Source organism: Myxine glutinosa, chromosome 1, assembly GCF_964187855.1.
Source record: "Myxine glutinosa chromosome 1, kmMyxGlut1.1, whole genome shotgun sequence".
In the NCBI taxonomy this organism is placed as follows: domain Eukaryota; kingdom Metazoa; phylum Chordata; class Myxini; order Myxiniformes; family Myxinidae; genus Myxine; species Myxine glutinosa.
In genome coordinates, this window is record NC_136261.1 from 409920452 (window position 1) to 410064630 (window position 144179).

The 144179-nt window shown below is 43.8% G+C and overlaps 3 protein-coding genes across 3 annotated transcripts; all 3 read right to left on the reverse strand.

The window, feature by feature from the left end:
- Positions 1-5620: 5620 nt before the first annotated feature.
- Positions 5621-16784, reverse strand: LOC137417171 (tubulin alpha-1C chain). Its single transcript, XM_068102971.2, has 5 exons — positions 16623-16784; positions 11175-11397; positions 8985-9133; positions 6182-6862; positions 5621-6094 (listed from the first exon to the last, which is right to left on the reverse strand). The coding sequence occupies exons 1-5, from the start codon at positions 16623-16625 to the stop codon at positions 5798-5800; spliced, it is 1353 nt and encodes a 450-aa protein (XP_067959072.1). The 5' UTR covers positions 16626-16784; the 3' UTR covers positions 5621-5797.
- A 12189-nt stretch (positions 16785-28973) lies between these two features.
- Positions 28974-57227, reverse strand: LOC137416465 (tubulin alpha chain-like). The gene is made up of 5 exons (XM_068102064.2): positions 57101-57227; positions 54136-54358; positions 33462-33610; positions 32688-33368; positions 28974-32600 (listed from the first exon to the last, which is right to left on the reverse strand). The coding sequence occupies exons 1-5, from the start codon at positions 57101-57103 to the stop codon at positions 32304-32306; spliced, it is 1353 nt and encodes a 450-aa protein (XP_067958165.2). The 5' UTR covers positions 57104-57227; the 3' UTR covers positions 28974-32303.
- A 19720-nt stretch (positions 57228-76947) lies between these two features.
- Positions 76948-90797, reverse strand: LOC137416464 (tubulin alpha chain-like). Its single transcript, XM_068102063.2, has 5 exons — positions 90664-90797; positions 88050-88272; positions 80236-80384; positions 79448-80128; positions 76948-77667 (listed from the first exon to the last, which is right to left on the reverse strand). Exons 1-5 carry the CDS (start codon positions 90664-90666, stop codon positions 77374-77376), a joined length of 1350 nt encoding a protein of 449 aa, XP_067958164.1. The 5' UTR covers positions 90667-90797; the 3' UTR covers positions 76948-77373.
- Between the last annotated feature and the right edge of the window lie 53382 nt (positions 90798-144179).

Below are 144179 nucleotides of genomic sequence, written 5' to 3' on the forward strand. Positions count from 1 at the left end.
TCTGGAACATGACATGTGGAAGCAAAGCCAAGAGTTCAGACCTTCGGCCTTTTGTGCAGTATAGCTGTTTGAGGAGAGGGATTGAAGGAGGATGGACCTTGTATGATCATTTGATAACCTAAAGCTAAACATCTTTTATTTGGGGTTTTGAAGAGGCCCGATTACTAGTATTGGATAGTTCGGAACTGGAAGCAATTCCTTGATGGTTGGTGGATTGGGTGTATGTATATGATAGAGTATCCCAACTATTTCAAGTCTTCAAATGAACATAAACAGTTTATTGATATATTGGGGTTGTCTTTTTAGATCACCTGGAAAGTAGTTCCAGGGAGCTTATGCGATGGCATGTCATCCGTCCGTCCGTAAACACTTGCAACTTCTCCGAAACCGCTGATGGGATTGTGACCAAACTTGGCACAAATGATATTTGGTATGTTACAACTCAGGTTTGTTCAGGGCATGAAAAAGATGGGGGTCTAAGGGGGTCTACTGGGGGTCAAAGTGGATCCAGGTTTGACCCCGCAAAATAGGAATTTGCTTTTTCCTCTGAAACTACACAAACTATTTCCATGAAACTTGACCACAACCTTCATCACTCGTGTTGTATCAAAGTTTGTTCAAGGCATTAGAAAAATTGGAGTCTGAGGGGGTATACGGGGTGAGGTTGCCCCCAAAATAGGTATATTTTCATTTGTTTGTTTAAAGTCTTATGATTATGTTAGTATGATTCTACATGTTGCCCTGTCTTCTAGTCACCATTGAAATTGGTTTAAAATATCTTTAGTCGGTGCAGTATACTGTTTATTATACCAGGTGAGTCCCAGGGGTATTGCCCCTATTTTTGTTTGGTTTGTTCAAATTTCATTTCTGCATTGTTTGCAACTTTTAATTTGTGTTTTTTTTTTTTAACTCGTGCTGTTTAATGGGATGAGCCAATTGAACTGTAATTGGAGATTTGAAAGAGAAGGTACAAGCCATCTTGTTTTGTCTCTGGCTGATTTTGAATGTAATGTTTGGATCTCCAAGGCCATTTCTGGGTTAAAGTGGTTTGTATAAACCGTTAGCGGTGGATCGAGCAACACGGGCCGTGATTCGCGTTGGGGTTAAAGAAATTGGGGAAGGCCATGTGATGCCCAAGATTGTTTTGCTGTTCCCTTGCCACCTGTGGGAGTTGATGCTGTTGTGATGGGATTTAATTTCCAGCCTCAAGAACCCAGGTAATGATTGAGGAAAGTTGCACATTAGAGGGAAATTAAACCTCAATTGGAAAATAGCTTTGTTTATTAAGTTTTGTTTATTAAGTTTTGCTGTTGGAGTGAAATGTTCCAACTATTCATAAACTTTGGGGCTTCACGTGATCGAGAAGGCAGGAAAATATCACAGCCAATGAAAGGAATAAAGTGATGCCACGTGGCGAAGGGGAAGAGCATGTCACGAATACAGGTGTGTGGAAAGTTTTTAATGTTCTTGCCAAAAGGCAGAGACTCCATCGGTGTTATAATGGACTTGGACACTCCTTTGGAAATGTAAATATTAGTACACCTCAATCAGTGACCATCTTTATCCATTATCTTATAACCCATATACCAGCTCCGACTCAGTTTACCATTCTTCACTTGTTGTCCCAGGGAGAGTACATTGCCGTATCTATCATACCTGCTTCCTTCCTGGTTTTATTTATTTATTTTTAGGTTGGAATTAAGCCCCAAATGAAAAAACTAGACTCTGGTATTGTGATTACTCGCGTGACTCGGCGCGCTCCGTGCGCCTCACCACATGTCGTTTCAGAGGGGTAGGCATATTTGGCCTTTTGGGTCTTCATGGTGTTTTGGGTCTTCAGGGCCATCTGAGTCTTCAGGGTCTTTTGGATCCTCTGGGCCTTTAAGGGTATTTTGTGTCTTTGAGGTGTTTTGAGTCTTCAGGGTCTTTTGTGTCTTCTGGGTCTTAAGGGCCATTTCGTTCTTCTTGGTCTTTAAGGGTCTTTGTCTTTTTGTGTCTTTGGGGTCTATTGGGTCTTCGGGGTGTTTTGGGTCTTCAGAGTGTTTTGGGTCTTCAGGATGTTTTGGGTCTTCTTGAGCCTCAGGGCCTTGAAGGGTATTTCAGGTGTTTGGGGGTCTTCAGGGTATTTTGGGTCTTCAAGGGTCTTGGTTTTCTGAAGGGTCTTGGGGGAATTAAAGGGTCGTCAAAGGTCTAAGGGGTCTCAGCAGTCTTATTGCAAGGTAATTTTATTTTATTTGTGGTGGTAATTTTATTTGAAGAAGAAGACGTTTTCGTCGCATATAAACAAACACAGCGACATACATAACCATATAAGTTTGCTCATAACCAGCAGAAACCCTCATCCACGCCTTCATCACCTCCCGTCTGGACTACTGCAATAGCCTCCTCTATGGTTCACCCTCAACAATCACCAATAAACTCCAATACATTCAGAACTCCGCTGCCCGTCTACTCACCCATTCCCGGACCCGTGACCACATCACCCCCGTCCTTTACAAGCTTCACTGGCTCCCCATCTCCCAGAGAATCCAGTACAAAATCCTCCTCTTGACCTACAAAGCCCTCCATAACCTGGCCCCATCCTACCTGGCTGACCTCCTCTCCAGACACACTCCCACCCGCAACCTCCGCTCTGCTGGTACCAACCTCCTGACCCCCTCCATCCGGACCAAATTCAGATCCTGGGGGGACAGGGCCTTCTCCATCGCTGCTCCCACCCTCTGGAACTCACTACCTCACACCATCAGAGACTCCTCCTCACTCACCACATTCAAAACATCACTCAAGACCCACCTGTTCAGCACTGCATTCAACATTCAACCCACAGCATTTAACCCCTGACTATCTCTTCTCCTTCTCCCTCCTTTTGCTTTAAATATTTCCCTATTGATTCTTGTCTTTTTGCAATTGTTGTTTTCATGTTTTGTTATGCATTATGTTTTGCACTCTGTCAAAGCGCCTTTGGGCTTCTTGAAAAGCGCTATACAAAATAAATGAATTATTATTATTATTATGATAGCATCTGTTTGGGGCCTTGTAGCTTGGTCACAACCAAAGACTTTATAAATGTAGTGCTACTTCCTGTCGTAGGGAGACAAGCATGTCTACAGGCCCATGACAGAATACAAGTGGACAAATTCCATGTGGGCCGGTGCAAGGCATGCGCTACCAAACCCCTGATGGAGCTGAGGGCTCTTATATATTGTCTGGTTGCAGGGCCACAGAAATTACACTAGATTTTTGCATCTATTGCTAAAAGAAGTGTCCATGTTTTATCTAATACTAGCAGAGTATCCGCACCACGGGTGATCTTATTCTAAGCATGCAACATGTTCTTCTGACACGTACCTTTACTTGGGTGGTGTATAGGCAACTGACAGCTGCCTCAATCACTCCCGCAAATAAAATAACCCGGGTTACGTGCATGAAGGAAAAACACACCGAATGCTTAAAATTCAAAACACCTCACTGCCCTGGAAAACGTGGGAGTACTCTAACGTAGAGGGAAGGGGACTTGTAATACCCCCTCCCACCTGGAGGTGGCGCTACATGATAAGTTACATCGTGTTTGCAAGCCTGCTCCTTCCTTCCTCTCCAAGACCACCAGCAAAGATAAAACACCCCCATACACAAATGGGGGCTATGGCGATATGTAGCAAATTGGGATGCAATCAGGCCAGAACTGTAGGAGCAGCAGCACGACAAACAAACCAGTCCATGAATTATAGTAAGGACATAGAGTTTGCTTGTTATGCATTTGGATCTCCCATGAACCAGTGAAACCAAACCTTGCCATGGCGTCTTTCATGCAGTGGAATATCAGGAACACTCATCCATTTCCATGCTTGGATAAAAATAAAAATAAATTTTTTTTTTAGGCCTTGATCACATCTTGGGCTAATACATGGCCTGGGTACCCCTCCTCCTACCCCCCCCCCCCTCCCCCTCCCCCTCCTCCCCCTACCCCCCCTCCCCCTCCCACCCTCCACTTAAATAGCAGTAGCTTTGGTTTCAGAAGTGAGTGCCAGGCACATGAGGCACCAAAGTCACTGCAGGCTCTGTTTCATGAAATGTCAAATCGGTATTTTGCTGCATATCCATTTCCGCAGTCGGTGACAAAGCAGGATGCACGAGGACAATTCGGAATGGTTGGACACTATGGTACAGACAAATGAAAAGAATAACGCAAATGTAAAACGTTTCTCCCAAATCCCCTTCGTACCACGATTGCACAGATCTCCAAGTATACCACACTGTATAGTTTTGCCAGGAGGCTGGATAAGCTAAATCATGGTTGGGTGGATTCGGTTTTACAGTACATGGAAAGTTAAAATTGCACCATAATTTGTTTTCTATACCTTCCAGAAAATGGACATAACGAGCTGAAAACTACTGGTTGTTTTGAAAAAGAAAGTTCAGATTTAAAAAAAAAAAAAAAAATTTTTTAGATACAATTATTCAAATGACCAGCAATGGCCACCAGTCGGCCATTTTTTGTCTGCTTACAAAACATCGTGCATATGTATACTCATGCATTGTCTTTGTGCCAAGTTTGAACAAAATCGGACCGTGCATGTTCAAGAAACGGTTGAGGACAGGTTTAATAAAACTGCTGCCAATCAACCACTTTATTTATTTATTTTTGTCTACAAGATCGAGGCTGGTGTAAGAGCTAACATCAATGACGAAAAAACAAACGGACACACAAGACATATAATAAAGGGAGTGGAAGACAAGATGGGGAGGGGGGAAACACTTAAATACAACGTTTGAGAGCAGGGACATCAGGAGATCTATGGGAGGGAGAGGACTTGGGGAGGCATGGGAAAGGTAAAAAAACAAATAAATAAATAAAACACATGGACACTGCTCGGACTTCCAGGAAGTCGGTATTTCAGAAAAGTGGATCTGGGTCGAAATTAATGGGAGTAGAAAAGATCAAGGTTTTTGATGGGGGAAGATAACAGATGGTGGTGAACAGCTGTTTTAAAGACATGGAGGGAGGAATGGGATTGAAGAGAGTGAGGGAGTTTGTTCCAGAGATGGGAGTAAAGAGGAATGAAAGAGTGAAGGTGAGCAGAGAGTCTTGATTTTGGCAATTTCACCAGAAGAGGGTTGCTGGCAGATCTTGTGCGACCTGTTGGAATATTTGGGGGACAGAGAGAACATAGAGCTGGGGAAGGTAGGCCGGATAAGCTCTCATCCCTGCTCTCATCATTGATCTGATCTTTTTTTTTTTAATGGCTTGCATATTTAAGCAATCATGATCTTTGTGACAAGTTTGAACAAGATCAGTAAACATGTCCAATAAATGGTTGAGGACATGTTCAGCATCAGTTGTTTTTTTTTAACACCTAAAATGGCCTCCAGTCATCCATCTTTGATCGCATCGCGAAACAAAATGATGCGCATGTATTGTCTTTGTGCCAAGTATAAACAAAACCGGTCCATACATGGCCGAGATATGGTTGCAAACTGACCCAATCCTGTCGAACCAAGTCGGGCTAAGCCAACATGTCAGACTACGTCCAACAGGATAATTCTGGAGAAATGAACCCATTCTCCAATTCTCGAGTCCAAAAGGATTGATGCATGACAAAACCAGGTTGAGAGTCTGAAAATAGATCAACAGAGTTTAATCTTTGGGTACAGCATGGACAAAAGAAAATATCAGTTTTCCAAATAGACGGTGGTTCAAATATTCCGAGGTTTGTGTTTCAGGACCAGCAACCAATTTCAGGAAAGGAAAATAAATTTAAGACACAATTTTATTGCATCTGCACAACAGACAATCACATCAGTACTCTTCACCATATTCCTCTTCACCATCCATGGAGTCAAGGCCGACTTCCTCGTAGTCCTTTTCCAAGGCCGCCATGTCTTCTCGAGCCTCGGAGAACTCGCCCTCCTCCATTCCCTCACCCACGTACCAGTGCACGAAGGCACGTTTGGTGTACATCAGGTCGAACTTGTGGTCCAGGCGTGACCAGGCCTCGGCGATGGCCGTGGTGTTACTCAGCATGCAGACTGCACGCTGCACCTTTGCCAGGTCACCACCAGGAACCACACATGGTGCTTGGTAGTTGATTCCAACCTACAAAACAGGCCAAATACTGTTAGAGCTCAAACTGGATACATCCCACTCCATAATCAAACCATTCAAAAATATTTTTTTCAATACCTTGAATCCGGTGGGACACCAATCCACAAACTGGATGGTGCGTTTGGTCTTGATCGTAGCAATGGCAGCATTGACATCCTTGGGGACCACATCTCCACGGTACAGCACACAACAGGCCATGTACTTCCCATGTCGTGGATCACATTTCACCATCTGGTTTGCTGGTTCAAAGCACGCATTGGTGATGTCAGCGACAGTCAACTGCTCATGATAAGCCTTCTCTGCCGAAATAACTGGAGCATACGTAGCTAGAGGGAAATGGATGCGAGGATAGGGAACCAGATTGGTCTGGAACTCCGTGAGGTCAACATTGAGTGCTCCATCAAAGCGTAGAGAGGCGGTGATTGAAGAGACTATCTGCCCGATGAGACGGTTCAAGTTGGTGTAGCTGGGACGCTCAATGTCGAGGTTACGGCGACAGATGTCATAGATGGCTTCGTTATCAACCATGAACGCACAATCGGAGTGCTCCAGAGTGGTGTGAGTAGTCAGCACGGCGTTGTAGGGTTCAACAACGGCTGTTGCCACCTGAGGAGCCGGATAAATGGCAAATTCCAGCTTGGACTTCTTCCCATAATCGACAGACAGCCGCTCCATCAGGAGAGACGTGAAGCCAGAACCTGTTCCTCCACCAAAACTGTGGAACACCAGGAAGCCTTGCAGTCCTGTGCATTGCTCAGACTAAAAGACAGTAAAAAGAGAAGTTACCATGATACCCAATTACAGCCCAATATTGAGTTGCTTATTACCTGCCCGACAATGCCATAAAATCACATACAAGTTTACCCAACGATGAATATCAAAAATACATGAATACATTAGAACAAGTAATTGCTATTTGGGAAGAAATTAGCAACATGACATTCCAATACAAAATAGGGTGGACAAACCCAGAAATCTCCCTGCCCACCTGGGGGATGTGCAGTGACTAACTGAGGGATACTCAAGACCCAAACACTCAGACTCAGAAACCTGCCATGATCGAAGCTAATGTGGTGGTAACAAATTGCCGAGGTAAATGGTAATATGGTAAGCCCTAGGGAAAAGGCGAAGGACACAAGGCATTGAAGTAACATGCTCGGAAGACTGCCACACTTCAAAGACTCCACCTGAATGTAGGCCTACGGGTCAGGCACGGCATTGCTGGGGCATGGGCCACGAGGCAGTGTGTGATGGATCCCCAAGTGGTGGTCAAGTTTTGGAAGAAACTGTTCAAAAGGGAACCCAGACCAAAAAAAAAAAAAAAAAAAAAAAAAAAAAACTTGCTCGAACCAGAAAAAGGACAAATGTAGTTGACCGTGAAGATTTACAACCTTGGGCTGTGCCGACAGGTTATTTGATGCTCCACCTCAAAAAGCACCGAGTAGTACTTATCCCCAAAGTAGATCCAAGGAAAGCCTCAATTTACTCTCCCATCACAATTTTCTCAGGTAGTCTGCACAATATGTTGGTCAGATAATGCACCTCGTCCTTTGTTGCACCCAGGAGAGGGCATTCAGAAAAGGTGACAATTGTGGGGAAAATTGTTGGCAACTCCATCTTACGGGATGTGACACTACCTGAACATTCTGTACATTGCTGTGTTGTATGGAATATGACACTACCTGAACATTCTGTACCTTGCTGTGTTGTACGTCACTAATGCCTTGATTCCATCAACGACGATGCAGTTATCGATGCAGCCACCAGGAAGGAGGGGCACCTGACCCTCTTGGATTATATTGAGCAACCTTCTGTATGCAGCACAATGCTGCAGGGTGGCATCTTTGCCACTGATGCAATGCCCTCTAGATTAGGGCAGGAATTTGACCATGGTGACAGCGATAGCTCGCCTACTCTTCACGATGGGGTTGATGCAATGCCAAGCTCCAGTATCTGTTTGTGCTGAGCGCTGCTAAAGGTAAACTACTCTGTAGAATATGTATCCAAATACACCATCACGTCAGGTTATGGCCAACACAATCAAAAGATACACCTGTCCTTTTCCAATTTTCCATGCAAAGACAATGGTGTGCTCAGCATACCAGCTTTGTGTCCAATTTCCATCCTACATGAGAAAATGAGGAGAGGGCTGGAACAATCACATGGCTCGAGACAGAGAGCAGTCTTCGGGAAGTGTGACGAGGGCCAACATTACAGTGGAGCACCAAGTTGTTTACTCCCATGTGTCCTTCGCTCCTTTGCGCCTTCAACTCGACCTCACTGTCACTTACACTCTGCTGTTGGGGTTTCTTCCTCTCCATTCATTCTGCTCGAGCTCTTCCACGAGCCTCAATCATGGAAACCAAAAAGGCCAGCCACAACAGGAAGACTGCCAAACTGTTACATGGAGCAGTTGATGGGCCAGAAGTGGTGGAGTTCCACATCAACAGGGCCAAGGGCCATGTGAATCGCACCTCCAATCGGGTTGACCAGAAAGAAAGGTTTGAGCCACCTGCTCTACCTGATCAAAAGCTGCCCATTGCAGACATGCTGCATGGTACGATGTGAGCTGCCATATGAAGGAAACCTGATCCCACACCTCAATCATGCATCAGGACGCGCTACATTGCGGGAAGGGAAACAAGCAACTCGACAAAAGAAAGGGGGGTGGGGGAGGAAACCACCTTCCATTGCAATGAAGTCTAGCGTTGATCCCACTTATTGGGGGAGATGTGCATGCAAGACTAGATACGCTTTCCTTTAGCCTCACCATGGCCTGGCCTCCAAACTCCATTTCGGAGATGAGAAAAAGAAAAATCTGACGTTTATTGGACATTTGTTATCTTGCAGAGGAGGACACATGAACTTGCAGCAAACTCACCATCTTTCTGATGCGGTCAAGAACCTGGTCCACATGCTCCTTCCCAATGGTGTAGTGCCCACGTGCATAGTTGTTAGCTGCATCCTCTTTACCGGTAATGAGCTGCTCAGGATGGTACAGCTGACGGTACACTCCCGTCCGAACCTCATCTACAAAAATAAAATATAAACCGCGGTGCTTTTGCTACAAATTCAATTTTATTTACTTTAAGACAGTCACCTCCTGCCCAATTGGAGAGAACATCGATGTCTCACCCTGAGCACCGCAGCATAAATACTATAGACGCCGCACCGTGAGCACCATGGTATGAACACTGTAGACACCACACCCAAGTACTGCAGCAGAAATACCAAAGAAGCCTCACACAAGCACCACGGCATAAATACCATAGAATCCTCACCCCAAGCACCGTGGCATATATACCACATTAGCCTCACCACGAGCACCGTGGCATATATACCACATTAGCCTCACCACGAGCACCGTGGCATAAATACTATAAACGCCACAGCCTGAGCACCGCAGCATAAATACCATAGAAGCCTCGCCCTGAGCACCATGGCATAAATACCATAGACTCTGCACCCAAAGCACCGCAGCATAAATACCATAGACTCTGCACCCAAAGCACCACAGCATAAATACCATAGAAGCCTCGCCCTGAGCACCATGGCATAAATACCATAGACTCTGCACCCAAAGCACCACAGCATATATACCATAGAAGCCTCACCCTGATCACCATGGCATAAATACCATAGACTCTGCACCCAAAGCACCACAGCATATATACCATAGAAGCCTCACCCTGATCACCATGGCATAAATACCATAGACTCTGCACCCAAAGCACCACAGCATATATACCATTGAAGCCTCACCCTGATCACCATGGCATAAATACCATAGAAGCCTCGCCCTGAGCACCATGGCATAAATACCATAGACTCTGCACCCAAAGCACCACAGCATATATACCATAGAAGCCTCACCCTGATCACCATGGCATAAATACCATAGAAGCCGCACCCCAAGCACCGTGGCATAAATACCATAGACGCCTCACACAGAGCACAGTGGTACAATATTTTTATGTTAGTAATCGTTACCAATACCAGAAATCCCTGAAGAATATTCCTTGAGCAAGAAGAGTAAACCACAGCAAGATTCCACACCAAACTTCAGCCTTTTAGGAAACGAAGTGGAATTGTGTCCAAATGATAGAAAACCGGAGCTCAGTCAGATTTAAACAAAGCCTCTTCCTGAAAAACATTGAATGACAAAATGCACAACAACCTAAACTAAACTTGACCATCAAGTCTCGCTTCCCATGATGGTTAACATACCTTGATCAATATTGTTTATTCCATCCATGGGGCCAAAATTAAAGTTAAACTAAAACATTTGGAAAACGACTTGCAAACTATATTAACGAAACACATTTTCCAAAAGGTATCAACAATAGCTCACATACACCAAAGGTATCAACAATAGCTCATATACACCAAAGGTATCAACAATTGCTCACATACACCAAAGCTATCAACAATAGCTCACATACACCAAAGCTATCAACAATAGCTCACATACACCAAAGGTATCAACAATAGCTCACATACACCAAAGGTAACAATAGCTCACATACACCAAAGGTATCAACAATAGCTCAATACACCAAAGGTATCAACAATAGCTTGCATACACCAAAGGTATCAACAATAGCTCACATACACCAACGGTATCAACAATAGCTCATATACACCAAAAGTGTCAACAATAGCTCCCATACACCAACGTTATCAATAGCTCATACACCAAAGTTATCACCAATAGCTCATACACCAAAGTTATCACCAATAGCTCATACACCAAAGTTATCACCAATAGCTCCCATACACCAAAGTTATCACCAATAGCTCATACACAAAAGTTATCACCAATAGCTCATACACCAAAGATATCAATATTGTGCTGCTCCTAGGCCATTGTTGACATTTCAAATCGGGCTCCATACGACTGCAGGTAACAATACATTATACAAAATGTCCATCAGCCAATCATGGTCACCCATACTCCATCATAGGGGAACGGCATGGGAATACTCTGACGTTATAAATTTCATGCGTTAATATACCATTACTACAATTGCCAAATACAACATTTGGCTCAAAAATCAAATGGACAACTTACCGACGACTGTGGGTTCAAGGTCCACGAAAACCGCACGAGGAACGTGCTTTCCTGCCCCGGTCTCACTGAAGAACGTGTTGAAGGAATCGTCTCCATGTCCAATGGTCTTGTCACTGGGCATTCTCCCGTCAGCCTGGATGCCGTGCTCCAGACAGAAAAGTTCCCAGCATGCATTGCCCATCTGCACTCCGGCTTGGCCCACATGGATGGAGATACACTCACGCTGCAAGAAAAACGAGAACACATTAACATAAAAAATGCTGCTCATTCATGCAACTGGAAATAAAAATACAGTTGAGACGAAGACCACCATTTTCAAGGGAGACAATCACTTCATACTTTCATATGTAAAACTATCCTACGCAACATCTCAATATGGATCACTACACCTGAAGGCAATTGCAATGGAACTCACCTTTTCTTTCTGGAAAATCAAACTTGGGCGTCTCCCTAAAGCTCTGAGTGAAACCAAATGTGCCAGAGATAAACACCAGGCCCACTAGATGCCTAATCGATGTTAATCAGTATCGCCAATAGAGACTGGTAGAAGTCAATAATTGGTACCTATGCCTCATATATTTCATCACAAAGTAGCAATGACGAACACTTCAAACCGAGGCCGATGGCCTGAACTCCGTCCTTCCAGAAAAAGCCAAGGTCCCAACTCCGTCCTTCCAGAAAAAGCCAAGGTCCCAACTCCGTCCTTCCAGAAAAAGCCAAGGTCCCAACTCCGTCCTTCCAGAAAAAGCCAAGCTCCCAAGTCCGTCCTTCCAGAAAAAGCCAAGGTCCCAACTCCGTCATTCCAGAAAAAGCCAAGGTCCCAACTCCGTCCTTCCAGAAAAAGCCAAGGTCCCAACTCCGTCCTTCCAGAAAAAGCCAAGGTCCCAACTCCGTCCTTCCAGAAAAAGCCAAGGTCCCAACTCCGTCCTTCCAGAAAAAGCCAAGGTCCCAACTCCGTCCTTCCAGAAAACGCCAAGGTCCCAACTCCGTCCTTCCAGAAAAAGCCAAGGTCCCAACTCCGTCCTTCCAGAAAAAGCCAAGGTCCCAACTCAGTCCTTCCAGAAAAAGCCAAGGTCCCAACTCCGTCCTTCCAGAAAAAGCCAAGGTCCCAACTCCATCCTTCCAGAAAAAGCCAAGGTCCCAACCTCCGTCCTTCCAGAAAAAGCCAAAGTCCCAACTCCGTCCTTCCAGAAAAAAACACGGTCCCAACTCCGTCCTTCCAGAAAAAAACAAGGTCCCAACTCCGTCCTTCCAGAAAAAAACAAGGTCCCAACTCTGTCCTTCCAGAAAAAAACAAGGTCCCAACTCCGTCCTTCCAGAAAACAACAAGGTCCCAACTCTATGTATGGATCGTCTCCATAATAAAATCAAAGTCCTTGCTGGGCAAGGAGCTTCAGCCATTCCAAGGTGGAGAAATTCCAAGGAAACCAAGACTCCTCCACTGTTCAGAGCACAACACCTTCACACAGAGAATCATGGAATAGGTAGCATGAAGAACTAGTCTTGCTGGTGAAGGCTCATGTCGATCTGCGTTGGCACACAGGTAGAACAATGGATGGAATCAAGAGAACGTTGATTGAAATACGTCAACCGCCATGGGAAAGGGACACCTGCAGAGTCTGAGGTTAACCACCAAAACGTCTTCTCGCTTCCCACGGTGGTCAGCGAACCTCTGATCGAGGTTTATCGATTTCATCCATCATGGAATATGACACTTCTGGAGATAAATCACATGTACATCCTCGGCATTTGTCACATCGACAATTCAAATTCCCAAACTCCCTCCAAAAATGGATCTTGCCGTTAAAAATCGCTGCAGGGCGAGGCCATGAAGCCCAGACATGTTCAAACGTGATATCAGAATGTGGAAAATGCTACACAACCGATACTATCTGACAATGTCTCCATTTACATCACCCCCAACCTCCCTCCTAAACAAATAAGGAACTTGGTACTAATGAGTACAAGCATGAGGCCTGGATCGACATCCACCACCACCACCACATGTTGGCACACCAACACTAATGACCCCAAATACTCAGGCTGTTTTACACGAGTCACGAAAGGACATGGCACCTCATCCATTGTTCGGCTCAACAAGACAGGAATGAACTTAATTGGGAACTTGCTAATCACCAAAGGTGTTTAACCACAATTACACGACTAATCTACAGGTGAGGGTGTTACATCAGCAACTTGGATTTGCTTTCCACGAGCCTGCCTCGTGGACCAGTAACTGAGCTGGAGGCCAACTGGGTAAACGGCATCTGGTGACATCTTGGAGGGCGCTGGGGGTGGGGTTTCATGGGAGATGCAAACGTAATACGTGGCATGTTGCGGGGGTTTCATGGGCCATGTTGGGAGGATGGGGGGGTTCATGGGACATACAAACTTAATCCATGGCATGTTGGGGCATTTCATGGGGCATGCAAACTTAATCCATGGCATGTTGGGTTGGAGGGGGTGCGGGGGAGGGGGGGTACATGAAACATGCAAACTTAATCCATGGAATGTTGCAGGGTTTCATGGGGCATGCAAAAAATCCGTGCCATGTTAGGGGGTTTCATGGGACATGCAAACGTAATCCATGGCATGTTGGGGCATTTCATGGGACATGCAAACTTAATCCGTGCCATGTTGGGGGGTTTCATGGGACATGTAAACTTAATCCGTGGCATGTTGGGGGGTTTCATAGGAAATGCAAACTTAATCCATGGCATGTTGGGGGGTTTCATGTGACATGCAAACGTAATCCATGGCATGTTGGGGGCATTTCATGGGACATGCAAACTTAATCCGTGCCATGTTGGGGGGTTTCATGGGAAACGCAAACTTAATCCGTGGCATGTTGGGGGGTTTCATGGGAAATGCAAACTTAATCCATGGCATGTTGGGGGGTTTCATGGGAAATGCAAACTTAATCCAGGGCATGTTGGGGGGTGGGGGGGGGGTGTTTCGTGGGAAATGTGAACTTAATCTGTGGCATGTTTGGGGGGGGGGTTCATAGGACATGGAAACTTGATCCAGGGCATGTTGGGGGAGGGGGAGGGGGTTCATGGGACATGCAAACTCAAGTTGATGGAACTCCGCAATATCAAATTCACTTGGTTTCGTCAAGGACAAAATAATCGACCTTGAGACAGTGGGAATATTTACCGATACTCCATTATCGGTTATCAATGGGTGGAAAATTACAACACGTCAGGTGAGGTGCTACATAGGAAACAAGTACAACCCATTTAGACTTTGAGCTTTTGCCATAAATGCCACAAGCAAAATGCACTAAAGGGGAACAGAGTGTAGAGGTTAAACAGTACGCATGTAGTAATCAAAATAATAAAATAACCCAAAGGTAAATCTGACGATCGAGCCAAAGCTTTCCATCAACAATATGGAGATTTCACATGGTGTACAAATCACAGGGACCATTATATGGGAATGTCAGATCAGTGGAATGGTCATCAAGATCGACCACACCCTATTTGAAACACCCAAAACTACCTTTGGAAACCGCAAGGCGTTTCCGTTCCACCATTACCTGATAGACTCCAAACAAAATAGACACACAAAGTCGTTCAAAGACTAAATCAGGTACAGAGGGTTCAATACTATCACCACAACCACCCACCAAGTTCAAGATACCATACTATCACCACAACCACTTTAACCCCCCAACATGATTCCTTCCACACCCACCTCACCCTCTTTTCTCCCACCCCCCCCCCCCCCCACCACTTCAAGTCCGACCCCCTACCATCTTTTCTCTCCCCCCCCCCCCCACACTATAACCCTCTCTACTCCCCCCATACTATAACCCTCTTTTCTCCCCCCCCCATACTATAACCCTCTTTTCTCCCCCCCCCCCACTACACCCCTCTTTTCTCCCCCCCCCCCCACTACACCCCTCTTTTCTCCCCCCACCCACCACACTATAACCCTCTTTTCTCCCCCCACCCACCACACTATAACCCTCTTTTCTCCCACCACACTATAACCCTCTTTTCTCCCCCCACCCACCACACTATAACCCTCTTTTCTCCCGACACACTATAACCCTCTTTTCTCCCCCCCCCTTCCCCCACTATAACCCTCTTTTCTCCCCCCACCCACCACACTATAACCCTCTTTTCTCCCCCCCTACCCCCACTATAACCCTCTTTTGTCCCCCCCTCCCCCCACTATAACCCTCTTTTCTCCCCCCCTCCCCCCACTATAACCCTCTTTTCTCCCCCCCTCCCCCCACTATAACCCTCTTTTCTCCCCCCCCCTCCCCCCACTATAACCCTCTTTTCTCCTCCCCTCCCCCCACTATAACCCTCTTTTCTCCTCCTCCCCCCACTATAACCCTCTTTTCTCCCCCCACTATAACCCTCTTTTCTCCCCCCACCCACCACACTATAACCCTCATTTCTCCCCCCACCCACCACAACCTTCTTTTCTCCCCCCACCCACCACACGATAACCTTCTTTTCTCCCCCCACCCACCACACGATAACCCTCTTTTCTCCCCCCACTATAATCCTCTTTTCTCCCCCCACCCACCACACTATAACCCTCTTTTCTCCCCCCCCCCCTCCCCCCACTATAACCCTCTTTTCTCCCCCCCCCCTCCCCCCACTATAACCCTCTTTTCTCCCCCCTCCCCCCACTATAACCCTCTTTTCTCCCCCTCCCCCCACTATAACCCTCTTTTCTCACCCCACCCCCAAACCTTCAAACCCGCCCACCGCCACATCTTCTTCAGCCCCGCCCACCGCCACACCTTCTTCAGCCCACCCACCACCACAACTTATTCAGCCCCACCCACCGCCACACCTTCAGCCCCGCCCACCGCCACACCTTCTTCAGCCCCGCCCACCACCACCTTTATGATTCCTTCCACATACAAATCACCCCCACCAAGGTTCTTTCAACACACCTCCACACTTGCGCGCCCCCCCTTCCTCCTCCTCCTCCTCCTCCTCCCCAATGATTCCTTCCATACCCACTTCACCCCTCCCCTCCATAACTCCACCATCCTCCAAAAGATTCCTTCCATCCACCCCCTCCTCAGAGTTACCTACCTATACCTGTACACTCCCCAGGTCCCTCGTCCATTACCGAACTCGCTATCTTGGTCTGGATTTTAAGGAAAGTCCCAAAAATATAAATTGATGAAACACCAAATCACTGAGTCGAGGTCCCACCGCAAGGTATCATTACAGACTACACACCTGAACCCCCATTACGGATTACCTGGGTGTGCCACACAATCACGTGACATTTTCACCCAAACTTTATTTCACACAACTCACTCGATCTCAAAACGAATTCCGTTTAAATTAAACATTCAAGGGCAGGGAAGAAGCTTTTCCCGCTAGACTTACTTAGTAAAAGATTACATTAACGAATGGCGAGTTAACATTAACTAACAAAGTAATGGCGAGTAACGAGGGGTAAAACACTCACCATGGTAGATAATGTAGTAACAGGTCACACAAACCCGGGTAAAGGAGGGAGTCGTTTTGGATAACCGGCTACGAACGAGTCACGAGTCGAACAAGCACGGAATTACTCACCACACCTATCGTACCTGCAATATATAAGCCAACACGCGATGAGGTCATCACGTTGTCAAACCCACGCCCTGATTGGACCCTTTGAATTTGGGCGTACACCTCCCAAAACAACGAACGGTTTTTGGCGGAATTTGTTGCGAATGAGTAAAAGAACGACGAACGAATAATTAATTATAACTCGATGTTTTAATAAATTATCGAGTTTCACCTCATTCTTCGTTTAATCACATCGTTACTCACCTCGACGTATTGAACGTTTATAAGTCGTGCGGTCATTTGAGGGGACGAGAAAGAAGAGGTTCGAACATGTAACGGATACCTGTGTTTGAGTAATCAGTGTTCACAGGTGTGGTCTGCAATGCACCTGTTCGCGGTTTTAATGTCCGTGTTTCGTTATCACTAAGTTGACGAGGTGAGGGATCTGCGTCAATCGGTGAATGAGGAAACGAATCACGGAACGAACGATTAACGATCGTTTCATTCCATCGCTTTCAGTGAAACGAGCCCAATGATTCACGCGTTCTTACACCTCCTCTAAACGATGACGATCCGTGAAAGGAAGAGTAAAGGTTCGAAGTGAGAAAAGACCTCACCATGAACTCACCACGTTTCCTCCATTACTGGTGACGTGTCAGGTTTAAACACGTGGGATAGACGGGTGTGAACGTGCCACTGGATCGTGATGAGGTGGCAGAGAGTACTGTGAGAGATTACACAAAACTTTAATATGACGAGGTGAGCAGAGAGGATTGTGAGTGATTACACAAAACTTTAATATGACGAGGTGAGCAGAGAGGATTGTGAGAGATTCCACAAAACTTTAATATGATGAGGTGAGCAGGGAGGATTGTGAGTGATTACACAAAACTTTAATATGATGAGGTGAGCAGAGAGTACAGAGATTACACAAAATTTTAATATGATGAGGTGAGCAGAGGATTATGAGATTACACAAAATTTTAATATGACGAGGTGAGCAGAGAGGATTGTGAGAGATTACACAAAACTTTAATATGACGAGGTGAGCAGAGAGGATTGTGAGAGATTACACAAAACTTTAATATGATGAGGTGAGCAGAGAGGATTGTGAGAGATTACACAAAACTTTAATATGACGAGGTGAGCAGAGAGGATTGTGAGAGATTACACAAAACTTTAATATGATGAGGTGAGCAGAGAGGATTGTGAGAGATTACACAAAAGTTTAATATGATGAGGTGAACAGAGAGGATTGTGAGAGATTACACAAAACTTTAATATGACGAGGTGAGCAGAGAGTACTGTGAGAGATTACACAAAACTTTAATATGACGAGGTGAGCAGAGAGTACTGTGAGAGATGACACAAAAGTTTAATATGATGAGGTGAACAGAGAGGATTGTGAGAGATTACACAAAACTTTAATATGACGAGGTGAGCAGAGAGGATTGTGAGAGATTACACAAAACTTTAATATGACGAGGTGAGCAGAGAGTACTGTGAGAGATTACACAAAACTTTAATATGAGGTGAGCAGAGAGTACTGTGAGAGATTACACAAAACTTTAATATGACGAGGTGAGCAGAGTACTGTGAGAGATTACACAAAACTTTAATATGACGAGGTGAGCAGAGAGGATTGTGAGAGATTACACAAAACTTTAATATGACGAGGTGAGCAGAGAGGATTGTGAAAGATTACACAAAACTTTAATATGATGAGGTGAGCAGAGAGTACTGTGAGAGATTACACAAAACTTTAATATGACGAGGTGAGCAGAGAGGATTGTGAGAGATTACACAAAACTTTAATATGACGAGGTGAGCAGGGAGGATTGTGAGAGATTACACAAAACTTTAATTTGATGAGGTGAGCAGAGAGGATTGTGAGAGATTACACAAAACCTTAATATGACGAGGTGAGCAGAGAGGATTGTGAGAGATTACACGAAACTTTAATATGACAAGGTGAGCAGAGAGGATTGTGAGAGATTACACAAAACTTTAATATGACGAGGTGAGCAGAGAGGATTGTGAGAGATTACACAAAACATGATTATGATGAGGTGAGCAGAGAGGATTGTGAGAGATTAAACAAAAGTTTAATATGATGTGGTGAGCAGAGAGGATTGTGAGAGATTACACAAAACTTTAATATGACGAGGTGAGCAGAGAGTACTGTGAGAGATTACACAAAACTTTAATATGATGTGGTGAGCAGAGAGGATTGTGAGAGATTACACAAAACTTTAATATGATGTGGTGAGCAGAGAGGATTGTGAGAGATTACACAAAACTTTAATATGATGTGGTGAGCAGAGAGGATTGTGAGAGATTACACAAAACTTTAATATGATGAGGTGAGCAGAGAGGATTGTGAGAGATTATACAAAAGTTTAATATGATGAGGTGAGCAGAGAGTACTGTGAGAGATTACACAAAACTTTAATATGATGAGGTGAACAGAGAGTACTGTGAGAGATTACACAAAACTTTAATATGATGAGGTGAGCAGAGAGTACTGTGAGAGATTACACAAAACTTTAATATGATGAGATGAACAGAGAGTAGAGTGAGAGTTTACACAAAACATGAATATTATGAGGTGGGCAGAGGACTGTGAGCTTTTTTTTTTGTTTTGTTTTTTTTGTATACAGAATCGAGGCTCGTGAAAGAGCGAACATTTATTTCACAAACAAATCAAAGACAAACAAAATATATAAAAAGAGGGAACGGAAGACAAGATGGGGAGAGAAGGGGAAGCACACAAACACAACATTTGAGAGCATGGAGATGCGTGGGATGGAGAGGGCTTGGGGGGAGGAGGCGTGGGAAGGGGAGGGGGGTGGGTGGAAGAAATATAAAACACAAGGACACCAAGGACTTCCAGGACAGAAGTTGGTATTTCAAAAAAGTGGGTTTGGGGTGAAATTAGCGGAGGTAGAAAAGATCAAGGTTTTGGATGGGGGAAGATAAGAGATGGTGGTGAACAGTTGTTTTAAAGACCTGAAGGGTGGAGTGGGATTGAAGAGAGTGAGGGAGTTTGTTCCAGAGGTGGGAGTAAAGAGGAATGAAGGAGTGAAGGTGAGCAGAGAGTCTTGATTTTGGCAGTTTAACCATAAGAGGGTTGCAGGCAGATCTTGTGCGACCTGTAGGAATATTTGGGGGACAGAGCCCAGAGAGGGCTGGGGGGGCAAGGCCAGAGAGGAGTCGGTAGAAGACGGAAAGACCACCAACCTGCCTGCGGTGAGTGAGTGAAAGGCCCTTGGCGTTAGCTTCATCACGGGAGATTCCAATGATTCTGAACGGTTTGGTTTCAACAGCGTGAAGACGAGCTAGGTGTGAGGCAGGAGCACCAGCCCAGAGGGGAGAGCAGTATTCCTTTGAGCTGCAGATGAAAGCCTTGTATGTGGTGAGGAGCTCAGGTGTGCCAACGAATGACTTCGCACGATGGAGGATGCCCAGTCGGCGACTGGCTTTGGAGGCCAGATTTGAAATGTGGTTTTCCCAGGAAAGATTATGGCAGATAGTGAGACCCAAAAGCTTGAGAGACAGAACTTCTTGGAGAGCATTATTCAGAAAGTAGATGGGAGGGTTGTCCATTTGGTCTTTTCGGAGAGACATCGTAAGAGTGTGAGATTTGTCAGGATTGAAAGACATGTTCCACTTGTTTGCCCAGTCTGTGATTTTGTCCAGGTCTGCAGAGAGTCAGGACGCTGCAGACTGCCGATCTGAGCGATGAGGAATGGAGCGACAGAGAGTAGAGTCATCATCAAAGAGATAGAGAGGATTTTCAAGAGTCAGAGAGATCATTGATAAAGACCAGAAAAAGCACAGGGCCCAGAACACTGCCTTGGGGAACTCCAGGCTGAACAGGAAGAGGAGATGAGAGAAACCCATTCAGGGCCACACGTTGACTACGACTGGAGAGGAAGTCCGCCAGCCATGCGTGGAGATTTCCATGGATACCAAAGGAGGAGAGTTTGGTGAGCAGAGCGGGGTGCCAGACCGTATCGAAGGCACATGATATGTCAAGGGAGACGGCTCTAATTTCCTGTTTGGCATCGAGGACATCCATCCATTGTTGAGAAAGCAGAAGCAGCATGTCCAGAGTGTAGTGACCAGGTCTGAAACCAAATTGATGATCAGAGATCAAGCCATTGGAGAAGAGGAAACATTTCATATCCAAAGCAATGATGGATTCCAAGACTTTGCTGATAATTGGGAGAAGGCTGATTGGTCTGTAGTTGCTAGAATCTGTTTTTGCACCTTTTTTGTGCAAAGCGGTGATGTTGGCTGATTTCCAAGCAAATGGCAGATGACCTTGAGCCAACGAGAGGGTGAAGAGAACAGAGAGAGGGAGTGAAAGAGCAGAAGAACAGGATTTTAGGACCCTTGGGCTGATGCCGTCAGGTCCAGTTGCAGAATCAGAGTTGAGGGTTGACAGAAACTTTTCCACCTTGTCAGGAGGAAAGGACAAAGAGTCCAGGAGCAGCTGGGTACGACTGGGTACGGTGGGTACAGAGAGGGATGGGTTTGGGACACAAGATTTAGAGGCAAACATAGAGTTGAGGCATTCAGCTTTTTCACGTGCGGAGTCAGCCGTGTAGCCGTTTGAGGTGAGGGAGGGGATGGAGGGGGAACAAACACCAGAAACAGATTTGACCAGACGCCACCAGGATTTGGAAGAGGGAGACAGATAAGAGAGTTCGGTCTTGAGAACGGAGAGATATTGTTTCCTGGCTGTCCTGAGGGTGGACACACACTTGTTTTGGGCTTTGTGAAAGGAAATGAGATTTCCCTCTGCTGGATTTGCTTTCCAGGAGACGAAAGCAAGTTGTTTCTGGGCAACAGCCTCACCACAAGATTCCGCCTACCATGGACAGGAGGAGGGGTATGACAACTGAAGACGAGATGGGATAAATCTGTGCATGAGAGAGAGCAATTTACTTTGGAAGAATTCCCAGGATGAGTTGATGTCAGAGGCGGTAGAGATGGGAGACCAGTCCAGATGATTGATGGCTGCTTGAAAACGTGCCAGTTGGCCTGAGTGAAATGCCAGACTCATCGACGCTGAGGAGGCTATCTGAGAATGGTCAAAGTGATGTCCACTTTAACAAGCACACGATCAGATGAGCCAATTGGAGCAGAAGAAGAGCAGCAGACATTTTCAGGGAAGTTAGTCAAAACCAAGTCCAGAAGAGAAGATGCTCCGTTGACTGAGATCCGGGTCGGGAAATTGACAGATTGCGTCAGTCCCAGTGAGTCGCAGAAGTCCTTTGCTGAAGAGCCATGGCTGGTGAGGGAGGTACCCACACCCAGCCAACTGGCATGGTGACAATTGAAATCACGACATATGAGGAAGAGAGAGTTGGGATGGGTAGATAGAAGTTGGTCCATATTATTAGACCGTGAGATGTAGATGTAGTCATCACTAAACTTACACAAAAGCTTTCACAAAGAGCTTACACAAAACCTTAATATGATGTGGTGAGCAGAGAGTAGAGTGGGAGTTTACATAAAACATGAATATGATGAGGTGGGCAGAGGACTGTGAGTTTACACAAAACCTTAATATTGTTACGGACGCGGTTTAGATGTTACTTTGGGCCGAGCGGATGGTCCACCGCGACCGTTACAGGATCCCCGATTGGCCCGACTCCCCCAACGTTGACCAGATCGCACCACAGATATTCAATTTGGAAACCTCTAAAGCGACCGAACAAGAAGGAAGAGAGAAGAAGACAGAGTACGGAGGAATAACAGGATTTATTATACACACAAGCAAAAAGAAGGAGCGATCACAGTTATTTACAAGCAATGGATGGAAGAAGCAGTCACACAGTGCATCGTTAGCTTATACTAGTCTATTTACTTAACCCCAGGACAACGATTAGGACAGACGACGTTCACACTTACACGGGGGATATTGCAGGCAGGTATGGCTTGAGGATGGATGGTTGTTTTTGGGAGGCAATGGAGGGTCCAGCGTCGATTGCTGCCTGGCGTGTCCTTTTCGTGGCCTGCGGCCCCTTAGCTGCCCCCTTAGCTGCAGCGCAGCTGGTCGCACGATGGCTCGCACACACCTGCTCGTTCAGGCGTCTTCCTTCTCCCCAGCAACAACGAGGGACAGCAAGCAAGAGGACGGGGTCAAAGCAAGAGCTTGGAGGACGCAAGAGCAAGAGGAGCAAGAGGGTGGAGTGCGTCCCGCGGCGACTTATATTGGTTTCCTCACCGAACCTTCGCGCACTTTCTCGGGGGTTCCCGCTCCGCCCTCTCTTAGCCAAACCCCTTGTTCTGGGTTGGATGAGCGGGGCCGCCTTACTCCTCCCCCCTATGACGAGGGGGGCGACCCGTCTTCTCTAGCCACTCCCCTTGTTCGTAATGGCCGCAAATGGCGAAAACCGGTCAGCAGCTGCAGGTACTGCGCCGTCACGTTGCACAGCAGTTCAGTACTGCAATAACCGGTTGCTGTGAAAGCTCAAGTGGGGGAATCCCTGGCACTTGAGCTGCCATGGATCATCGGAGGGGCCTACGCTTATTTCGTTTGATGCAATGCAGAGTCAATCTAGTGGGAAACACATATTTAGCCTACATAGAATAAGGAAATAAACTATTTAAAAAGATATATTGTGGCCTGTGTGTAAGTTTCATGGAATTAACTAGGAGGACAGCTGCGATCATTATTTACACTAGGGCATGCCCGTACTATATATATATCTAAAATTATATCCCCCCCCTCTATTTACATGAAATGGTTTGGTCCATTCGCAAAGCCAAAGCGAACGGCTTGCGAGTACGGTAGAACCCCCCCCCCCCCCCTCTATTTACATGAAATGGTTTGGTCCATTCGCAAAGCCAAAGCGAACGGCGAACGGCTAAATCGCCATAGCTCGGTAACTACTTCTCCGATTAATATGAAACCTTGAAAAGGCACATCCTCAGGTCCCCAACAATATACCTGGCAAGTTTCAAGTATATCGGACCCGTGGTTGTCGAGAAACAGCGGTCACAGACAAACAAACACACAGACACACAGACACACACACACACACAGAGATTACTGGAATTATAGATAGACTAGGACGTGCCCGTACGTGGGTGCCCGTACGTGCGTGCAAAAAAGCATGCGTGCAAACAACAACAACAAAAAAAAACTTTGAAACCACGTGGCAGTAACGACCACAGAACCCCCCCCCCTCTATTTACATGAAATGGTTTGGTCCATTCGCAACGACCACAGAACCCCCCCCCCCCCCCCCCCTCTATTTACATGAAATGGTTTGGTCCAAAGCGAACGGCTTGCGGAGTTTGGTAAAGAAATCGCCATAGCTCGGTAACTACTTCTCCGATTAATATGAAACCTTGAAAAGGCACATCCTCGGGTCCCCAGCAATATACCTGGCAAGTTTCAAGTATATCGGACCGGTAGTTGTCGAGAAACAGCGGTCACAGACAAACACACACACACACACACACACACACAGACACACACACACACAGAGATTACTGGAATTATAGATAGATTACGAGGGTGTTACACACAACAAAACCATACTTTTCACATTCGTTACACTTCCTCCAAAATTGTTACACTTTTCAAAACCGTTACACTTCTCAAATTCGTTACAATATTGTTGCGGAGCTCGAGCCCGTCGACGTACAGAGGGGGGTTAAACCCTTTTCCCCCTCGGGCCTTCGAGTCCACGAGGCAGCTACCCACTTTACACCCGTGGCGCGGATTGCGGAGAAATTCCAGCCACCACCCCCGCAGCGAGTGTGCGGAAGGGTATCTGGTCGAATCCCCAAGTACCTTCTATACACACGCCGCCACGAGAACGGGGACTGGACCTCGCACGAGTCACGCCAGTCTGATTCGCCCGATCGTTTTGCATGTCACGTGACTCGTGCCGTTAATTCTTACTGAACCCGATTGAGCAGTTTTATTCGTACAATGCGAAGCCAATATTGGGAAATGACGTGAACGGCCAAATGGATGCAAAAGAACACAGGTTTATTATAATGTACAAATGATCAGGGCAAAGAGACACAGAGCAGAAACTTATCGTCCTTAACTTAAATCCCAGACAAGGGCCCTTTCACTCACGTGGGGAAAAGAAGGAAGAGAATAGAACGCATTCAAGCACGGTCATTGGCACCGTTCACCCCGGCCAGCTCTCTGGGCGTGTCCCTGGAATGTTCGCGGCATGTGCAGGGAGCTCAGGCCGGGAGATCGCTGGAGTCTCGGGCCCCGGGAGAGATCGTCCTTGAAAGCGCTTATAACAGGCAGAACGCAGACTACAGCGAAAATTCGTGCTTCCTACCACACACACAGTCCTTCAGAATCCCGGGACAGAGAGGTCAGAGACAGACAGTGCGCTGGGAGCTTGGCCACGGAGGAGAGACTCGATCACAGAGCGCTATATCGACCACACCTCGAGCAATATCGACACACCCCTTTTGTCTCGACCCTCCTTCGGGGGGCCCGGGGCAGGGTTTTATAGCCCCGCCCAGAGTCCCATTAGAATGTTCCAAGCCCCTCCTCTGGCTGCCATAGTTAGCCACTCCCCTTGAGCTTCCATTGGCTGCCTGCCGCTTCCCGGCCACTCCCCTGTAGCTCCTCCCTCGGGCCTCCCAGACTTGTTCCCGGCCCTAGCACATGGTATTCCAGCCCAAAGAGCACATGGTATTCCAGCCCAAAGAACAACGAAGCCTACCCTTACTTGCCTGCTTCAACGCATACTAACACAGGAAAGGAGACTATACTTCACATTTAATAAGAAATAACTGAACTAAGCGAGGCTACATGTTGTGGTGCAACTAACTAAGAGGGGGGGGGGGGGGGGGTTATCTTTATTCTCAAAACTGCAACAATATGATGAGGTGAGCAGAGAGTAGAGTGGGAGTTTACACAAAACATGAATATTACGAGGTAGGTAATAATATATATATATATTTTGTATACAGACTCGAGGCTCGTGTAAGAGCTAAAATGCTGTTATAGTTCACACAAAACATGAATATGATGAGGTACGTGAGAATACTGTTATAGTTCATACAAAACATAAATATGATGAGGTGAGCAGAGTACTGTTGTAGTTTACACAAAACCTAATATGATGAGGTAGGTTAATATACTGTTAGTTTTACCATAAAGGGTGAACGTGTTATATATATTTTTTTTTTTTTGCGAACTCCATTTTTGGTCCGAGCTCAACCAACCTTGGCGTCTGTACTCCATGGTGAGTGCTGGAGGATCTGGGGTAGGATGTGGAGGTACATGTCCCAAGTTGGGCACTGTACTAAGGACGTGCAAACAGATCATCGATATAATAAAGCAGGAGTGTCTGTCTGTCCATCCCCAAACTAGTCCCTCAGTTTTGTGGCTAACCCCACAAAACTTTCTGCGGAACCTTTTTGGGTCCCCGCGGGTGTGCTAAGATTGGTGGGATGTTTTATAAATTTATCGATACAATTATGATTTGGATTTTCCACCGTACGACATGTTTCATATCAGGTCTTGCTCACCGACAAATTCGTCCTACTGGTTTTCACGTTCGGACGGTGCATATATTTGTTTACCTCACGAGTGTTTGTAACATTGTATTTTGTTATATTAATGGTATAGTATTAATTTGTGACCGGAATGATGCTGTTTGGTATGAAAATATAGAGGGATCGAGTTTGAAGCAGAATGAGGAAATGATGTGAGGTCTCCACATGTGATATTCACGGATTCGGTATTTTCAGTTTCACCATTGACCGCGTGTAGAAACAACGAACCTGCTGTCCATGCCTGCCATTCGACTGAAGGTGGCACAAGAATGTGGAATGCATTGGTCCATGATTTGCCATTCACCGTTTTTTTCCCCCCAAGTCATTCACAAACCTGCTGTCCATGCCTGACGTTCAACTAAAGGTGGCACGAGAATGTAGAATCTATTGGTCCATGAGTTGCCATTCACCACCCCCCCCCCCCCCCCACCCCTTCCAAGTCATTCACGAACCTGCTGCCCATGCCTGACGTTCGACTAAAGGCGGCGCAATAATGTGGAATCTATTGGTCCACGATTTGCCATTCACCGTTTTTTTCCCCCAAGTCATTCACGAACCTGCTGCCCATGCCTGACGTTCGACTAAAGGCGGCGCAATAATGTGGAATCTATTGGTCCACGATTTGCCATTCACCGTTTTTTTCCCCCAAGTCATTGACGAACCGGCTGTCCATGCCTGACGTTCGACTGTAGGTGGCACAATAATGTGGAATCTATTGGTCCATGATTTGCCATTCACCGTTTTTTCCCCCAAGTCATTCACGAACCTGCTGTCCATGCCTGACGTTCGAATGAAGGTGGCACAAGAATATGGAATGTATTGGTCCATGATTTGCCATTCACCGTTTTTCCCCACCCCAAGTCATTGACGAACCTGCTGCCTATGCCTGACGTTTGACTGAAACTGAAGGTGGCAAAATAATGTGTAATCTATTGGTCCATGATTTACCATTCACCGTTTTTTTCCCCAAGTCATTCACGAACCTGCTGTCCATGCCTGATGTTCGACTGAAGGTGGCACAAGAATGTGTAATCTATTGGTCCATGATTTGCCATTCGCCGTTTCCACATTGCCTGTTGGCATCCAGAATCCCTACTGTGTGTAGCACGGGAACCTCCCTTCTTCACCATACTTAGCGTTACCATATTTGAATTTCAAAAGAGGCCACAGAGGACACAAAAAAGAGAGGTGTATCTGTATCAGTATCTACCAACTCGTTATATGTGATATATACATATACAGTATAGTGTGTACTACATGTCATCGACATTGAGTATCTATTCATAAGAACAAGAGTTATTGCCTCAAAAATCAATGTTACAATTATTCAAATTTCAATATGAATCCAGCCTTAAACGCTGTTTGCCTTACCTACACCTGCCTGGCTGTGTCGATCATCATGTCTGGACAGGTGGTTACATACCAGGAGCACGATGCACTGCATGGACTTGAATTGGAGTTGTGAACGTTTTGCTGGAGGCCAAATATGAAATGGAATGTTTTTGGGAACCAGTCTGTAAGTGTCTGGATTGGTTTACCTGTAGCAGTACAGTCGTTGGTGTTAGCAAGGTGGCAACCTTCATTAGGGCCTTTGGTAGGCCTTGGTACACTCACATGGATAGGTATCTTTATTATAAACATGGATGTTATAGCTTCAGATTTCCTCAGATGTCCACAATGGCAGGAAGTTTTTATTAGATGAAGAGGAGGCATAATGTCAATGTCTGAGGTGTCAAGATTTGGGGGAAGAAGAACCCTGTAGCTCTTGCACGAGGTACAAAACCATAGTAGAAGATTTGAAGGTGAAGAAGTGGCGTAGCACCTTGTGTGGTTTAACGTATGTGAAAATGCTGTACTGTATCTGCACCATGAAGGTTACGTTAACATGTGAATACCTCTGTCCCCATATCCCCCTACCTCTGTTGCCCTCCCCCTTTACCTCTGTGCCAATCTCCGCCCATCTCGGTCCCCACCTCTGTCCCCATCTCCCCCTACCTCTCACCCCCTCCTCCCCTTACCCTCCCCCCTTCCTCCACCTCGGTCCCCACCTTCCCCTACCTCAGTCCCAACCTCCCCCTACCTCGGTCCCCATATTTCCCAATCTTCAGCACACATAGTTTGCTCGGGTATTTAAAGTATAAGTCAATCTCTACCCCCACTCTCCCCCTCCCCACATCTCTCCTGCGTTTACTCCCTATTCCTCTCTAATCCCAATTAACCTTTATTTTTATGAACCTTTCGCTGACTACTTGTAGTGTAAGATTGACCTCTAACCCTGACTGTAATCTACTCTGACGAAGCATTACTTTACTTTCCAAACACGTGATGTTCGATACGTCACATCATGTACAGTATTGTCAGGTATCAGGAAATGTGGGGGGAATAAACCTACACAAAGTAGGGTAACATAAGGAAGTGGGTTATGAAATGAAAACATTACACCCAACTACTCCTGGTCTCTTTTGATATTTAGTCCCTCCCCCCCCCCCCCCCCTCCATTTTAGGTAACAATAAGTATTGGAACAAATCACTGACAGGTATTTCTTGTTGCTCAGGTGTTTCTTGTTGCATTGATTGATCACACATAAAAGATCCATGAATGTCTCGTCTTCGTTTTAGCCTTTGCTTTTGCCTTGGGAGTCTGTGGGCATAAACCAACATGAAGACAAGAAAACTGTCTATGAAAGAAAATCAAGCAATTTGAAAGTTGAAAGAACAGGAAAGTTTAATTAGAACCACAGCACAAAAAATGGGCATCGCAACTACAACAATCTGGAATATCTTGGAAAATAATGAAACCAATAGTGGACTTTGGAATAGACAACGGCCAGGTCGGCCAAAGTAAACAATTGCAGTTGATGATGTAAAAATCATGAGAGCTGTGAAGAAAAACCCAAAAACAACTGTCAGTGACATCAACAACAACCTCCAGAGTGCAACTTTCACTACAAGGACCCATCTTCCTGTCCAGAAACTCCTCTTTCACTACAAGACCCATCTTCCTGTCCAGAAACTCCTCTTTCACTACAAGGACCCATCTTCCTGTCCAGAAACTCCTCTTTCACTACAAGGACCCATCTTTCTGTTCACAAACTCATCTTTCACGACAAGGACCCATATTCCTGTCCAGAAACTCCTCTTTCACTACAAGGACCCATCTTCCTGTCCAGAAACTCCTCTTTCACTACAAGGACCCATCTTCCTGTTCAGAAACTCCTCTTTCACTACAAGGACCCATCTTCCTGTTCACAAACCCATCTTTCACTACAAAGAACCCCTCTTTCACTACAAAGACCCCTCTTTCATTACAAGGACCCCTCTTTCATTACAAGGACCCCTCTTTCACTACAAGGACCCCTCTTTCACTACAAGGACCCCTCTTTCACTACAGCGACCCCTATTTCACTACAAGGACCCCTCCTTCACTCCAAGGACCCCTCTTTCAATACAAGGACCACTCCTTCACTACAAGGACTCCGCTTTCACGACAAGGACCCCTCTTTCATTACAAGGACTCCGCTTTTACGACAAGGACTGCTCTTTCACTAGAAGGACCCATCTTCCTGTTCACAAACTAATCTTTCACTACAAAGACCCCTCTTTCATTACAAGGACCCCTCTTTCACTACAAGGACCCCTCTTTCACTACAAGGACCACTCCTTCACTACAAGGACCCCTCTTTCACTACAAGGACCACTCCTTCACTACAAGGACTCCTCTTTCACGACAAGGACCCCTCTTTCATTACAAGGACTCCTCTTTCACTACAAGGACCCCTCCTTCACTAAAAGGACCACTCTTTCACTACAAGGACCCATCCTTCACTACAAGGACCCTGCTTTCACTACAAGGACCCCTCTTTTATGACAAGGACTGCTCTTTCACTACAAGGACCCATCCTCCTGTATACAAACTCATCTTTCACTACAAGGACCCCTCTTTCACTACAAGGACCCCTCTTTCACTACAAGGACCCATCTTCATGTTCACAAACTAATCTTTCACTACAAGGACCCATCTTCATGTTCACAAACTCATCTTTCACTACAAGGATCCACCTTCCTGTTCACAAACTCAACTTTCACTACAAGGACCCATCTTCCTGTTCAAAAACTCATCTTTCACTACAAGGACCCATCTTCCTGTTCACAAACTCATCTTTCACGACAAGGGCCCCTCCTTCACTACAAGGACTCCTCTTTCACTACAAGGACCCCTCTTTCACTACAAGGACCCCTCTTTCACTACAAGGACTCATCTTTCACTCAAAGGATCCCTCTTTCACCACAAGGACCCCTCTTTTACTACAAGGATCCATCTTCCTGTTCACAAACTCATCTTTCACTACAAGGACCCCTCCTTCACTACAAGGACTCCTCTTTCACTACAAGGACCCCTCTTTCATTACAAGGACTGCTCTTTCACTACAAGGACCCATCCTCCTGTATACAAACTCATCTTTCACTACAAGGACCCATCTTCCTGTTCACAAACTCATCTTTCACGACAAGGGCCCCTCCTTCACTGCAAGGACTCCTCTTTCACTACAAGGACCCCTCTTTCATTACAAGGACTCATCTTTCACTCAAAGGATCCCTCTTTCACCACAAGGACCCCTCTTTTACTACAAGGATCCATCTTCCTGTTCACAAACTCATCTTTCACTACAAGGACCCCCCTTCACTACAAGGACTCCTCTTTCACTACAAGGACCCCTCTTTCATTACAAGGACTGCTCTTTCACTACAAGGACCCATCCTCCTGTATACAAACTCATCTTTCACGACAAGGACCCATCTTCATGTTCACAAACTCATCTTTCACTACAAGGACCCATCTTCCTGTATACAAACTCATCTTTCACTACAAGGACCCAGCCTCCTGTATACAAACTCATCTTTCACTACAAGGACCCATCTTCATGTTCACAAACTCATCTTTCACTACAAGGACCCATCTTCCTGTTCACAAACACATCCTTCACTTCAGCATCCATCTTTCATTAAATCGACCTATACTCCTGTTCACAAGGACCCAACATTCACAACAAGGATCAGGTATGCTGTATGTTGCTGAGATGCAGCATGGCTGGTGTTTGTCGGCTCCAAAGATGATCACACTAGAAATGACAACCTGCGCTGTCCAATAATCAGCTTCCATCTTGTGTCGGCTTCATCGTACCCTTCCGAGCAAACAATCCACCTCCTTGGGCCTTGAGCTTCACCTTTATATTTACCCTTCTTGGTGCTGTGGTTTGTCTCCTTTTTAACCTAGCTACGACAGAGTCGAAAAGAGCTGTTGAAGCCATAATGACGTCCTTATGTCCATCCTTCCTTCCTTCAGTTAGTGTCATTTGATCATTTTTCTAACATGGTCCATGAATATTGTTTCGTTGTTTTTCCCCCTACTCCTCCGAGGCGGCTCATTGGATTATTTTGAAACTCGGCATGATCGTGATTCATGATGTCGATGTGCAAAAATTAAAGGAGTCCCTTTTTAAGGAAAACTCCATCCAGGTGGTGAGATGATTCGCTAATTATCTCAAAATGTAATCTATGTTTGTATGTCCTTCATGTTTGTTTCGTTGTTTAATTTAACCCTTTTAATTACCCTTACCAGAGGAGAGGCCATTGCAACCTTAAGACTATCATCTAATGCTGCCCGACTACGGCCGCCTTCCATTGGGAGAGGAGCGTCTGTCCCACTTGGGACTATTCGTTATGTTCTCTAGTTCCAAGGTAAAAGAGTTTGAATGGAGCCCGTTTAGCTATTTGTCGAGGAAGTGAACAATATAGAGGAAGAGACCATTTCCACACGGTAAGATTTAGGAACTAAGCAATTACACCATCACATCCAGCAAGTATTCCAAGGCCTAAAAGCACCACTCCAACCACCTCCGCCCCTCATCCTCGACCCCAGAGAGATTGAAAAAAAATTAATGCAACAAATTAAACTTTTCTTGTTGTATTTTAATATTTAAATGATTGCATTTTCAGAAGCACAATTCAACAATATGGCTGAGAGGTTGCACACTATTCAGTATTCATCACTATATTCTTCATCGGCATCTGCCGAGTCAAGGCCGACCTCCTCGTAGTCCTTCTCCAAGGCCGCCATGTCCTCTCGAGCCTCGGAGAACTCGCCCTCCTCCATTCCCTCACCCACGTACCAGTGCACGAAGGCACGTTTGGCGTACATCAGGTCGAACTTGTGGTCCAGGCGTGCCCAGGCCTCGGCGATGGCCGTTGTGTTGCTCAACATGCAAACTGCACGCTGCACCTTTGCCAGGTCACCACCAGGCACAACCGTAGGAGGCTGGTAGTTTATTCCAACCTGGAGATACAGAAATTACATCAGAGAAGTTTTCCGGTATTAAGTCACGATAATGGAATTTCTTGAAAAACATGAAATTGAGCACACCTTGAATCCGGTGGGACACCAATCCACAAACTGGATGCTGCGCTTGGTCTTGATGACAGCAATGGCGGCATTGACATCCTTGGGGACCACATCTCCACGATACAGCAGACAACAGGCCATGTACTTCCCATGTCGAGGATCACATTTCACCATCTGGTTTGCAGGATCAAAGCACGCGTTGGTGATGTCGGAAATGGACATCTGCTCATGGGAAGCTTTCGCTGCCGAAATGACTGGAGCATACGTAGCTAGAGGGAAATGGATGCGAGGATAAGGAACCAGATTGGTCTGGAACTCCGTGAGGTCAACATTGAGTGCTCCATCAAACCGTAGAGAGGCGGTGATTGAAGAGACGATCTGCCCGATGATGCGATTGAGGTTGGTGTAGCTGGGACGCTCAATGTCGAGGTTACGGCGACAGATGTCATAGATGGCTTCGTTATCAACCATGAACGCACAATCGGAGTGCTCCAGAGTGGTGTGAGTGGTCAGTACAGAGTTGTACGGTTCAACAATTGCTGTGGACATCTGTGGAGCCGGATAAATGGCAAACTCCAGCTTGGACTTCTTCCCATAATCTACGGACATTCGCTCCATCAGGAGAGAGGTGAAGCCTGAACCCGTTCCTCCACCAAAGCTGTGGAACATCAGGAAGCCTTGCAGTCCCATGCATGACTCTGTCTGGAAGAAATAAAAAAACAGAATTGGATAACCACCAAAACCCAGAACATCAAAATAGGATTAAATGCAAGTAGCATCAGGAGGAGGTCTTACCAGCTTACGGATGCGGTCTAGCACCTGGTCCACAATCTCCTTTCCAATGGTGTAGTGCCCACGTGCATAGTTGTTGGCTGCATCCTCCTTGCCTGAGATGAGCTGCCCTGGGTGGTACAGTTGTTTATACGTTCCTGTCCGTACCTCATCTACAAAACCAAACAGAATGTGGAGTTATAGCCAATCAACATTGAACATAACGTAAAGTCAGAGGTCGGTTTGGTAAATGCACTCGTAACAATGGATTTTCTTTATAAACATGATTGAGGCTTGTGGAGGAGCGAAAGCAGAATTGAAGGGAACAAAACACAAAGATATAATAAAAGTGAGTGAGATGAACGTTAGGACACATACAGTATGGATGAACAAGCTGAAACACAAGATGAAGTAGAACGGCACTCGGTAGAGAGTGTACCTCCGCCAGGCTGAACAGTTTACGTTTTGTATCCCAGTGATGGACCAGATCTGATTTAAGACCTGAACGAAAATATAATCGGCTCGTTCTTGTCACCTACCCACCTCATCCGCCAAGTTTTGGCATAATCCGTCCATAACATTTTGAAATATGAAGACGCTGAGTAGGGGTGGAGGCCCTCTATGTATAGTTTTGGTGCTACATATCACTCAATGGTGAATAATCACTTAGAAAAATTAAAAATTCTCTTCTCCAGATCCGTATTCGGATCTTCACCAAAATGGAATCGATTCGTCTTTGTCACACACCCAACCTGTCCACCAAGTTTTGTCCGACTCCGTCCACAACTTTATGATATCCTGTTCACCAACAGGCAGACAAAAAAAAAAACAAGAAGTCATACAGAGCGCGATACTTGCAAGATCCAACACCCAACCCAACCCATCAGACACACACACACACACACACACACACACACACACACACACACACACACACACACACACACACACACACACACACACACACACACACAGTTACGGTTTCGTCACTTCCGCTGTTGTGGTTTTCACCCACTTGACATGTTTCTGATATTATGTATTATTATTATTCTCAAAAGGTTTATTATTCAGGAACAGCTATCTCAAGTTAAAAAGGTTAACTTAAAATGATACAGGAAACCGAACCGGAAGAGAAGGAGGTGAAGAGGAAGAGGCGGCACGAGCAAAGTTGGAGAAGATGCGTGACGTCAAGGCTCCATAGCGTGGCTGGTCTACCGAAAGTCGCGAGGGAATTTTGATTTCCTTGAAGGGACATCCGGCGATAGGAATTATCACTGGAGTGGAAAATCTGCGTAGTCAGATTTGGGCGCTGAGATCGACGAATCCTCGCCTAGTCGCATCGGCTCAAGTAAGAACCGTCGGCCATTTTGGAACACCACGCTTCGGACACCTATGAATGTTTTGCCTCGCGACATCGTCACCTCAACATCCTACCGTTTGTCGGGTATGTGTGTGTGCGACCGCTTCGTCTCCAATTACGTTGCGGTTCGCTGAGTGAGCGGTGAAGGTGCCCTTCTGAAGTTTCGGCAGGGCGAGCCCCATTGTCAACTGTACGTGATTCGAATATCGACGGGAGAGCGAGATTCGGGCGTCGACTGGATATCGTTCTAGCGATAGCGGGAGCGAATCACATTCGCCTTGGAAAAGGTTATAGAGACATTAAGGAGTGTCCTTTTCACTCGCTGGGAGCAGTGAGTAAACTGACTTGATTGATGGGATTCAGAGTGCACTCTTAATTGCCATTTGTTGTACTGTTATTCCTGTGTGATTTTCAATATATTATTTGTTCTTTTATAATCATTGGTGTGGTTTCACTATTGATTTCTAACACAGAGAATAACATATTTTTCTGCCGGGGCACCTCTCGAGGTTCGGAGGTTTACATCGACCAGGAGATCCGTGAGGACCCCGTAACAGAAATTGGGGGCTCGTCCAATTGACTCGTGGGCTCGAAATTGGGTCTTTGTCCGGGATAGAATTCCCTAGCATTCCCAAAATTATATTTTCCAACATTCCCAAATTTTTCCCCAAAAAAAAAAAATGTATTATTCTTTTTTGGAAATTTCTTGTGTGAAGGTTAACAGGTGCTAACGGATAGTCACCATGGAGTTTGACGCAGAGAAGTTTGCAGCAACCCCTAGTGAGGCACAGTTCCGAGCGTTACTGAAATCGGAACTCTTGTGATTGGCCAAACATTTTAGCTTCGAGGTCCGAGCTAAAATGAAGAAAACAGAGATCCAGACAGTGGTGATAGAATCTATGGTGGAACTAGGAACATGGGGAGAGGGAGCCTTGGATTGGTTACCAGAAGAACAAGAAAATGTGGAGCTCCAAAAAATGGAGATGCAATTGCAGAGCCAGGAAAGGTTAAAAGCACAGGAAAGAGAGCTCGAGGAAAGAAGAGCTGTACAGGGAAGAGAACTCCAAGAAAGGTTAAAAGCACAGGAAAGAGACCTCCAGGAAAGGTTAGAAGAGAAAAAAGCAGAGGAAAGGAGAGCTGCAAGAGAGCTCGAGGAAAGGTTAGAAGAGAGAAAAGCAGAGGAGAGAAAAGCCAAAAGGGAGTTAAGGGAACGCGACTCGGCGCTTCAGCAGGAAATTAAACTCAAGGAGCTGGATTTAATGAAAGAACGGGGAGAGGTACCATCCATGCTGACTGGTTCGACACCTAGTCAGAACACCTGGGATGTTGACAGACATGTTAGGCTGTATCCACTCTTCAACGAAAAGGAGGTAGCCAAGTTTTTTTTACACTTTGAGAAAGTGGCTCGAATGCTAAAATGGCTGGAGGAGTCCTGGACCATATTAGTGCAAAGTGTTCTGGTGGGTAAAGCTCAAGATATTTATTCGGCTTTACCGATTGAGCAATGTGCAGATTATGAGATAGTGAAGAAAACCATTCTCAAGGCCTATGAATTGGTCCCGGAAGCCTACTGGCAAAAATTCCGGAATGCTAGGAAGAGGGAGAGTGAGACCCATGTGGAGTTTGCCACAATGACAGAAACCATGTTTGATCGGTGGTGTGATTCAAAAGGGGTTTGGAAAGACTTCGAACTATTACGACAATTGATCCTGGTGGAGGAATTCCAACAGTGTGTCCACGAGGACATTAAAGTACATCTGGAGGAAAGAAAAGTTCCAAAGTTGTATAAGGCAGCAACCATAGTAGATGACTATGCCTTAACACACAGGATGGGGTTCCACAAACATAACTACACGCCTAGACTTAGCCAGGGGAGCTATGGTACATCAGGGGCGGAGAACGAAAATTCATGGGTGCGGCCTCGAGATGACTATGAGGACCGCTCTGATACCACGACTTCTAGAAATCCGAAGACACCAGTTCCGAGGCAGACCACAAGGTTCTCCTCCGGGCCTACTTGCGCTTTTTGCCATAAACCGGGACACTCGATGTCCCACTGTTATGCTCTGGGAAAGGAAAATCAGGAGCGGAGTTCGACCAGTACCACTCCAAATGCAATGGCAAATGTGAGAAATCGCCCTCAAAAGGGTTACCAACCATTTATTTTAGAGGGGTTTGTGTCCTTGGATGGAGATTCGACTAAGCAGAAACCGGTTAGGGTCTTGAGGGACACAGGAGCACATCAGTCTTTGATGCTTGAAGGCATTTTCCCATTGTCAGAGGAGACGGCAACTGGTGATAGTATTCGTTTACAGGGGATTGGTGGCTGTGTTAGAGGTTTTTTTTTTTTTTGGTTTTTTTTGTATACAGAGTCGAGGCTCGTGAAAGAGCTAACATTTATCAAACAAATCAAACAAACAAGCAAACAAAGTATATAAAAAGGGGAGCGGTCGACAAGATGGGGAGAGAAGGGGAGGAAGCACACAAACACAACATTTGAGAGCAGGGACATCGGGAGATGTGTGGGAGGGAGAGGGCCTGGGGCGGGGGGCAGGATAGGTATAAAACGCAAGGACACCAAGGACTTCCAGGAAAGAAGTCGGCACCTCAAAAAGTGGATTTGGGGTGAATATAGCGGGGGTAGAAAAGATCAAGGTTTTGGATTGGTGAAGATAAGAGATGGTGCTGAACAGCCGTTTTAAAGACCTGGACGGAGGAGTGGGATTTGAAGAGAGTGAGGGAGTTTGTTCCAGAGGCGGGAGAAAAGAGGAATGAAGGAGTGAAGGTGAGCAGAGAGTCTTGATTTTGGCAGTTTAACCATAAGAGGGTTGCAGGCAGATCTTGTGCGACCTGTAGGAATATTTGGGGGACAGAGCCCAGAGAGAGCTGGGGGAGCAAGGCCGGAGAGGAGTCGGTAGAAGACGGAAAGACCACCAACCTGCCTGCGGTGAGTAAGTGAAAGGCCCTCGGAGATAGCGTCATCGCGGGAGATTCCAATGATTCTGAATGCTTTGGTTTCAACAGCGTGAAGACGAGCTTGGTGTGAGGCAGGAGCACCAGCCCAGAGGGGAGAGCAGTACTCCATTGAGCTGCGGATGAAAGCCTTTTATGTGGTGAGGAGCTCAGGTGTGCCAAGGAAGGACTTCGCACGACGGAGGATGCCCAGTCGGCGACTGGCTTTGGAGGCCAGCTTGGAAATGTGGTTTCCCCAGGAAAGATCATGGCAGATAGTGAGACCCAAAAGCTTGAGCGACAGAACTTCTTGGAGAGGATTATTCAGAAAGTAGATGGGAGGGTTGTCCAGTCGGTCTTTTCGGAGAGACATCGTAAGAGTGTGAGATTTGTCAGGATTGAAAGACATGTTCCACTTGTTTGCCCAGTCTGTGATTTTGTCCAGGTCTGCAGAGAGTGAGGAGGCTGCAGACTTCCGATCTGAGGGATGAGGAATGGAGCGGCAGAGAGTGGAGTCATCAGTAAAGAGATAGAGAGGATTTTCAAGAGAGTCAGAGAGATCATTGATGAAGACCAGAAAAAGCACAGGGCCCAGAACACTGCCTTGGGGAACTCCAGCCTGAACAGGAAGAGGAGATGAGAGAAACCCATTCAGGGCCATACGTTGACTATGACTAGAGAGGAAGTCCGCCAGCCATGCATGGAGATTTCCATGGATACCAAAGGAGGAGAGTTTGGTGAGCAGAGCGGGGTGCCAGACCGTATCGAAGGCACGTGATATGTCGAGGGAGACAACTCTAATTTCCTGTTTGGCATTGAGGACCTCCATCCATTGTTGAGACAGCAGAAGCAGCATGTCCAGAGTAGAGTGACCAGGTCTGAAACCAAATTGATGATCAGAGATCAAACCATTGGAGAAGAGGAAAGATTTCATATCCGAAGCAATGATGGATTCCATGACTTTGCTGATAATTGGGAGAAGGCTGATTGGTCTGTAGTTGCTAGGATCTGTTTTTGCACCTTTTTTGTGCAAAGCGGTGATGTTGGCTGATTTCCAAGCAGATGGCAGTTGAGCTTAAGCAAAAGAGAGGGTGAAGAGAACAGAGAGAGGGAGTAAAAGAGCAGAAGAACAGTATTTTAGGACCCTTTGGGCTGATGCCGTCAGGCCCAGTTGCAGAATCAGATGTCGAGGGTTGACAGAAATTTTCCACCTTGTCAGGAGGAAAGGACACGGAGTCCAGGAGCTGCTGGGTACGACTGGGTACAGTGGGTACAGAGAGGGATGGGTTTGGGACACAAGATTTAGAGGCAAACACAGAGTTGAGGCAGTCAGCGTTTTCACGTGTGGAGTCAGCTGTGTAGCCGTTTGAGGTAAGGGAGGGGGTGGAGGGGGAACAAACAAACACCAGAAACAGATTTGACCAGACGCCACCAGGATTTGGAAGAGGGAGACTGATAAGAGAGTTCGGTCTTGAGAACGGAGAGATATTGTTTCCTGGCTCTCCTGAGGGTGGATACACTTGTTTCGGGCTTTGTGAAAGGAAATGAGATTTCCTTCCGTTGGATTTGCTTTCCAGGAGACGAAGGCAAGTTGTTTCTGGACAACAGCCTCACCACAAGATTCCGTGTACCATGGATGGGAGGAAGGGTATGACAACTGAAGACGAGATGGGATAAATCTGTGCATGAGACAGAGCAATTTACTTTGGAAGAATTCCCAGGATGAGTTGATGTCAGAGGTGGTAGAGATGGGAGACCAGTCCAGATGATTGATGGCTGCTTGAAGACCGTGCCAGTTGGTCTGAGTGAAATGCCAGACTCGTCGACGCTGAGCAGGCTCCCTGAGAATGGTCAGAGAGATGTCCACTTTAACAAGCACATGATCAGATGAGCCGATTGGAGCAGAAGAAGAGCAGCAGACATTTTCAGGGAAGTTAGTCATAACCAAGTCCAGAAGAGAAGATGCTCCATTGACTGAGATCCGGGTCGGGAAATTGACAGATTGTGTCAGTCCCAGTGAGTCGCAGAAGTCCTTTGCTGAGGAGCCATGGCTGGTGAGAGAGGTACCCACACCCAGCCAACTGGCATGGTGACAATTGAAATCACCACATATGAGGAAGAGAGAGTTGGGATGAGTATATAGAAGTTGGTCCATATTATCAGACAGCGAGATGTAGATGGAGTCATCACTGTTTGGTGGACGGTACAACACACATATGAACAAGAGGTGGGAGCGAAGGGGAAGCCGTAGCCAGAGGTATTCGTGGGGGTGAGGTGGAGAGAGTGCAGTGCAGGGCGAGTAAGGAAGAGAGTTTTTGATAAAGATAGCAACGCCACCTCCAGGACGAGGCTCAGGTATATCATACCGGAGGAGGGAGTAACCCGGGAGAGATACTAAGGAATCAGAGACATCATGAAGGAGGAAAGTTTCTGTTAAGCAGATCACGTCTGGTTTGTCAGAAGCAACCTGCATGGAGAGATCAGTTAAGTTTGAACGAAGGCCCCGGATGTTTGAGGTCCATACCGTTAATGAAGAGGAAGGGGGAGCATCGGATACAGAACAGGGGGGGGGGAGGGGTAGGGTAAGATGTGGAAGAGGAGGAAGAGGTATGGAGAGCTGTTGAAGGTGTGTCAGAGATTTCAGAATAGCTCGGCGAAAGGGAAGGATGGGGCGGACAAAAGGTTTGATGGTGATTGGGTGAGGCACAATGACGTGTTATTTGAGGAGGGGGTCGAGCGAGGCAGAAGGTTGGGGGAGATGGAGGTGAGAGTTGGAAGGGGGAAGAGGCGGGGAGGACGCTTTGAGGAGGGGGAGTGGGAGGATGGAAATTGAGAAGAAATGAGGGTGGGGAGATTTGAAGGGGAGGGGTGAAGGGGGAGTCGAGAGGGGAGGGGCGAGGGGGAGTCTTGGAGGGGAGGGGTGTGGGGGGAGTTTAGGAGGGAAGGGGCAAGGGGGGAGATTTGAAAGGGATGGGTGATGGGGAAGATTTGGAGGGAAGGGGTGATGGGGAAGATTTGGAGGGGAGGGGTTATGGGGAAGATTTGGAGGGGAGGGGTGAGATTGGATTTTAGAAAGTGTACGATGAAAGTTTTCGAAAGTCCACTTCATGTCATCCATTTGGAGTCTGATTTGGTGTCATGACCGGTCACCGTAGGTTTACAAGCCACTCTTCCTGTAAAGGGAGTATCTTTTGTTATCGGGAATGATTTCGCCGTGGTTAAGTTTCTGGTAACCTGATGTTTGTTGAAAAGCCTAGGAGGAAGTACCCTGAAACTAAGTGTCAGCACACACAAGTCAGGGATGGAGGAAATATTGGCAAGCTCTTTGTAGGGGGACTGAACTTCAAAACCAAGGAAGATGTTCTGGAGTCTGCCTTCAGCAAATATAGACCGCTTTTGGAAGTGCTGCTGATAAAAGACAGGGAGACACAAAAGTCAAGAGAGTTTGGCTTTGTCACGTTTGAAAACCCAAAGGACGCCAGAGATGCAGAAAAGGATCTGAATAGCAAGGAGTTGGAGGGTCGGACCATAACAGTAGGGAAGGCATTTCATAGGTGTCGTGGGGGGCTACAGAAGAGGACAACGGCGTAGTAGTTTTGGTGGTGGCCACAGTCGGGATTATTATGGAGGCTCCCAGAGTTACGGCAGCTCCCGAAGGAATGATTATCAGGGTAGTGGCCGAGAAGGAGACCGCTATTCATGTGACTACAGTGACAAGCGGTTCAACCGTGATGATATTATGAAAGTTCGGAGGAGTTGAAGCACTGAATGCTGCGGAGCAGCCGAGCCAAGATTCCCACATGGATTAACCGTGAACACCACGTTCCTAAAGGCGTCCATGTAGTGAACTTTCCTGCATGGATTAACCGTGAACACCACGTTCCTAAAGGCGTCCATGTAGTGAACTTTCCTACACGGATTAACCGTGAACTCCACGTTCCTAAAGGCGTCCAGGTAGCGAATACTTCCAGGCCTCACCACCCAACCACTATGGAACCTGGCTCAGCTCGGCCTCCCGGAAAAAATGCTGTAGATTTGCTTGACTTTGGATTTTTGATCACCACCCCTTAACCTTCATTCAAAAAATGAAAAATAAAAATCAGAGGTTGATGAGATGGAGTTTGGCTTTGCAGGAGTTAAACTTGGAAATTGAACATGTAAAGGGCAGTAGTCAGGTTCACTATGTCTTTTCGTTCAAAATCATGGTAGATTAGCAAATCTATACATTTTTGGAAACGTTATTACATGGAAAATCTGAAAATCAATGTTTACATTTGCCAATTCCGACCAATTCGATTCGACCAATTCGACCAATCGACCAATTCCATTCGACCAATTCGACCATTCGACCAATCGCTTCGATCGACCATTCGACCATTCGACCAATTCGATCGATTCGATTCGATTCGATTCATCGAATTCGATTCGATCGACCATTCGACCAATTCGATTTGCCAATCAATTTGACCGACCTTTGCTTGTGTGGAACGGACTGTGAAAACGATGCGGACTATATTGTCGGATACGACACACAGGACAGTGATGACGAACTCTAAATGGCATATTCTGTAATCGTGTATGTTTGATGCCATTGACTGCCTGTGTATATTTTGTCATTGACTGCCTGTGTAGATGTGAAGTTATACTGACTGCATGTGTATATATGATTTTGCTGACTGCCTGTGTATGTTTGGTGATATGAATTATTGCGACACATTTTGATGTTATTAACTGCCTGTACAAAATGATAACATGTATTTGATTATGCAACTTATCGCGAATATAAAGACAGTATTTTGCAATTCAAAACCTTTGATTCGTGTCTTACCATTCCCCATAGCACTAATTTGATACTTTCATTGGATTCCTTGTCCCTGAAAATATAGGTTTAGTATATTTTAAAAAGTTTTTAGGGTAATTAGAGGCAGAAATAGAACAAAATATGTATTTTACAGTGGTCATTTTGAAAATCCAAAATGGCCACCATACAGGTATCTCTCCAAATGTAAACATTGATTTTTAGTTTCCTTATGTTTCCTTAGTTTCCTTTCCAAAAATGTATAGGTTTGCTAATCTACCATGATTTTGAACGAAATATAATTTATTGACATAGTGAACCTGACTACAGGGACAATGTCGTTGCTGATGCTTTGTCCAGAGTGAATTAACTCTGGAAATCTCTGTGGGTTTTGTGAAATTTTGTTGCTTTATTGTTGAGATGTTGATAAATAATTGTTGCTCACGGGAATTGGTGATTTGGGTTGTGAGATTATTTTTGTTTGTTTAAGGGGGCATTATACCATTGAAGGCAAAAAAAAACCATTTTTTTACAAATATACAAATGCATCAATTAAAATGTTTGTTTCCTAGTATTGTATATACTAGGACGTGCCCGTACGTGGGTGCCCGTTCCTTGCCAAAAAAAAAAAAAAAAAATGTCTTCGCCCATGCATGCATGGGCGTGCCCATGGGCCCATGGGCGTGCCCATAAGTGCGTGATGTGACCGTACAATGAATGTATCGTCCCGACGCCGCAGCTCGGATGGCGCTGCAGTTAATCGGGCCTGTATCGGCAGAGTTATTATAAACGTGTACTACAATCGATCGTACCTTACAGCGTCTGCTCGCCACGTTCAGCATCAGTACGTCGTCACTATGACTATCCGTAAGTCCGGAAGTGACGTCCTCATTTGACTGTCCGGAAGGTCGCATATCGCAGTTACGATGAATCGCAAATTAGTTTTAATTAGTTTTAAAACATAGTTTAACACCAACATAGCGGCAACATAGTTTGCCAACGTGAAATAAATGAATACGCTCTCAAATGTGCCGTCCGAGGCAGAGTCTGTTCGCCACGTTCGGCACACGTGATAGCTCGCTGCTCTCTGATTGGTTGAATCGTTTTTTGGACATAGCTCGGTAACTACTTCTCCGATTAATATGAAACCTTGAAAAGGCACATCCTCGGGTCCCCAGCAATATACCTGGCAAGTTTCAAGTATATCGGACCCGTGGTTGTCGAGAAACAGCGGTCACAGACAAACAAACAAACACACAGACACACAGAGATTACTGGAATTATAGATAGATGTACCAAGTTTGAACGTAAATGGACTTGTCATAGAGAAGATATAAGCTCCCCATTACACTGAACACAGTAAAAACAACACTGAATCACAGTAATGCACTTTTTGATAAAATGTCTTGATTGAAAATATGCAAAACTATATATGTACATGTTGCTCGATATATGAACATTACATTGGTATACATTACATAGCATTATATTATGCATGGTTACCATGGTAACCAGATGCATACAAATGATGAATTACCACTTTACAGCTTATATCTTCTCTATGACAAGTCCATTTACGTTCAAACTTGGTACATATATACAATACTAGGAAACAAACATTTTAATTGATGCATTTGTATATTTGTAAAAAAATGGGTTTTTTTTGCCTTCAATGGTATAATGCCCCCTTAAAGAGTTTGCATGCAAAGAAAGTTTTCGCTGTGTTCAAACTTTCTTTCTTGAGGGGGGGAAGTGTTATGGATTAGTCACTTTCGCTGTTGTGGTTGTCACCCACTTGACATGTTTCTGATATTATGTATTATTATTATTCTCAAAAGGTTTATTATTCAGGAACAGCTATCTAAAATTTAAAAGGTTAACTTAAAATGATACAGGAAACCGAACCAGAAGAAAAGGAGGTGAAGAGGAAGAGGCGGCACGAGCAAAGTTGGAGAAGACGCGTGACGTCAAGACTCCATAGCGAGGCTGGTCTACCGAAAGTCGCGAGGGAATTTTGAGTTCCTTGAAGGGACATCCGGCGATACGAATTATCGCTGGAGTGGAAAATCTGCGTAGTCAGATTTGGGCACTGAGATTTCGACGAATCCTCGCCTAGTTGCATCGGCTCACGTAAGAACCGTTGGCCATTTTGGAACCCCAGGCTTCGGACACCTACAAAGGTTTTGCCTTGCGACACCGTCACCTCAACATCCTACCATTTGTCGGGGATGTGTGTGTGCGACCGCTTCGTCTCCAATTACGTTGCGGTTCGCTGAGTGAGCAGTGAAGGTGCCCTTCTGAAGGGAGCCATTGTACAGTTTCGGCAGGGTGATCCCCATTGTCAACTGTACGTGATTCGAATATCGACTGGAGAGCGAGCTACGGGCGTCGACTGGATATCGTTCTAGCGACCGTGGGAGCGAATCACATTCGCCTTGGAAAAGGTTATAGAGACATTGAGGAGTGTCCTTTTCACTCGCTGGGAGCAGTGAGTAAACTGACTTTATTGATGGTATTTAGACTGCACTCTTAATTGCCATTTGTTGTACCGTTATTCCTGTGTGATTTTCAATATATTATTTGTTATTTTATAATCATTGGTGTGGTTTCACGATTGATTTCTAACACAGAGAATAACATAGCTTTCTGCCGGGGCTCCTCTCGGGGTTCGGAGGTTTACCAAGACAAGGAGATCGGCGAGGACCCCGTAACACACACACACACACACACACACACACACACACACACACACACACACACACACACACACACACATCAGATTGTCCATTTCATTAAGATTCAAATTGACGATCTTAATCAAAACTCGGGTAATCGGATCAAAATGGATTATTTATCAGATCAAAATTGATGACTTTAGAAGTTTGACCTTGAGTTGACCTTTGACCTTTTGACCTCAAATTGTTGCTTTTCCAATTCGGCAATGCAATGTGCAATTGCTGTTTAATTTTCAGTTTAATCGGATGCAAAGTGATGATTTCTTCAGATGAAAATTGATGATTCTAGAAGATTGACCTTGAGTTGACCTTTGACCTTTTGACCTCAAATTGTTGTTTTCCAAATTTGGTGATGCAATTGCTGTTGAATTTTCAGTTTAGTCGGATGAAAAGTGATGATTTTTACAGATGAAAATTGATGATTTTTACAGATGAAAATTGATGATTCTAGAAGTTTGACCTTGAGTTTACCTTTGACCTTTTGCCCTCAGATTGTTGCTTTCCCAATTCAGAGATGCAATATGCGAATCCTATTCAAATTTGAAGACAATCGGATGGAAAATAACAATTTTTCACATGCAAATTGATGATTTTAGAAGTTTGCCCTTCAATTGACTTTTGACCTTTTGACCTTGAAAATAGTTGTTTCCCAATTCAGTGAAGCACTATGCAATTGTTGTTTGATTTTTCAGGTCAATCGGATGAAAATGGTTGATGTTTCAGATGAAAATTGATGATTTTAGAAGTTTGACCTAGAGTTGGCCTTTGACCTTTTGACCTTTTGAACATAAAAATAGTTGGTTTGCCAATTCAGTGATGCACTCTAATTTTTTTAATGTTCAATAGGATGAAAAGTGACGATTTTAGAAATTTGACCTCAAGATGACCTTTGACCTCAAAATCAATAGGCTGCTTAGTTGTGACAACCTCTACAACTTGCTGAGGTTTCATGACGATCGGTTTAGAATTGTGACCTGCAGGCGATTGACCAACAGACAAACAGAATAACACACAAAATCAACCAACATCATTGAAATATCTTCGATTTTGCAAGTAACAGACGTGTGAAAACCTCGTCGACGGAGGTTGACGGAGGACACGGCAAGAAAGGTAAGGGGAAAGCTGGGATGAAACAGGAAAAGGAACAAACCAACCGACAACTACAACAAATGAAAAGAGGTGAGGGAGAGGATGGAAAATCACAATGACCTGGAAAAAGGGAGTGCTTGGGAATCGGGTCATTTGGGGAGGTAGAGATCACGAGTATGGATGGTGGATGATCGGTGGTTGGGGTGAACAGTTGTTTTGAAGCCCTGGAGGGAAGGAAGATTGATGGGAGTGTGCAAGTTGGTTCCACCGGCAGGAGAAAAGACAAAACTGAGCGGAGATGAGCAGCGATTCTGGATTTCGGAAGTTTCACCAGAAGGGAATGAAGATTCTATGCTAAATTTGTGAAGACCATTATCAAGATGGTGGACCATTATCAAGAAAATGGTGGACCATTATCAGGAAGATGGTGGACCATTATCAAGAAGATGGTGGACCATTATCAAGAAGATGGTAGACCATTATCAAGAAGATGTTGGACCATTGTCAAGAAGATGATGGACCATTATCAAGAAGATGGATGAAAGAAACCTGGGTGCGGAAGAGGGCCAGGGACTGAGAAGGCAAGTTGTTTCAGAGCAACTGATTGACCACAGGATTCAATGTACCATGGGTGGGAAGAGGGGGAGGATTGTGATTGTGATGTGATTGTGATGTGATTGTGATGTGATTGTGATGTGATTGTGATGTGATGTGATTGTGATGTGATGTGATGTGATTGTGATGTGATTGTGATTGTGATGTGATTGTGATGCGATTGTGATGATGTGATGTGATGTGATTGTGATGTGATTGTGATGTGATGTGATTGTGATGTGATGTGATTGTGATGTGATTGTGATGCCATGTGATTGTGATGTCATGTGATTGTGATGTCATGTGATTGTGATGTGCTGTGATTGTGATGTGATGTGATTGTGATTGTGATGTGATTGTGATGTGATTGTGATGTCATGTGATTGTGGTGTCATGTGATTGTGATGTGATTGTGATGTGATTGTGATTGTGATGTGATGTGATGTGATTGTGATTGTGATGTGATGTGATGTGATTGTGATGTGATTGTGATGTGATTGTGATTGTGATGTGATGGTGATGTGATTGTGATGTGATTGTGATGTGATTCTGATGTGATTGTGACGTGATTGTGATGTGATTGTGATGTGATTGTGATTGTGATGTGATTGTGATGTGATTGTGATGTGATTGTGATGTGATTGTGATGTGATTGTGATGTCATGTGATTGTGATTGTGATTGTGATGTGATGTGATTGTGATGTGTTGTGATGTGATGATTATGATGTGATGTCATGTGGATGTGATGTGATGTGATTGTGATTGTGATGTGATTGTGATTGTGATGTGATGTGATTGTGATGTGATGTGATTGTGATGTGATTGTGATGTGATGTGATTGTGATGTGCTGTGATTGTGATGTGATGTGATTGTGATTGTGATGTGATTGTGATGTGATTGTGATGTCATGTGATTGTGGTGTCATGTGATTGTGATGTGATTGTGATGTGATTGTGATTGTGATGTGATGTGATGTGATTGTGATTGTGATGTGATGTGATGTGATTGTGATGTGATTGTGATGTGATTGTGATGTGATTGTGATTGTGATGTGATTGTGATGTGATTGTGATTGTGATGTGATGGTGATGTGATTGTGATGTGATTGTGATGTGATTCTGATGTGATTGTGACGTGATTGTGATGTGATTGTGATGTGATTGTGATTGTGATGTGATTGTGATGTGATTGTGATGTGATTGTGATGTGATTGTGATGTGATTGTGATGTCATGTGATTGTGATTGTGATTGTGATGTGATGTGATTGTGATGTGTTGTGATGTGATGATTATGATGTGATGTCATGTGATTGTGATGTGATGTGATGTGATTGTGATTGTGATGTGATTGTGATTGTGATGTGATGTGATTGTGATGTGATGTGATTGTGATGTGATTGTGATGTGATGTGATTGTGATGTGATGTGATTGTGATGTGATTGTGATGTGATTGTGATTGTGATGTGATTGTGATGTGATGTGATGTGATGTGATTGTGATGTGATGTGATTGTGATGTGATTGTGATGTGATGCGATTGTGATGTGATGTGATTGTGATTGTGATGTGATTGTGATTGTGATGTGATGTGATTGTGATGTGATGTGATTGTGATGTGATTGTGATGTGATGTGATTGTGATGTGATGTGATTGTGATGTGATGTGATTGTGATGTGATTGTGATTGTGATGTGATTGTGATGTGATGTGATGTGATGTGATTGTGATGTGATGTGATTGTGATGTGATTGTGATGTGATGCGATTGTGATGTGATGTGATGTGATTGTGATTGTGATGTGATGTGATTGTGATGTGATTGTGATGTGATTGTGATGTGATGTGATGTGATTGTGATTGTGATTGTGATGTGATGTGTTGTGATGTGTTGTGATGTGATGTGTTGTGATGTGATTGTGATGTGATGTGATGTGTTGTGATGTGATGTGTTGTGATGTGATGTGTTGTGATGTGTTGTGATGTGTTGTGATGTGATGTGATTGTGATTGTAATTGTGATTGTGATGTGATTGTGATTGTGATGTGATTGTGATGTCATGTGATTGTGATGTGATTCTGATGTGATTGTGATGTGATGTGATTCTGATGTGATTGTGATGTGATGTGATGTGATGTGATGTGATGTGTTGTGATGTGATGTGTTGTGATGTGATGTGTTGTGATGTGTTGTGATGTGATGTGATGTGATGTGATGTGATGTGATGTGATTGTGATGTGATTGTGATTGTGATGCGATTGTGATGCGATTGTGATTGTGATTGTGATTGTGATGTGATGTGATGTGATTGTGATGTGATTGTGATGTGATGTGATTGTAATTGTGATTGTGATGTGATTGTGATGTGATTGTGATGTCATGTGATTGTGATGTGATTGTGATTGTGATTGTGATGTGATTCTGATGTGATTGTGATGTGATGTGATTGTGATGTGATGTGATTCTGATGTGATTCTGATGTGATTGTGATGTGATGTGATTCTGATGTGATTGTGATGTGATGTGATGTGATTGTGATTGTGATGTGATGTGATGTGATGTGATGCGATTGTGATGCGATGTGATTGTGATTGTGATGTGATGTGATTGTGATGTGATGTGATTGTGATTGTGATGTGATTGTGATGTATTGTGATTGTGATGTCATGTGATTGTGATGTGATTGTGATTGTGATTGTGATTGTGATGTGATTGTGATTGTGATGTGATGTGATTGTGATTGTGATGTGATTGTGATGTGATTTTGTTGTGATTTTGTTGTGATTGTGATGTGATGTGATTGTGATTGTGATGTGAATGTGATTGTGATGTGATTGTGATGTGATTGTGATGTGATTGTGATGCGATTGTGATGTGATGTGATTGTGATGTGATTGTGATGTGATTGTGATTGTGATGTGATTGTGATGTGATTGTGATGTGATTGTGGTGTGATTGTGATGTGTTGTGATGTGTTGTGGTGTGATGTGATTGTGATGTGATGTGATGTGATGTGATGTGATGTGATGTGATGTGATGTAGACAGAGAGAGATTCTGTGAAAGAATTCCCAGGCTGAGTTAACATCAGGGGCGGTAGATATGAGAGACCATTCCTGAAGAGAGACGGCTGCTTGCAGTTCCTGCAAATCTGATTGAGGGGAATTCCAGACTCGCTGGCGTTGATGCAGCTCTCTGGGAATAGCCAGAGAGATGGTGACTTTCAGATTTTAGATGAGCATGTGATCAGATGAACCAATTGGAGCAGAAAAGAAACAAAATATATTAGTATGACAGTTGATCATTACCAAGACCAGAAAAGAGGAATTGCCATTGGCAGAAATCGGAATGTTCATAGATCGAGTCATCCCATGGAGTCACAGAAGGCCTTCACTGCAATGCTATGGTTGGTTGAAGAGGTCCATGTTGCCCCATGTTGGCAGAGAGGGAGATCAACATCCTCTTCTGTAAATAGTCATCCCTGTTAGGAGGACAATACATCACACAAACAGGAGGTGGTTGTGGAGGGAGAAGCACAACAAAACGTACTCCTGTGGATTAGTAGGGGGAAGAGTAGCACACTGACAGTGAGAAATGGAGTTCTTGACAAAAACTGCAACTCCACCGCCAGAACTGGGTTGAGGCCTGTTGAATCGGAAAAAGGGAGAGACACAGAGGAACTGGGACATCTGGTGGGAGGAAGGATTCTGTGAGGGAGAGATTATCAGGTTTAGATTGAGAGTTCTGTCATATTAGAGGAAAGACTTCAGATATTGGGGAAGTCCATAGAGTTATGGATGGGAGAGGTGGCACTGTCTGCATGGAGTTGAGAGGATATGTGACAATGTGGAGAGGGGGAGGCGGGAGCATGTGGAATGGAGCATGGGGTGAGCATGGAATGAGTGTTATGCTGGGTAAGCAAAGCGGAGCACGGGATGCTATGGAATCAGACAGCGGCCTGGGGAAGCAGGGGAGGAGCGCCGGGGAGACAGAGCGGGGCGCCGGGGAGGCAGAGCGGGGAGGCTGAGCGGGGCGCCGGGGAGGCTGAGCGGGGCGCCGGGGAGGCAGAGCGGGGCGCCGGGGAGGCAGAGCGGGGCACCGGGGAGGCAGAGCGGGGCGCCGGGGAGGCAGAGCGTGGCGCCGGGGAGGCAGAGCGGGGCGCCGGGGAGGCAGAGCGGGGCGCCGGGGAGGCAGAGCGGGGCGCCGGGGAGGCAGAGCGGGGTGCCGGGGAGGCAGAGCGGGGCGCCGGGGAGGCAGAGCGTGGCGCCGGGGAGGCAGAGCGGGGCGCCGGGGAGGCAGAGCGGGGCGCCGGGGAGGCAGAGCGGGGCGCCGGGGAGGCAGAGCGGGGCGCCGGGGAGGCAGAGCGGGGCACCGGGGAGGCAGAGCGGGCGCCGGGGAAGCAGAACGGGGGCGCCGGGGAGGCAGAGCGGGCGCCGGGGAAGCAGAACGGGGCGCCGGGGAAGCAGAGCGGGGCGCCGGGGAAGCAGAGCGGGGCGCCGGGGAAGCAGAGCGGGGCGCCATGGAAGCAGAGCGGGGCGCCGGGACTGCAGAGACGGGCGTGGGGGAAGCAGAGACGGGCGCGGGGGAAGCAGAACGGGGGCGCCGGGGAGGCAGAGCGGGCGCCGGGGAAGCAGAACGGGGGCGCCGGGGAGGCAGAGCGGGCGCCGGGGAAGCAGAACGGGGCGCCGGGGAAGCAGAGCGGGGCGCCGAGGAAGCAGAGCGGGGCGCCGGGGAAGCAGAGCGGGGCGCCATGGAAGCAGAGCGGGGCGCCGGGACTGCAGAGACGGGCGTGGGGGAAGCAGAGACGGGCGCGGGGGAAGCAGAGACGGGCGCCGGGGAAGCAGAGCGAGGCGCCGGGGAAGCAGAGACGGGCGCCGGGGAAGCAGAGAGGGGCGCCGGGGAAGCAGAGCGGGGCGCCGGGGAAGCAGGGCGGGGCGCCGGGGAAGCAGAGCGGGGCGCCGGGGAAGCAGAGCGGGTTGATTTATTTGTTGATTGATTTGATTTGTTTATTTAAATAAACAAATGCAAATTTCGAATGTGGAAAAAGTAAGTACACCCCTACATTTATCACTACTTCAAATACCTAAAATTAGAATCAGGTGCACCAGCTCAGGTGCAAATGATTAGAACATCGTTGGAGAGGATCTTGGAGAAACCTGTCTTATTTAAACCTCAGACATTTAGTTTGGTTTGCTCTTTGTTGTTGAAGTGTGCGGCGACACCATGCCTAGATCAAAAGAGCTCTTTGAGGCCTTCAGAAAGAATATTATAGATGTCTATGAGTCTGGGAAGGGCTTTTTAAAAATCTCCAAACAATTTGAAATAAATCATTCGACTGTCCGGAAGATCATCTACAAGTGGAGAAGATTCCAAACAACTGCCAACTTGTTCTGGCCAGGCCGCCCCAGCAAGTTCAGCCCGAGAGCAGACCGAAAGATGCTGAAAGGTCTCTAAGAACCCCAGAATGTCATCACGGGACCTGCAGGTAGCGCTTGCCACTGTTGATATCAAAGTGCACGAGTCTACCATTAGAAAGAGGCTGCACAAATTTGATCCACATGGGAGGTGTGCCAGGAGGAAACCTTTGCTGTCCAGAAAGAACATCAGGGCGAGACTAAAGTTTGCCAATGAACACCTAGGCAAAGACCAGCACTTCAGGAACCATGTGCTCTGGACAGATGGGTCAAAGGTAGAGCTATTTGGCCACAGTACCAGAAGACATGTTTCACGAAAACCAAAGACAGCATTTGACCACAAGAACTTGATACCAACTGTAAAGCATGGTGGTGGAAATATTATGGTTTGGGGCAGCTTTGCTGCAACAGAGCCTGGGCAGCTCACCGTCATAGAATCCACAATGAATTCTTCATTGTACCAGAGGGTGCTTGAGGATAATATGAGGCCATCTGTTGGAAAGTTGAAACTCAACCGAAGGTGGACCTTGCAACATGACAATGACCCTAAACATACCAGTAAATCCACCAAGGAATGGCTGAAAAGAAAGAAATGGAGGGTTCTGGAAGGGCCAAGTCAAAGCCCGGATCTAAATCCCATCGAGATGTTGTGGGGGGATTTGAAACGAGCTGTGCATGCAAGAAACCCCTCAAACATCGCCCAGCTGAAAGAATTCTGCATGGAGGAGTGGGCAAAAATTTCTCCCAGTCGATGTCAGAGACTGGTAGACAGTTATAAGAAACGCCTACTTGAGGTTGTTTCTGCCAAAGGGGGCAATGCCACCTATTAGAACCAAGGGTGTACTTACTTTTTCCACATGCGAAATTTGCATTTTTAAATTATACAACAGACTACAAAATGTAAATGTTTCATGATATTTGTTATATTATATCACCTTTGTCTATCAATATTGTTGGAATGAAGATCAAATAGCTGTATGTTTAAATATGTTGAAAAAGTCAAAACTTTACATGGGGTGTACTTACTTTTTCACGTGACTGTATCTACCATGCATGTTACCCATATCCCTCATGTTGAAACCCTTGTATAGTGTCCGAGTTTGAGGTGCTTATTCCAGAAATGGAAGGGTTAGGGAATCCACGACAACACCAGCATGACAGTTGAGAGCTGAGTTGTAATTCCAACCAAGGTGAGACAGCTCAGAAGTGTGTGCATCCCGCCGGGCAATCCTACCTGCCCATACCTGTCGAGCATTCCATCGACTGCAGAACTATTGCCAGTACAGGAGATTTGGTGATACCACGAACTAGGAGCGTTTTTAATTCCATTTGAAATCAGCATTTCAAGTTAACCTGGAATTATCTATCCTACGTTCGTTTGGTCCAAACAAAGGGGTCTCTTTCAGGTATTAACAGCCTGGATGTACCCGGCACCACACCTCCCGCTACCGCTCAATGGGTTCAACCTCAAAATGAGCAAGAAAAGCTTGGAAGTCAAGACCGTCGAGGTTCCGATTCTCAGTGAACGATCTCCTGCTTTCTGGAAATGTTCACCATCCTCATTCACAAATCCCACATCACATGGTATGGTTATACTTTCAATATCTACAAATAGTTAGTAAAACTTAAGACACATCACCATCAGTGGAGAAAATTCAAAAGTGTTACATAAATTAAATTTTAACAATTGCTCTGATTTTCCACCTAAACAATTCAACTGGAATCTGCATCCATTGCAATAAGCACAGAGTGACCCCTACCAATGACAGAGGGTTCCAGGTCCACAAAGACCGCACGAGGGACGTGCTTCCCCGCTCCAGTCTCACTGAAGAACGTGCTGAAGGAGTCGTCCCCATGTCCAATTTTCTTGTCGCTGGGCATTCTCCCATCGAGATCGATCCCGTGCTCCAGGCAGTAAAGTTCCCAGCATGCATTGCCCATCTGAACTCCGGCTTGGCCCACATGGATGGAGATGCACTCGCGCTGCGGAAAAAGCAACGGGTTTTCATTTTGCACATTTCCCAGGAAAGAATGAACAAAACTCAGCAACGTGAGGTGAGATCCGAAGCACAAGGTCTGTTTCTCAAACATCGTGGGCAGGTTGGTGGTCTCTCTGTTTTCCACTGTCTATTCTCCAACATTGCTCCCTCCACTCTCTCAAGCCTCAGACCCTCTCCTGTAACTCCAAGATGCGCATGTTCTTCCAGCAACCCCTCCTGGTTAAACTTCCAAAATCGAGGCCGATTGCCCACCACAACCACAACCACAACCACATTTCAAACGCTGTTCTTTTTTTCCCACTCTTCTCTTTCTTCTATTTGTGAAAAAATTAATCAGTGTAAAAATCAGTCTTATTTTGCTGATGACTCCACTCTATGCCGCTCCATATCTCATCCCTCAGATCGGTAGACAGCAGCCTCCTCACTCGCTGCAGACCTGGACAATATCACAGACTTGTCAAACAAGTGGAACATGTCTTTCAATCCTGATAAATCTCACACTTACTATGTCTCTCCGAAAAGACCGACTGGACAACCCTCCCATCCACTTTCTCAACAATCCTCTCCAAAAAGTTCTGTCGCTCAAGCTTTTGGGTCTCACTATCTGCCATGATCTTTCCTGGGAAAACCACATTTCCAAGCTGGCCTCCAAAGCCAGTCGCCGACTGGGCATCCTCCGTCGTGCGAAGTCCTTCCTTGGCACACCTGAGCTCCTCACCACATACAAGGCTTTCATCAGCAGCTCAATGGAATACTGTTCTCCTCTCTGGGCCGGTGCTCCTGCCTCCCACCTCGCTCGGCTTCACGCTGTAGAAACCAAAGCTTTCAGAATCATTGGAATCTCCCGCGATGAATCTGATTCTGAAGGCCTTTCACTCCCTCACCGCAGGCAGTTAGGTGGTCTCTGTCTTCTACCGACTCCATTCTGGCTTTTCCTGCCCCTCATTTCTTATTCGTCAAAGTCTCCCTCTATTGTGTCCTTCAACCCTGATGTTCGTGTGCTTCCCCCTCTTTCGACAAATCCTTCTGTTCTGTTGTGTCCCGATCCATTCTTTGTCCTAGCTCCTCCACGAGCCTCGACTTTGTATACAGAAAAGTCACGTGTATTTCAGAGTAGACAGAAGGCCTTTCGCTGCTGTCCTAGTCAAGTATCATATTCCCCAAACGATTTGATGAGCAGACGTTGACTCTTCTTCCCCTATTGCCACCATGATGAGACTACATTAGACTACATGAGTGGTGGTGAGCATCTCATCGAAGATCAAATCATCAGGTTGGACAGCATCATCAACTCCTTTTATCATTAATCTTCCTGAGGCAATCATGTTAAAAATCTGGTGTCTTGTGCAAACTAGTAGATTCAGAGGTGTTCTTTATTCAATTAAATTCGTGTTAATCATGATCAACTTATGAATACCTCTTAATAAGAGTTTGTTCATAATCAAATGTCATCTACTCATCAGACCAGACTTGGCGTATAATGGTTGGAGGGTCAACATCGAGTCTGTGGTGAGAACGTGGTTAAAATTAAATAATAACTGGACTTGGTGGTGTAATGAATGGTTAGAGGGTCCGCTCTGAGTCAGAGAGGAGTGAATGTGGTTAAATTAAATAATAAGTCGACTTGGTGGTGTAATGAATGGTTAGAGGGTCCGCTCTGAGTCAGAGAGGAGTGAATGTGGTTAAATTAAATAACTCGACTTGGTGGTGCAATGAATGGTTAGAGGGTCCGTTTTGAGTCGGAAAGGAGAGAATGTGGTTAAATGAAATAATAACTGGACTTGGTGGTGTAATGAATGGTTGGAGGGTCCACTTTGAGTCGGAGAGGAGTGAATGTGGTTAAATTAAATAACTCGACTTGGTGGTGCAATGAATGGTTAGAGGGTCCGTTTTGAGTCGGAAAGGAGAGAATGTGGTTAAATGAAATAATAACTGGACTTGGTGGTGTAATGAATGGTTGGAGGGTCACCACCATCCCCGTGTCTGAGTCTTGGAGGAGAGGAAGTGGTTAAATTAAATAATAACTGGACTTGGTGTAATGAATGGTTGGAGGCTCCGCTCTGAGTTGAAGGAGAGAATGTGGTTAAATAAAATAATAACTGGAGTTGGTGGTGTAATTAATGGTTAGAGGGTCCGCGTGCTCCGACTCCGATTCTGGGTGGTTGGTGGTTCGAGTTGTTAGGGTTAGGTTGGGACCATAGGTTGGGAACCATTGCGCGGGCTTGATTGGCTCGATGTCCTCCTCCGTTAAAGTTCCATGTAAATTTACCAAAAGTTTTTTTCTCGGTCATTTGCCTGCAAATGCCAGTTTAATTAAGAAGTTTACACACCTTTAACCTGGAACGAGTTGACCAATCCAAACCGATTTATCCAAATTTGGACATTCCCAAGGTGTCCTTGTTGAGGTGACATCGTCACAACATTTTATTTACAAATCACAACAAAGCTCTGATTGGTTAAATCTCAAAACGGTTCCATATTTGAAATGATTTCATGCCCTGTGACGTCATCGCTCACGCCACGTCACAACTGAGAGTGCCACATGGGTGCCACCTGGGACTGAAATATCAAACACTTTTCGATTCAAACAACCCTCATGGTGTAAGACATTTGGTACAATTCCCCAAACACAGGTGTGTTCAGGTAATGCCGACGTACGAGGATTACTCGGGTATGTTTGACAAAACGAGCAGGACAGGTGAGGGTGAAGGTACATCGTACTCACCATTATGTTCAAGTTGTACAAACTCACGGGCAGGACAGAGACACGGAGATGTTTAACGGGAGCAGTTTGGAGACGCGCGACGAGTCGTACCAGTCCGAAGAATATCCTGTGCGCGCGCTCTGTGCCTGCTTTTATAGCGTGGGAACGTCAGCGTGACGTCACTGTGCCACCCGCATTAAACTCGCCCCCTGATTGGCCGCTTCGAGCTTGGGCGACGTCTCAACGATAACACCTGAAATGCTTTGAGAGTGACGATTCCTGGCAGGATGACGTGTTTCTCCCAAAAGGAATTAAATCACAAGAATGGAAAACAAATCCTGATTCGTCGGGAAGTTGGGAAATCCCTCTCTCCATGTTCTCCAAAGGTCACGAGGTTCAACAGCTCGCCTGCCCTTGAAATCAGAGTGGACGATATTTATGAGGGTCGGGAGACTTGTCGTGGTGCCACCTTGAACCAACGGTGCCAACCCAGGTGATACTACCCAAAATCCTTGAATCCCAGCCAAGCCTCGGGCGTTTCAATCTAGCCAATGGGCATCCAGTATTTTGAGAAGGTCGCTCTCAGAATATTACAACTACATGACGTCACAAGGCAGAGGGACCTTCCCATCCTTTCCTTCCAAACTCCTCTTTTTGGTCCTCTATTGGTTTCACCGCAGGGACTATAGGTTTGTTTTCTGTCTGTCCATCCCACCTATGGTTTTCCATACTTTTTCGCATACCCTTTAATGTATTCAACTGAATCTTGGTACCTAGCTTTATTATGATATGTTACAGAACAAGTTTGAGTTTCAGGGCGTTTCATCAATTTTTCACAGAGTTGTGCCCTTTTTAGACGAGAAAATATGACATGCAAAGGATTTCTCCTTCTTCTTCTCTACCCCACCCTTTTCTCTCCTATAGCCCTAGATTAACATATATATATATATATATATATATTATATATATATATATATATATATATATATATATATATATATATATATATATATATATATATATTGTAACGAATTTGAGAAGTGTAACGAATTTGAGAAAATGTAAAGAATGTGAGAATTATGGTTTTGTTGTGTGTAAATGGCACCCTCCGTAATGTAAAGAAAGGTCGAAGCTCGTCCTCTTAGTTAATTCCATAAACCTACACACAGGACACCATATATCCTTTTAAATAGTTAGTCCCTTATTCTATGTAGGTTAAGGATGTGTTTCCCAATAGTTTGACTCTTCATTGCACCGAATTAAATAAGAGTAGGCCCCTCCGACGCCCCATGGCAGCTTCCAAGTGCCAGGTTTGCCAGGTTTGCTGCAATTGACTCTTTAGCCACTTTGCTGCATTTCATCCCCTGTCCACTGTTTGCTGCATTTGACTCCATTACGCACGAGGTAACCAATGGAGAAGAAAGGCTTGTCTCCACTTCGTCATTGAGGGGAGGAGTGATTCGGCCCCGCTCAACCAACCCAGAACGAGGGGTTTGGCTTGAGAGGGCGGAGAGAGAACACTTGGGGGAGGTTCGCAAAGGTTGAATGGCGGGGCCTATATAACCGGCAGCGGGACGCTCCCCACGGCAGATGAGCTTTTTGGAGAAGATTGAGGTCCTGGAGAAGTCACAGAGTCCTGAGAAAAGATTGAGAGGTCCGGAGAAGATTGAGAGAGAGGTGCGGCAGATGCGCGATCCAGCTAAAGCAGCCAAGAGAGAACGAGACGTGAGGGGGTGCTGATACTGCAGCAATACGCCGAGACCCTCTAGGCCCTATTGCCGGTTGTGGAGACGCGGAGCTGCCAGCTGCTGTTTGCTTCGAGCACGGAACGTGGACCTCGACGGTGTGGAATTGCCCGGACCTTCCTGCCCTGCCATCGGCTTGGACCTTCTCCTCCCTCCAGTGATTCCTGCCATCATTTCCCCGTGTAAGTGTGATTGTTCGTCCGTCTTTCATGTTGTCTTGGGGTATTAATTAAGACTGCTATATATATAAGCTAATCATTGCACGATGTCTCCTGCTCCTTCCATTGCCTTATAAATCATCTTTCTTTTCCTTTCTGCTTAGTGTGTATAAATAGTAATAAATCTTGTTATTCCCTACTTTGTCTTTACTTCTTCATGCTCTTTCGGTCGCTTTAGAGGTTTCCATATTGAGTGTACGTGGCGCGATTCGGCCAACGTTCAGGATCGGGTTTAGTGAAGGCTAATGACTCGAACTTCGGGTTGCTAAAAACCGCTCGGCAACTAACTAGACCATCCAAACCGGGGTTCGAGCGGTACTTGTCTCCCTAGTCTGCGGAGGGACGGATAAAGGTATTCGGGATAAACCCTGGACCCATAACCCTGATCCGTTCCATCCCGCGGGATAGCATTACAAGTGCCAGGAGTGGAGACGGTCAGCTTAACAAGACAAGGGACTAACCACCCCTTGCTAAGAGGGAAGAGCCGTACTCCGTATCCGTAACTATATATATGTATATATATATATATATATATATATATATATATATATATATATATATATATATATATATATATATACACACAGACTTGGCATTTAATATGGAATATTTTTTTTTCTTGACTGAGGTTTACTTTCTGAACTCAGTATATCAATCTGGTGAGTTTCTTTTACGCTTCGGTGATGTCTTTGTTGAAAGAACCATGTCACTGATTGTCTTTCGCAGCAAGGGGTCAATAACAGGATTATATCACAGGTGGCGTGACAAAATGTAAGGACAGGTACATTTGACGATTGGCTTCACAATCGGGTATATAAGGGTTGTTGCGTTCTGTATTAGTGGAAAACAACTGCTGCACGTCTACAAAAGTTATTGCCGCTTCCTCTGGAGATGGTCCATCAACTTGACAATGCTGTTTGTCATGGAGTGGTGGCTTTACGAAATTCTGGCATGAAACAGCGTGCTATTGCTCGGCAGTATGGCATCACTCAAGGTCAGGTGTCAAAGATCCTGAAACGAAATGCTCAGAGGGGTGTCCCTACTCCAATACCGAGGCCAGGACATCCACGCAGAACCACAAGGAGAGATGATCGCCAGCTGCACCGGTTAGTCTGCAATGGCCGTACCAAGTCAGCTAATCGGCTTAGGGCAGAGTGGCAGCAACTGACAAATGTGCCTGTATCCAGAAGGCTAGTCAACCAATGACTGGTTCAAGCAGGCTATCGTGCCAGGCGTCCCCTGAGACACGCCTGACCAGACAACACAGCCAGCGCCGATTGCAGTGGGCCAGAGAGCACCGTCAATGGCAGCCAGGAAACTGGAATCACGTGACCTTCAGTGACGAGTCTAGATTTCTGGTCTATCGTCAAGATGGCCGCGTCTGAGTGCGCAGACAGTGCATGAAGCCCACAACGAAGATTGTATAGTGCCAAGAGTCCAAGCTGGAGGTGGTGGGGTGACCGTTTGGGCTGCTTTTCATGCAGGGGACAAAACTGACCTGGTTGTTCTGAATGGAAACCTGAACCAGTTCAAGTACAGGGTCATTCTGGAAGAAACATTGCTTCCATTTGTTTGTGCAGCCTTTCGAGGAAACTTTGTCTTCCAAGATGACAATGCACGGCCTCATCGTGCTCGCATGATCCAACACTTTCTTGCTGACCGTGGTGTAGAGCATATGGAGTGGCCTGCCATGTCCCCGGATATGAATCCGATAGAGAACTTGTGGGCAGAATTAACGCATCAAATCGACAACTTGGACCAGCAGCCTACCTCTGTGCATGAATTGCAGCAGGCTATTGTCACTGCATGGCAAGCGATTCCTGTCCAAACCTTGGCAAATCTCGTGAACAGCATGCCTCGACGTGTACGTGCTCTCCTGAATGCTCGTGGGGGTTACACGAAGTACTGAACTGTAATTTTACTGTCTGTAATCCCAGTCATAATTTAGCTTTTGTTTTTGTTGAAATTTTTTTTGACTAATGTGCAAAATAGAGATACTTCTGGAAAACGTACAGAAGTTTAACACAGTACTGTCCGTGAATTGAGTTCGATATCAGTTTACATCACTTTCAAGGATCAATTTATTTGCTTCGAAATGTCAAATGTGGTTTTTGTTTCTTTTAAAGGTCACATTAACAAAATCTAGAATAATTTCAACATAATTCAAATGAACTTTTGGTTCTCAGTCATCTTGAAAAGTAAGTTCACCCCCACAAAAAAAATTCCATATTAAATGCCAAGTCTGCATATATATATATATATATATATATATATGTATGTATATATATATATATATATATATATATATATATATATATATATATATATATATATATATATATATATATATATATATATACATATATAAATACATATACATGTACCAAATATTATAGTAATATTTTTCCTTCATTCAATTCAAAATTACATCTATTTTCCACCACAATATATAATCTATTTGCAATCTGTCTTCTACTGACTCCTCTCTGGCCTCGCTCCCCCAGCTCTCTCTGTGCTCTGCCTCTGTCCCCAAATATTCCTACAGGTCGCACAAGATCTGCCAGCAACCCTCTGATGGTTAAACTGCCGAAATCTAGGCTCTCTGCTCACCTTCATTCCTCTTTTCTCCCGACTCTGGAACAAACTCCCCCACTCCCTTCAATCCCACTCCTCCCTCCAGGTCTTTAAAACAGCTGTTCACCACCATCTCTTATCTTCCCCCATCCAAAACCTTGATCTTTTCTACCCCCGCTAATTTACCACGATACACTTTTTTTTAAATTCTAACTTCTTTCCTGGAAGTCCTTGCAGAGTCCATATGTTTTATACCTCTCCCACCTCCCACAAGCCCTCACCCTCCCACAGTTCTCTCGATGTCCCTGCTCTCAAATGTTGTGTTTGTGTCCTTCGCCATCTCTCCCCATCTTGTCTACCGCTCCCCTTATTTTGTGTTATGTGTCGATTTGACTTTTTGTGTGATTAATGTTAGCTCTTTTACGAGCCTCGATCTTGTATCCAAAAAAAAAAAGATTTTTTTTTTGAAAATTAGAAGAAGAATGAGAAGAAGAAGAGGAAGAATCACTAATTTCACATCTGATCCGACACATCGTGCAGCCATTGTAGTTTTTCATTGGCTGGGGTGGACACAGGGTACAAAAGTGGCTCATTCTTCCCGGGTAATTTGGTACTCGTTTTGCTAACAACAAAGGATTACGTACTGGGGTCAACCCACCTATACCTGGTCGTGTTATAACTTCTTTAGCCATCACCTGGCTTCTCACACCTGCTTTCATAGTGAGTACGAGCAGAAGCCCGTGGTAAAAACACCACGACGCAGAAGCCTTAACGTTTTATTATATAGAAAAAGGGGCGATGCACCTGGGCGCTCACCTGCTAGAATAAAGCAGTATACTACACTGACTGAAGGTATTTTAAACAGTATCACGGTATTTTTAAACCAATTTCAATGGTTGCTAGAAGACAGGGCAGCATGTACAATCATACTAACGTAATCATAAGATATATATTTTAAAATACCTATTTTGGGGGGTAACCCCCACCTCTCCCCCCACACCCCGTACACCCCCTTACACCTCGATTTTCTTAGTTCCATGAGCAAACTTTGGTACATCATGGGTGGTGAAGGTTGTGGTAAAGTTGCGTCGAAATAGTTTGTGTAGTTTCAGAGGAAAAAGCAAATTCCTATTTTGGGGGTCAATCATGGATCCACTTTGACCCCGGTAAACCCCCATAGATCCCGATATTTTTAATGCCGTGAACAAACTTTAGTTTGTCTACCCCTCCGAAACACAACAAATATAATTTGTGCCAAATTCGGTCGCAATCCCTTCAGCGGTTTCAGAGAAGAAGCTGCAAGTGTTTACGGACGGACGGACGGACGGACTGAGCGACCAATTGATGGACGGATGGACTGACGGACGGACAGACAAATTGACGGACGGACGGACCAATTGACGGATGGATGGACTGACGGACGGACCAATTGACGGACGGACGGACCAATTGACGGACGGAGAGGCCAATTGACGGGCGGACGGACAAATTGACGGACGAACGGACCAATTGACGGACGGACGGACCAATTGACGGACAAGCAGACCAATTGACGGACGGACGGACCAATTGACGGGCGGACGGACCAATTGACGGACGGATGGACTGACGGACGGACCAATTGACAGACGGATAGACCGACGAACGGACGGACCAATTGACGGACGGACGGAACAATTGATGGACGGATGGACTGACGGACGGACGGACCAATTGACGGACGGACGGACGGACGGACTGTAAGACTGACAGGCCAATTGACGGACAGATGGACTGACGATGGATGGACCAATTGATGGACGGACGAACTGATAGACGGACAGACCAATTGACAAACGGATGGACGGACTGTAAGACTGACAGACCAATTGACGGACAGATGGACTGACGGATGAACTAATGGATGGACTGACTGATGGACTGACGGTTCAACGGAGGGACTGACGAACCGACGGACGGACTGACGGATGGATGAACTAACAGGCAGACTAACGGACGGACTGACGAACTGATGGGCTGACGGACAGAAGGTGCGCCAGACCATAAGGTCCCCAGAACAACAAACAGACTGTTCAAAGCGGGCTTGCTGAGCAATTGACTCACTCTGTCTGTCTATCTATCTGTCTGTCTGTAGATGTGAGTCCATGATCGAGTAACTCCTTCATCTCAATTTACTGTAATATTTTGACAAGGTGAACACGAATCGGAACACGAATCTGCAGTGGAGCAGGTACTTTGGCTGTAAATTTGGCAAATTGAACGGAGTCTCGTCCCGTCTGTCAATTTAATTGGCGGACGTTGAAGATCCCATCTGGTGTCCTCCGCAAAGAGTAGGCGAGCCATCACCGGCACGCTGAGCAAATTCCCAATTCCTGCCCTGGCTAGTCGAACGTCAAGCCTGGCCAAGCAGTTCGTGAAAACCTGGGCCAATCTTCCCCTGGGACAATCCCACAAGAAAAGGTGGGTTAATAATGGCAATTAAAAGAAGAAGAAGAAAGAAGAAATACAGTCTCATCCTAATCGTGCACGTGCAGACAGGAGCAAAATAATTTCCAAGACTTTCAACATTATTGGAATCTCCCGTGATGAAGCTGAGTCTATGGACCTATCACTTCACCATCGCAGACAGGTCTCTGGTCAACTGTGCCTCATTTTTGGTCTTGCACCCTCTGCCCTCTACAAACTTTGTCCTCCTCACCCTCAGTTATCTGCAGAACGGACCTGATCCACCAGCAACCCCCTCCGAGTGAAATTGCCAAAATCCAGAACCACTGCTCACCTCCAGTCATTTGTTCCTCTTTTTACCACCTGAGGAACCACCTTCCACATCCTCTTCAATGTCGTTCTTCCCTCCAGGTGTTCAAGACAGCTGTTCACCACCATCCCACGTCACCCCCCTACCGTCACCCCCCTACCGTCACCCCCCTACCAAAGCTTAACTCATGTATCCATCTTGTCCACCCCTTGCGTTCTCCCATACCTCTCATCATTTCCCACATCCTTGTTTCCCGTCTCTGTCTATTTTATCCCTCCGCCCTGCTGTTGGCATTTCCCCATTTTCCTTTTGCTCTTCCTCGTGTTATGTTGTGTCCTGATCCGTTCTGTATTCAAGCTTCCATGAGCCTTAACTAGGTATAAAAATTTTAAGGTATGGTTTCCAAAAGCAATGGGCTTACCTTGTGCAGCTTTCTTTACCTGGATGAGCATGGGGGCTTATATTGGACATTTATTTGCAAGGATAAGTCGAAAAGTCTCCGCAATTTCGCTCCTTGTTCCAGAATGGTCTACACTGCTGACCGTTGGCGGCGCTGCAATCACTGAGCATACAAATGGGTGCTTCGTGGGATCGATACCTGGCACTCAGTTGTTGTTGTGCTTTAAACATGGCACTTCCGACTTGCACCAATGAACAGCACTTGAAGCAGCGTTCTGTCGTTCATTCATCATCGGCTGGTAAAGTTATACTTATGGTGTCCTGGGACTCTCGAGGTCCAATCCTTGAGGTTGTTCTGCGACTCCCGAGGTGTAATCGTTGACGGTATCCTGGGACTATCCTTGAGGTTGTTCTGAGACTCTCGAGGTATAATCTTTGACGGTGTCCTGGAACTCCTGAGGTCCAGTCCTTGACGGTGTCCTGGGACTCCTGAGGTCTGATCGTTGACGGAGTCCTGGAACTCTCGAGGTCCAATCATTGACGGTGTGCTGGGACTCCGGAGGTCCAATCCTTGACGGTGTCCTGGGACTCTCGAGGTCCAATCCTTGATGGTGTTCTGGGAATCTCGAGGTCCAATCCTTGAGGTTGTTCTGACACTCCCGATGTCCAATCCTTGATGGTGTCTTGGGACTCCTGAGGTCTAATCGTTGACGGTGTCCTGGGACTCCCAGGGTCCAATCCTTGACGGTGTCCTGGGACTCTCGAGGTTCAATCCTTGACGGTGTCCTGAGACTCCTGAGGTTTAATCCTTGACAGTGTCCTGTGACTCCCGAGGTCCAATCCAAACAAATATTCCAAACAAAGTTCGTCCTTTGTTCTTCTCCCCCAAATTGTGAACAAAAAACAAGAACTATATTGTATTCATCGAATACTTACTCTGCACAGTCAACGCTTCTGTTTTTTAAGGTTTCTTTTTCTTTGATCCAATATGGCTGCCAGACCACGTGAGCGATGACATCATAAATTTATATTTACCAATATAATTGTTGCATAGAGCATGCTCAATAAATTTCAAACTGATCAGTCCAAGTGTTGTCCCTGTCGAATTACGACGTCATCGTTAACAACACCTATTCCTCCAAGCGGAGTTCTTTATAATGAGCCACGTTAAAAAAAAATTCCATGGAGCAGTTTTGGAGATATCGAGATGGGACGTTTTTCTTTTTTTTTCCAAGATGGCGTCTGTACCACGTGACCAATGACGTCATAATTATCACTAAAAATTACATCGGAGGAGGTGCTTCTGAGGTGAAAATTTCCTGTCAATCGGACCAACAATTGCAGAGAAAAAACGAGAACGGCACTCAGTAGAGAGCATACCTCCACCTGTTGAACAGTTTACGTTTTGTATCTCAGAGTAGACCAGAAAATCACAATACAGAATCACATTTAATCAAAATCAATCACAGGAATCACCGACTTGCACCAATGAAGGTCTAGTCTTTCATACCATGATCTACCCCTCGTTTTTGGCCATATCACCCAATGGTGAAGAATCACTTCAAAAATTCTAGCAGCCGGAGCCAAATCCGGATCTACACCAAAATCTAATCATTTCATCCTTGTCACATCCGCTACATCTCTGCCAAATTTCGACCAAATACGTCCACAACTTTTTGAGATATTTTGTTCACAAACGGACAGACAGGAGTGAAAACATAATCTCCATCCATCTTTGGTGGCAGAGGTAAAAATTCGCACTGATCGGATGAAGCGTTGTACTTGTCGAACTATGACGACGTCATAATGATGGCATCGGTGCCTTCATTATGACGTCATAGTTCGACAAGTACAACGCTTCATCCGATCAGTGCGAATAATGAAGGCACCGATGCCATCATCATTAACATATATTCTTCCCCATGGGGAGTACTTGACAATGAGCCATGTTTGAATTTCTTCCATTGAGCGGTTTCGGAGATAGAGGTGCAACGTTTTTCAACATGGCGTCCGTACCACGTGACCGATGAAAAAATTCTACAGGTTGAGGCGCTCATATGGTAAAAGTTCGTGTCAATCAAACCAACTGTTGCCGAGAAAATTAATTTTAAGAATGCAGACTACGTACGTCACATGTACATGTGCAACCGATCGCTTAACCCTGATTTTGGCTTCGCGAGCCAGGAAAATGAGCACATGTCATCTCAAGCAAGGTTCCATCCACTGCATCCAGACTTGTTTGGGATGAAAGGCCTATCCAAGCATCACGTCGCATTTTACACTCGCAACCCGCTCGGAAGTAACATTGGAGCCTGGCACACCAAACCCTGGAAACTCGGGGAACATATTCCTTAGTGGGTGTAGGGTGCATCTGCTTACTGTGATAGCTCTTCCATGAGCCTCGACTACGTACACAAAGAAATTGTTTTGGGCTCACACAAAAAAAATGGAGAAAAAACAAAATTTCATTTCAAAATGCCAACAGGATTAGAACAGCACCGTGCAAAACACTGGGTACCTGCACGTACCTGCAAAACACTGGGTACACCTCACCTGCAAAACACTGCTCGTGTTTTATGGTCGGAACTCGAATCGGAACTCGAATCGGATCTCGAATCGCAACACGAATCGCATCACGAATCGCAACACGAATCGCAACACGAATCGCAACTCGAATCGGAACTCGAATCGGAACTTGAATCGCAACTCGAATCGCAACACGAATCGCAACTCGAATCGGAACTCGAATCGGATCTCCAATCTGAACTCGAATCGGAACACGAATCGGAACACGAATCGGAACTCGAATCGGAACTCGAATCGGAACTCGAATCGAACACGAATCGGAAGACAAACGTGCCGTTGAACAGCATCTTGACTCTGAATTAATCCCGATCGCATGTGTGAGGAGATGAGCGAGATATTTTTTTTAACTCTGTCTACCTGCCCAACATTCAAACAAAATTTAAAATCATTCCAAACAGGAAGATTACTGTTTTTAAGGACGCCATAAAGGACATAAACAACGTGCACAAATAATTTATGTAACGTGCTAGATCGGGTGATGTTGTAGCGGTTCCCGCTGAATGTACACAATCGCCTTGCACCTGCCAGGACGCGGCCAGGGCGCGATCGCCATGCCGGGCTCGTCCGGACGGGCCCAGACGCGCCTCTCCTGGGCATGCCCGGACTCGTCTTTCCCGGGCATGCCCGCTCTCGCCTTTCCAGGGCTCGCCCAGAACGCCCGGGCACGCCCAGCCTCGACTTGCCAGGCCGCGTCCAGGACGCCCGGGCATGTCCAGACTCGCCTTTCCAGGGCTCGCCCAGAGCGTCCGGGCATGCCCGCTCTCGCCTTTCCAGGGCTCGCCCAGAGCGCTCGGGCACGCCCAGCCTCGACTTGCCAGGCCGCGTCCAGGACGCCCGGGCATGTCCAGACTCGCCTTTCCAGGACTCGCCTTTGACACCCGGGCATGCCCGGTCTCGGTTTTCCCGGGCAAACGCCCCGGCATAAATGTGTATATATATTGCTGCCCGATAAACGGGCTTTTCAGAATACCTGAGCTATTTTGTTTCAATAAAGCAACTCGGATGAATTCCGTCTTTGGTCGCGTCAATTCTTTCGACTCGCGTTGGAGCGCAGCTCCTTCACTGGTGACCTACCGACATGGACACGGCAGTGACTCTTAAACTGCCTTCCTTCTGGGAGGCTCACGCGGCTGTTTGGTTCGCCCAGGCGGACTCCCAGTTCGCCCTGCGAGGCATCACCGCGGACGACACCCGCTTCCACCACATCGTGGCAGCGCTCGGTTCCGCCACCGCGGCCCGCGCCCTGAGCCTCCTCGAGCACCCGCCGGCTGCCGACAAGTATGACGTGCTGAAGACGCTCCTCCTCGATGCTTTCGCCCTCTCACCGGTGGCACGCGCACGGCGCCTGCTCGACCTGCCCGAGCTCGGCGACACGTGCCCGTCCGAGCGCATGGACTATATGCTCTCGTTGCTCGGTGAGCACTCTTCGGATTTTCTGTTCCGCGAGCTGTTCCTTCGCCAGCTGCCTCACCCGGTACACCTTGCCCTGGCTGGCACGTCGATCACCGATCCCCGCGCCCTCGCCAGGGAAGCCGATAAGATCTCCTCGGCGGGCCAGCACATCGGCGCGGCTACCTGGAGCCCGCCGCCGTCCGAGGCGATGCCCACGACGCCCGAGCGCCCTGCGCGGTTGGAGGCCGAACTGCCGGTGCAACTGGCGGCCGCCACGCCGCGCCGACCACTTCCGACACGACGGCCGGGGCCTCCACCTGACCAGTCGTGGTGTTATTACCACGCCAGGTTCGGACACAAGGCTCGGACGTGCCGACCCCCGTGCACTTTCGGCAAGTCGGGAAACGGCCGGGCCGGCATTCATTCCCAGCCATGAGCGCCGGCCACTCGGGCAACTTGCTTTTTATTCGGGACAAAGCGTCTGGGCGGCGTTTCCTTTGTGACACCGGCGCCCAACTGAGCATCATACCCGCCTCCGAGCAGGACAGGCGGGACGCCGTTTGCGGCCCCTCTTTGGTCGCTGCTAATGGCTCGGCCATACGCACTTTCGGCCCGCGCGACATCACCCTCTGCTTCGGCAGCCAGCGCTTTCAGTGGACCTTTGTGACCGCCTGCGTCCCCATGGCCTTGCTGGGCGCCGACTTCCTCTGCGCGCACGGGCTGCTGGTCGACATCAAACGTCGTCGCCTTGTCAACACCGAGACCTTCAGCTCCCTGGCGTGCACGATGAGCAGCTCCGCGCCGACCGAACTGGCGTGCGCCCTCCCGACGGCGAACGAGTTCGCTCGCCTGCTCGCGGAATTCCCGGCCCTCACGCGGCCGACGTTTTCGGCCATCGCAGTGCGGCATGGGATCGAGCACCACATACCCACTACGGGCCCGCCGGTCTACGCCAGGGCCCGCCGCCTCGACCCGGCCAAGCTCGCCATGGCAAAGGCCGAGTTCGACGCGTTGGAGCACCTCGGCATCGTGCGGCACTCCAATAGCGCGTGGGCCTCACCACTGCACATCGTGCCAAAGCCGGGAGGCGGATGGCGCCCGTGTGGTGACTACCGCCGCCTCAATGACGCTACCACCCCCGACAGGTACCCGATCCCGCACAGCCAGGACTTTTCCGCCCGTTTGGCAGGACGGGTCATATTTTCCAAAATTGACCTGATACGGGGATACCACCAGGTACCTGTCCGGGCGGCCGACGTCCCGAAGACGGCCGTCATCACGCCGTTCGGCCTGTTCGAATTTTTAAGGATGCCGTTTGGCCTCAAGAACACGGCCCAGGCGTTCCAGCACTAAATGGACGGCGTGCTGCGCGACCTGCCATTTCTTTTCGTCTATCTGGACGACATCCTCGTCGCCAGCACGTCCCGCGCCGAGCACCTCCTCCACCTCCGAACACTGTTCGGTCGCCTCAGCGAGCACGGCTTAATTGTCAACCCGGCCAAATGCCACTTCAGCACGATGACCGTTGACTTTTTGGGCCACCGCATCACCAAGACCGGGGCCGTGCCGCTGCCGACCAAGGTCGAGGCCATCACCACGTTCCCGCGTCCCCGTTCCATCAAGGCCCTACAAGAGTTCTTCGGCATGGTGAATTTTTATCACCGATTCGTGCCCCGCGCTGCTCAGCTCATGCGGCCCCTTTACGAGGCCCTCCGGGGCAAGCCGGCCAAGCATGACATCGTTTGGTCCGCGGCCATGGACGCGGCCTTCACAAGTGCAAAACGAGCCCTCGCCGACGCAACGCTGCTGGCTCACCCGGTGCTCAACGCGCCCATCGCCCTCACTACGGACGCCTCCAACTACGCGGTGGGCGCCGTCCATGAACAATGGGTGGACGGGGTTTGGCAGCCACTTGCTTTTTTCAGCCGGCAGCTCCGGCCGAACGAGTTAAAATACAGCACGTTCGACCGCGAGCTGCTCGGTCTATTCCTGGCCGTTCGCCATTTCCGACACCTCCTGGAGGGCCGCCCGTTCACGGCTTTCGTCGACCACAAGCCGTTGGTCTACGCAATGGCCAAAGTCACGGAGCCGTGGTCGGCCCGCCAGCAGCGCCACCTCTCCGCCGTGTCGGAATTCACCACGGACATCCGGCACGTCGCCGGCAAAGACAACGCCGTGGCCGACTGTCTTTCTCGGGCCAGCGCGAACGCGGTCCACCTCGGCGTGGATTTCGCGCTCATGGCGGCCGACCAGACCACCGACACTTCGGTGCAGGCCCTCCGGGCGGCGGACACGGGCCTCCGCCTGGCCGACATCCCCTTCGCGGGCACCGTCCTGCTCTGCGACATCTCCCAGGGCCAGCCTCGCCCCATCGTGCCCGTTTCCTGGCAGCGCCGCATCTTCGCCTCCATCCACGGCCTTTCTCACCCGGGCCGGAAAGCTTCTCAGAAGCTGGTGTCGACGCGTTTCGTCTGGCATGGCCTTCGACGGAACGTCCACGACTGGGCCAACGCCTGCACGGCCTGCCAGCGGGCCAAGGTCCACCGCCACACCCAGGCCCCGCTAGCACCTTTCACCGTGCCTGCACGGCGTTTCGACCACGTCCACGTGGACCTGGTGGGTCCCCTGCCCCCATCGCGGGGGTTCACCCCCTGCTCACCATGGTGGACAGGACCACCAGGTGGCCGGAGGCCATGCCCCTCACCTCCACCACCACCGCTGACGTGGCGCAGGCGTTCATCGCCACCTGGGTCGCGCGCTTTGGCGCACCGGCGGACATCTCGTCCGACCGCGGCCCACAGTTCACGTCCGAACTTTGGGGTGCGGTCGCCCGCTCGTTGGGGGTCACGCTGCAACGCACCACGGCCTAACACCCCCAAGCCAACGGGTTGTGCGAGCGGTTTCACCGCTCCATGAAGGCCGCACTCATGGCCGGCCTTCAGGACGACGGTTGGACCGACCGGCTGCCGTGGGTCCTTTGGGCCTCCGCACGGCCCCCAAGGAGGACCTCCGGGCGTCCGCCGCCGAGCTCGTCTGCGGCCAGCCGCTCCGCGTCCCGGGCGAGTTCGTGTCCGACGCTACCAGTCCCTGGTCCGCCGCACACCAGCGCTCGGACCTCCAGGAGGCCGCCCGACGATTTGCCCCCGTGCCAACGTCCCGCCACGGTGGCCCCCAGTCCTACGTCCCCCCGGCGCTTCGCACAGCGGAGTACGTCTTTGTGCGTCATGACACGCACCGGGGGCCACTCCGGCCGCCGTACGACGGGCCCTTCCGGGTCCTCCGACGGGGCGACAAGTCCTTCGTCGTCGACGTCGGCGGCCGGTCGGACCGGATCTCTGTGGACCGCCTCAAACCGGCGCACGTGGACGTCGACCGACCACCACGGTTGGCCCTTCCTCCGCGGCGAGGCCGCCCCCCATCTACAGTTCCCCCCGCTCGACCACCCACCACCGGATCGGACCCCCCCCCTCCCACGACCCTCCAGGGGTCGCTTCGGCCGGGTCATCCGGACCCCCCTAAAATTGACCCTGCCGGTGCAGGTCGATTCTGGAGGGGCGTGTGTAGTGGTTCCCGCTGAATGTACACAATCGCCTTGCACCTGCCAGGACGTGGCCAGGGCGCGATCGCCATGCCGGGCTCGTCCGGACGGGCCCAGACGCGCCTCTCCTGGGCATGCCCGGACTCGCTGTTCCCGGGCACGCCCGAACCTCCCGGGCACGCCCGGTCTCGTCTTTCCCGGGCATGCCCGCTCTCGCCTTTCCAGGGCTCGCCCAGAGCGTCCGGGCATGCCCGCTCTCGCCTTTCCAGGGCTCGCCCAGAGCGCTCGGGCACGCCCAGCCTCGACTTGCCAGGCCGCGTCCAGGACGCCCGGGCATGTCCAGACTCGCCTTTCCAGGGCTCGCCCAGAGCGTCCGGGCATGCCCGCTCTCGCCTTTCCAGGGCTCGCCCAGAGCGCTCGGGCACGCCCAGCCTCGACTTGCCAGGCCGCGTCCAGGACGCCCGGGCATGTCCAGACTCGCCTTTCCAGGACTCGCCTTTGACACCCGGGCATGCCCGGTCTCGGTTTTCCCGGGCAAACGCCCCGGCATAAATGTGTATATATATTGCTGCCCGATAAACGGGCTTTTCAGAATACCTGAGCTGTTTTGTTTCAATAAAGCAACTCGGACGAATTCCGTCTTTGGTCGCGTCAATTCTTTCGACTCGCGTTGGAGCGCAGCTCCTTCAATGTAATAGACACTGGGTAACAACGGTGATAAAACTCCGAATTAATTTATTTGTACGCGTTTAAACCTCTATAAACCATCATTTAAATTAAATTAATTACTTGAACACTGTATAACAGAAATCGCCATCATCGTACTTTCAATAACCACGCTATGTATCGATATATAGCATGAGCGGGCGTGGCCTGTAGGAGGGTGCATATTGAGTGAAGAAGAAGCTGCCGATTGGATGCTGCGTTCTATGGTGATAAATAAAGCCTCCATGTCATAAGTTGCGACTTAACGTCTAGTCAGGGCCCTTATATTAGGGATATTTTGAGGCCGTTTGGTTCAAATTCTTCCAAAAGCACCAAATTTGGCCCAGATGTTGCCCATGCCATACTCTTTCGATTTTTGACGGGCGCCAAGACGGGCGCCCCCCCCCCCCGGGGGCCCCATATTGGCGAAATACTAAATCGCCGCCACCCAGATTGGAGGAAAATCAGTGAAATAACCAAAAGGGTTGGAATCATGTATGATACCACTTTTCAGGGGTTTTCGAGGTCGAGGAATCCAATTATGATGTTATTTTGATGATTCGAGGTCGAGGTCAACCCTCAAGGTCATCTTAAAGGTCATTTTTGAGTTTTTGTCAAGATTTACGCGAGGTTCACCATTTTATGTTTCTGGGTTGGGTAATCGAACTCTGACCTTATTTTTGACAATTAGAGGAAATATTTACATGTCTATTTCCTAATTTTCAGGCATATGCAGTTCATCAGTCTAATTACAAAGGTACGGATTTTGATGTTTTATGAACTGTATGCCATATCCTTGTGTTTAATTTTTGTGCGATCATGATCCGGGTTCATGCATACATGATTGTATACGTCATAAATATGACGTCATAGGTCATGTGACCTGGCGGCCATATTGGATTTTATGAAAACCTTAAAAATGGATCCCTGCCTTCATTTTTCGATCGATTCATTTTGAACTTTGACCACTTATAGTACGCCATGTGATTGGATGCATATCCTAATTATGACGTCATAGGTCAGGTGACATGGCGGGATGGACCGGTATGGTCCCCGGATCATACCGCCCTTGGCGCCCGTCAAAAATCGAAAGAGTATGGCATAGGCAACATCTGCGCCAAATTTGATGCTTTTGGAAGAATTTGAACCAAAATATCCCTAAGGGCCCTGACTAGTCGTGTTATTACAGTCCATAAGGGTAGTTGGTGACTTGGTGCGTAAAACTGCTCCAGTAGCGCTAAATTTCCGGATTTTTTAAAAACAATCTTGAAAATCATTATTTTATTACTAGTACCCGACTGCAAAGCCGCAATGAGCCGGCGAAGCCAAAGCCTCTTGCCACTATTTTACCCATCACTATGGCATCAGTAGGTTAAGTAGTTGGTAGTAGGTTGGTGTAGTAGGTACCGTACCTAGTTCAAAATGACACCATTTGCATTCTGGATGAGATTAAAATTTATACAATTTCCTTCTTGATTAATTCGGTGAATTCCGTCTCAACTTCGGATATTTCCGGCTGTGAAAAACTATCCCCTACGGCCGCAAGATTTCTAAAAAATAATTCTTCGTCAATTTTAGAATATTTGACGCCATTTTCAGCCTCCAAAATGTGGTAAAAAGCTTTTTTGAAATATTATTTACGCTCGAATCTCATTGGTTCCGGTGTTTGGTGACGATTTTCGTTGAAGATAACCAGGCCCGAGGTTGGTCTTAAAGTATTTTAATTACAAATTAGAGGTGCATTAAATTGTGAATCAAACAAAGACGGGTGAAATAAACTCCTATTGAACTTTTTCGCAATTTTTTTATGCATACTTCCGCATCCGGAAGATGGCGGCCTCCATTGAGTGATTTGGTTTTTGAAATATTTTTTCAAATGCGCGAATCTCATTGGTTCCGGTGTTTGGTGACGATTTTCGTTGAAGATAACCAGGCCCGTGCGGGCCGAGGTTGGTCTTAAAGTATTTTAATTACAAATTAGAGGTGCATAAGATTGTGAATCAAAAATAGATGGGTGAAACAAACTCCTATTGAACTTTTTTCAATTTGTTATGCATACTTCCGCATCCGCAAGATGGCGGCCTCCATTGAGCGATTTGGTGCGTCAAAGTTTCGAAATTCTCAAGGGATCCAGCAACATCTGGCTTTTCAACATAATACGTACGCGTTCATTCACAACACCGGCTTCGCCGGCTATAATTGATGTACAGGAGCACCATGACATTCGCGGGTTTTTTCCTTCGCGGATTCAATCTATCGCGATGAATTTATCAAGGCAAGGTTTGCGGATTACGGTCAATGTGCTCGAAATTATTGCGGGTTGGCGAACTGTTTCCCACATTTACTCACCTATTTAACACGGGCCGGGCCGTCGACACAATAACCGCCTCAGACTCCACAACACCATCATCTCCATAAGCTCCTCTTTATCTTATCGGGGATGCCTCTTCATGGTGGTTGTTACCCCCCCCCCCCCCCCCCTCTCCCCGATGTTAGTCTGGGCCAAATCCCTCCCCATTCTTCTCTGCTGCGCAGATTCGTCATGGTGGCGCGGTCACGGTCAGAGTGCCCATCGGTCCCCATGGACCGGCCCGTTCCCTCCCTCCATCTCTAACTCCGTCGTGGCCCTGACTTCGTGAAGACGGGGTCCACCATCCTGGATGTGGGGGATCTCCGCGTTGTTCCTGCGGGATCGATCGGCTGTCTCCGTGCGGAGGGCTTGTCCCAGAGAACTGTCATGGGCTATACAACAACAACAACTCGACCTTTTCATCACCATCACATTATTGAATCAAGTTTATCACTATGATTATTATTAAAGGCAATTTTCATGATCTTAACTCAAGAAAAGAATCTCTATTTTCTGTTCTCTTTATTTTATTTTTTATTTTTTTCTGTATACAAGATCGAGGCTCGTGTAAGAGCTAACATTGATCACAAAAAGACAAACTGACATACAACATAACATATGATAAAGGGAGTGGGAGAACAAGATGGAGAGCAGAAATTAACTATTTTATTCATGGAAATAAACACCAAAAGCAATGCACAAACATGTTAATAAAAGGGTTCGGTTTGGACACATTTTAAAGTTGAAGTCCCCAGCCATATTTTCCCCATGACCCACTAAGTTTGCGAATTTGCTGTTTACAGGGATCTTCAGGAACGTAACCGCCACGAACGGCAAAGCCTTCCACTATTTACCAGAACACTGCACGGGGTGTCGTGTTCTATGACCTCTCTAGTTAGCACGTGCCCTGCACAGCAGGAGAGGGGATTTGTAATCACGTGTGTGTATGTGTGTGTGTGTGTGTGTGTGTGTGTGTGTGTGTGTGTGTGTGTGTGTCCGTGTGTCTGTGTATGTGTGTCTGAGTGTGTGCGCGTCTGTCCGGGTCGTTGACTTTTTTGAGTTTTGTCATCAGATTTTCACCAAAGCATAATTATTTTAATACGGAAAATGCAAATTAATAATTTTGTTGAAAGGTCAAAAGGTTAAAGATCAGCGTCACCTGAAATCATCATTTTTCATCCGATTGATCTAAAATTTTAAGAATTTGCATATTGGGCCACTGAGTTGCTTCACCAATCAAAAGCAGAAAGCCGATTGTTTTTTGTTTTTTTTAGATAAAAAGTTCAAAGGTCAAGTTTGCGTAAAATCAAAAAAAAATTCACCCGATTGACCTGAAATTTAAGGAATTTGCATACCGGCTCACTGAATTGCTTCACTAATCAAAAGATAGGAGTCAATTTTTTTTTTTAGATCAAAAAGGTCAAAGGTCAGGGTTGCATAAAATCATAATTTTCGTCCAATTGATCTGATATATTAACAATTTGCATACTGGGTCACATAACTGGTTCACCAATCAAAACGTAGAAGCTTTTTTTTCTTTTTTTTTTGATTTAAAGCTCAAACGTCAAGGCTGAATAAAATCATCAGTTTTCATTTTGTACTTAAAAAAAAAAAATGTTTTCGTTATTTTGAGCATATGGAAGAAGAAGAAGACTGAATACAAACGGACACGGACAGGTTTTGCACTTTCAGATGCTTTCTAGTTATTTTTTTATTTTGTCTGAAATGCGCACCAAAGGCAATGAAATGCCTTTGGTGATTTGTTCAGCCTGACTATATTTTTCTTCTTACCTGAGGTATCTTACAGGTAGGTTCCTGTTCTTAAGGAGACTAAAAAGACATGATTGCAGAATAGGAAAAGAAGAGGTGAATGGCACCATTAAAAGGTTCAAACACCCCAAGAACCTTCACAAAAACTGATCAACTTGGATACCTGAAGCGCACCTTGTGCTGGTAAAGTAGTTTTTATTCATCAGCTACATTCACAAGCGAGTCAAAACTAAGTGAGACAGGTAGATAAAATGGAAACTATTCAGTACACATCATCTTCTTCGTCTTCTGTATTGTAATCAATCCCAACCTCCTCGTAGTCCTTCTCCAAGGCCGCCATGTCCTCTCGAGCCTCGGAGAACTCGCCCTCCTCCATTCCCTCACCCACGTACCAGTGCACGAAGGCACGTTTGGCGTACATCAGGTCGAACTTGTGGTCCAGGCGTGCCCAGGCCTCGGCGATGGCCGTTGTGTTGCTCAACATGCAGACTGCACGCTGCACCTTTGCCAGGTCACCACCTGGCACAACCGTAGGAGGCTGGTAGTTTATTCCAACCTGGAAAACAAGAACAACAGTTCGAATGCAAATGCTGGTGGAGCTTTAGGTATAGCATACCACTTAAAAACAACGAGAAAAAGACATAAAATGTCGTAGCCTCCTCCGTGGTTTTAATAATTTTGCTCTACGGAGTTAAAGCCCGTCAGTCGGCCATCTTTGGTCAAATTACAAACAAAATCTTTCGCATATGTATACTCTCATGTATTATCTGTGTGCCAAGTTTGAACAAAATCGGTCCATGCCTGTCTGAGAAATGGTTGAGGACTTGTCAATATCGGGTTTTTACAATTAAAATGGCCGCCAGCCGGCCATCTTTGATTGCATCACGAAACAGAATGATGTGCATATGTATACCATCATGTATTGTCTTTCTCCCAAGTATGAACAAAATTGGTCTACACATGTCCGAGATATGGTTGGGGACACGTTTAAGTAACAAAATGGCCGCCAGTCGGCCATCTTTGATTGCATCGCGAAACAGAATGATGTGCATATGTATACCATCATGTAGTGTCTTTCTCCCAAGTATGAACAAAATTGGTCCATACATCCATGAGCATTTTTTTGGTTCATCTTCTTCGTTCCTATACATCACAAGACTGCAGGGCAGCATATTAGGCAGAGGGTGCAGCTGTGTCGCTGATAGTTGCCCTATGTAGGTTAGAACAGGAATCTGGAATTTGCCAAGGTGCTGTTTATAGTTTGCCTACTCTTATTGAGGGAGCAGAGGGAGGCAGAATCCACCTGGATGGAGATCAGTCAGTGGGCCCAAAACAGACGAACATTGCACGGGTTCCTCAATCATCTCCAAAGCCATCATCCATGACGGAATTGGAAGCAAGTAAACTTTCCTGGCTTTGGAACTTATTTTCAAACTCTACCCAGCATGCTCTTCCTTAGAGTCTTTCAAGGTGTCCACTCAGCAGCTCCTCGTATCTGACTCCACATCCACCCGTACAATCTTTTATTCCTCGTGACTTCTTGTAGGTAACATTTAGTGATCCCATCCCAAATTGTCCAGGTGCGGATTCACGTGGAATCAGGCATCGGGATGCGGATTCACAATGTGGAGTGCGGAAGACTCAGGTTAATTAGTACTACCTGAAGATCATTCGCGATGGTTTTACCAACAAACGAAAAATGACATTTTCCTTAGACAAGCTTGGATTCAAGAAGGTTAAAAATCCTTTCTCCCCTACCTGTATCTTACAAAAACCTGTTAGATGAAGTTTCGTCAGACTGAAAAGTGAATGAATCAAATTGTTTTTCCGATACAAGAATGAGCCTCATGGAAGAGCGAGGAGACGGAGGGTAAAAAGGCAATGAACTGACATTGAGGCTCTTCAATTTGACACAAACGAAGAGCAAAATAAACAAAGGAAGAGCAAAAGAGGACACGGAGGAGCGAAGGAAACTTGTTAACCTGAAAAGAGGAGGGTTAGGTTGGGTCGGGTTGATAGGGGTAGAAATGATCACATGGAGGTTATGGTGGTGCACCTGCTGCTTGGGGGGCCCTGGAGACATGGATGGGTTTGAACCATCTCAGGAAGGTGTTTCCACATCCTGGATAAAATCATGGAATTTGGGAGTTTAAGGGAGTTACTGGAAGATACTGGAATTTGGGAGTTACTGGAGGAACCCGTACACCCTGGATTGTTAGGAATGGGCTGAGAAAGTAGAGTGAACAAGACCAGAGGAGCGGCAACTTGTGATGCAATCAAATATTAATTTAAAACCTACATGTACTTTGAAGGACAATGTACATGTGTAAACACACCTTGAATCCGGTGGGACACCAATCCACAAACTGGATGGTGCGCTTGGTCTTGATAGCAGCAATGGCGGCATTGACATCCTTGGGGACCACATCTCCACGGTACAGGACACAACAGGCCATGTACTTCCCATGTCGAGGATCACATTTCACCATCTGGTTTGCAGGATCAAAGCACGCGTTGGTGATGTCGGAGATGGACATCTGCTCGTGATAAGCTTTCGCTGCCGAAATAACTGGAGCATATGTAGCTAGAGGGAAATGGATGCGAGGATAGGGAACCAGATTGGTCTGGAACTCCGTGAGGTCAACATTGAGTGCTCCATCAAAACGGAGAGAGGCGGTAATTGAAGAGACGATCTGCCCGATGATGCGATTGAGGTTGGTGTAGCTGGGCTGTTCAATGTCGAGGTTACGGCGACAGATGTCATAAATGGCTTCGTTATCAACCATGAACGCACAATCGGAGTGCTCCAGAGTGGTGTGAGTGGTCAGTACAGAGTTGTAGGGTTCAACAATTGCTGTGGACATCTGCGGAGACGGATATATGACAAACTCCAGCTTGGACTTCTTCCCATAATCTACGGACATTCGCTCCATCAGGAGAGAGCTGAAGCCTGAACCCGTTCCTCCACCAAAGCTGTGGAACACCAGGAAGCCTTGCAGTGACAGGCAAGATTCTGTCTGTAATAAAGTACACACCATGTACATACAGTACATTATGCAAAGACCAAAAAAAGAAGAAGATTGCTTTGAATTTAGATTTCACAAACTACTAAAGACCTTCTTACCAGTTTACGGATCTGGTCCAAAACATCATCGACGATCTCCTTCCCAATGGTGTAGTGTCCTCGCGCATAGTTGTTGGCTGCATCTTCTCTGCCCGAGATGAGCTGCTCAGGATGGTACAGCTGTCGAAAATTTCCTGTCCGTATCTCATCTAAATAAAACAAAGTAAAACATTGTTAAAGCTACCCAAATGGAGCAGACACTAACTACAACGACATGGTATTCATAGAGTACTTACCCTTCGCAGTCAACTTTGTGCGAACCAACTCTTCTGTTTTTCATTTGATCTAATTTGGCTGCCAGACCACGTGAGCGATGACGTCATAAATTTATATTCTCTAATATAATTGTTGTGTAGATCACGCTCAAGAAATTTCAAACTGATAAGACTAAGTGTTGTCCATGTAGAATTATGACATCATAATTAAGGCACCAATGACGTCATTAAAACTTTTTCCCCATGCAGAGTTCTTTATAATGAGCCACGTTTCAATTTATTCCATGGAGCGGTTTTATAAATATATAGGTGCAACTTTTTTGGGTTTTTCCAAAATTGCGCCTGTACCACGTGACCTATGACGTCATCATTATTAAAATATTATACAGGAAGAGGCACTCCTATGGTGAAAATTTCGTGTCAATCAGACTAACAGTTGCAGACAAAAAAAAATTCATACTGATCAGATCAAGCGTTGTACTTGTCGAATTATGACGTCATAATTAAGGTACCGATGACATCGTCATTAACACATCTTATTTCCCATGGGGAAAACTTCACAATGAGCCATGTTTCAATTCTTTCCATCGAGTGGTTTCAGAGATATAGAAGTGTAACGTTTTTCGAAGATGGCGACCGTACCACGTGACCTATAACGTCGTAATTATTATTAACTATTATAGAGGAGGAGGCGCTCTCCTATGGTAAAATTTCGTGTCAATCGGACCAACGGTTGCCGATAAAATGAATTTTTTAAATGCAGACACGCACGTATGACACACGCACGCAACTGATCACCTAACCCTGCATGCCAATTACACCAAGTCGGGTGCAAGGCCAAGGAACGTGTTCTCCAGATTTATGCACGAGATTATGTTATATATATTTATATATATATATATATATATATATATATATATATATATATATATATATATATATATATATATATATATATATATATATGTATGCATGCATGTATGCATGTATATATATATATATATATTTGTATACAAGATCGAGGCTCGTGAAAGAGCTAACATTAATCACACAAAAAGTCAAATCGACACATAAAACACAAAATAAGGGGAGCGGTAGACATGATGGGGAGAGGGGGGGAAGGACACAAACACAACATTTGAGAGCAGGGACATCGAGAGAAATGTGGGAGGGAGAGGGCTTGGGGGGAGGTGGGAGAGGTATAAAACATATGGACACTGCAAGGATTTCCAGGAAAGAAGTTGGAATTTCAAAAAAGTGTATCTGGGATGAATTAGCGGGGGTAGAAAAGATCAAGGTTTAGGATGGGGGAAGATAAGAGATGGTGGTGAACAGCTGTTTTAAAGACCTGGAGGGAGGAGTGGGATTGAAGAGAGTGAGGGAGTTTGTTCCAGAGGCGGGAGAAAAAAGGAATGAAAGAGTGAAGGTGAGCAGAGGGCCTAGATTTTGGCAGTTTAACCATAAGAGGGTTGCTGGCAGGTCTTGTGCGACCTGTAGGAATATTTGGGGGACAGAGCACAGAGAGATCTGGGGGAGCAAGGCCGGAGAGGAGTCGGTAGAAGTCAGAAACACCACCAACCTGCCTGAGGGGAGTGAGTGAAAGGCCCTCGGAGTTAGCTTCATCGCAGGAGATGCCAATGATTCTGAAAGCTTTGGTTTCAACAGCGTGAAGCCGAGCAAGGTGTGAGGCAGGAGCACCGGCCCAGAGGGGGGAACAGTATTCCATTGAGCTGCGGATGAAAGCCTTGTGTGTGGTGAGGAGCTCAGGTGTGCCAAGGAAGGACTTCGCACGACGGAGGATGCGCAGTCGGCGACTAGCTTTGGAGGCCAGCTTGGAAATGTGGTTTTCCCAAGAAAGATCATGGCAGATAGTGAGACCCAAAAGCTTGAGAGACAGAACTTCTTGGAGAGGATTGTTGAGAAAGTCGATGGGAGGGTTGTCCAGTCGGTCTTTTCAGAGAGACATAGTAAGGGTGTGAGATTTGTCAGGATTGAAAGACATGTTCCACTTGTTTGACCAGTCTGTGATTTTGTCCAGGTCTGCAGAGAGTGAGGAGGCTGCAGACTGCCGATCTGAGGGATGAGGAATGGAGCGGCAGAGAGTGGAGTCATCAGCAAAGAGATAGAGAGGATTTTCCAGAGAGTCAGAGAGATCGTTGAAGAAGACCAGAAATATCACAGGGCCCAGAACACTACATTGTGGAACTCCAGCCAGAACAGGAAGGGGAGATGAGAGAAATCCCTTCAGGGCCACACGTTGACTATGACCAGAGAGGAAGTCTGCAAGCCATGCGTGGAGATTTCCATGGATACCATAGGAGGAGAGTTTGGTGAGCAGAGCTGGGTGCCAGACCGTATCGAAGGCACGTGATGTGATATGTCAAGGGAGACAGCTCTGATTTCCTGTTTGGCATTGAGGACCTCCATCCATGGTTGAGACAGCAGAAGCAACATGTCCAGAGTAGAATGACCTGGTCTGAATCCAAATTGATGATCGGAGATCAAGCCATTGGAGAAGAGGAATGATTTGATATCCGAAGCAATGATGGATTCCATGACTTTGCTGATAATTGCGAGCAGGCTGATTGGTCTGTAGTTGCAAGGATCTGTTTTTGCACATTTTTTGTATAAAGCGGTAATGTTTGCTGATTTCCAAGATGCTGGCAGATGACCTTGAACAAAAGAGAGGGTGAAAAGAACAGAGAGAGGGTGAGATAGAGCGGCAGAGCAAGATTTTAGGACCCGTGGGCTGATGCCGTTTGGTCCAGTTGCAGAATCAGAGTCGAGGTTTGACAAAAACTTCTCCACCTTGTCAGGAGAGAAGGACACAGAGTCCAGGAGCAGTTGGGTTCGACTGGGTAAGGTGGGAACAGAGAGATATGGGTTTGGGACACAAGATTTTGAGGCAAACACAGAGTTGAGGCATTCGGCTTTGTCGCGTGCGGTGTCAACTGTGTAGCCATTTGAGGTAAGGGAGGGGATGGAGGGGGAAGAAATACCAGAAACGGATTTGACCAGACGCCACCAGGATTTGGAGGACGGACACAGGTTTGAGAGTTCATTCTTGAGTGTGGAGAGATAGTGCTTCCTGGCACTCCTGAGGGTAGACACACACTTGTTCCGAGTTTGGTGGAAGGAACTGAGATTGCCTTCAGTTGGATTTGCCTTTCAAGAGGCAAAGGCAGGTTGTTTCAGGGCAACTGCCTCAGCACAAGATTCAGTGTACCATGGACGGGAGGAAGGGTAAGACAACTGAAGACGAGATGGGATAAATCTGTGTATGAGAGAGAGCAGTTTGCTTTGGAAGAATTCCCAGGAAGAATTGATGTCAGATGCATTAGAGATGGGAGACGAGTCCAGATGATTGATGGCTGCTTTAAGACCGTGCCAGTCAACCTGAGTGAAATGCCAGACTCGTCGGCACTGAGCAGGCTCTCTGAGAATGGCCAGAGAGATGTCCACTTTAACAAGCAAATTATCAGAAGAACCGATTGGAGCAGAAGAAGAGCAGCAGACATTTGCAGGGAAGTTTGTCATAACCAAGTCTAGAAGAGAAGATACTCCATTGACTGAGATCCGGGTCAGGAAATTGACAGATTGTGTCAGTCCCAATGAGTCGCAGAAGTCCTTAGCTGAGGTGCCATGGCTGGTGAGACAGGAACCCACACCCAGCCAGCTGGCATGATGACAGTTGAAGTCACCACATATGAGGAAGAGAAAGTTTGGATGAGTTGATAGAAGTTGGTCCATGTTGTCAGACAGCGAAATGTAAATGGAGTCATCACTGTTTGGAGGACGGTACAGAACACATATGAACAAAAGGTAGAAGCGGAGAGGAAGCCGTAGCCAGAGGTACTCCTGGGGGTGAGGTGCAGAGAGGGCAGTGCAAGGAGAGTGAGGAAGATAATTTTTGATAAAGATAGCAACCCCACCTCCAGGACGAGGCTCAGGTCTATCATACCGGAGGAAGGAGTAACCAGGAAGAGATATTAAGGAATCAGAGACATCTTGAAGGAGGAAAGTTTCTGTTAAGCAGTTCAAGTCTGGTTATAAAGATTATAAAGGTTATAAAGGTTATAAAGGTATAATACGTCTTCGCGGTCTCAAGGAGTCTGAGAGTTATAAAGGTTTTGAAGTGATTTACGTGTTTTAAAGGGTCTTAAGAGAGTTTTAAGTATCTTAGCGTCTTTGTGGGTCTTCATGATCCATATAGTCTTTGTGGTCTTAATGGGTCTCAGGGTTGTAAAGGTTCAAAAGAGTCCTAAGGGTCGTGAAAGGTCTTGGGGTTCCAAAGGGTCGAATGTAATTAATACACATACACACGTTTTGAGTGGACAAACAAACAAACAAGAAATATGTTATGCATAGCACAAAATACTTGTGAAATCCCTAAAATAAGTTGTTGACCTTTAGCCTATGTTAACCTTAAAATAGTTGATGGTTTAATTCAGTAATCTGATATGCAAATCCTCTTTAAATTTTAAGTCAATCTGATTAAAATTGAGGATTTTAGAAATTTGGCCGAAGTTGTTGACCTTTGACATATGTTGATCTTTTAGCCTATGTTGACCTAAAAAATATTGGTGGTCGAATCCAGTGACCTGATATGCAAATCCTGTTCAAATTTCAAGTCAATCAGATGAAAATTGGGGATAAAAGAAACTTCACCTAAGGTGTTGATCTTTGGCCTATGTTGACCTTTTGGTATCCTCAAAAATTATTGGTGGTTGAATTCAGTGACCACATATGGAAATCCTCTTACTTTTTCAAGTTAATCAGATGAAAATTGAGGATTTTAGAAATTTGGCCTATGTTGACCTTTTGGCCTATGTTGACCTCAAAATAATTGGTGGTTGTATTCAGTGACCATATATATGCAAATCCTCTTCAAATTTCAAGCCAATCAAAAGAAAATTGAGGATTTTAGAAATTTGACAGATTTGGTGACCTTTGGCCTATGTTGACCTTTTTACGTCAAAATCAATAGGCTTCTTGCTTATGACCAACTCTACCATTTGGTAAAGTTTCGTAAAGATCGGTTTAAAATTGTAACCTGTAGCCGACTGACATACCAAGATACAAACAGACAAACAGACAGACAGAGACAGACAGAGTCAGACAGACAGACATATAGACAAAATAACGCACAAGACCAACGAATGTACATGAAAAATCTTTTATTTCCACAAATAACAAACAAGAAGGAGCAATCAGAGATTGCAGACCTTCACCAGGATGTGTGTGTTTTTGTCCTTTGGGTCCTTTTGCATCTTTTTGGTCCTCGGGATGTTTTGGGGCTCTGGGTCCTCTGGGTTTTTTGAGTCTTCGGGCAGTGTCTTTATGGGTCTTCGTGGTCTTTTGGTTCCTCTGGATCTTTTGGTCCTCTGGGTATTTTGTGTCTTAAAGCGTTTTGGGGTTATAAAGGGTCTTAAAGGGTGTTATGGTTCTAAAGGGTGTTAGAGTTTGAAAGTGTCTTAGGGGTCTGAAATCGTCTTCGGGTTATTAAGGATCTTAAGGTTCCAAAGGCTGTAAATTGCTGTATGTGTTTTAAAGGGTCTTCTGGGACTTAGGGGTCCTAAGATTTTGAGGGGCTTAGGGTCTTTGTTGGTCTTCATTGTCCTTAGGGTTTTCGTGGTCTTAATGGGTCTCAAGGTTGCAAAGGTTTGAAAGGGTGTTTGGGTAGTCTTAGGGTTCTAAAGGGTCTAATGTAACTAACACACATACTCAGGTTTTGTGCGAACAAATATACCAACAACTAAAAGGACCCAAATGCAATGTCCTCTCCTCTGACGAGGGTAACAAACAACCAAAAGGACCCAAATGCAATGCCCTCTCCTCTGCCGAGGGTAACAAACAACCAAAAGGACCCAAATGCAATGCCCTCTTCTCTGACGAGGATAACAAACAACCAAAAGGACCCAAATGCAATGTCCTCTCCTCTGACGAGGGTAACAAACAACCAAAAGGACCCAAATGCAATGCCCTCTTCTCTGACGAGGGTAACAAACAACCAAAAGGACCCAAATGCAATGTCCTCTCCTCTGACGAGGGTAACAAACAACCAAAAGGACCCAAATGCAATGCCCTCTTCTCTGACGAGGGTAACAAACAACCAAAAGGACCCAAATGCAATGTCCTCTCCTCTGACGAGGGTAACAAACAACCAAAAGGACCCAAATGCAATGCCCTCTTCTCTGACGAGGGTAACAAACAACCAAAAGGACCCAAATGCAATGTCCTCTCCTCTGACGAGGGTAACAAACAACCAAAAGGACCCAAATGCAATGCCCTCTTCTCTGACGAGGGTAACAAACAACCAAAAGGACCCAAATGCAATGTCCTCTCCTCTGACGAGGGTAACAAACAACCAAAAGGACCCAAATGCAATGCCCTCTTCTCTGACGAGGGTAACAAACAACCAAAAGGACCCAAATGCAATGTCCTCTTCTCTGACGAGGGTAACAAACAACCAAAAGGACCCAAATGCAATGCCCTCTTCTCTGATGAGGGTAACAAACAACCAAAAGGACCCAAATGCAATGCCCTCTCCTCTGACAAGGGTAACTAACAACCAAATGGGCCTAAGTGCAATGCCCTCTCCTCTGACAAGGGTAACAAACAACCAAAAGGATCCAAATGCAATGTCCTCTCCTCTGCCGAGGGTAACAAACAACCAAAAGGACCCAAATGCAATGTCCTCTCCTCTGACGAGGGTAACTAACAACCAAATGGACCTAAGTGCAATGCCCTCTCCTCTGACAAGGGTAACAAACAACCAAAAGGACCCAAATGCAATGTCCTCTCCTCTGACGAGGGTAACTAACAACCAAATGGGCCTAAATACAATGCCCTCTCCTCTGACGAGGGTAACTAACAACCAAATGGGCCTAAATACAATGCCCTCTCCTCTGACGAGGGTAACTAACAACCAAATGGGCCTAAATACAATGCCGTCTCCTCTGACGAGGGTAACTAACAACCAAATTGGCCTAAATGCAATGCCCTCTCCTCTGCCGAGGGTAACAAACAACCAAAAGGACCCAAATGCAATGTCCTCTCCTCTGACGAGGGTAACTAACAACCAAATGGGCCTAAATACAATGCCCTCTCCTCTGACGAGGGTAACTAACAACCAAATGGGCCTAAATACAATGCCCTCTCCTCTGACGAGGGTAACTAACAACCAAATGGGCCTAAATACAATGCCCTCTCCTCTGACGAGGGTAACTAACAACCAAATTGGCCTAAATGCAATGCCCTCTCCTCTGCCGAGGGTAACAAACAACCAAAAGGACCCAAATGCAATGTCCTCTCCTCTGACGAGGGTAACTAACAACCAAATGGGCCTAAGTGCAATGCCCTCTCCTCTGCCGAGGGTAACAAACAACCAAAAGGACCCAAATGCAATGTCCTCTCCTCTGACGAGGGTAACTAACAACCAAATAGGCCTAAGTGCAATGCCCTCTCCTCTGACAAGGGTAACAAACAACCAAAAGGACCCAAATGCAATGTCCTCTCCTCTGACGAGGGTAACGAACAACCAAAAGGACCCAAATGCAATGCCCTCTCCTCTGACGAGGGTAACATTGCTTCCCTTACCCATGACAGTGGGTTCCAGGTCCACGAAGACCGCACGAGGAACATGATTTCCTGTTCCTGTCTCAGTGAAGAATGTGCTGAAGGAATCATCTCGACGTCCAATTGTCTTGTCGCCGGGCATTTTCCCATCGAGGTTGATCCCGTGCTCCAGGCAATAAAGTTCCCAGCATGCATTGCCCATCTGCAATCCGGCTTGGCCCACGTGGATGGAGATGCACTCACGCTGCAAAACAAACAATCATTTTTAATTTTGCACATTTTCCAAGAAAATAATCAACAAAACCACCCTGGAGTTGGCTTAACGGTTACGGTGGTGGCTAAAGATATTCGGGTCTTGAGTTTGAGCCCGTGTCGTGCTGGTGAATTAACACCAGGTGGGTTGACTCGGCCTGTTCATCCTTCCGAGGTCAGCCAAATGAGAACCCTCTTACTGGTAACAGGGGCACTGCATCAGCGGCACAGTTGCACTCTCGACCAATTATGAAACCTGCAGTCCTGTGCTGCATTTGAAAGAAGAAGAAGAAGAAGAAGAGGAGGAAGAAGAAGTACCAGGGGCATACAACAACTCAAAACATTCCTTATGGAACCTCCCATTTTGTGCTCTTTCAACCAGCGCAAGAATAAAAGTTTTCCCTTTTTTCTATTGTGGTATTTTTTAACCTGAGACTTGCCTGCGTTTCTGCTTATGTATACAGTATATCTGGGAAGTTGTCAGAGTCTTTTTGGTCCTCCGTTTCCTCTGGGTCTCCAGGGTCCTTGGGGTTTTTCGGTTCTTGGGGTCTTTTAGTTCCTCTGGGTCTTTTGCATCTTCTAAGTCTTTTGGATCCTCTGGGTCTTTGGGATCCTCATGGTCATTTGGGTCCTCTGGGTCCTCTGGTTTCTTTTTTTAGGTCTTTTACGTCTCCAGAGACCTCTTGGTCTTTTTGGTCCTCGGGGTCTTTTGAATCTTCTGTGTATTTTGGGTCAATTGGGTATTCTGAATATTTTGGGTCTTCGGGGTATTTTTGATCCACTGGGTCCTTTGGGTCTTTTAGGTCTCCAGGATCTTTCGGATATTTTGGACACTCTAGGTCCTTTGGGTCCTTTGTATATTTTCGGTCTTCGGGGTCCTTGGGGTATCTTGGGTCCTCTATTTCCTGTCCTTGGCATATTTTGGATCTTTTGGATCCTTGGGATCTTTTTGGTCCTCTATTTCCTGTGTCCTTGGCATATTTTGGGTCTTTTGGATCCTTGAGGTATTTTGGGACCTCTATTTCCTGTGTCTTTGGCATATTTTGGGTCTTTTGGATCCTTGGGGTCTTTTGGATCCTCAGGATCTTTTACATCATTGACCTTGATGTGTATTTTTGGTCCACTGGATCCTTTGGGTCTTTAAGGTCTCCAGGGTCTTTCGGATACTCTGGGTCCTTTGTGTATTTTCGGTCTTCGTGGTCCTTGGGGTATTTTGGTCCTCTATTTCCTGTGTCCTTGGCATATTTTGGGTCTTTTGGATCCTTGGGGTCTTTTGGGTCCTCTATTTCCTGTGTCCTTGGCATATATATTTTTTTATACACGATCGAGGCCGGTGAAAGAGCTATTTTGGGTCTTTTAGATCCTTGGGGTATTTTGGTTCCTCTATTTCCTGTGTCGTTGGCATATTTTGGGTCTTTTGGATCATTGGGGTCTTTTGGATCCTCAGGGTCTTTTACATCATCGACCTTGGTGTGTATTTTTGGTCCACTGGGTCCTTTAGGTCTTTTAGGTCTCCAGGGTATTTCGGGTCTTTTGGACACTCTGGGTCCTTTGGGTCCTTTGTGTATTTTCGGTCTTCGTGGTCCTTGGGGTATTTTGGGTCCTCTGTTTCCGGTGTCCTTGGCATATTTTGGGTCTTTTGTATCCTTGGGGTCTTTTGGGTCCTGAGGATTTTTTACAAGTATGATTAAGGAGACAGAAGACAAAAAGGGCAACACATTGACGGAAAGGCAGCAGGTGGACATAATTAATGGCATAAACGAGGATTGAGGAGAGCATTAGACAAAGTTTGAAATAAAATAAATAAATAAATGATGAACTGCACATCATTTGTACAAACGGTTTTCCTGTTTAGCTGAGCACTCGTCTCTGGATTATGGGATCCCAGGTTCAAATCCCATATATATGTACTATGATAAGCAATTTGGACAATCGTACAAATTGTCAAGGTGTACTGATGTCCCCTAACGCCCTTGTCCTCCATGTGATGTACATATTGGGACAAGATCGTCCAGACTCCATCTTTGGATCACTGAAATATAAAAGCCTTTGATAACATCAACAACCTGCTTGGAGACTTCACTCAACAACATAACAACAAAGCTCTGATTGGATAAATCTCAAACCGGTTCCACATTTGAAATGATTCATGCCCTGTGGCTGTGACGTCATCGCTCACGCCACGTCACAACTGGGAGTGTCACATCGTTACCTGGGGCTGAAATATCAAACACTTTTCGATTCAAACTACCGTCATGGTGTAAGACATTTGGTACAATTCCCCAACACAGGTGTGTTCAGGTAATGCCGACGTACGAGGATTACTCGGGTATGTTTGACAAAACGAGCAGGACAGATGAGGGTGAAGGTATATCGTACTCACCATTATGTCCAAGTTGTACAAACTCACGGACAGGACAGAGACACGGAGATGTTTGACGGGAGCAGGTTAGAGACGCGCGACGAGTCGTACCAGTCCGAAGAGTGTCCTGTGCGCGCTCTGCACCTGCTTTTATAGCGTGGGAACATCAGCGTGACGTCACGATATCTCTCCATACCTACACAGCTGATTGGTTCCTTAAAGTTCGGGCATGCTGCAACAAAACAACGCCAAAGGCTTTTGTAACCTGTCCACTGTTCCCATGGCGCTTGATCGACCTTGGTGATCGACCTTGATCGACCTTGATCGACCTTGGATCGACCTCAATCAACCACCTGTCGATCTCAATGTCACCATCAAGTCACCTCGTAAGTGGAGTGTTCATCATGGTTGAAGTTACGAAATGTTATTCACTTCCAAATTGTTTTGTCTCATGGTTCAAATGTTGTCCAAGTGCTTTTATGTCTACCTGTTTTTTCTGGGAATGACGTCACCAGATTGTGAACTTGAGGGGACCCCAACTGGGGACTCACCTGGAAATCATCAGGGACTTTATTTCAGATCTCTCAATTCGACCTTGACCGAGGAGACTATTTTGGAATTTATTTCTTGTCTGAATGTTAAAATGTAGATAAACCAGATATTTCAGACTCGTACATTGACTTTACAGGTGTGAAGGAGACAAGTTAATCGTAAACTGTGTCCACCTGGTCTGGAGAGGAAGAAGAGAAGAAATCCAGAGGATCTCCTGGTGGAACAAACACTGTGGAGTAGAAGTGTTTCGCATTCATGTGTGCAGCGGTTTCTTCACCGATAAGAATCCGTACTGTGGGTTTCTTCACCGATCAGAATCCGTACTGTGGGATTCTTCACCGATCAGAATCCGTACTGTGGGTTTCTTCACCGATGAGAATCCGTAGTTTTTGGTTTCTTCACCGATCAGAATCCGTACTGTGGGTTTCTTCACCTATCAGAATCCGTACTGTGGGTTTCTTCACCGATCATAATCCGTACTGTGGGTTTCTTCACCGATCAGAATCCGTACTGTGGGTTTCTTCACCGATCAGAATCCGTACTGTGGGTTTCTTCACCGATCATAATCTGTACTGTGGGTTTCTTCACCGATCAGAATCCGTGCTGTAGGTTTCTTCACCGATCAGAATCCGTACTGTGGGTTTCTTCACCGATCAGAATCCGTACTGTGGGTTTCTTAACCGATCAGAATCCGTACTGTGGGTTTCTTCACCTATCAGAATCCGTAGTGTGGGTTTCTTAACCGATCAGAATCCATAGTGTGGGTTTCTTAAGCAATCAGAATCCGTACTGTGGGTTTCTTAACCAATCAGAATCCGTACTGTGGGTTTCTTATCCGATCAGAATCCGTACTGTGGGTTTCTTAACTGATCAAAATCCGTACTGTGGGGTTCGTCACCGAATATAATTCGTACTGTGTGTTTCTTTGTACTGTACTGTGTGTGTGTGATATGTGGGGGGAGCAGAGTTGGGGAGGGAAGGGAGGGCGAGTGGGGGAAGAACGGACTTTCAATATTCCCAAAGGGAGCGGGCTTTTGTAATATATTAAAATATCTGAAATTATAAAAGTACAATAATATGAATTAACTAATGTTTGAAGTTATAAAAGTACAATAACATTAAAGAAATATATGAAGCCAGCAAAAGTACCTGGTCCCCAGTGACGGGAAAAGCAAGCAGAAGTATCCCCAAATGATGGGAAAAATTTAAGTTAACCAATCAATTTAAATTGTTCAATGGACTTTCACAAAGGTCAATTGTGTCGCACTCGTGGTTTCACTCAGAGCCAAAACTCTGAGCTACTTCTACCACCCACCGCGAAATGGTGGTGCAACATTGGGCGGCGGAGGTTAAATTTGTCAATAAAGGGCAAAATATAGATATTTTAAATTGTGTTATTCCATGAAGATGTGTATTAAATCTACTTTAATATGGATGTTGATGTTGATTTAATGATTCCTGGAAGGGGCAATAAAGTGACTCACTAAGTTTCATGAAGAAAAGTGAAATGAAAGTAAAAAATAACCAATCAGCGGATATTGAAAACGCCGCAATGGAAGTGGCCGCTGTAAATTGGAGACAGACAAACGCACAGACAGACACCACGGTTTGCAATTCTGTATATAGAAGATGAATATTTAAAATACCAAAATGAATTCAAGGAGCTTTAAACAAAGTTCTTAATAATTGTTAAATTGATAAACTTGAGTGAAAGTGGATTTATCTTCATCTACTGCTCTAAAAAATATTCCAGAGATCTTCGTCTTCATCTTACCACAATATCACCATTGCAGGAGAATGTAACCCATCGTTTCCCTGTTCCTGTTGGAAGCACAATCTCTGGATTCATGGAACAGTCGTTTTTGGTTCACGAGTTATCAAGTGACCACTATATTCGTCATGTGTGTGCGTCTGTCTGTGTGTGTGTCTGTGTGTGTGTCTGTCTGTCCGCAGCATAACTACCCGATGATATCATCCGATCTTGATGAAACTCGGGTGGGAGGTTGATATCATGACCTAGTTATGTCCTGCCTAGAGTAGGCATATTGCGCCCATTGTGGGCGGAGCATGCCCGAAAAAGATGTATTTTTAGGGGATAATCGAGTTCAAGCTGCATCTTCTCCGAGGGGTTTGGTGGAATCTGACAGGGGTTTAGATATTTGGTTAGGCCAATGTCATGTGTCTAGCCCCACGGAGCTCGATTTTTCATATTTGTTTTTTCATTTTTTTTTTTTTTTTTCATTTTTCACCGAATTTTCGGTATTGTGTAGATAACTAACCTCATAACTGATTATACATGATTTTCTATCTCATTTCAAGGTCAGTAACCTTCGTTTTGACATTTCCGGGCCTGGCCTGTCCGGGCCTGTTTTGGTTACAGTCCGTCCTTTGTCATTGAATACCGCTTGCTCGTGAACCATCGTCGTCTCTTGACCTGTATTAACTTATTACAGCTTTGATGATGGGAATGTCTGGAAATATAATCAATTTATCTCAATTTTAATCATTGATTCTTTTTAATCAATCACATTCAATCTCATCATTCATTTGTTCTTAATCTCAATTCTCTTACAGTACAAAATATTCACAATTACAACAACAATTTACAGTACCTTCAGAAAGTATTGTACTGTCACCAGTGGTTAACACCGCTGGATGACGGATAACCAAGACAGTTTTACTCCCGAGGCGGCACCCCGAAAAATGGCGGTACTTTTGTCGCGTGCGGAATGAACGGAGGGAAGCGTTTACCTGAACGGAACACACGGGTTTATTGGGAAACCAGAAACAAGTAAACACGACAGTAAATTCAACAGGTGATTTAATGAAAATAAATGCAGGACGAAAATGTCAAAAATAAATGTTGAGGTAAATAAAATTCCGATCTGAGGTAGCTCGACATACACAGACTCAAAAACAGACAAGGGGACAGATGAAAGATAATAAAATCCCTTTTTGGCCGGCCAGTACTCAGCTTTGGCCTCAAGTGGCCCTTTTTGAGGAGAGTAGTGGTGACGAGGCTCAGGAAGCACACAGATGGCGCCGAGGGCGCCAAGGGTCGTGAGGCAAGTTGTGTAGACAGCCCTCTCTCGCTCTCCACTCTGTCCGAAGCACCACGAGCCCCACAAATTGCCACATTTATTGTGCCTCGTGGTGCCACAAAAGCATCCCCAACTCCGTCCAGCTCACGATCGGCCAAACACAGCCAAGATGGCGCAGCTTCTTGTTCGAGCAGGACCCAGCGAGATGCGCTCTTCCTCTTTTCCTCTCAATGCTTCTCTATGACGTCACACCGACCAATGGCAAAGCTCTTTCCAAATCACCCCATGGTCCTCTCGGCCAATCACGACATTCAGGGGCGTGGCCTGCCGGCTCTTTCTTCCACGCCCATCGTACCACTCTGGGGCATGGCCTTTGTCCTTATTAGGTCCATTGGGCGGGGCTTAGTGTCTGGGAACCTGCCTGGCTTGCAGTGGATGGTTGTTGTGGTTAAATGGAGGTTTTAATGGCCGGCCTCGTCAGCAAAATGTAAAGGGAAAACGACAAAGGGAAATCACATACTGGGGAAAACCAACCTTAATCCCTAACTAATTATCACTGCTTCACCCCTCGTGTGAAGACATAAACAATCTTAAGCTACAGTTTCCCGACTTAAATACATCCAGATTTCTCTTCCGTGTCCAAAGTCCATGCTATAATGATACAATCCTACCTTTCCTTTGGGATTCTCCATCTACCCCCATAAACGTAACAGTATTTACACCATGTGGCTTTTTCACATTTTGTTGTTAGAGCCTGAATTCAAAATGGATTTAAATTGAGATTGTTTTTGTCACTGATCTACACAAAATATCCCAAAATGCCAAAGGGGAATTTATTTTACAGAAATTTTTGCAAAATAATTAAAAATTAAAAGCTGAAAAATTGAGCTCAGGTGCATCCAATTTCCTTTGATCATCCTTGAGATGTCTCTACAACTTGATTGGAGTCTACCTGCGGCAAATTCAATTGATTGGACATGGTTTAGAAAGAAACACACCTTTCTAGAAACGTAGTATAAGGTCCCACAGTAGACAGTGGATGTCAGAGCAGAAACTCTACCATGAGGTCCAAGGAACTGTCTGTAGAACTCCGAGATAGAATTGTGAAGTGGATTGTCATCATGCAATGGGGATGGCTTTCAGCGGCAGGGAATGGGAGACTTGTAATAATAGAGGGAATAATGAATGAAGCCAAATACAGGTAAATCATTGAGGAGAACCTGCTTCAGAGTGCAAAACACCTTAGACTGTCGTGAAGATTTACATTCCAACAGGACAATGACCCCAAGCATACACCCAAAGCAACACTGGAATGGCTTCAGAACAAGGACGTGAAATTCCTTGAGTGGTCCAGCCAAAGCCCAGACTTGAATCCCATTGAGAATTTGTGGAAAGACTTGAAGATTGCTGTTCACCAACGCTCCCCATCCAACTTGACAGAGCTTAAGTAAATCTACAAGGAAGAATGGGAGAAATTCCTCAAATCCAGATGTGCAAAGCTGATACAGACATACCCAAGAACACTCTGAGCTGTAATTGCTGTAATTTATGTAATGTAAGCTAAAAATTGATGTGATCTAAAAATTTAATTGATGTAATGACAGCTGTAAGTCATTTTTAATTATTTTATAAATAATATATTTTTTAATTCCACTTTGACATTATGGGTTATTTTGTGTACATCAGTGATTTTAAAAATCTCAATTTAATCCATTTTAAATTCAGGCTTTAACACAAAAAAAATGTGAAAAAAGTCAAGGGGTGTGAATACTTTCAGAAGGTGCTGTGTATGTCGTGATATGTCAGGAATTGTGAGATTTGGTTGTTGTTTTTCAGAGCAAAATACACGTCCCCAGTGATGGGAAAAGTCTAAATTAATCCATAAATTTTAATTATTTCATGGAATAAAAATGTTTCATTGCGTTCCACTCAAAAAATCCGGCCTTTTCAATTTGAGACCAATTTGTCGTCCCGTTTGCCAAAAATCGCTAAATTGGTCACTTTGGCCTCAAATCGGCTTCAGCCAAATAGCCCAGATTACGTCCGGCACAAAGGTGTATCTGTACCCCAGAAATATAGAGTTTGTAGATTCACAGGTTTCGCACACAAACATGTCAGCAGTGCACTCCCTTACACCTCACATCTGCTTTTGCCTGGAGGAGATTCATGCCCAATTGTGCTCAGGGTGTGTCTGCTCAACCAGTTGGACAGCAGGTAAGACAAACACCTGGGTGTGGTGGATCACACACAACACATACCGACACAGGAAAACTCAGGTAATAATGGTAACAGGTTGTTGGTTTTATTTGCACCAAAACCAAACCAAACCAAACGATCCTCAAACCACCGGTATGTATAATGTAGGAAACACACCTTGTCCGATTAGTGAAGACTTCTACAATACCTTACCAACTGATTATGATTGTCACGATAATTTATAATCCATTTTAGGTTTTCAATTTACGAGGCCTCACAACAATCTAATATACACAAAAGCCAGGTCGTTTTTGGACCATTAGACGATTTTGGACAATGTACGTGAAAATGGACTGCCTTCACCCCATTGGTTGGAGAGCTCACCCGACTCCGCCCACAATCTTCAAAGGATTACCAAGATAATGATACCTCAAAGAGATTCCACTTTTAAAGGTTACCTAGCTAAAGATACTTATAAGAGATTCTACTTCTAAAGATTACCTCGCTAAAGATACCTGAAAGGGATTCTACTTCGAAAGGTTACCTAGATAAACTGACTCGTACGAGATTCAACTTCTAAAGGTTACCGAGCTAAAGATACCTGGAAGAGATTCTACTTCGAAAGGTTAACGAAATAAAGCCACTCGTAATAGATTCTACTTCGAATGGTTACCTAGATAAGGATATCTATAAGAGATTCTACTTCTAAAGTTTACCTAGATAAAGATACCTGAAAGAGATTCCACTTCTAAAGGTTACCGAGATAAAGCTACTCGAAATACATTCCACTCATACCTAGAATCCTAGATAAATACCGAGATAAAGCGACTTGTCAGAGATTCGACTTCCAATGGTTACATAGTTAGAGCTACTCGTAAGAGATTCTACTCCTAATGGTTACCGAGTTAAAGCTACTCGTAAGAGATTCTACTCCTAATGGTTACCGAGTTAAAGCTACTCGGAAGAGATTCTACTCCTAATGGTCACCGAGTTAAAGCTACTCGTAAGAGATTCTACTCCTAATGGTTACCGAGTTAAAGCTACTCGAAAGAGATTCTACTCCTAATGGTCACCGAATTAAAGCTACTCGTAAGAGATTCTACTCCTAATGGTTACCGAGTTAAAGCAACTCGAAAGAGATTCTACTCCTAATGGTTACCGAGTTAAAGCTACTCGAAAGAGATTCTACTCCTAATGGTCACCGAATTAAAGCTACTCGGAAGAGATTCTACTCCTAATGGTTACCGAAATAAAGCTACTCGTAAGAGATTCTACTCCTAATGGTTACCGAGTTAAAGCTACTCGAAAGAGATTCTACTCCTAATGGTCACCGAGTTAAAGCTACTCGAAAGAGATTCTACTCCTAATGGTCACCGAATTAAAGCTACTCGTAAGAGATTCTACTCCTAATGGTTACCTAGTTAAAGCTACTCGGAAGAGATTCTACTCCTAATGGTTACCGAGTTAAAGCTACTCGTAAGAGATTCTACTCCTAATGGTTACCGAAATAAAGCAACTCGAAAGAGATTCTACTCCTAATGGTTACCGAGTTAAAGCTACTCGGAAGAGATTCTACTCCTAATGGTTACCTAGTTAAAGCTACTCGGAAGAGATTCTACTCCTAATGGTTACCGAGTTAAAGCAACTCGAAAGAGATTCTACTCCTAATGGTTACCGAGTTAAAGCTACTCAAAAGAGATTCTACTCCTAATGGTCACCGAGTTAAAGCTACTCGAAAGAGATTCTACTCCTAATGGTTACCGAGTTAAAGCTACTCAAAAGAGATTCTACTCCTAATGGTTACCTAGTTAAAGCTACTCGAAAGAGATTCTACTCCTAATGGTTACCTAGTTAAAGCTACTCGAAAGAGATTCTACTCCTAATGGTTACCTAGTTAAAGCTACTCGGAAGAGATTCTACTCCTAATGGTTACCGAGTTAAAGCTACTCGTAAGAGATTCTACTCCTAATGGTTACCGAAATAAAGCAACTCGAAAGAGATTCTACTCCTAATGGTTACCGAGTTAAAGCTACTCAAAAGAGATTCTACTCCTAATGGTTACCTAGTTAAAGCTACTCGAAAGAGATTCTACTCCTAATGGTTACCGAGTTAAAGCTACTCGAAAGAGATTCTACTCCTAATGGTTACCGAGTTAAAGCTACTCAAAAGAGATTCTACTCCTAATGGTTACCTAGTTAAAGCTACTCGAAAGAGATTCTACTCCTAATGGTTACCTAGTTAAAGCTACTCGAAAGAGATTCTACTCCTAATGGTTACCGAGTTAAAGCAACTCGAAAGAGATTCTACTCCTAATGGTTACCGAGTTAAAGCTACTCGAAAGAGATTCTACTCCTAATGGTTACCGAGTTAAAGCTACTCGAAAGAGATTCTACTCCTAATGGTTACCGAGTTAAAGCTACTCGAAAGAGATTCTACTCCAAATGGTTACCGAGTTAAAGCTACTCGAAAGAGATTCTACTCCTAATGGTTACCGAGTTAAAGCTACTCGAAAGAGATTCTACTCCAAATGGTTACCGAGTTAAAGCTACTCGAAAGAGATTCTACTCCTAATGGTTACCTAGTTAAAGCTACTCGAAAGAGATTCTACTCCTAATGGTCACCGAATTAAAGCTACTCGTAAGAGATTCTACTCCTAATGGTTACCGAGTTAAAGCTACTGGGAAGAGATTCTACTCCTAATGGTTACCGAGTTAAAGCTACTCGGAAGAGATTCTACTCCTAATGGTTACCGAATTAAAGCTACTCGTAAGAGATTCTACTCCTAATGGTTACCGAAATAAAGCAACTCGAAAGAGATTCTACTCCTAATGGTCACCGAGTTAAAGCTACTCGAAAGAGATTCTACTCCTAATGGTTACCTAGTTAAAGCGACTCGAAAGAGATTCTACTCCTAATGGTCACCGAGTTAAAGCTACTCGAAAGAGATTCTACTCCTAATGGTTACCGAAATAAAGCAACTCGAAAGAGATTCTACTCCTAATGGTCACCGAGTTAAAGCTACTCGAAAGAGATTCTACTCCTAATGGTTACCGAGTTAAAGCTACTCGAAAGAGATTCTACTCCTAATGGTTACCTAGTTAAAGCTACTCGAAAGAGATTCTACTCCTAATGGTTACCTAGTTAAAGCTACTCGGAAGAGATTCTACTCCTAATGGTTACCGAATTAAAGCTACTCGTAAGAGATTCTACTCCTAATGGTTACCTAGTTAAAGCTACTCGGAAGTGATTCTACTCCTAATGGTTACCGAGTTAAAGCTACTCGAAAGAGATTCTACTCCTAATGGTTACCTAGTTAAAGCTACTCGAAAGAGATTCTACTCCTAATGGTTACCTAGTTAAAGCTACTCGTAAGAGATTCTACTCCTAATGGTTACCGAGTTAAAGCTACTCGGAAGAGATTCTACTCCTAATGGTTACCTAGTTAAAGCTACTCGGAAGAGATTCTACTCCTAATGGTTACCGAGTTAAAGCTACTCGGAAGAGATTCAACTCCTAATGGTTACCGAGTTAAAGCTACTCGTAAGAGATTCTACTCCAAATGGTTACCGAAATAAAGCAACTCGAAAGAGATTCTACTCCTAATGGTTACCGAGTTAAAGCTACTCGAAAGAGATTCTACTCCTAATGGTTACCGAGTTAAAGCTACTCGAAAGAGATTCTACTCCTAATGGTTACCGAGTTAAAGCTACTCGAAAGAGATTCTACTCCTAATGGTTACCGAGTTAAAGCTACTCGAAAGAGATTCTACTCCAAATGGTTACCGAGTTAAAGCTACTCGAAAGAGATTCTACTCCTAATGGTTACCGAGTTAAAGCTACTCGAAAGAGATTCTACTCCAAATGGTTACCGAGTTAAAGCTACTCGAAAGAGATTCTACTCCTAATGGTTACCTAGTTAAAGCTACTCGAAAGAGATTCTACTCCTAATGGTCACCGAATTAAAGCTACTCGTAAGAGATTCTACTCCTAATGGTTACCGAGTTAAAGCTACTGGGAAGAGATTCTACTCCTAATGGTTACCGAGTTAAAGCTACTCGGAAGAGATTCTACTCCTAATGGTTACCGAATTAAAGCTACTCGTAAGAGATTCTACTCCTAATGGTTACCGAGTTAAAGCTACTCGTAAGAGATTCTACTCCTAATGGTTACCGAGTTAAAGCTACTCGGAAGAGATTCTACTCCTAATGGTTACCGAAATAAAGCGACTCGAAAGAGATTCTACTCCTAATGGTTACCGAAATAAAGCAACTCGAAAGAGATTCTACTCCTAATGGTCACCGAGTTAAAGCTACTCGAAAGAGATTCTACTCCTAATGGTTACCTAGTTAAAGCGACTCGAAAGAGATTCTACTCCTAATGGTCACCGAGTTAAAGCTACTCGAAAGAGATTCTACTCCTAATGGTTACCGAAATAAAGCAACTCGAAAGAGATTCTACTCCTAATGGTTACCGAGTTAAAGCTACTCGAAAGAGATTCTACTCCTAATGGTTACCGAGTTAAAGCTACTCGAAAGAGATTCTACTCCTAATGGTTACCTAGTTAAAGCTACTCGAAAGAGATTCTACTCCTAATGGTTACCTAGTTAAAGCTACTCGGAAGAGATTCTACTCCTAATGGTTACCGAATTAAAGCTACTCGTAAGAGATTCTACTCCTAATGGTTACCTAGTTAAAGCTACTCGGAAGTGATTCTACTCCTAATGGTTACCGAGTTAAAGCTACTCGAAAGAGATTCTACTCCTAATGGTTACCTAGTTAAAGCTACTCGAAAGAGATTCTACTCCTAATGGTTACCTAGTTAAAGCTACTCGGAAGAGATTCTACTCCTAATGGTTACCTAGTTAAAGCTACTCGAAAGAGATTCTACTCCTAAAGATTACCTAGTTAAAGCTACTCGGAAGAGATTCTACTCCTAATGGTTACCGAATTAAAGCTACTCGTAAGAGATTCTACTCCTAATGGTTACCTAGTTAAAGCTACTCGGAAGTGATTCTACTCCTAATGGTTACCGAGTTAAAGCTACTCGAAAGAGATTCTACTCCTAATGGTTACCTAGTTAAAGCTACTCGAAAGAGATTCTACTCCTAAGGGTTACCTAGTTAAAGCTACTCGGAAGAGATTCTACTCCTAATGGTTACCAAGTTAAAGCTACTCGTAAGAGATTCTACTCCTAATGGTTACCGAGTTAAAGCTACTCGAAAGAGATTCTACTCCTAATGGTTACCGAGTTAAAGCTACTCGAAAGAGATTCTACTCCTAATGGTTACCGAGTTAAAGCTACTCGAAAGAGATTCTACTCCTAATGGTTACCGAGTTAAAGCTACTCGAAAGAGATTCTACTCCTAATGGTTACCGAGTTAAAGCTACTCGAAAGAGATTCTACTCCTAATGGTTACCGAGTTAAAGCTACTCGAAAGAGATTCTACTCCTAATGGTTACCTAGTTAAACCTACTCGGAAGAGATTCTACTCCTAATGGTTACCGAATTAAAGCTACTCGTAAGAGATTCTACTCCCAATGGTTACCAAGTTAAAGCTACTCGTAAGAGATTCTACTCCTAATGGTTACCGAGTTAAAGCTACTCGAAAGAGATTCTACTCCTAATGGTTACCGAGTTAAAGCTACTCGGAAGAGATTCTACTCCAAATGGTTACCGAGTTAAAGCTACTCGAAAGAGATTCTACTCCTAATGGTTACCGAGTTAAAGCTACTCGGAAGAGATTCTACTCCTAATGGTTACCGAGTTAAAGCTACTCGGAAGAGATTCTACTCCTAATGGTTACCTAGTTAAAGCTACTCGGAAGAGAATCTACTCCTAATGGTTACCGAGTTAAAGCTACTCGTAAGAGATTCTACTCCTAATGGTTACCGAAATAAAGCAACTCGAAAGAGATTCTACTCCTAATGGTTACCGAGTTAAAGCTACTCGAAAGAGATTCTACTCCTAATGGTTACCGAGTTAAAGCTACTCGAAAGAGATTCTACTCCTAATGGTTACCGAGTTAAAGCTACTCGAAAGAGATTCTACTCCAAATGGTTACCGAGTTAAAGCTACTCGAAAGAGATTCTACTCCTAATGGTTACCGAGTTAAAGCTACTCGGAAGAGATTCTACTCCTAATGGTTACCGAGTTAAAGCTACTCGGAAGAGATTCTACTCCTAATGGTTACCTAGTTAAAGCTACTCGGAAGAGATTCTACTCCTAATGGTTACCGAGTTAAAGCTACTCGTAAGAGATTCTACTCCTAATGGTTACCGAAATAAAACAACTCGAAAGAGATTCTACTCCTAATGGTTACCGAGTTAAAGCTACTCGGAAGAGATTCTACTCCTAATGGTTACCTAGTTAAAGCTACTCGGAAGAGATTCTACTCCTAATGGTTACCGAGTTAAAGCTACTCGTAAGAGATTCTACTCCTAATGGTTACCTAGTTAAAGCTACTCGAAAGAGATTCTACTCCTAATGGTCACCGAATTAAAGCTACTCGTAAGAGATTCTACTCCTAATGGTTACCGAGTTAAAGCTACTCGGAAGAGATTCTACTCCTAATGGTTACCGAAATAAAGCAACTCGAAAGAGATTCTACTCCTAATGGTCACCGAGTTAAAGCTACTCGAAAGAGATTCTACTCCTAATGGTTACCGAGTTAAAGCTACTCGAAAGAGATTCTACTCCTAATGGTTACCTAGTTAAAGCTACTCGAAAGAGATTCTACTCCTAATGGTTACCTAGTTAAAGCTACTCGGAAGAGATTCTACTCCTAATGGTTACCGAATTAAAGCTACTCGTAAGAGATTCTACTCCTAATGGTTACCAAGTTAAAGCTACTCGTAAGAGATTCTACTCCTAATGGTTACCGAGTTAAAGCTACTCGAAAGAGATTCTACTCCTAATGGTTACCGAGTTAAAGCTACTCGAAAGAGATTCTACTCCTAATGGTTACCGAGTTAAAGCTACTCGAAAGAGATTCTACTCCAAATGGTTACCGAGTTAAAGCTACTCGAAAGAGATTCTACTCCTAATGGTTACCTAGTTAAACCTACTCGGAAGAGATTCTACTCCTAATGGTTACCGAATTAAAGCTACTCGTAAGAGATTCTACTCCCAATGGTTACCAAGTTAAAGCTACTCGTAAGAGATTCTACTCCTAATGGTTACCGAGTTAAAGCTACTCGAAAGAGATTCTACTCCTAATGGTTACCGAGTTAAAGCTACTCGAAAGAGATTCTACTCCTAATGGTTACCTAGTTAAAGCTACTCGGAAGAGATTCTACTCCAAATGGTTACCGAGTTAAAGCTACTCGAAAGAGATTCTACTCCTAATGGTTACCGAGTTAAAGCTACTCGGAAGAGATTCTACTCCTAATGGTTACCGAGTTAAAGCTACTCGGAAGAGATTCTACTCCTAATGGTTACCTAGTTAAAGCTACTCGGAAGAGATTCTACTCCTAATGGTTACCGAGTTAAAGCTACTCGTAAGAGATTCTACTCCTAATGGTTACCGAAATAAAGCAACTCGAAAGAGATTCTACTCCTAATGGTTACCGAGTTAAAGCTACTCGAAAGAGATTCTACTCCTAATGGTTACCGAGTTAAAGCTACTCGAAAGAGATTCTACTCCTAATGGTTACCGAGTTAAAGCTACTCGAAAGAGATTCTACTCCAAATGGTTACCGAGTTAAAGCTACTCGAAAGAGATTCTACTCCTAATGGTTACCGAGTTAAAGCTACTCGGAAGAGATTCTACTCCTAATGGTTACTGAGTTAAAGCTACTCGGAAGAGATTCTACTCCTAATGGTTACCTAGTTAAAGCTACTCGGAAGAGATTCTACTCCTAATGGTTACCGAGTTAAAGCTACTCGTAAGAGATTCTACTCCTAATGGTTACCGAAATAAAACAACTCGAAAGAGATTCTACTCCTAATGGTTACCGAGTTAAAGCTACTCGGAAGAGATTCTACTCCTAATGGTTACCTAGTTAAAGCTACTCGGAAGAGATTCTACTCCTAATGGTTACCGAGTTAAAGCTACTCGTAAGAGATTCTACTCCTAATGGTTACCGAAATAAAGCAACTCGAAAGAGATTCTACTCCTAATGGTTACCGAGTTAAAGCTACTCGGAAGATATTCTACTCCTAATGGTTACCGAGTTAAAGCTACTCGTAAGAGATTCTACTCCTAATGGTTACTGAGTTAAAGCTACTCGTAAGAGATTCTACTCCTAATGGTTACCAAGTTAAAGCTACTCGTAAGAGATTCTACTCCTAATGGTTACCGAGTTAAAGCAACTCGAAAGAGATTCTACTCCTAATGGTTACCGAGTTAAAGCTACTCGAAAGAGATTCTACTCCTAATGGTTACCGAGATAAAGCTACTCGGAAGAGATTCTACTCCTAATGGTTACCGAGTTAAAGCAACTCGAAAGAGATTCTACTCCTAATGGTTACCGAGTTAATGCTACTCGTAAGAGATTCTACTCCTAATGGTTACCGAGTTAAAGCTACTCGAAAGAGATTCTACTCCTAATGGTTACCGAGTTAAAGCTACTCGGAAGAGATTCTACTCCTAATGGTTACCGAGTTAAAGCTACTCGTAAGAGATTCTACTCCTAATGGTTACCGAGTTAAAGCTACTCGTAAGAGATTCTACTCCTAATGGTTACCGAGTTAAAGCTACTCGTAAGAGATTCTACTCCTAATGGTTACCGAGTTAAAGCTACTCGTAAGAGATTCTACTCCTAATGGTTACCGAGTTAAAGCTACTCGTAAGAGATTCTACTCCTAATGGTTACCGAGTTAAAGCAACTCGAAAGAGATTCTACTCCTAATGGTTACCGAGTTAAAGCAACTCGAAAGATATTCTACTCCTAATGGTTACCGAGTTAAAGCAACTCGAAAGAGATTCTACTCCTAATGGTTACCGAGTTAAAGCTACTCGGAAGAGATTCTACTCCTAATGGTTACCGAGTTAAAGCTACTCGTAAGAGATTCTACTCCTAATGGTTACCGAGTTAAAGCTACTCGGAAGAGATTCTACTCCTAATGGTTACCGAGTTAAAGCTACTCGGAAGAGATTCTACTCCAAATGGTTACCGAGTTAAAGCTACTCGAAAGATATTCTACTCCTAATGGTTACCGAGTTAAAGCAACTCGAAAGATATTCTACTCCTAATGGTTACCGAGTTAAAGCAACTCGAAAGAGATTCTACTCCTAATGGTTACCGAGTTAAAGCTACTCGGAAGAGATTCTACTCCTAATGGTTACCGAGTTAAAGCTACTCGTAAGAGATTCTACTCCTAATGGTTACCGAGTTAAAGCAACTCGAAAGAGATTCTACTCCTAATGGTTACCGAGTTAAAGCTACTCGGAAGAGATTCTACTCCTAATGGTTACCGAGTTAAAGCTACTCGAAAGAGATTCTACTCCTAATGGTTACCGAGTTAAAGCTACTCGAAAGAGATTCTACTCCTAATGGTTACCTAGTTAAAGCTACTCGTAAGAGATTCTACTCCTAATGGTTACCGAGATAAAGCAACTCGGAAGAGATTCTACTCCTAATGGTTACCGAATTAAAGCTACTCGTAAGAGATTCTACTCCTAATGGTTACCGAGTTAAAGCTACTCGTAAGAGATTCTACTCCTAATGGTTACCGAGTTAAAGCTACTCGAAAGAGATTCTACTCCTAATGGTTACCGAGTTAAAGCTACTCGAAAGAGATTCTACTCCTAATGGTTACCTAGTTAAAGCTACTCGGAAGAGATTCTACTCCTAATGGTTACTGAGTTAAAGCTACTCGAAAGAGATTCTACTCCAAATGGTTACCGAGTTAAAGCTACTCGAAAGAGATTCTACTCCTAATGGTTACCTAGTTAAAGCTACTCGGAAGAGATTCTACTCCTAATGGTTACCGAGTTAAAGCTACTCGGAAGAGATTCTACTCCAAATGGTTACCGAGTTAAAGCTACTCGAAAGAGATTCTACTCCTAATGGTTACCGAGTTAAAGCAACTCGAAAGAGATTCTACTCCTAATGGTCACCGAGTTAAAGCAACTCGAAAGAGATTCTACTCCTAATGGTTACCGAGTTAAAGCAACTCGAAAGAGATTCTACTCCTAATGGTTACCGAGTTAAAGCAACTCGAAAGATATTCTACTCCTAATGGTTACCGAGTTAAAGCAACTCGAAAGAGATTCTATTCCTAATGGTTACCGAGTTAAAGCTACTCGGAAGAGATTCTACTCCTAATGGTTACCGAGTTAAAGCAACTCGAAAGATATTCTACTCCTAATGGTTACCGAGTTAAAGCAACTCGAAAGAGATTCTACTCCTAATGGTTACCGAGTTAAAGCTACTCGGAAGAGATTCTACTCCTAATGGTTACCGAGTTAAAGCTACTCGTAAGAGATTCTACTCCTAATGGTTACCGAGTTAAAGCTACTCGGAAGAGATTCTACTCCTAATGGTTACCGAGTTAAAGCTACTCGGAAGAGATTCTACTCCAAATGGTTACCGAGTTAAAGCTACTCGAAAGATATTCTACTCCTAATGGTTACCGAGTTAAAGCAACTCGAAAGATATTCTACTCCTAATGGTTACCGAGTTAAAGCAACTCGAAAGAGATTCTACTCCTAATGGTTACCGAGTTAAAGCTACTCGGAAGAGATTCTACTCCTAATGGTTACCGAGTTAAAGCTACTCGGAAGAGATTCTACTCCTAATGGTTACCGAGTTAAAGCTACTCGAAAGAGATTCTACTCCTAATGGTTACCGAGTTAAAGCAACTCGAAAGAGATTCTACTCCTAATGGTTACCGAGTTAAAGCAACTCGAAAGAGATTCTACTCCTAATGGTTACCGAGTTAAAGCAACTCGAAAGAGATTCTACTCCTAATGGTTACCGAGTTAAAGCAACTCGAAAGATATTCTACTCCTAATGGTTACCGAGTTAAAGCAACTCGAAATAGATTCTACTCCTAATGGTTAACGAGTTAAAGCTACTCGGAAGAGATTCTACTCCTAATGGTTACCGAGTTAAAGCTACTCGTAAGAGATTCTACTCCTAATGGGTACCGAGTTATAGCTACTCGGAAGAGATTCTACTCCTAATGGTTACCTAGTTAAAGCTACTCGGAAGAGATTCTACTCCTAATGGTTACCGAGTTAAAGCTACTCGTAAGAGATTCTACTCCTAATGGTTACCGAAATAAAGCAACTCGAAAGAGATTCTACTCCTAATGGTTACCGAGTTAAAGCTACTCGTAAGAGATTCTACTCCTAATGGTTACCGAGTTAAAGCTACTCGGAAGCGATTCTACTCCAAATGGTTACCGAGTTAAAGCTACTCGAAAGAGATTCTACTCCTAATGGTTACCGAGTTAAAGCAACTCGAAAGAGATTCTACTCCTAATGGTTACCGAGTTAAAGCAACTCGAAAAAGATTCTATTCCTAATGGTTACCGAGTTAAAGCAACTCGAAAGAGATTCTACTGCTAATGGTTACCGAGTTAAAGCAACTCGAAAGATATTCTACTCCTAATGGTTACCGAGTTAAAGCAACTCGAAAGAGATTCTACTCCTAATGGTTACCGAGTTAAAGCAACTCGAAAGAGATTGTACTCCTAATGGTTACCGAGTTAAAGCAACTCGAAAGAGATTCTACTCCTAATGGTTACCGAGTTAAAGCAACTCGGAAGAGATTCTACTCCTAATGGTTACCGAGTTAAAGCAACTCGAAAGAGATTCTACTCCTAATGGTTACCGAGTTAAAGCAACTCGAAAGAGATTCTACTCCTAATGGTTACCGAGTTAAAGCAACTCGAAAGATATTCTACTCCTAATGGTTACCGAGTTAAAGCAACTCGAAAGAGATTCTACTCCTAATGGTTACCGAGTTAAAGCAACTCGGAAGAGATTCTACTCCTAATGGTTACCGAGTTAAAGCTACTCGTAAGAGATTCTACTCCTAATGGTTACCGAGTTAAAGCTACTCGGAAGAGATTCTACTCCTAATGGTTACCTAGTAAAAGCTACTCGGAAGAGATTCTACTCCTAATGGTTACCGAGTTAAAGCTACTCGTAAGAGATTCTACTCCTAATGGTTACCGAAATAAAGCAACTCGAAAGAGATTCTACTCCTAATGGTTACCGAGTTAAAGCTACTCGTAAGAGATTCTACTCCTAATGGTTACCGAGTTAAAGCAACTCGAAAGAGATTCTACTCCTAATGGTTACCGAGTTAAAGCTACTCGTAAGAGATTCTACTCCTAATGGTTACCGAGTTAAAGCAACTCGAAAGAGATTCTACTCCTAATGGTTACCGAGTTAAAGCTACTCGAAAGAGATTCTACTCCTAATGGTTACCGAGATAAAGCTACTCGGAAGAGATTCTACTCCTAATGGTTACCGAGTTAAAGCAACTCGAAAGAGATTCTACTCCTAATGGTTACCGAGTTAAAGCTACTCGAAAGAGATTCTACTCCTAATGGTTACCGAGTTAAAGCTACTCGGAAGAGATTCTACTTCTAATGGTTACCGAGTTAAAGCTACTCGTAAGAGATTCTACTCCTAATGGTTACCGAGTTAAAGCTACTCGTAAGAGATTCTACTCCTAATGGTTACCGAGTTAAAGCTACTCGTAAGAGATTCTACTCCTAATGGTTACCGAGTTAAAGCTACTTGGAAGAGATTCTACTCCTAATGGTTACCGAGTTAAAGCTACTCGTAAGAGATTCTACTCCTAATGGTTACCGAGTTAAAGCTACTCGTAAGAGATTCTACTCCTAATGGTTACCGAGTTAAAGCTACTCGGAAGAGATTCTACTCCTAATGGTTACCGAGTTAAAGCTACTTGGAAGAGATTCTACTCCTAATGGTTACCGAGTTAAAGCTACTCGTAAGAGATTCTACTCCTAATGGTCACCGAGTTAAAGCTACTCGTAAGAGATTCTCCTCCTAATGGTTACCGAGTTAAAGCTACTCGTAAGAGATTCTACTCCTAATGGTTACCGAGTTAAAGCTACTCGTAAGAGATTCTACTCCTAATGGTCACCAAGTTAAAGCTACTCGTAAGAGATTCCACTCCTAATGGTTACCGAGTTAAAGCTACTCGTAAGAGATTCTACTCCTAATGGTTACGGAGTTAAAGCTACTCGGAAGAGATTCTACTCCTAATGGTTACCGAGTTAAAGCTACTCGTAAGAGATTCTACTCCTAATGGTTACCGAGTTAAAGCTACTCGGAAGAGATTCTACTCCTAATGGTTACCGAGTTAAAGCTACTCGGAAGAGATTCTACTCCTAATGGTTACCGAGTTAAAGCGACTCGGAAGAGATTCTACTCCTAATGGTTACCGAGTTAAAGCTACTCGGGAGAGATTCTACTTCTAATGGTTACCGAGTTAAAGCTACTCGTAAGAGATTCTACTCCTAATGGTTACCGAGTTAAAGCAACTCGTAAGAGATTCTACTCCTAATGGTTACCGAGTTAAAGCTACTCGGAAGAGATTCTACTCCTAATGGTTACCGAGTTAAAGCTACTCGGAGGAGATTCTACTCCTAATGGTTACCGAGTTAAAGCTACTCGGAAGAGATTCTACTCCTAATGGTTACCGAGTTAAAGCTACTCGGAAGAGATTCTACTCCTAATGGTTACCGAGTTAAAGCTACTCGGAAGAGATTCTACTCCTAATGGTTACCGAGTTAAAGCTACTCGGAAGAGATTCTACTCCTAATGGTTACCGAGTTAAAGCTACTCGGAAGAGATTCTACTCCTAATGGTTACCGAGTTAAAGCTACTCGGAAGAGATTCTACTCCTAATGGTTACCGAGTTAAAGCTACTCGGAAGAGATTCTACTCCTAATGGTTACCGAGTTAAAGCTACTCGGAAGTGATTCTACTCCTAATGGTTACCGAGTTAAAGCTACTCGGAAGAGATTCTACTCCTAATGGTTACCGAGTTAAAGCTACTCGGAAGAGATTCTACTCCTAATGGTTACCGAGTTAAAGCTACTTGGAAGAGATTCTACTCCTAATTGTTACCGAAATAAAGCTACTCGGAAGAGATTCTACTCCTAATGGTTACCGAGTCAAAGCTACTCGGAAGAGATTCTACTCCCAATGGTTACCGAGTTAAAGCTACTCGGAAGAGATTCTACTCCTAATGGTTACCGAGTTAAAGCTACTCGTAAGAGATTCTACTCCTAATGGTTACCGAGTTTAAGCTACTCGTAAGAGATTCTACTCCTAATGGTTACTGAGTTAAAGCTACTCGGAAGAGATTCTACTCCTAATGGTTACCTAGTTAAAGCTACTCGGAAGAGATTCTACTCCTAATGGTTACCGAGTTAAAGCTACTCGGAAGAGATTCTACTCCTAATGGTTACCGAGTTAAAGCTACTCGGAAGTGATTATACTCCTAATGGTTACCGAGTTAAAGCTACTCGGAAGAGATTCTACTCCTAATGGTTACCGAGTTAAAGCTACTCGGAAGAGATTCTACTCCTAATGGTTACCGAGTTAAAGCTACTCGGAAGAGATTCTACTCCTAATTGTTACCGAAATAAAGCTACTCGGAAGAGATTCTACTCCTAATGGTTACCGAGTCAAAGCTACTCGGAAGAGATTCTACTCCCAATGGTTACCGAGTTAAAGCTACTCGGAAGAGATTCTACTCCTAATGGTTACCGAGTTAAAGCTACTCGTAAGAGATTCTACTCCTAATGGTTACCGAGTTAAAGCTACTCGTAAGAGATTCTACTCCTAATGGTTACTGAGTTAAAGCTACTCGTAAGAGATTCTACTCCTAATGGTTACCGAGTTAAAGCTACTCCTAAGAGATTCTACTCCTAATGGTTACCGAGTTAAAGCTACTCGGAAGAGATTCTACTCCTAATGGTTACCAAGTTAAAGCTACTCGTAAGAGATTCTACTCCTAATGGTTACCGAGTTAAAGCAACTCGTAAGAGATTCTTCTCCTAATGGTTACCGAGTTAAAGCTACTCGGAAGAGATTCTACTCCTAATGGTTACCGAGTTAAAGCTACTCGTAAGAGATTCTACTCTTAATGGTTACCGAGTTAAAGCTACTCGTAAGAGATTCTACTCCTAATGGTTACCGAGTTAAAGCTACTCGTAAGAGATTCTACTCCTAATGGTTACCGAGTTAAAGCTACTCGTAAGAGATTCTACTCCTAATGGTTTCCGAGTTAAAGCTACTCGAAAGAGATTCTACTCCTAATGGTTACCGAGTTAAAGCTACTCGTAAGAGATTCTACTCCTAATGGTTACCGAGTTAAAGCGACTCGAAAGAGATTCTACTCCTAATGGTTACCGAGTTAAAGCTACTCGTAAGAGATTCTACTCCTAATGGTTACCGAGTTAAAGCTACTCGTAAGAGATTCTGCTCCTAATGGTTACCGAGTTAAAGCTACTCGTAAGAGATTCTACTCCTAATGGTTACCGAGTTAAAGCTACTCGGAAGAGATTCTACTCCTAATGGTTACCGAGTTAAAGCTACTCGTAAGAGATTCTACTCCTAATGGTTACCGAGTGAAAGCTACTCGAAAGAGATTCTACTCCTAATGGTTACCGAGTTAAAGCGACTCGAAAGAGATTATAATCCTAATGGTTACCGAGTTAAAGCTACTCGTAAGAGATTCTACTCCTAATGGTTACCGAGTTAAAGCTACTCGTAAGAGATTCTACTCCTAATGGTTACCGAGTTAAAGCTACTCGTAAGAGATTCTACTCCTAATGGTTACCGAGTTAAAGCTACTCGTAAGAGATTCTACTCCTAATGGTTACCGAGTTAAAGCTACTCGTAAGAGAATCTACTCCTAATGGTTACCGAGTTAAAGCTACTCGTAAGAGATTCTACTCCTAATGGTTACCGAGTTAAAGCTACTCGTAAGAGATTCTACTCCTAATGGTTACCGAGTTAAAGCTACTCGTAAGAGATTCTACTCCTAATGGTTACCGAGTTAAAGCTACTCGAAAGAGATTCTACTCCTAATGGTTACCGAGTTAAAGCGACTCGAAAGAGATTCTACTCCTAATGGTTACCGAGTTAAAGCTACTCGTAAGAGATTCTACTCCTAATGGTTACCGAGTTAAAGCTACTCGTAAGAGATTCTACTCCTAATGGTTACCGAGTTAAAGCTACTCGAAAGAGATTCTACTCCTAATGGTTACCGAGTTAAAGCTACTCGGAAGAGATCTACTCCTAATGGTTACCTAGTTAAAGCTACTCGTAAGAGATTCTACTCCTAATGGTTACCTAGTTAAAGCTACTCGTAAGAGATTCTACTCCTAATGGTTACCTAGTTAAAGCTACTCGTAAGAGAATCTACTCCTAATGGTTACCGAATTAAAGCTACTCATAAGAGATTCTACTCCGAATGGTTACCTAGTTAAAGCTACTCGTAAGAGATTCTACTCCTAACGGTTACCGAGTTAAAGCTACTCGTAAGAGAATCTACTTCTAATGGTTACCGAGTTAAAGCTACTCGTAAGAGATTCTACTCCTAATGGTTACCGAGTTAAAGCCACTCGTCAGAGATTCTACTCCTAATGGTTACCGAATTAAAGCTACTCGTAAGAGATTCTACTCCTAATGGTTACCTAGTTAAAGCTACTCGTAAGAGATTCTACTCCTAATGGTTACCTAGTTAAAGCTACTCGGAAGAGATTCTACTCCTAATGGTTACCGAATTAAAGCTACTCATAAGAGATTCTACTCCTAATGGTTACCTAGTTAAAGCTACTCGTAAGAGATTCTACTCCTAACGGTTACCGAGTTAAAGCTACTCGTAAGAGAATCTACTTCTAATGGTTACCGAGTTAAAGCTACTCGTAAGAGATTCTACTCCTAATGGTTACCGAGTTAAAGCTACTCATAAGAGATTCTACTCCTAATGGTTACCGAGTTAAAGCAACTCGAAAGAGATTCTACTCCTAATGGTTACCGAGTTAAAGCTACTCGTAAGAGATTCTACTTCTAATGGTTACCTAGTTAAAGCTACTCGGAAGAGATTCTACTTTTAAAGGTTACCTAGTTAAAGTGACTCATAAGAGAATCTACTCCAAATGGTTACCTCGTTAAAGCTACGCATGAGAGATTCTATTTCTATAGGTGACCTATATAAACTACTCGTAATAGATTCCACTTTTAAAGGTTACCTAGATAAACTACTCGTAAGCGATTCTACTTCTAAAGGTGACCTATATAAACTACTGGTAATAGATTCCACTTTTAAAGGTTACCTAGATAAACTACTCGTAAGAGATTCTACTTCTAAAGGTTACCTATATAAACTACTCGTATTAGATTCCACTTTTAAAGGTTACCTAGATAAACTACTCGTAAGCGATTCTACTTCTAAAGGTTACCTATATAAACTACTCGTATTAGATTCCACTTTTAAAGGTTACCTAGATAAACTACTCGGAAGAGATTCTACTTCTAAAGGTTACCTATATAAACTACCCGTAATAGATTCCACTTTTAAAGGTTACCTAGATAAACTACTCGGAAGCGATTCTACTTCTAAAGTTTACCTATATAAACTACTCGTAATAGATTCCACTTTTAAAGGTTACCGAGATAAACTACTCGTAAGAGATTCTACTTCTAAAGGTTACCTATATAAACTACTCGTAATAGATTCCACTTTTAAAGGTTACCTAGATAAACTACTCGTAAGATATTCTACTTCTAAAGGTTACCGATATAAACTACTCGTATTAGATTCCACTTTTAAAGGTTACCTAGATAAACTACTCGTAAGAGATTCTACTTCTAAAGGTTACCTATATAAACTACTCGTATTAGATTCCACTTTTAAAGGTTACCTAGATAAACTACTCGTAAGAGATTCTACTTCTAAAGGTTACCAAGATAAACTACTGATAAGAGATCTACTTCTAAAGGTTACCTCGATAAACCACGTAGATATTCTACTTCTAAAGGTTACCTCGATAAACCACTAAGAGATTCTACCTCTAAAGGTTACCTAGATGAACCACAAATAGATTCTACTTCTAAAGGTTACCTAGATAAACCACCGAGAGATTCTACTTCTAAAGGTTACCTAGATAAACCACTGAGAGCTTCTACTTCGAAAGGTTACCTAGATGAACTACTGATAAGAGATCTACTTCTAAAGGTTACCTCGATAAACCACTAGGAGATTCTACTTCTAAAGGTTACCTCGATAAACCACTAAGAGATTCTTCTTCAAAAGGTTACCTCGATAAACCACTAAGAGATTCTACTTCTAAAGGTTACCTAGATGAACCACTAAGAGATTCTACTTCTAAAGGTTACCTAGATAAACCACTAAGAGATTCTACTTCTAAAGGTTACCGAGATAAACCACTAAGAGATTCTACTTCTAAATGTTACCTCGATAAACCACCGAGAGATTCTACTTCTAAAGGTTATCTGGATAAACCACCGAGAGATTCTACTTCTACAGGTTACCTCGATAAACCACTAAGAGATTCTACTTCTAAAGGTTACCTAGATAAACCACTGAGAGATTCTACTTCTAAAGGTTACCTAGATAAACCACCGAGAGATTCTACTTCTAAAGGTTACCTAGATAAACCACTAAGAGATTCTACTTCTGAAGGTTACCTAGATAAACCACTGAGAGATTCTACTTCTGAAGGTTACATAGATAAACCACCGAGAGATTCTACTTCTAAAGGTTACCTAGATAAACCACGAAGAGATTCTACTTCTAAAGGTTACCTAGATAAACCACTGAGAGATTCTACTTCTAAAGGTTACCTAGATAAACCACTGAGAGATTCTACTTCTGAAGGTTAGCTAGATAAACCACCGAGAGATTCTACTTCTAAAGGTTATCTGGATAAACCACCGAGAGATTCTACTTCTACAGGTTACCTAGATAAACCACGAAGAGATTCTACTTCTAAAGGTTACCTAGATAAACCACTGAGAGATTCTACTTCTGAAGGTTACCTAGATAAACCACCGAGAGATTCTACTTCTAAAGGTTATCTGGATAAACCACCGAGAGATTCTACTTCTAAAGGTTACCTGGATAAACCACCGAGAGATTCTACTTCTGAAGGTTACCTAGATAAACCACCGAGAGATTCTACTTCTGAAGGTTACCTAGATAAACCACCGAGAGATTCTACTTCTAAAGGTTACCTAGATAAACCACCGAGAGATTCTACTTCTAAAGGTTACCTCGATAAACCACCGAGATTCTACTTCTACAGGTTACCTAGATAAACCACCGAGAGATTCTACTTCTAAAGGTTATCTGGATAAACCACCGAGAGATTCTACTTCTAAAGGTTACCTGGATAAACCACTGAGAGATTCTACTTCTAAAGGTTATCTGGATAAACCACCGAGAGATTCTACTTCTAAAGGTTACCTGGATAAACCACCGAGAGATTCTACTTCTAAAGGTTATCTGGATAAACCACCGAGAGATTCTACTTCTAAAGGTTACCTGGATAAACCACTGAGAGATTCTACTTCTAAAGGTTATCTGGATAAACCACCGAGAGATTCTACTTCTAAAGGTTACCTGGATAAACCACCGAGAGATTCTACTTCTAAAGGTTATCTGGATAAACCACCGAGAGATTCTACTTCTAAAGGTTACCTCGATAAACCACCGATTCTACTTCTACAGGTTACCTAGATAAACCACCGAGAGATTCTACTTCTAAAGGTTATCTCGATAAACCACCGAGAGATTCTACTTCTAAAGATTACCTCGATAAACCACCGAGAGATTCTACTTCTAAAGGTTACCTCGATAAACCACTGAGAGATTCTACTTCTAAAGCTTACCTCGATAAACCACTGAGAGATTCTACTTCTAAAGGTTACCTCGATAAACCACCGAGAGATTCTACTTCTAAAGGTTACCTCGATAAACCACCGAGAGATTCTACTTCTAAAGGTTACCTCGATAAACCACTGAGAGATTCTACTTCTAAAGGTTACCTCGATAAACCACTGAGAGATTCTACTTCTAAAGGTTACCTCGATAAACCACCGAGAGATTCTACTTCTAAAGGTTATCTGGATAAACCACTGAGAGATTCTACTTCTAAAGGTTACCTCGATAAACCACCGAGAGATTCTACTTCTAAAGGTTACCTCGATAAACCACCGAGAGATTCTACTTCTAAAGGTAACCTCGATAAATCACCGGGAGATTCTACTTCTAAAGGTTACCTCGATAAACCACCGAGAGATTCTACTTCTAAAGGTTACCTCGATAAATCACCGAGAGATTCTACTTCTAAAGGTTACCTAGATAAACCAACGAGAGATTCTACTTCTAAAGGTTACCTCGATAAACCACCGAGAGATTCTACTTCTAAAGGTTACCTCGATAAACCACCGAGAGATTCTACTTCTAAAGGTTACCTAGATAAACCACCGAGAGAGTCTACTTCTAAAGGTTACCTAGATAAACCACCGAGAGATTCTACTTCTAAAGGTTACCTCGATAAACCACCGAGAGATTCTACTTCTAAAGGTTATCTCGATAAACCACCGAGAGATTCTACTTCTAAAGGTTACCTCGATAAACCACTGAGAGATTCTACTTCTAAAGGTTACCTCGATAAACCACCGAGAGATTCTACTTCTAAAGGTTACCTCGATAAACCACTGAGAAATTCTACTTCTAAAGGTTACCTCGATAAACCACTGAGAGATTCTACTTCTAAAGGTTACCTCGATAAACTACCGAGAGATTCTACTTCTAAAGGTTATCTGGATAAACCACTGAGAGATTCTACTTCTAAAGGTTACCTCGATAAACCACCGAGAGATTCTACTTCTAAAGGTTACCTAGATAAACCACCGAGAGATTCTACTTCTAAAGGTTACCTAGATAAACCACCGAGAGATTCTACTTCTAAAGGTTACCTCGATAAACCACCGAGAGATTCTACTTCTAAAGGTTACCTCGATAAACCACCGAGAGATTCTACTTCTAAAGGTTACCTAGATAAACCACTAAGAGATTCTACTTCTAAAGGTTACCGAGATAAATCACTAAGAGATTCTACTTCTAAATGTTACCTAGATAAACCACCGAGAGATTCTACTTCTAAAGGTTATCTGGATAAACCACCGAGAGATTCTACTTCTACAGGTTACCTCGATAAACCACTAAGAGATTCTACTTCTAAAGGTTACCTAGATAAACCACTGAGAGATTCTACTTCTAAAGGTTACCTAGATAAACCACCGAGAGATTCTACTTCTAAAGGTTACCTAGATAAACCACTAAGAGATTCTACTTCTGAAGGTTACCTAGATAAACTACTCGTAAGAGATTCTACTTCTAAAGGTTACCAAGATAAACTACTGATAAGAGATCTACTTCTAAAGGTTACCTCGATAAACCACGTAGATATTCTACTTCTAAAGGTTACCTAGATGAACCACTGATAAGAGATCTACTTCTAAAGGTTACCTCGATAAACCACTAGGAGATTCTACTTCTAAAGGTTACCTCGATAAACCACTAAGAGATTCTTCTTCAAAAGGTTACCTCGATAAACCACTAAGAGATTCTACTTCTAAAGGTTACCTAGCTGAACCACTAAGAGATTCTACTTCTAAAGGTTACCTAGATAAACCACTAAGAGATTCTACTTCTAAAGGTTACCGAGATAAACCACTAAGAGATTCTACTTCTAAATGTTACCTCGATAAACCACCGAGAGATTCTACTTCTAAAGGTTATCTGGATAAACCACCGAGAGATTCTACTTCTACAGGTTACCTCGATAAACCACTAAGAGATTCTACTTCTAAAGGTTACCTAGATAAACCACTGAGAGATTCTACTTCTAAAGGTTACCTAGATAAACCACCGAGAGATTCTACTTCTAAAGGTTACCTAGATAAACCACTAAGAGATTCTACTTCTGAAGGTTACCTAGATAAACCACTGAGAGATTCTACTTCTGAAGGTTACCTAGATAAACCACCGAGAGATTCTACTTCTAAAGGTTACCTAGATAAACCACGAAGAGATTCTACTTCTAAAGGTTACCTAGATAAACCACTGAGAGATTCTACTTCTAAAGGTTACCTAGATAAACCACCGAGAGATTCTACTTCTGAAGGTTAGCTAGATAAACCACCGAGAGATTCTACTTCTAAAGGTTATCTGGATAAACCACCGAGAGATTCTACTTCTACAGGTTACCTCGATAAACCACGAAGAGATTCTACTTCTAAAGGTTACCTAGATAAACCACTGAGAGATTCTACTTCTGAAGGTTACCTAGATAAACCACCGAGAGATTCTACTTCTAAAGGTTATCTGGATAAACCACCGAGAGATTCTACTTCTAAAGGTTACCTGGATAAACCACCGAGAGATTCTACTTCTGAAGGTTACCTAGATAAACCACCGAGAGATTCTACTTCTGAAGGTTACCTAGATAAACCACCGAGAGATTCTACTTCTAAAGGTTACCTAGATAAACCACCGAGAGATTCTACTTCTAAAGGTTACCTCGATAAACCACCGAGATTCTACTTCTACAGGTTACCTAGATAAACCACCGAGAGATTCTACTTCTAAAGGTTATCTGGATAAACCACCGAGAGATTCTACTTCTAAAGGTTACCTGGATAAACCACTGAGAGATTCTACTTCTAAAGGTTACCTGGATAAACCACCGAGAGATTCTACTTCTAAAGGTTACCTGGATAAACCACCGAGAGATTCTACTTCTAAAGGTTATCTGGATAAACCACCGAGAGATTCTACTTCTAAAGGTTACCTGGATAAACCACCGAGAGATTCTACTTCTAAAGGTTATCTGGATAAACCACCGAGAGATTCTACTTCTAAAGGTTACCTCGATAAACCACCGAGATTCTACTTCTACAGGTTACCTTGATAAACCACCGAGAGATTCTACTTCTGAAGGTTACCTAGATAAACCACCGAGAGATTCTACTTCTAAAGGTTATCTGGATAAACCACCGAGAGATTCTACTTCTAAAGGTTACCTCGATAAACCACCGATTCTACTTCTACAGGTTACCTAGATAAACCACCGAGAGATTCTACTTCTAAAGATTACCTCGATAAACCACCGAGAGATTCTACTTCTAAAGGTTACCTCGATAAACCACCGATTCTACTTCTACAGGTTACCTGGATAAACCACCGAGAGATTCTACTTCTAAAGATTACCTCGATAAACCACCGAGAGATTCTACTTCTAAAGGTTACCTCGATAAACCACTGAGAGATTCTACTTCTAAAGCTTACCTCGATAAACCACTGAGAGATTCTACTTCTAAAGGTTACCTCGATAAACCACCGAGAGATTCTACTTCTAAAGGTTACCTCGATAAACCACTGAGAGATTCTACTTCTAAAGGTTACCTCGATAAACCACTGAGAGATTCTACTTCTAAAGGTTACCTCGATAAACCACCGAGAGATTCTACTTCTAAAGGTTATCTGGATAAACCACTGAGAGATTCTACTTCTAAAGGTTACCTCGATAAACCACCGAGAGATTCTACTTCTAAAGGTTACCTCGATAAACCACCGAGAGATTCTACTTCTAAAGGTTACCTCGATAAATCACCGGGAGATTCTACTTCTAAAGGTTACCTCGATAAACCACCGAGAGATTCTACTTCTAAAGGTTACCTCGATAAATCACCGAGTGATTCTACTTCTAAAGGTTACCTAGATAAACCAACGAGAGATTCTACTTCTAAAGGTTACCTCGATAAACCACCGAGAGATTCTACTTCTAAAGGTTACCTCGATAAACCACCGAGAGATTCTACTTCTAAAGGTTACCTAGATAAACCACCGAGAGAGTCTACTTCTAAAGGTTACCTAGATAAACCACCGAGAGATTCTACTTCTAAAGGTTACCTCGATAAACCACCGAGAGATTCTACTTCTAAAGGTTATCTCGATAAACCACCGAGAGATTCTACTTCTAAAGGTTACCTCGATAAACCACTGAGAGATTCTACTTCTAAAGGTTACCTCGATAAACCACCGAGAGATTCTACTTCTAAAGGTTACCTCGATAAACCACTGAGAAATTCTATTTCTAAAGGTTACCTCGATAAACCACTGAGAGATTCTACTTCTAAAGGTTACCTCGATAAACCACCGAGAGATTCTACTTCTAAAGGTTATCTGGATAAACCACTGAGAGATTCTACTTCTAAAGGTTACCTCGATAAACCACCGAGAGATTCTACTTCTAAAGGTTACCTAGATAAACCACCGAGAGATTCTACTTCTAAAGGTTACCTAGATAAACCACCGAGAGATTCTACTTCTAAAGGTTACCTCGATAAACCACCGAGAGATTCTACTTCTAAAGGTTACCTCGATAAACCACCGAGAGATTCTACTTCTAAAGGTTACCTAGATAAACCACTAAGAGATTCTACTTCTAAAGGTTACCGAGATAAATCACTAAGAGATTCTACTTCTAAATGTTCCCTAGATAAACCACCGAGAGATTCTACTTCTAAAGGTTATCTGGATAAACCACCGAGAGATTCTACTTCTACAGGTTACCTCGATAAACCACTAAGAGATTCTACTTCTAAAGGTTACCTAGATAAACCACTGAGAGATTCTACTTCTAAAGGTTACCTAGATAAACCACCGAGAGATTATACTTCTAAAGGTTACCTAGATAAACCACTAAGAGATTCTACTTCTGAAGGTTACCTAGATAAACCACTGAGAGATTCTACTTCTGAAGGTTACCTAGATAAACCACCGAGAGATTCTACTTCTAAAGGTTACCTAGATAAACCACGAAGAGATTCTACTTCTAAAGTTTACCTAGATAAAGATACCTGAAAGAGATTCCACTTCTAAAGGTTACCGAGATAAAGCTACTCGAAATACATTCCACTCATACCTAGAATCCTAGATAAATACCGAGATAAAGCGACTTGTCAGAGATTCGACTTCCAATGGTTACATAGTTAGAGCTACTCGGAAGAGATTCTACTCCTAATGGTTACCGAGTTAAAGCTACTCGGAAGAGATTCTACTCCTAATGGTTACCGAGTTAAAGCTACTCGTAAGAGATTCTACTCCTAATGGTTACCGAGTTAAAGCTACTCGGAAGAGATTCTACTCCTAATGGTTACCGAATTAAAGCTACTCGTAAGAGATTCTACTCCTAATGGTTACCGAGTTAAAGCTACTCGTAAGAGATTCTACTCCTAATGGTTACCGAGTTAAAGCTACTCGTAAGAGATTCTACTCCTAATGGTTACCGAGTTAAAGCTACTCGGAAGAGATTCTACTCCTAATGGTTACCGAGTTAAAGCTACTCGGAAGAGATTCTACTCCTAATGGTTACCGAATTAAAGCTACTCGTAAGAGATTCTACTCCTAATGGTTACCGAGTTAAAGCTACTCGTAAGAGATTCTACTCCTAATGGTTACCGAGTTAAAGCTACTCGGAAGAGATTCTACTCCTAATGGTTACCGAGTTAAAGCTACTCGAAAGAGATTCTACTCCTAATGGTCACCGAATTAAAGCTACTCGTAAGAGATTCTACTCCTAATGGTTACCGAGTTAAAGCTACTCGTAAGAGATTCTACTCCTAATGGTTACCGAGTTAAAGCTACTCGGAAGAGATTCTACTCCTAATGGTCACCGAGTTAAAGCTACTCGTAAGAGATTCTACTCCTAATGGTTACCGAGTTAAAGCTACTCGAAAGAGATTCTACTCCTAATGGTCACCGAATTAAAGCTACTCGTAAGAGATTCTACTCCTAATGGTTACCGAGTTAAAGCAACTCGAAAGAGATTCTACTCCTAATGGTTACCGAGTTAAAGCTACTCGAAAGAGATTCTACTCCTAATGGTCACCGAATTAAAGCTACTCGGAAGAGATTCTACTCCTAATGGTTACCGAAATAAAGCTACTCGTAAGAGATTCTACTCCTAATGGTTACCGAGTTAAAGCTACTCGAAAGAGATTCTACTCCTAATGGTCACCGAATTAAAGCTACTCGTAAGAGATTCTACTCCTAATGGTTACCTAGTTAAAGCTACTCGAAAGAGATTCTACTCCTAATGGTTACCGAGTTAAAGCTACTCGAAAGAGATTCTACTCCTAATGGTCACCGAATTAAAGCTACTCGAAAGAGATTCTACTCCTAATGGTCACCGAGTTAAAGCTACTCGAAAGAGATTCTACTCCTAATGGTCACCGAATTAAAGCTACTCGTAAGAGATTCTACTCCTAATGGTTACCTAGTTAAAGCTACTCGGAAGAGATTCTACTCCTAATGGTTACCGAGTTAAAGCTACTCGTAAGAGATTCTACTCCTAATGGTTACCGAAATAAAGCAACTCGAAAGAGATTCTACTCCTAATGGTTACCGAGTTAAAGCTACTCGGAAGAGATTCTACTCCTAATGGTTACCTAGTTAAAGCTACTCGGAAGAGATTCTACTCCTAATGGTTACCGAGTTAAAGCAACTCGAAAGAGATTCTACTCCTAATGGTTACCGAGTTAAAGCTACTCAAAAGAGATTCTACTCCTAATGGTCACCGAGTTAAAGCTACTCGAAAGAGATTCTACTCCTAATGGTTACCGAGTTAAAGCTACTCAAAAGAGATTCTACTCCTAATGGTTACCTAGTTAAAGCTACTCGAAAGAGATTCTACTCCTAATGGTTACCTAGTTAAAGCTACTCGAAAGAGATTCTACTCCTAATGGTTACCTAGTTAAAGCTACTCGGAAGAGATTCTACTCCTAATGGTTACCGAGTTAAAGCTACTCGTAAGAGATTCTACTCCTAATGGTTACCGAAATAAAGCAACTCGAAAGAGATTCTACTCCTAATGGTTACCGAGTTAAAGCTACTCAAAAGAGATTCTACTCCTAATGGTTACCTAGTTAAAGCTACTCGAAAGAGATTCTACTCCTAATGGTTACCGAGTTAAAGCTACTCGAAAGAGATTCTACTCCTAATGGTTACCGAGTTAAAGCTACTCAAAAGAGATTCTACTCCTAATGGTTACCTAGTTAAAGCTACTCGAAAGAGATTCTACTCCTAATGGTTACCTAGTTAAAGCTACTCGAAAGAGATTCTACTCCTAATGGTTACCGAGTTAAAGCTACTCGAAAGAGATTCTACTCCTAATGGTTACCGAGTTAAAGCTACTCGAAAGAGATTCTACTCCTAATGGTTACCGAGTTAAAGCTACTCGAAAGAGATTCTACTCCTAATGGTTACCGAGTTAAAGCTACTCGAAAGAGATTCTACTCCAAATGGTTACCGAGTTAAAGCTACTCGAAAGAGATTCTACTCCTAATGGTTACCGAGTTAAAGCTACTCGAAAGAGATTCTACTCCAAATGGTTACCGAGTTAAAGCTACTCGAAAGAGATTCTACTCCTAATGGTTACCTAGTTAAAGCTACTCGAAAGAGATTCTACTCCTAATGGTCACCGAATTAAAGCTACTCGTAAGAGATTCTACTCCTAATGGTTACCGAGTTAAAGCTACTGGGAAGAGATTCTACTCCTAATGGTTACCGAGTTAAAGCTACTCGGAAGAGATTCTACTCCTAATGGTTACCGAGTTAAAGCTACTCGTAAGAGATTCTACTCCTAATGGTTACCGAATTAAAGCTACTCGTAAGAGATTCTACTCCTAATGGTTACCGAAATAAAGCAACTCGAAAGAGATTCTACTCCTAATGGTCACCGAGTTAAAGCTACTCGAAAGAGATTCTACTCCTAATGGTTACCTAGTTAAAGCGACTCGAAAGAGATTCTACTCCTAATGGTCACCGAGTTAAAGCTACTCGAAAGAGATTCTACTCCTAATGGTTACCGAAATAAAGCAACTCGAAAGAGATTCTACTCCTAATGGTCACCGAGTTAAAGCTACTCGAAAGAGATTCTACTCCTAATGGTTACCGAGTTAAAGCTACTCGAAAGAGATTCTACTCCTAATGGTTACCTAGTTAAAGCTACTCGAAAGAGATTCTACTCCTAATGGTTACCTAGTTAAAGCTACTCGGAAGAGATTCTACTCCTAATGGTTACCGAATTAAAGCTACTCGTAAGAGATTCTACTCCTAATGGTTACCTAGTTAAAGCTACTCGGAAGTGATTCTACTCCTAATGGTTACCGAGTTAAAGCTACTCGAAAGAGATTCTACTCCTAATGGTTACCTAGTTAAAGCTACTCGAAAGAGATTCTACTCCTAATGGTTACCTAGTTAAAGCTACTCGTAAGAGATTCTACTCCTAATGGTTACCGAGTTAAAGCTACTCGGAAGAGATTCTACTCCTAATGGTTACCTAGTTAAAGCTACTCGGAAGAGATTCTACTCCTAATGGTTACCGAGTTAAAGCTACTCGGAAGAGATTCTACTCCTAATGGTTACCGAGTTAAAGCTACTCGTAAGAGATTCTACTCCAAATGGTTACCGAAATAAAGCAACTCGAAAGAGATTCTACTCCTAATGGTTACCGAGTTAAAGCTACTCGAAAGAGATTCTACTCCTAATGGTTACCGAGTTAAAGCTACTCGAAAGAGATTCTACTCCTAATGGTTACCGAGTTAAAGCTACTCGAAAGAGATTCTACTCCTAATGGTTACCGAGTTAAAGCTACTCGAAAGAGATTCTACTCCAAATGGTTACCGAGTTAAAGCTACTCGAAAGAGATTCTACTCCTAATGGTTACCGAGTTAAAGCTACTCGAAAGAGATTCTACTCCAAATGGTTACCGAGTTAAAGCTACTCGAAAGAGATTCTACTCCTAATGGTTACCTAGTTAAAGCTACTCGAAAGAGATTCTACTCCTAATGGTCACCGAATTAAAGCTACTCGTAAGAGATTCTACTCCTAATGGTTACCGAGTTAAAGCTACTGGGAAGAGATTCTACTCCTAATGGTTACCGAGTTAAAGCTACTCGTAAGAGATTCTACTCCTAATGGTTACCGAGTTAAAGCTACTCGGAAGAGATTCTACTCCTAATGGTTACCGAGTTAAAGCTACTCGTAAGAGATTCTACTCCTAATGGTTACCGAATTAAAGCTACTCGTAAGAGATTCTACTCCTAATGGTTACCGAGTTAAAGCTACTCGTAAGAGATTCTACTCCTAATGGTTACCGAGTTAAAGCTACTCGGAAGAGATTCTACTCCTAATGGTTACCGAAATAAAGCTACTCGGAAGAGATTCTACTCCTAATGGTTACCGAAATAAAGCTACTCGTAAGAGATTCTACTCCTAATGGTTACCGAGTTAAAGCTACTCGAAAGAGATTCTACTCCTAATGGTCACCGAATTAAAGCTACTCGTAAGAGATTCTACTCCTAATGGTTACCTAGTTAAAGCTACTCGAAAGAGATTCTACTCCTAATGGTTACCGAGTTAAAGCTACTCGAAAGAGATTCTACTCCTAATGGTCACCGAATTAAAGCTACTCGAAAGAGATTCTACTCCTAATGGTCACCGAGTTAAAGCTACTCGAAAGAGATTCTACTCCTAATGGTCACCGAATTAAAGCTACTCGTAAGAGATTCTACTCCTAATGGTTACCTAGTTAAAGCTACTCGGAAGAGATTCTACTCCTAATGGTTACCGAGTTAAAGCTACTCGTAAGAGATTCTACTCCTAATGGTTACCGAAATAAAGCAACTCGAAAGAGATTCTACTCCTAATGGTTACCGAGTTAAAGCTACTCGGAAGAGATTCTACTCCTAATGGTTACCTAGTTAAAGCTACTCGGAAGAGATTCTACTCCTAATGGTTACCGAGTTAAAGCAACTCGAAAGAGATTCTACTCCTAATGGTTACCGAGTTAAAGCTACTCAAAAGAGATTCTACTCCTAATGGTCACCGAGTTAAAGCTACTCGAAAGAGATTCTACTCCTAATGGTTACCGAGTTAAAGCTACTCAAAAGAGATTCTACTCCTAATGGTTACCTAGTTAAAGCTACTCGAAAGAGATTCTACTCCTAATGGTTACCTAGTTAAAGCTACTCGAAAGAGATTCTACTCCTAATGGTTACCTAGTTAAAGCTACTCGGAAGAGATTCTACTCCTAATGGTTACCGAGTTAAAGCTACTCGTAAGAGATTCTACTCCTAATGGTTACCGAAATAAAGCAACTCGAAAGAGATTCTACTCCTAATGGTTACCGAGTTAAAGCTACTCAAAAGAGATTCTACTCCTAATGGTTACCTAGTTAAAGCTACTCGAAAGAGATTCTACTCCTAATGGTTACCGAGTTAAAGCTACTCGAAAGAGATTCTACTCCTAATGGTTACCGAGTTAAAGCTACTCAAAAGAGATTCTACTCCTAATGGTTACCTAGTTAAAGCTACTCGAAAGAGATTCTACTCCTAATGGTTACCTAGTTAAAGCTACTCGAAAGAGATTCTACTCCTAATGGTTACCGAGTTAAAGCTACTCGAAAGAGATTCTACTCCTAATGGTTACCGAGTTAAAGCTACTCGAAAGAGATTCTACTCCTAATGGTTACCGAGTTAAAGCTACTCGAAAGAGATTCTACTCCTAATGGTTACCGAGTTAAAGCTACTCGAAAGAGATTCTACTCCAAATGGTTACCGAGTTAAAGCTACTCGAAAGAGATTCTACTCCTAATGGTTACCGAGTTAAAGCTACTCGAAAGAGATTCTACTCCAAATGGTTACCGAGTTAAAGCTACTCGAAAGAGATTCTACTCCTAATGGTTACCTAGTTAAAGCTACTCGAAAGAGATTCTACTCCTAATGGTCACCGAATTAAAGCTACTCGTAAGAGATTCTACTCCTAATGGTTACCGAGTTAAAGCTACTGGGAAGAGATTCTACTCCTAATGGTTACCGAGTTAAAGCTACTCGGAAGAGATTCTACTCCTAATGGTTACCGAGTTAAAGCTACTCGTAAGAGATTCTACTCCTAATGGTTACCGAATTAAAGCTACTCGTAAGAGATTCTACTCCTAATGGTTACCGAAATAAAGCAACTCGAAAGAGATTCTACTCCTAATGGTCACCGAGTTAAAGCTACTCGAAAGAGATTCTACTCCTAATGGTTACCTAGTTAAAGCGACTCGAAAGAGATTCTACTCCTAATGGTCACCGAGTTAAAGCTACTCGAAAGAGATTCTACTCCTAATGGTTACCGAAATAAAGCAACTCGAAAGAGATTCTACTCCTAATGGTCACCGAGTTAAAGCTACTCGAAAGAGATTCTACTCCTAATGGTTACCGAGTTAAAGCTACTCGAAAGAGATTCTACTCCTAATGGTTACCTAGTTAAAGCTACTCGAAAGAGATTCTACTCCTAATGGTTACCTAGTTAAAGCTACTCGGAAGAGATTCTACTCCTAATGGTTACCGAATTAAAGCTACTCGTAAGAGATTCTACTCCTAATGGTTACCTAGTTAAAGCTACTCGGAAGTGATTCTACTCCTAATGGTTACCGAGTTAAAGCTACTCGAAAGAGATTCTACTCCTAATGGTTACCTAGTTAAAGCTACTCGAAAGAGATTCTACTCCTAATGGTTACCTAGTTAAAGCTACTCGTAAGAGATTCTACTCCTAATGGTTACCGAGTTAAAGCTACTCGGAAGAGATTCTACTCCTAATGGTTACCTAGTTAAAGCTACTCGGAAGAGATTCTACTCCTAATGGTTACCGAGTTAAAGCTACTCGGAAGAGATTCTACTCCTAATGGTTACCGAGTTAAAGCTACTCGTAAGAGATTCTACTCCAAATGGTTACCGAAATAAAGCAACTCGAAAGAGATTCTACTCCTAATGGTTACCGAGTTAAAGCTACTCGAAAGAGATTCTACTCCTAATGGTTACCGAGTTAAAGCTACTCGAAAGAGATTCTACTCCTAATGGTTACCGAGTTAAAGCTACTCGAAAGAGATTCTACTCCTAATGGTTACCGAGTTAAAGCTACTCGAAAGAGATTCTACTCCAAATGGTTACCGAGTTAAAGCTACTCGAAAGAGATTCTACTCCTAATGGTTACCGAGTTAAAGCTACTCGAAAGAGATTCTACTCCAAATGGTTACCGAGTTAAAGCTACTCGAAAGAGATTCTACTCCTAATGGTTACCTAGTTAAAGCTACTCGAAAGAGATTCTACTCCTAATGGTCACCGAATTAAAGCTACTCGTAAGAGATTCTACTCCTAATGGTTACCGAGTTAAAGCTACTGGGAAGAGATTCTACTCCTAATGGTTACCGAGTTAAAGCTACTCGTAAGAGATTCTACTCCTAATGGTTACCGAGTTAAAGCTACTCGGAAGAGATTCTACTCCTAATGGTTACCGAGTTAAAGCTACTCGTAAGAGATTCTACTCCTAATGGTTACCGAATTAAAGCTACTCGTAAGAGATTCTACTCCTAATGGTTACCGAGTTAAAGCTACTCGTAAGAGATTCTACTCCTAATGGTTACCGAGTTAAAGCTACTCGGAAGAGATTCTACTCCTAATGGTTACCGAAATAAAGCGACTCGAAAGAGATTCTACTCCTAATGGTTACCGAAATAAAGCAACTCGAAAGAGATTCTACTCCTAATGGTCACCGAGTTAAAGCTACTCGAAAGAGATTCTACTCCTAATGGTTACCTAGTTAAAGCGACTCGAAAGAGATTCTACTCCTAATGGTCACCGAGTTAAAGCTACTCGAAAGAGATTCTACTCCTAATGGTTACCGAGTTAAAGCTACTCGAAAGAGATTCTACTCCTAATGGTTACCGAGTTAAAGCTACTCGAAAGAGATTCTACTCCTAATGGTTACCTAGTTAAAGCTACTCGAAAGAGATTCTACTCCTAATGGTTACCTAGTTAAAGCTACTCGGAAGAGATTCTACTCCTAATGGTTACCGAATTAAAGCTACTCGTAAGAGATTCTACTCCTAATGGTTACCTAGTTAAAGCTACTCGGAAGTGATTCTACTCCTAATGGTTACCGAGTTAAAGCTACTCGAAAGAGATTCTACTCCTAATGGTTACCTAGTTAAAGCAACTCGAAAGAGATTCTACTCCTAATGGTCACCGAGTTAAAGCTACTCGAAAGAGATTCTACTCCTAATGGTTACCTAGTTAAAGCGACTCGAAAGAGATTCTACTCCTAATGGTCACCGAGTTAAAGCTACTCGAAAGAGATTCTACTCCTAATGGTTACCGAGTTAAAGCTACTCGAAAGAGATTCTACTCCTAATGGTTACCGAGTTAAAGCTACTCGAAAGAGATTCTACTCCTAATGGTTACCTAGTTAAAGCTACTCGAAAGAGATTCTACTCCTAATGGTTACCTAGTTAAAGCTACTCGGAAGAGATTCTACTCCTAATGGTTACCGAATTAAAGCTACTCGTAAGAGATTCTACTCCTAATGGTTACCTAGTTAAAGCTACTCGGAAGTGATTCTACTCCTAATGGTTACCGAGTTAAAGCTACTCGAAAGAGATTCTACTCCTAATGGTTACCTAGTTAAAGCTACTCGAAAGAGATTCTACTCCTAATGGTTACCTAGTTAAAGCTACTCGGAAGAGATTCTACTCCTAATGGTTACCTAGTTAAAGCTACTCGAAAGAGATTCTACTCCTAATGGTTACCTAGTTAAAGCTACTCGGAAGAGATTCTACTCCTAATGGTTACCGAATTAAAGCTACTCGTAAGAGATTCTACTCCTAATGGTTACCTAGTTAAAGCTACTCGGAAGTGATTCTACTCCTAATGGTTACCGAGTTAAAGCTACTCGAAAGAGATTCTACTCCTAATGGTTACCTAGTTAAAGCTACTCGAAAGAGATTCTACTCCTAATGGTTACCTAGTTAAAGCTACTCGGAAGAGATTCTACTCCTAATGGTTACCAAGTTAAAGCTACTCGTAAGAGATTCTACTCCTAATGGTTACCGAGTTAAAGCTACTCGAAAGAGATTCTACTCCTCATGGTTACCGAGTTAAAGCTACTCGAAAGAGATTCTACTCCTAATGGTTACCGAGTTAAAGCTACTCGAAAGAGATTCTACTCCTAATGGTTACCGAGTTAAAGCTACTCGAAAGAGATTCTACTCCTAATGGTTACCGAGTTAAAGCTACTCGAAAGAGATTCTACTCCTAATGGTTACCGAGTTAAAGCTACTCGAAAGAGATTCTACTCCTAATGGTTACCTAGTTAAACCTACTCGGAAGAGATTCTACTCCTAATGGTTACCGAATTAAAGCTACTCGTAAGAGATTCTACTCCCAATGGTTACCAAGTTAAAGCTACTCGTAAGAGATTCTACTCCTAATGGTTACCGAGTTAAAGCTACTCGAAAGAGATTCTACTCCTAATGGTTACCGAGTTAAAGCTACTCGGAAGAGATTCTACTCCAAATGGTTACCGAGTTAAAGCTACTCGAAAGAGATTCTACTCCTAATGGTTACCGAGTTAAAGCTACTCGGAAGAGATTCTACTCCTAATGGTTACCGAGTTAAAGCTACTCGGAAGAGATTCTACTCCTAATGGTTACCTAGTTAAAGCTACTCGGAAGAGATTCTACTCCTAATGGTTACCGAGTTAAAGCTACTCGTAAGAGATTCTACTCCTAATGGTTACCGAAATAAAGCAACTCGAAAGAGATTCTACTCCTAATGGTTACCGAGTTAAAGCTACTCGAAAGAGATTCTACTCCTAATGGTTACCGAGTTAAAGCTACTCGAAAGAGATTCTACTCCTAATGGTTACCGAGTTAAAGCTACTCGAAAGAGATTCTACTCCAAATGGTTACCGAGTTAAAGCTACTCGAAAGAGATTCTACTCCTAATGGTTACCGAGTTAAAGCTACTCGGAAGAGATTCTACTCCTAATGGTTACCGAGTTAAAGCTACTCGGAAGAGATTCTACTCCTAATGGTTACCTAGTTAAAGCTACTCGGAAGAGATTCTACTCCTAATGGTTACCGAGTTAAAGCTACTCGTAAGAGATTCTACTCCTAATGGTTACCGAAATAAAACAACTCGAAAGGGATTCTACTCCTAATGGTTACCGAGTTAAAGCTACTCGGAAGAGATTCTACTCCTAATGGTTACCTAGTTAAAGCTACTCGGAAGAGATTCTACTCCTAATGGTTACCGAGTTAAAGCTACTCGTAAGAGATTCTACTCCTAATGGTTACCTAGTTAAAGCTACTCGAAAGAGATTCTACTCCTAATGGTCACCGAATTAAAGCTACTCGTAAGAGATTCTACTCCTAATGGTTACCGAGTTAAAGCTACTCGGAAGAGATTCTACTCCTAATGGTTACCGAAATAAAGCAACTCGAAAGAGATTCTACTCCTAATGGTCACCGAGTTAAAGCTACTCGAAAGAGATTCTACTCCTAATGGTTACCGAGTTAAAGCTACTCGAAAGAGATTCTACTCCTAATGGTTACCTAGTTAAAGCTACTCGAAAGAGATTCTACTCCTAATGGTTACCTAGTTAAAGCTACTCGGAAGAGATTCTACTCCTAATGGTTACCGAATTAAAGCTACTCGTAAGAGATTCTACTCCTAATGGTTACCAAGTTAAAGCTACTCGTAAGAGATTCTACTCCTAATGGTTACCGAGTTAAAGCTACTCGAAAGAGATTCTACTCCTAATGGTTACCGAGTTAAAGCTACTCGAAAGAGATTCTACTCCTAATGGTTACCGAGTTAAAGCTACTCGAAAGAGATTCTACTCCTAATGGTTACCGAGTTAAAGCTACTCGAAAGAGATTCTACTCCTAATGGTTACCTAGTTAAACCTACTCGGAAGAGATTCTACTCCTAATGGTTACCGAATTAAAGCTACTCGTAAGAGATTCTACTCCCAATGGTTACCAAGTTAAAGCTACTCGTAAGAGATTCTACTCCTAATGGTTACCGAGTTAAAGCTTCTCGAAAGAGATTCTACTCCTAATGGTTACCGAGTTAAAGCTACTCGAAAGAGATTCTACTCCTAATGGTTACCTAGTTAAAGCTACTCGGAAGAGATTCTACTCCAAATGGTTACCGAGTTAAAGCTACTCGAAAGAGATTCTACTCCTAATGGTTACCGAGTTAAAGCTACTCGGAAGAGATTCTACTCCTAATGGTTACCGAGTTAAAGCTACTCGGAAGAGATTCTACTCCTAATGGTTACCTAGTTAAAGCTACTCGGAAGAGATTCTACTCCAAATGGTTACCGAGTTAAAGCTACTCGAAAGAGATTCTACTCCTAATGGTTACCGAGTTAAAGCTACTCGAAAGAGATTCTACTCCAAATGGTTACCGAGTTAAAGCTACTCGAAAGAGATTCTACTCCTAATGGTTACCTAGTTAAAGCTACTCGAAAGAGATTCTACTCCTAATGGTCACCGAATTAAAGCTACTCGTAAGAGATTCTACTCCTAATGGTTACCGAGTTAAAGCTACTGGGAAGAGATTCTACTCCTAATGGTTACCGAGTTAAAGCTACTCGGAAGAGATTCTACTCCTAATGGTTACCGAGTTAAAGCTACTCGTAAGAGATTCTACTCCTAATGGTTACCGAATTAAAGCTACTCGTAAGAGATTCTACTCCTAATGGTTACCGAAATAAAGCAACTCGAAAGAGATTCTACTCCTAATGGTCACCGAGTTAAAGCTACTCGAAAGAGATTCTACTCCTAATGGTTACCTAGTTAAAGCGACTCGAAAGAGATTCTACTCCTAATGGTCACCGAGTTAAAGCTACTCGAAAGAGATTCTACTCCTAATGGTTACCGAAATAAAGCAACTCGAAAGAGATTCTACTCCTAATGGTCACCGAGTTAAAGCTACTCGAAAGAGATTCTACTCCTAATGGTTACCGAGTTAAAGCTACTCGAAAGAGATTCTACTCCTAATGGTTACCTAGTTAAAGCTACTCGAAAGAGATTCTACTCCTAATGGTTACCTAGTTAAAGCTACTCGGAAGAGATTCTACTCCTAATGGTTACCGAATTAAAGCTACTCGTAAGAGATTCTACTCCTAATGGTTACCTAGTTAAAGCTACTCGGAAGTGATTCTACTCCTAATGGTTACCGAGTTAAAGCTACTCGAAAGAGATTCTACTCCTAATGGTTACCTAGTTAAAGCTACTCGAAAGAGATTCTACTCCTAATGGTTACCTAGTTAAAGCTACTCGTAAGAGATTCTACTCCTAATGGTTACCGAGTTAAAGCTACTCGGAAGAGATTCTACTCCTAATGGTTACCTAGTTAAAGCTACTCGGAAGAGATTCTACTCCTAATGGTTACCGAGTTAAAGCTACTCGGAAGAGATTCTACTCCTAATGGTTACCGAGTTAAAGCTACTCGTAAGAGATTCTACTCCAAATGGTTACCGAAATAAAGCAACTCGAAAGAGATTCTACTCCTAATGGTTACCGAGTTAAAGCTACTCGAAAGAGATTCTACTCCTAATGGTTACCGAGTTAAAGCTACTCGAAAGAGATTCTACTCCTAATGGTTACCGAGTTAAAGCTACTCGAAAGAGATTCTACTCCTAATGGTTACCGAGTTAAAGCTACTCGAAAGAGATTCTACTCCAAATGGTTACCGAGTTAAAGCTACTCGAAAGAGATTCTACTCCTAATGGTTACCGAGTTAAAGCTACTCGAAAGAGATTCTACTCCAAATGGTTACCGAGTTAAAGCTACTCGAAAGAGATTCTACTCCTAATGGTTACCTAGTTAAAGCTACTCGAAAGAGATTCTACTCCTAATGGTCACCGAATTAAAGCTACTCGTAAGAGATTCTACTCCTAATGGTTACCGAGTTAAAGCTACTGGGAAGAGATTCTACTCCTAATGGTTACCGAGTTAAAGCTACTCGTAAGAGATTCTACTCCTAATGGTTACCGAGTTAAAGCTACTCGGAAGAGATTCTACTCCTAATGGTTACCGAGTTAAAGCTACTCGTAAGAGATTCTACTCCTAATGGTTACCGAATTAAAGCTACTCGTAAGAGATTCTACTCCTAATGGTTACCGAGTTAAAGCTACTCGTAAGAGATTCTACTCCTAATGGTTACCGAGTTAAAGCTACTCGGAAGAGATTCTACTCCTAATGGTTACCGAAATAAAGCTACTCGGAAGAGATTCTACTCCTAATGGTTACCGAAATAAAGCTACTCGTAAGAGATTCTACTCCTAATGGTTACCGAGTTAAAGCTACTCGAAAGAGATTCTACTCCTAATGGTCACCGAATTAAAGCTACTCGTAAGAGATTCTACTCCTAATGGTTACCTAGTTAAAGCTACTCGAAAGAGATTCTACTCCTAATGGTTACCGAGTTAAAGCTACTCGAAAGAGATTCTACTCCTAATGGTCACCGAATTAAAGCTACTCGAAAGAGATTCTACTCCTAATGGTCACCGAGTTAAAGCTACTCGAAAGAGATTCTACTCCTAATGGTCACCGAATTAAAGCTACTCGTAAGAGATTCTACTCCTAATGGTTACCTAGTTAAAGCTACTCGGAAGAGATTCTACTCCTAATGGTTACCGAGTTAAAGCTACTCGTAAGAGATTCTACTCCTAATGGTTACCGAAATAAAGCAACTCGAAAGAGATTCTACTCCTAATGGTTACCGAGTTAAAGCTACTCGGAAGAGATTCTACTCCTAATGGTTACCTAGTTAAAGCTACTCGGAAGAGATTCTACTCCTAATGGTTACCGAGTTAAAGCAACTCGAAAGAGATTCTACTCCTAATGGTTACCGAGTTAAAGCTACTCAAAAGAGATTCTACTCCTAATGGTCACCGAGTTAAAGCTACTCGAAAGAGATTCTACTCCTAATGGTTACCGAGTTAAAGCTACTCAAAAGAGATTCTACTCCTAATGGTTACCTAGTTAAAGCTACTCGAAAGAGATTCTACTCCTAATGGTTACCTAGTTAAAGCTACTCGAAAGAGATTCTACTCCTAATGGTTACCTAGTTAAAGCTACTCGGAAGAGATTCTACTCCTAATGGTTACCGAGTTAAAGCTACTCGTAAGAGATTCTACTCCTAATGGTTACCGAAATAAAGCAACTCGAAAGAGATTCTACTCCTAATGGTTACCGAGTTAAAGCTACTCAAAAGAGATTCTACTCCTAATGGTTACCTAGTTAAAGCTACTCGAAAGAGATTCTACTCCTAATGGTTACCGAGTTAAAGCTACTCGAAAGAGATTCTACTCCTAATGGTTACCGAGTTAAAGCTACTCAAAAGAGATTCTACTCCTAATGGTTACCTAGTTAAAGCTACTCGAAAGAGATTCTACTCCTAATGGTTACCTAGTTAAAGCTACTCGAAAGAGATTCTACTCCTAATGGTTACCGAGTTAAAGCTACTCGAAAGAGATTCTACTCCTAATGGTTACCGAGTTAAAGCTACTCGAAAGAGATTCTACTCCTAATGGTTACCGAGTTAAAGCTACTCGAAAGAGATTCTACTCCTAATGGTTACCGAGTTAAAGCTACTCGAAAGAGATTCTACTCCAAATGGTTACCGAGTTAAAGCTACTCGAAAGAGATTCTACTCCTAATGGTTACCGAGTTAAAGCTACTCGAAAGAGATTCTACTCCAAATGGTTACCGAGTTAAAGCTACTCGAAAGAGATTCTACTCCTAATGGTTACCTAGTTAAAGCTACTCGAAAGAGATTCTACTCCTAATGGTCACCGAATTAAAGCTACTCGTAAGAGATTCTACTCCTAATGGTTACCGAGTTAAAGCTACTGGGAAGAGATTCTACTCCTAATGGTTACCGAGTTAAAGCTACTCGGAAGAGATTCTACTCCTAATGGTTACCGAGTTAAAGCTACTCGTAAGAGATTCTACTCCTAATGGTTACCGAATTAAAGCTACTCGTAAGAGATTCTACTCCTAATGGTTACCGAAATAAAGCAACTCGAAAGAGATTCTACTCCTAATGGTCACCGAGTTAAAGCTACTCGAAAGAGATTCTACTCCTAATGGTTACCTAGTTAAAGCGACTCGAAAGAGATTCTACTCCTAATGGTCACCGAGTTAAAGCTACTCGAAAGAGATTCTACTCCTAATGGTTACCGAAATAAAGCAACTCGAAAGAGATTCTACTCCTAATGGTCACCGAGTTAAAGCTACTCGAAAGAGATTCTACTCCTAATGGTTACCGAGTTAAAGCTACTCGAAAGAGATTCTACTCCTAATGGTTACCTAGTTAAAGCTACTCGAAAGAGATTCTACTCCTAATGGTTACCTAGTTAAAGCTACTCGGAAGAGATTCTACTCCTAATGGTTACCGAATTAAAGCTACTCGTAAGAGATTCTACTCCTAATGGTTACCTAGTTAAAGCTACTCGGAAGTGATTCTACTCCTAATGGTTACCGAGTTAAAGCTACTCGAAAGAGATTCTACTCCTAATGGTTACCTAGTTAAAGCTACTCGAAAGAGATTCTACTCCTAATGGTTACCTAGTTAAAGCTACTCGTAAGAGATTCTACTCCTAATGGTTACCGAGTTAAAGCTACTCGGAAGAGATTCTACTCCTAATGGTTACCTAGTTAAAGCTACTCGGAAGAGATTCTACTCCTAATGGTTACCGAGTTAAAGCTACTCGGAAGAGATTCTACTCCTAATGGTTACCGAGTTAAAGCTACTCGTAAGAGATTCTACTCCAAATGGTTACCGAAATAAAGCAACTCGAAAGAGATTCTACTCCTAATGGTTACCGAGTTAAAGCTACTCGAAAGAGATTCTACTCCTAATGGTTACCGAGTTAAAGCTACTCGAAAGAGATTCTACTCCTAATGGTTACCGAGTTAAAGCTACTCGAAAGAGATTCTACTCCTAATGGTTACCGAGTTAAAGCTACTCGAAAGAGATTCTACTCCAAATGGTTACCGAGTTAAAGCTACTCGAAAGAGATTCTACTCCTAATGGTTACCGAGTTAAAGCTACTCGAAAGAGATTCTACTCCAAATGGTTACCGAGTTAAAGCTACTCGAAAGAGATTCTACTCCTAATGGTTACCTAGTTAAAGCTACTCGAAAGAGATTCTACTCCTAATGGTCACCGAATTAAAGCTACTCGTAAGAGATTCTACTCCTAATGGTTACCGAGTTAAAGCTACTGGGAAGAGATTCTACTCCTAATGGTTACCGAGTTAAAGCTACTCGTAAGAGATTCTACTCCTAATGGTTACCGAGTTAAAGCTACTCGGAAGAGATTCTACTCCTAATGGTTACCGAGTTAAAGCTACTCGTAAGAGATTCTACTCCTAATGGTTACCGAATTAAAGCTACTCGTAAGAGATTCTACTCCTAATGGTTACCGAGTTAAAGCTACTCGTAAGAGATTCTACTCCTAATGGTTACCGAGTTAAAGCTACTCGGAAGAGATTCTACTCCTAATGGTTACCGAAATAAAGCGACTCGAAAGAGATTCTACTCCTAATGGTTACCGAAATAAAGCAACTCGAAAGAGATTCTACTCCTAATGGTCACCGAGTTAAAGCTACTCGAAAGAGATTCTACTCCTAATGGTTACCTAGTTAAAGCGACTCGAAAGAGATTCTACTCCTAATGGTCACCGAGTTAAAGCTACTCGAAAGAGATTCTACTCCTAATGGTTACCGAAATAAAGCAACTCGAAAGAGATTCTACTCCTAATGGTTACCGAGTTAAAGCTACTCGAAAGAGATTCTACTCCTAATGGTTACCGAGTTAAAGCTACTCGAAAGAGATTCTACTCCTAATGGTTACCTAGTTAAAGCTACTCGAAAGAGATTCTACTCCTAATGGTTACCTAGTTAAAGCTACTCGGAAGAGATTCTACTCCTAATGGTTACCGAATTAAAGCTACTCGTAAGAGATTCTACTCCTAATGGTTACCTAGTTAAAGCTACTCGGAAGTGATTCTACTCCTAATGGTTACCGAGTTAAAGCTACTCGAAAGAGATTCTACTCCTAATGGTTACCTAGTTAAAGCTACTCGAAAGAGATTCTACTCCTAATGGTTACCTAGTTAAAGCTACTCGGAAGAGATTCTACTCCTAATGGTTACCTAGTTAAAGCTACTCGAAAGAGATTCTACTCCTAATGGTTACCTAGTTAAAGCTACTCGGAAGAGATTCTACTCCTAATGGTTACCGAATTAAAGCTACTCGTAAGAGATTCTACTCCTAATGGTTACCTAGTTAAAGCTACTCGGAAGTGATTCTACTCCTAATGGTTACCGAGTTAAAGCTACTCGAAAGAGATTCTACTCCTAATGGTTACCTAGTTAAAGCTACTCGAAAGAGATTCTACTCCTAATGGTTACCTAGTTAAAGCTACTCGGAAGAGATTCTACTCCTAATGGTTACCAAGTTAAAGCTACTCGTAAGAGATTCTACTCCTAATGGTTACCGAGTTAAAGCTACTCGAAAGAGATTCTACTCCTCATGGTTACCGAGTTAAAGCTACTCGAAAGAGATTCTACTCCTAATGGTTACCGAGTTAAAGCTACTCGAAAGAGATTCTACTCCTAATGGTTACCGAGTTAAAGCTACTCGAAAGAGATTCTACTCCTAATGGTTACCGAGTTAAAGCTACTCGAAAGAGATTCTACTCCTAATGGTTACCGAGTTAAAGCTACTCGAAAGAGATTCTACTCCTAATGGTTACCTAGTTAAACCTACTCGGAAGAGATTCTACTCCTAATGGTTACCGAATTAAAGCTACTCGTAAGAGATTCTACTCCCAATGGTTACCAAGTTAAAGCTACTCGTAAGAGATTCTACTCCTAATGGTTACCGAGTTAAAGCTACTCGAAAGAGATTCTACTCCTAATGGTTACCGAGTTAAAGCTACTCGGAAGAGATTCTACTCCAAATGGTTACCGAGTTAAAGCTACTCGAAAGAGATTCTACTCCTAATGGTTACCGAGTTAAAGCTACTCGGAAGAGATTCTACTCCTAATGGTTACCGAGTTAAAGCTACTCGGAAGAGATTCTACTCCTAATGGTTACCTAGTTAAAGCTACTCGGAAGAGATTCTACTCCTAATGGTTACCGAGTTAAAGCTACTCGTAAGAGATTCTACTCCTAATGGTTACCGAAATAAAGCAACTCGAAAGAGATTCTACTCCTAATGGTTACCGAGTTAAAGCTACTCGAAAGAGATTCTACTCCTAATGGTTACCGAGTTAAAGCTACTCGAAAGAGATTCTACTCCTAATGGTTACCGAGTTAAAGCTACTCGAAAGAGATTCTACTCCAAATGGTTACCGAGTTAAAGCTACTCGAAAGAGATTCTACTCCTAATGGTTACCGAGTTAAAGCTACTCGGAAGAGATTCTACTCCTAATGGTTACCGAGTTAAAGCTACTCGGAAGAGATTCTACTCCTAATGGTTACCTAGTTAAAGCTACTCGGAAGAGATTCTACTCCTAATGGTTACCGAGTTAAAGCTACTCGTAAGAGATTCTACTCCTAATGGTTACCGAAATAAAACAACTCGAAAGGGATTCTACTCCTAATGGTTACCGAGTTAAAGCTACTCGGAAGAGATTCTACTCCTAATGGTTACCTAGTTAAAGCTACTCGGAAGAGATTCTACTCCTAATGGTTACCGAGTTAAAGCTACTCGTAAGAGATTCTACTCCTAATGGTTACCTAGTTAAAGCTACTCGAAAGAGATTCTACTCCTAATGGTCACCGAATTAAAGCTACTCGTAAGAGATTCTACTCCTAATGGTTACCGAGTTAAAGCTACTCGGAAGAGATTCTACTCCTAATGGTTACCGAAATAAAGCAACTCGAAAGAGATTCTACTCCTAATGGTCACCGAGTTAAAGCTACTCGAAAGAGATTCTACTCCTAATGGTTACCGAGTTAAAGCTACTCGAAAGAGATTCTACTCCTAATGGTTACCTAGTTAAAGCTACTCGAAAGAGATTCTACTCCTAATGGTTACCTAGTTAAAGCTACTCGGAAGAGATTCTACTCCTAATGGTTACCGAATTAAAGCTACTCGTAAGAGATTCTACTCCTAATGGTTACCAAGTTAAAGCTACTCGTAAGAGATTCTACTCCTAATGGTTACCGAGTTAAAGCTACTCGAAAGAGATTCTACTCCTAATGGTTACCGAGTTAAAGCTACTCGAAAGAGATTCTACTCCTAATGGTTACCGAGTTAAAGCTACTCGAAAGAGATTCTACTCCTAATGGTTACCGAGTTAAAGCTACTCGAAAGAGATTCTACTCCTAATGGTTACCTAGTTAAACCTACTCGGAAGAGATTCTACTCCTAATGGTTACCGAATTAAAGCTACTCGTAAGAGATTCTACTCCCAATGGTTACCAAGTTAAAGCTACTCGTAAGAGATTCTACTCCTAATGGTTACCGAGTTAAAGCTTCTCGAAAGAGATTCTACTCCTAATGGTTACCGAGTTAAAGCTACTCGAAAGAGATTCTACTCCTAATGGTTACCTAGTTAAAGCTACTCGGAAGAGATTCTACTCCAAATGGTTACCGAGTTAAAGCTACTCGAAAGAGATTCTACTCCTAATGGTTACCGAGTTAAAGCTACTCGGAAGAGATTCTACTCCTAATGGTTACCGAGTTAAAGCTACTCGGAAGAGATTCTACTCCTAATGGTTACCTAGTTAAAGCTACTCGGAAGAGATTCTACTCCTAATGGTTACCGAGTTAAAGCTACTCGTAAGAGATTCTACTCCTAATGGTTACCGAAATAAAGCAACTCGAAAGAGATTCTACTCCTAATGGTTACCGAGTTAAAGCTACTCGAAAGAGATTCTACTCCTAATGGTTACCGAGTTAAAGCTACTCGAAAGAGATTCTACTCCTAATGGTTACCGAGTTAAAGCTACTCGAAAGAGATTCTACTCCAAATGGTTACCGAGTTAAAGCTACTCGAAAGAGATTCTACTCCTAATGGTTACCGAGTTAAAGCTACTCGGAAGAGATTCTACTCCTAATGGTTACCGAGTTAAAGCTACTCGGAAGAGATTCTACTCCTAATGGTTACCTAGTTAAAGCTACTCGGAAGAGATTCTACTCCTAATGGTTACCGAGTTAAAGCTACTCGTAAGAGATTCTACTCCTAATGGTTACCGAAATAAAACAACTCGAAAGAGATTCTACTCCTAATGGTTACCGAGTTAAAGCTACTCGGAAGAGATTCTACTCCTAATGGTTACCTAGTTAAAGCTACTCGGAAGAGATTCTACTCCTAATGGTTACCGAGTTAAAGCTACTCGAAAGAGATTCTACTCCTAATGGTTACCTAGTTAAAGCTACTCGTAAGAGATTCTACTCCTAATGGTTACCGAAATAAAGCAACTCGAAAGAGATTCTACTCCTAATGGTTACCGAGTTAAAGCTACTCGGAAGATATTCTACTCCTAATGGTTCCCGAGTTAAAGCTACTCGTAAGAGATTCTACTCCTAATGGTTACTGAGTTAAAGCTACTCGTAAGAGATTCTACTCCTAATGGTTACCAAGTTAAAGCTACTCGTAAGAGATTCTACTCCTAATGGTTACCGAGTTAAAGCAACTCGAAAGAGATTCTACTCCTAATGGTTACCGAGTTAAAGCTACTCGAAAGAGATTCTACTCCTAATGGTTACCGAGATAAAGCTACTCGGAAGAGATTCTACTCCTAATGGTTACCGAGTTAAAGCAACTCGAAAGAGATTCTACTCCTAATGGTTACCGAGTTAATGCTACTCGTAAGAGATTCTACTCCTAATGGTTACCGAGTTAAAGCTACTCGAAAGAGATTCTACTCCTAATGGTTACCGAGTTAAAGCTACTCGGAAGAGATTCTACTCCTAATGGTTACCGAGTTAAAGCTACTCGTAAGAGATTCTACTCCTAATGGTTACCGAGTTAAAGCTACTCGTAAGAGATTCTACTCCTAATGGTTACCGAGTTAAAGCTACTCGTAAGAGATTCTACTCCTAATGGTTACCGAGTTAAAGCTACTCGTAAGAGATTCTACTCCTAATTGTTACCGAGTTAAAGCTACTCGTAAGAGATTCTACTCCTAATGGTTACCGAGTTAAAGCAACTCGAAAGAGATTCTACTCCTAATGGTTACCGAGTTAAAGCAACTCGAAAGATATTCTACTCCTAATGGTTACCGAGTTAAAGCAACTCGAAAGAGATTCTACTCCTAATGGTTACCGAGTTAAAGCTACTCGGAAGAGATTCTACTCCTAATGGTTACCGAGTTAAAGCTACTCGTAAGAGATTCTACTCCTAATGGTTACCGAGTTAAAGCTACTCGGAAGAGATTCTACTCCTAATGGTTACCGAGTTAAAGCTACTCGGAAGAGATTCTACTCCAAATGGTTACCGAGTTAAAGCTACTCGAAAGATATTCTACTCCTAATGGTTACCGAGTTAAAGCAACTCGAAAGATATTCTACTCCTAATGGTTACCGAGTTAAAGCAACTCGAAAGAGATTCTACTCCTAATGGTTACCGAGTTAAAGCTACTCGGAAGAGATTCTACTCCTAATGGTTACCGAGTTAAAGCTACTCGTAAGAGATTCTACTCCTAATGGTTACCGAGTTAAAGCAACTCGAAAGAGATTCTACTCCTAATGGTTACCGAGTTAAAGCTACTCGGAAGAGATTCTACTCCTAATGGTTACCGAGTTAAAGCTACTCGAAAGAGATTCTACTCCTAATGGTTACCGAGTTAAAGCTACTCGAAAGAGATTCTACTCCTAATGGTTACCTAGTTAAAGCTACTCGTAAGAGATTCTACTCCTAATGGTTACCGAGATAAAGCAACTCGGAAGAGATTCTACTCCTAATGGTTACCGAATTAAAGCTACTCGTAAGAGATTCTACTCCTAATGGTTACCGAGTTAAAGCTACTCGTAAGAGATTCTACTCCTAATGGTTACCGAGTTAAAGCTACTCGAAAGAGATTCTACTCCTAATGGTTACCGAGTTAAAGCTACTCGAAAGAGATTCTACTCCTAATGGTTACCTAGTTAAAGCTACTCGGAAGAGATTCTACTCCTAATGGTTACTGAGTTAAAGCTACTCGAAAGAGATTCTACTCCAAATGGTTACCGAGTTAAAGCTACTCGAAAGAGATTCTACTCCTAATGGTTACCTAGTTAAAGCTACTCGGAAGAGATTCTACTCCTAATGGTTACCGAGTTAAAGCTACTCGGAAGAGATTCTACTCCAAATGGTTACCGAGTTAAAGCTACTCGAAAGAGATTCTACTCCTAATGGTTACCGAGTTAAAGCAACTCGAAAGAGATTCTACTCCTAATGGTCACCGAGTTAAAGCAACTCGAAAGAGATTCTACTCCTAATGGTTACCGAGTTAAAGCAACTCGAAAGAGATTCTACTCCTAATGGTTACCGAGTTAAAGCAACTCGAAAGATATTCTACTCCTAATGGTTACCGAGTTAAAGCAACTCGAAAGAGATTCTATTCCTAATGGTTACCGAGTTAAAGCTACTCGGAAGAGATTCTACTCCTAATGGTTACCGAGTTAAAGCAACTCGAAAGATATTCTACTCCTAATGGTTACCGAGTTAAAGCAACTCGAAAGAGATTCTACTCCTAATGGTTACCGAGTTAAAGCTACTCGGAAGAGATTCTACTCCTAATGGTTACCGAGTTAAAGCTACTCGTAAGAGATTCTACTCCTAATGGTTACCGAGTTAAAGCTACTCGG

Coding starts and splice junctions, on each gene's coding strand:
- LOC137417171 (XM_068102971.2), bottom strand. Junction 6,863..8,984: donor TTGACCGCATCAGAAAGATG/GTGAGTTTGCTG, acceptor ACTGTCTTTTAG/TCTGAGCAATGCACAGGACT. Junction 6,095..6,181: donor GGTGTCCCACCGGATTCAAG/GTATTGAAAAAA, acceptor CCTGTTTTGTAG/GTTGGAATCAACTACCAAGC.
- LOC137416465 (XM_068102064.2), bottom strand. Junction 33,611..54,135: donor CCTGGAACCCTCTGTCATTG/GTAGGGGTCACT, acceptor TTGGTTTTGTAG/ATGAGGTACGGACAGGAACG. Junction 33,369..33,461: donor TAGACCGCATCCGTAAGCTG/GTAAGACCTCCT, acceptor TATTTCTTCCAG/ACAGAGTCATGCATGGGACT.
- LOC137416464 (XM_068102063.2), bottom strand. Junction 80,385..88,049: donor CCTGGAACCCACTGTCATGG/GTAAGGGAAGCA, acceptor TGTTTTATTTAG/ATGAGATACGGACAGGAAAT. Junction 77,668..79,447: donor GGTGTCCCACCGGATTCAAG/GTGTGTTTACAC, acceptor CTTGTTTTCCAG/GTTGGAATAAACTACCAGCC.